This window comes from Cupressus sempervirens, chromosome 3 (assembly GCF_028749045.1).
Source record: "Cupressus sempervirens isolate cs-2001-9-10 chromosome 3, ASM2874904v1, whole genome shotgun sequence".
NCBI classification, from domain to species: domain Eukaryota; kingdom Viridiplantae; phylum Streptophyta; class Pinopsida; order Cupressales; family Cupressaceae; genus Cupressus; species Cupressus sempervirens.
The window spans coordinates 603,636,612-603,780,790 of NC_143120.1; the positions used below are offsets into that span (position 1 = coordinate 603,636,612).

Below are 144,179 nucleotides of genomic sequence, written 5' to 3' on the forward strand. Positions count from 1 at the left end.
TTCAAGGCTAGACCTAGCAAATGTATGCATGTGTGTACACGCACACGCACACACACGCGTGCGCGCACGCACACACACACACACACTACTATTGCCATCAGCGAAATCATCCTTCTACTTAACCATATTGTCCATATCATACTAAGTTTGAAATATGAACATTCACTCTTGAATTAAGCATTGTAACCTTGCTCAAATTGATTGTCACTGGATCGAGTTTATGACCTTTGCATTATTCATATCAATGATTATGTGTGTTTGCCTAAACAACACTCGATTAAGATCGGCGATTATATTTGTTTGCTAATACAACACTTGATTAAGGATCAAGACCTTTGGAGATTACCAATGTTTATCATTGTCTCTCTTCAGTGAATAGACATGTTCACCTTTGTAATGGCTATTGGTAAGAATATTTATATGAACCAATATAAGAGATAAGAACCATTGAAATACTCAAATAATTATATCTTTGCAGATCATACCAGCAGTAAAATCATTAAGACTTATCTATCAAGTTTGAATGCTTATTTGGTGCATATACATTCTAAATTATTATAACTTGCAAACAACATATATATGTTAGTATTAAGAAATCAGAAATAAGTCATAACCATTATACTCGAATCATTAGTTTAATTTTCAATTACAAAATCAATGGAAATTCATTTGAAATTCACAAGCAATCTCACTAAGCATAAAGTCAATAAGAAGTCTAGGGAACCAAACTTGACATATCAACCATTAAAGCTTATGATTTGCTACCATGTTCATGTTCACAACTCTACTAGCTTGTTGTAGATCATGTTGTATGGCTATCATCGTATGGAAAAACTTTAGAGTATATAGTCAGTGTTATGACCTAACAAATTCAATAAGTGTGTTGGTATTATTTCAGTAATTATACATAGATTTTTTATTCCTCAATGTATAGGCACACACCATAAGAGTTTCTACATAACAACAATGGTTTAAGTCTGTTGCGGAGAAACTATTGATTTTTTCTTGGTTACCTCAACAAGTACTGATTTATATTGAGCAACGATACCATAGAAACCACAAATGCTACAATATCAAGTTGTAATGGTAGGAGTAGTCATCTATAATCTTATTATCATCCAAATAATTAACCACATTAGGTAGTTCAAAATGTCAGCCCTTAACAAAATTTCAGCTATCGTAATTAAAAGTTATTTCATCAACATTATGTTTTGTGGAAGATTGATGTCCCTAATTGAAGAAAAAAGAAATATTAGATTTGATGTCCACCATCCCAAAACAATACAAAATGCCACATAACAAATGTCAACACCAATAACTATGAACAAAGCCACATTGTAAGCTCAAGCCGAGAAAAATAAACAGAAGGCAAACTTGGTGATAAGGAAATTCTGAAATGTGTCCTGCATATGTGTCTAACTTTGTTTAGTAGACTAGTGCCTTCAAATTGTGGTGTTTCCCTACCTCTCAAAGAAGTTTTAACTACAAATGCATAAGGACATATTGAGTTCTCCCCTTAAGCTATAAACTGACCACCCTATAAAAATCACTCAAAGGAAAAGCCTTCAACTTTGTATGTTCCATTCTTTGAATGAGAAAAACACTTCACAGATTCACGTGATCTGTATTGCTAAAGAGATTGACATTTTTTTTGTGGTTCTATGTTTCTAACTATAGGAGATTGGGGCCATGTCATCATATTATGGGTGTTGCAATGATTAATACATCCCACAATAATAAGACAACATATGAGGTGTGGTTGGAAAATTTAGGTGGACAAGAATGAAGTTCTTCATTCCTACCACCATCTGGGTAAAAATGTGATGGCTAATCTTGTGCCCATATCTATGAATGGATTAAAGTATGAAGTGTAAGAGCATGATGGCTATGGATAGGCCCTCAACCCCTACAATTATATAGTAGACATGATGGTTGTGACAAAGAGGTGGGCTACATAACAATAGATATGTCATTCTAAACCGGGCTTTAGATTTCAATTCTCTCTCTTAATATCCATTTTAATACCATCTATTAACAATGAAGATAGTTCCAGTGTCATGTCTTGTGGGCATTTTTAAATAATCCATCTTATACTTACTTCATAGTCATGAGTGACATTAACTTGATTACTTGCTAAGATGGTATGATAAGATAAGACAACCAAACTTGTCACTTGTGTACCTTGGGCACGACCGAGACCAAGATCCCTTTCATTTTTCAATGTCTCGCCTACTATGAGATCTATGGGAGACTCTATTGCTTATTTAGGGAGTGCAGCTCCCTTGTGGCCTCTTACAGCTATATGGACCAAAGATGCCTTGCACTATACCTCAAAGAGACTATGCAGCTCCGTGACCACACCTTACAGCTATTATTCCCCCAGAGAGTGACCCCAGTTCAGCTTATCACTGCTTTCTTCTCTCCCTAGTCTCTTGCTCATGGGACAAAGTAGCCTTCCAGTGCCACCATCGCCAACCACTCCAAATTTGTGAGACCTAGTTGTTGTTATACTTGTCAACAACACCCTCCCAGCTTTTCTCAACGGCGGTTTAGGGCACCTGATTGCCCTCGCCCTAGTTCGCACCCTTTGGTGCTTGGCTTCTTTTTACCAAGGAAGGACCCTTAGTCCTTGCCTCATTATTGTGCTCCTTGCTTCTTTTTGTTTCTCTTGTTTTTCCTATTTGCTTCTTTCCTTGGCATAGTGTGGTGCTCTTGCAACTAGTGGTCTTTTATCTTGTATGCTTTTCAATCACATAAGCCCTTGTGGTCTCTTGTTGGACATTAATAAATTTATCTTATCTTATCTACAACCAGTTATATTTTCTAAAGTGTTCTCACTTTTCTCAAGAGATTTTTGGGCTATTATATCATATACAAACATGAAAAAGGACCACCATAGTGCCAATAATATATGACTAGTAGCTTTCTACAACCATAGTACTTACTAGTTTTTAGGAACAATAACTTGGCAACATTAAGTTAATCTACTGGAACGAGATAATAAGACTCATTTAACAACTTGTAACATCCAAATGTAGGTGTAGTGAATTTTCAATTCAAGTGGTGTTGTTATTCTTACCAAGATATATGGTCATGAAAAGATGAACTAGAAGTTAGCATAGAACCATCAAATTGTAAACAAAGCATTGAAATCTTAAATATGATACAAGTGATGTCTAGTTATTCTCACCAAGATTAATGGTCATGAAAATATGAACTAGAAGTTAGCATAGAACCATAAAATTGTAAACAAAGGATTAAAAGCTTATACAAGGGCTAATAATTCTCTAGAAAGCATAAGGTTGTTGCAAGCTTAATAATACTGAATGTAATTAAGTGCTAACAATTTGTCTCTATTTTTTTGTGTGCATAGTGTTAACATTATGGTTTATAGTAGTAATGGACTAGGTGCAGTTAGTAAATCAAAAGTCCTCGAAATCTTACAAGTTGAAGTTAGTGTAACATGATGAAACTAATATAGATAGCTCCTTCAAAGATTCAAGCTTGATTAAGCAAGATATGACTTATTGTCTACTTGGCAAGATTGTAATGGAATGAATTTTTGAATATTCCAAGAAAATAGACTTATCGATACAATTGATTGTCAAGACGAAAAAGTATCATGTCATATGTTTTGTATTAGCACATTGGAAGAGAGATATCAAAAATGTCTTTCATTTTAGGAGCATTTAATATTCCTAATGCAGGGATGGATTCATTGGATATGAAAAGCGGAGATAATCCAAGCCCTAGAGCATTCATTAGAATTTTTTCGCCACTCGTGTGATTGAACTATGGTGTCATTGATCATGATTGTTCTAGGGTTCCTTCATTAATGGGGATGGCATAATGTTTTCAAAGTAAGGTCTACATGAAGTTTTCATTTAGCTTCATATACAGCCAATGCAAAAGATAGTGTAAATTTCATAATTTCTATAGACTATTTACAAACAAGTGTGTGATCAAGGGAGTGGTGGAACAAAGCACAAAGAATAGGATATAGAGAGATAGCATACCAAGTTGAAAGCATGATGAGCATACGAGGAAAAAGGTACTAGCAAACAAGGCTCATCTTTCATTCATTATCGTGCCTCTCTTTCCTTTCTTGGGTATGTAAGGCCTAGTAATTAGAGTTTGGACTTCCACCTCACAGTTGGGTATGAAATTTCCAACAAAATATTATGGTAGGGATTTTTCGCATTTAGACAATGCACGCCACATTGTCCTTGATATATTTTGATATACTGCAATGGCATGCGTGTTACTCACAAACTATTAGTCAATGGTGATTGGGTTTACAATTTCTAGACATACACAACTTTTCCAATTATGTATTTCACCTATTATATTCATAACACTTTCTTTATTGCATGGTCAAATTTATCATCAACAAAAAGGTAATCACCTTTTCTTTATTGTCACTGATAAATTAAAAGTTGTGATTATGTTCATGACCTCCCTTACCAAATTGATGGCTTTTAAACTTTACTTTCTTGATGTCCTCGTCATCATACTCTTGCACTTAATACCTTCATCTAGTTTTTCTTCCAATGGCAATTGAATAAATTATTTAATAATTCCCTTCATTATCCTTACCAGGAGAGACTTCACTTCCATGATCCACAATCTATTACATAAACATTCATACCATCTTAGCAAGTAATCAAGTTCTGTGGAAGAATATGAAGAGATTCTAATCTGAATACCAAAAGTTCTATGTGTGTGAGGAATAACCTTATCTTATTGGAAGGACGATAAGCCCATTTGTACCTCATCACGGATGATCCTCATGTTGGTTATTTAACATCTAACTATACTAGATGCATTGTTTTGTGGCAGCTATATGTTCTGAAATTGTCATGTGCAACAAAACTAAATATTAGACTATGAATGAAGGAGCAAAAAATTTGGAATGATAGTACTTAAATAGTCTTAGTTATCAGATTTTTGTTGATCCGGCCAAGATCCTTGTTTTACACAGTGGATTTGTCTGGATTCACGAGCCACATATCTAGACGAATCCACTGTGTAAAACAAGAATCCTACCTGGATCAACAGGAATCCTCAAGGATCGACAAGCAAGCCAAGGTTTTAAGTGGGTTTAACTTATTTAATATGACTTTTTAAATATTTGTTTTTCTTTCTAACCCTAGAATGACCCTTTTATTTCACATCCAAAAATAGTTAACCTCAAATTTGCTCTCTATTTCACTTTCATTGTATCTCTCTCTCTCTCTCTCTCTCTCTCTCTCTCTCTCTCTCTCTCTCTCTCTCACACACACACACACACACACACACACACATTCACGAATCCTAATTGGGAAAATAAAAAATCGTGAATCCACAGATCCCAAGGTTTTAAGTGGGTTTAACTTATTTAATATGACTTTTTAAATATATGTTTTGCTTTCTAACCCTAGGATGACCCTTTTATTTCACATCCAAAAACAGTTAACCTCAAATTCGCTCTCTATTTCACTCTCGCATATTTCTCTTTTATATATATATATATCACAAATCCTAATTGGGAAAATAAAAAATCGTGAATCCATGGATCCAATTCACGTGACCGAATCAGATTTGTATTCCAAATCGGCAACTAAGTAAATAGTTAATCATCGTCTAAGCTTTGAGCCCATTTGTATTGGCATTTACATCATATCAGTAAGTGGCATGATGGCGTCCTTGTCTTGCAATGTAGCTGCAAGTAAGTTTGCATAAATACCTTATAAGATAATTAGGGAAGATGGATCCTAGCTATGCAGTAGTTAGACCATGGAACAAAAGAAACCGGCAAGGTCAGTAAAAGTGTGTTCAAATTCATTGGACAAATGTTCTAATACAGGAAATGTAAAATATAAGACTAAAACATTCACCACTCTAAATCTGGCTCTAATATACCACTCTTACAATCATGAAGAGAATCTTGGAGACCTTAAGGGAAATTTTGATTTTAGCTCATTAAAAATCTTCTTGTTCCAAGAATCCCTGTGAATTATAAGGCTTTATTAGGGAGTTCATCTCTTGCTTCTGAAGACCGACTTTGGTTGGCAGAATCCATCCAATCTCTTCAATGTATAGGATAGGAGACTAAATTGTATTTGGTAGACACCAAAACATTTCGAATGTTTGAAAGAATTTGATGCATTTGAAATTAGTGCCTACTCTAAGGGTCATCCTGATTAAAAAAAAACTCAAAATTAGAAATTTTTTCCCATAGTAGCATGCTTCTAACCATTTCTTCTTCAATTTGATTGGATTTATTTCTTGTAGCATTTCCTGCTCCAGAAATTAAAATTCTACTTTCTAGGGTGCATAGAGAGAATCCATCACATTGTAGGATGCTTGTCACAACTTCATCAGCTTGGTGGAATTTATTTCCTTTCAGAATTTGCTCCAGAAATTCACATTCTGGGACTTGAAATTCTATGTACTGCAGTTTTTTAGGTATGAGACATTTTATAAGGACACAACAATCTCGAAGGCAGAAAATCACATGTATTACAGAAACAAACTAGTGGCACCATAATTTTTAAATGCTCAAAACCCTCAAGTATATGAGGAATTGCAATTATTTCAACAAAGCTTAGGACTTCAAATTGAGATTGGACATGTTTCATGTAGTTAGTCTAAGCCTTACCTTTAACTACATTCTTTTAAAAAATTCCTTGCTCCCTATTATTTTAGTATAATAACAAAGGATTGACTTCTATAATGCACTTAACAAAACAGCCACTCTTTCTACTGTTTTGTAGAAATCACAAATATTATCATAACATGAATTGGAGATTAGAATTGTTAAAAAAATCATGGTTGTATATAACCTAAGTTACCGATGTTGGTTCTAATGCCGGTGTGGGTGCAGGTTGTTGATGCGCGATTGTTTTTTTGGGGGGGATTTGGGATGCGTTTGGGTGCGTCCACACACACACACACACACATATGTGAAAAGAAATGCAAGAAATATACAAAACAAACCATTCCATAGCATGATACTTCACCATTGATAGTTCAAATTGAAATGAGAAGAAGCCCAGCTGAAAACAAAATGAGAAGAATAAGCAATGAATGGCCTCTTTTAGGACCGTTCTATGGTTTAGGAGCAAAGAGGAGCAAAAGTAGAAAAATAAAATAAAAAATTAACACATGCTTTTTAAAGTCAGTTAAATGATTGGGCATTGAAAAAGCCACGGGTGCTCTCCAGATGCAGCTGGATGTTGACTGGGTGCTCTCTAGGTGCTCTTGGAAGAATCTCAAGTGCATCCACAGATGCTGAGCGTGCTTCTTGAGAGCACCGACACATCCTAACGCACCAGCATCAGCACCCTAGGTTTTTGGGAGAGAATTGGTATCATAGTATAAATAGAAAACAATGATGATGAGCTAAAAATAGAAAAGGTATCAAGGAAAATAAGTTCGTCATTATAAAAAAGAACCTGAGCCATCCATCATCACAATAAATGAATTTCAAAGAAGTAATTGAGCAAAATGGGGTGTCCAGACCCCAGGTTCTGTATCCTACCATTATTTATTAATGGGTGTGAAAACCATGGATATTGCATTTACGTTTTACCTACTAATCATTTATATTTATCAGAACAGATTTATGGTTTTTCAATTCCGATTTTGATTTTGAGTGACAAAACCAGTTGCCTAAGGCAGGGGATCCTTAACATGGAAATTATACCTACCTGAAGGAGTACCCATGGTGGTCCTCTTGATTGTGAAACACTCGAGGATCCCCAAGCTAGGTTTTTCCTAACCCAATTTGGTACAGATGGAAAAGCAAAAACTATGATGAGAAAAAACAATCAGAAGGCATGCATTGATATCTGAGAAAGACAAGTCCAAAGAATCCCTTGATCTGGCAATGGAGGATAACTGGAACGGTACAGTGAGCGCAAAGAAGAAAGGGGAAAATAATACTACGCAGAAAAGACAAAGCCATACGATAACAGGGAAATATGATTCAAAAGTAAGAAGTGTCAAAACAAATATTAAGGAGGATTACATATCTGCCTGCTCCTTAACTAGTAGTACACTCAGAAAATGCAATACAGAAATCGAAGGGGAACACAGTGTTTCATCGACTGTGATGGAACTTTCCTTTAATGCAACTAGTAATAAAGAAAGACAAGGGAAAATCTGACATGAAAATGCCACCTCTATTAATCTGCAGAATGCCACAAAAACCCAGGAACAGACACGTGGGTGTAGATTGCCATGACTCCCTATGACCCTTTTTTGTCAAATTTTCTGAGCGAAAATATCAAAAGACCACTTGGAAAAATGACAAGCGCCTATTAGAAAACACGAATTTAAAACTGAATTTATTTTAATAACGAATATCACATCGTCCATACTGTAATGCAGATATTTTCTAGATTTCACAGTTTCCGAAGCATGAAGTAATGCCAAATAAACGTTCAAAAACATTAGTCTATGCCTTTAGGAGGCAGGGATTAACAAGCTTTCGTATACATTGAGCCACAATGCATGTGTTGATGCCATTTGTTGATGTCTCCATCTGCAGCACATTTCCCAGTTACTGGCCTAAAGAAGAAGAAATCTTAATAGAAAAACCATAAGAAGGTTGTAACATGAAACCTCTGGAGACAACGAGGTATAACATGTACTCGCCTAAGCCGAAAAATGTTGAAATACTTCTTTACTTGATATTTCATGTCCAAAAACTCTGGAACACCGGACTACCTAAACAATAGCAAATAGCATATCAATATTCTATGGAGGTAATGAATTTATGCTGGCACTTGCCAGCAACTGGAATGTCATGCACCAAAAATTACCCTGGCATCATTTAAAATGGAGATTCAAGTAAAAGTTTGGGAACTCTGGTACTGCAAGATACAAAAGCCTTACAGATAACTCAGCCCTTCAGTAACTGGTAAGCCTCAATAAATGCTGCAGGGTCCTTAATCGTCTTTCTCGCACGCCAATAAACTGAACTGGCTGGATTAGAGTGTCCGGCCTACATAAACAAATCAAAACTAATTTAAAAGGATCATATGACCTACTAATTATATAGGGTATTTACATTTCCTCGCTCAAATCTTTTTCCTCGTCTTTGTTTACAATTTAATTAAAAAGAAATCTGACCTTCAGCTCTTCCGAGCAGTAATCCAACCATAGTTCTATGTTCTGATCATAGATCTTCAAAGCAGAATCGTACAGTTTACACATATTTTGGCGAGCTTCTTCACAACCAACTGCTGCAAGTTGCGACTCAAGTGCAATACATTGTTTGAAGAAGTCAACACTGGGACCTGGCAATGCCAAGAGGCTACAGGGAAGAGTCAGTGACATTTCATGCCATATTCATGCAAAAAGAGATTAAGCTCATAAGAAAAGATTCATTAAAAAAATCCATTTCAAAAAGCAACCAAATTTGAAAACATAACAATAGAAATTCTCTAACACTAAACCAAAAGCAATGCGTATTGAAAATAAAGGTGTTTCAACTTTTGCAGGTATTGACAATTTAAATAGTAAATTCTATATCAAGTAACACCAATCCAGCTCTAAATTAGTTCCATCTATAGATGTAATGCAAGTAAAATGCATCTTAGGTTCCACAGTAATTTTGAAGAAGTAGATACCAGTACTTGGCAATGCCGAAAAAAATGTCATTTCAAACATGTGCGATTTGCACTTTTATAACATTTTTTTTTTGGCAAACCCTAAAACGGCCCTAATAGAGGCCTTTCATCCATTCAATCATCATTTTGTTTGCAGCTGGGTTTGCTCTTCTCATTTGGCTTCCATTTTGGCATTTTGAAGACAACTTGATTATTTTCCAAGAGGATCGATCATAGGGCGAGAGTAGGCTTCCACAAAGGAGTTTTAACCTTAGAGGTAAGCATTTGATCACATTCTTGATTGATTTAATAAATCTTTTAAAAGATTTTGATGAATTTTTTCAATTTGTTTTCAAATTTCTTTATGGGAAACCTATACCTTATAGTGATCATGTTTATGGCTCTTGAATTGTACAAAGCCTCCATTTTCCTCCCTTGGATGCCAAAACTACTAGTACTGCACAAGGACTAATGCTCTTCTTTATCATACCCTGATCTAGAAGTTCTTGCACTTGTCTAGTTACCTCTTTGTTTTACTCTGGAATAAGCTTATAGGCTGCTTTATTTGGCAATGATGCACTAGGTACAAAGTCAATCTAATGACTTATCACTCTTCTAGGAGGTACAGTTGCAGGACTTCCATCGCTGACAATATCCTTATACTTCACAAGCATCTCTTGGATTTCAGTTGGTAAGGGTTCTTGCTTAGATTTCTCTTCTTCCTTAGGCTTAAGAAGAATAGCATACCCTTCACTACCTTCATGCTTAAGGGCAATAATGAAATCCTTTCCACTACTCAACAATACACCAGGAGTCTTGGACTGTGATTCCTTTTCCTCCAATAAGGACTAAATCTTGAAAGTTCTCTCATCTTTCTTGAAAGAAATGGAGATTTTCCTTCCCATCATAGACAACAACTCTATCATATTGCCAAGGTCTGCCCAACAGCAGATGGCATGCATCCATAGGCAATACATCACAAAGTAATTTGTCTTTATAGCCTGCAATTGAAAACTCAACCCAAGTTTGCTCATTCACCAACACAATCTACCCTTTGTTCCACAATGTCACCTTGTATGGGTTAACACGAGGCTCCTTTACCAACTTGAGCTTATCCACTACTTCCTCTGATATGATGTTATCTGTGGAGCCTGAATCCACAATAATTGTACTGACCTTGCCCAAAATCTTACACCCAATTCGAAACAAGGTTCTTCTACGCTTGGGTTCATCCTTGATTGGTCGTCTAATCAACACTCTCTTGAAGATTAAGTTCTCTCCTCTCTCTGACTCAATATGATCTACCTCAAATACCTTAGAACTCATTGTGTCCTCATGATCATATGCAACTCTCTTATCACTGTTTGAAGAAGTAGGCTTGTCAAGACATCTATAGGCAAGGTGACCCAACTGACCACAAGTGTAACATTTCATACTTGTAAAGTATGAATTACTCCTACCTGCACCTCTCCCTCTATTGGAGCCTCCTTGAGTGCCTCTTCCTCTTGTATAACCTCCCCTTGAAGTAGTTTCAATACCCTGCTCAGAAAGTTTAGACTCGCCTTGGTTTCTTTGATCAGTACCTCTGCCTTGGTATCTACCTCTATGCCCTCTTTGGTCTCTTCCTTTGCCTCTAACTTTGAAATTTGAGTTCCCCTTCTTCCTATTCTTTTCTTCCACCTTAAGAGCCAATTGATGACACTTATGAATAGTAGTAAGGGTCCATAGGCTTAGTTCTTCTTGGATGTTCCACTTTAGTCCACCCAAATATCTTGCTACTTTAACAGGTTCCTCCTCTTGAATCTTGGACCTTAGGCATAATTTTTGAAATTCCTCTGTGTAAGAGGCCACATCCAAGTCTTTTTGCTTCAGACCTTGCCTCTTTCTATGTAATTGTACCTCATAGACTTGAGGTAGATAATTCTCCTTCACTTTAGTCACCATTGCATTCCAATTAGCTATAGGCTTTTTACCCATACTGACCCTTTCATCTTGCATGTATTTCCACCATGTCAATGTCGAACCTCTGAGTCTTGATTTTGCAACCTTGACCTTTTGTGCCTCTGTGACACCTTCATACTCAAAATGATTCTCCATCCCCTCAATCCATTACATCACTGCATCAGTGTCCATCTTTCCACTACACAATGGAATTCCTTCTAGGGCTTTTCCTCCTAGTGCCATGATGGGCTTCAATAATGGTTCATTCAAAGGAGGGTCTGGTTCAAGAATGATGTCTTCCTCGTCAATCTTTGCCTTCCCTTTATCACTACTTTCATCTTCTTTGTCTTTATTCTTTGTTGCTTCGGCAACTTCTTCTAGCTTAGTCTTCATTTCTTCTAGGGCTTCTTCAAGGATTCTATTTCTCTCCTTTTGCTCACCCATCTCTTTGGCTAACTCTGCATTAGTCACCATTATTGTCTCACCTACTGATTCTTCTGTAGTCTGAAACATCTATCCACAAGCTCAAATCTTTTGGGGCTCCGATACCACTTTGATGTAAGAACAAGTCTTGCTCTCTAACCCTACCTTCTCTTAGGATCTTCTCTAGGCCACTTCTCTACCCTATTAAGGTTCTTTCACTAACCCTACCTTAGAAGGATTGCCTTTCCAATCCTTACCTCCTTCAACTTGTCCAGACCAATGAAGAAATCAACTCATCTTGATTAATGCTCCTTAGGTGCTTTACTGGTTCACCCACACCAACTAATCCACTCATGATGAAAACTTCCCAACAATGGAGAGAGAGATTTGTTTCTAGGGCACTGGGACCATTCCAATTCTCATCAACCAAAAATCCATAGAAATCTCTATCAATTTCAAGAAATTGCTCTCAAACTAGGCCTAATAGGGCTACAAAGAATTAGGCCTCCAAACTCACCATTTGGCACACAACTTAGAAGGCTTAACAAGGTGGCAAACAAACTTCATATATTGATACCCTTTTGGAAGATCTTTGAGATTCACTTGGTCTCACTTCCCCAACATGTTTGTACAGTGGGTTTCTATATTTAAACCTAAAACTAAGGGTTTTCTCATTATGTTGACAGTATTCACAAGGGTTTGTTCAAACCCCTATCAAAGCAAGTCACCAGGACTTCTCCTTAGGCATTGGACTTCTCCACCCTCATATCCTTCTCTCCATCCACTTGGATTGAAGCAACCAATGCACTCAATCCCATCCAATGCTATTTCAATCATTGTGATCCCTAACCATGCTCTTTGGCTTGCCTACGGCATCACTATAAAAATGCCAAACATGCTTTCCAGGGCCCAAGCTCTTGCATACCTATAGTACAAGGAGTCATGTCACACATTCCAAGGAATCATACAGATGCCATAGTGGAAAGGTGAGCTATGACTCCATTTTCAAAAATTTCTTGGTTTAGACCAGCGATGGTGAGGAAACAAAAGATTTTCCAAAATGCAAAGGAAATGCAGAAACTACTATTTACATACACAGGTCACAGTGCAAACTTCAATCCATTCAATGACCCAAAAAAACAAAAACGCCTTGACTGTGATAAAATTGCTTAGCAAAACTGTTTGTTCATAAATCAACTTTCATCAAAATGTCATCCAAAAAAACCCCTATCACAGGTCGAGGGAGGCCTTATATAGGTCCAACACACGTCCCAACTACTTTTAAGTGTTTATTCCACCTAGTGCTTGAAAATGCATTTTTTGCAATAAAAGTTGTCAACTTGACAACTTTTCGCCTAGTTAGACCAGACTTGGTCAAAGCCTCATAAAACTCTATAAAATGCTTGAATATGTTACTTACAACGTGTAACCACCATTCCACCCTTTCTTTTTGCTATCTAGCCCTCTAAATGCACAAATGCCACCTTTAACAATGATGACAACAATTGCACAACACCTAGCAACATTAGACAAACAAGTAACATTGAATGTTCCTAAGGACCTAATTAGACCTAATGACTAAATCACCCTCTAGGACGCACTAGCCCTTGTATTACACTAGTGGCTTGGCTAAGGCCACTACAAGCCAAAACTTGACGAGGAACCCTAGGTTACCATGTAGCCTTACTTAAGTGCTCCTGCACCAGATCACCATATTGGAAGGAAAAGGTTCCACATCCCACAATCACAGATGATGATGTTGATAACATCCTGACACTTGGTGTATCTACCACAAGTGGAACCATTTTGGGTTCAAATGATCTTGAACTTGCAACAGTTAGAGGAGATGGAACCAAGAAATGATGACGAGTTTAAAAAGAATCAATATGATACGGATTCAGAATGATAAAATTAAATGCTGAACTATATTTTTATTTTGTAGTTGATGATAAACTATATTTTGATTTTTTAGTTGTGATGATTTGCTAAAATCATGAACATAGACGCATATGATATTCATATCATTGAACTAGTTTATATTTTATAATCTTTATTGAGTATTTGAATATGTATTGGTGAAGTGACAAACTAATAACTATTTTAATTTTGTACATTTCTTTCATTTCTTTGCGTATAGATAGTATAATTGTGTGTGTATGTATATAAATACATATCTATACATATGTGTGTGTGTGTGTATATATATATATATATATATATATATATATATATATATATATATATATATATACGCATCCACATCCCCCTCAAAAAAAGAAATCCCGCACCCCGCATCCGCTTCCAAATCTGCTTATGAATCAGAAACTTAGCCCAAATGCAATGGTGAGGTCAAATCTTGCTCTAGATCTCTCCCACAAAATTTGCTCCCTAGATCTAAATATAAGACCTCCAATGAACAATCTCTCCAAATAGGCTATGCAATGGCACTTCAATGGCTATGATACCATGTAAGAATCGTTTTAATGCAGTGAAAGAATTTGCCAAAGGCAATATTCCAAGATCTAGAAGCTCAATGAATAGCACAAGAGAGACAAAATGATATGTAAAGAATAAGTTGTATTCTCACCAATATGATTAATTGACTCAATAATAGCAAATGAGCTAACTGAACTCAATTGATATACAATATAGATGTGTCTTCTTATATAGGCAAGTTGTGATAACTACAAGAGATAATTTATTACCCACACTAGGTGGAATTACATGTCGACCAAAGGCATAACATCCCCCGTGTTGCAAAACTATGGAGCAACCTGAGGATTATAATGTGATAAGTGCACTAAAAGTGTATCTCGCACATAAAATGGAATTGTGAAAACAACTAGATCACCACCTAAAGTGGGATTCGTGCAAACTCCTAAGCGTCTCATATGAAAACTACTATGAAATGCATAGATTCTCCAATCTCAGTGCAATGATATAGTGGGATAGCTTCTCTTGTTATTGAATCCTTTTGGTATAGAAAGATTTGCGCTTAGCCAAGCCTGAAAAGGGCATGCAGGATCAAAATCTGAATCTCAAATGCTATAATTCACATAATATTTAGAACTTAATAATACCAAAACAAAATACATAATACTGTTCAGTTGTAAATAGAGAAAATATAACATTAAAATAACAGACCTTGTCCAGGACAAACAAGGACTAATTATCAAGATAACAAATAAAAGATGTGAAGTATAGTTTGATTAAAACACTGTATGCTTCAGTCACTTCAGAGTGCAATACAACACTCCAATCTCCAATATTGTTGATGTTTTTGGTAGATTCAGAGGACAAACCTATGAGTAAACTATTGAAGATATGTAATAATCCCTGCTTAGTTTGATCAAAGAAGTTGAACTCTGGCTAGTGAATTTTTGTCAAACAATTGGCGTGTAATCCAGGTATTAAACTCTGATACTACTGTACTATCTCAGCTCATATACCACTGGTCTTAATCAAATGAATCAATAACTGACTATGAATTACTGCAGTTGGTTCTCAACAAGATTAAATATGCTCTTACAAAATAACCACAACGGTACAGAATAAATGCGTAGTTCCACTCATAGAGTTAAGAGTTTACAATGTACTACAATCATACATCTAATCACTAAATTACACTCACTCTCGATCCTTTCATTCCATAAGGTTTTACATTAATAATGTATGACAAAACACATTTAAAATAACACGTCAAACAGCAGAACATATAATGAAGGTAAATGACGGACATACAAGTGCACATGTTATAATCTGGTGTTATGTGAGAGTCTTGACAGTCCACCAATGTTGGATTGTGGCTGATTAAAGGTCATGCACAATTGCTGCGCTGGCAACCAAGCCTTTTGGAGTATTGTAGTCCAACTGTGGTAGTTACCCAATCAGTCTGTAGTATGATGTTTCTACACTGTTGTACCTGTGATGGAGGCCCAAACTCCCACTATCTCTATAACACACCAGTATCACGCCCAGTTTCTCTTTGTATTAGCTGACTCCCCTTACCGGCTTCCCATAACTCTGCAATGCCTGTAATCTGCATTCAGACTTGCACTATTACATCTGATATCCTTTGAAATGGTTCAAATCTGCAATGTTACTGTCTGCTGTATGTGGTGACACCAGCTTCTACATTTACTTTGTAGATGAACTCCTTCATTCAGCTATCAAACCACTGTAAGGAGAGGCATGTATCTCCACACTAACTCCCTTTCTTTCTGAAGTAAACCTACTGAATACAGTAAAGAATCTGCACAATTCGTACTTGATTCTGATAGTAGAGATTTCTGGGGCTACGTTCAGTCTCCACTACTCTCATAAGGGGTTTCATCCTTAAGAGAAAAGAAACCAATCGCATTTAAGCAACCTGTTTGTATTTTATCAATACCATATGTAGTAGGAATAAAGTACTTGTTAAAGCTAGTCGGGTTGGGTAGTTAGGTGGTGAGGAAATGCGTCGGTTGGTTTCCAACTAACCGACCCGTCTACAAATACTTGGAACATTGGTAATGTACTCATGTTGGTTTTTGGTATTAATAAATAAATCATTTCCTTGCCTACTGGAATTGTGTTATGTTCTATGTTTTACTGCATATGTATTAATTGGATTACTCTGTGGGATTAGCATACATTAGTAGTTGTGATATATCTATTCCCTTGCATCTGCGAACAATGTCGGCCACCATAATCCTCCCAAAAGTACCTTTCTTGCCATAGCATTTGGTCCCATATGATCTCCTGCCACTCCTTCATGGGCCTTGCTCAAGACCCCTGGAATTTCTTCCTCCATTACACATCTCAATATTTCGTCCGGTCCCATTTTGTATAGTAACCCTTCAATTAGCTGACATGTGCTACTTTTTAAGGTAAATTTTCTCCTTTCTGCTGTAGGCATTTCCTTGGGAAAGGATGATGTTGATAAGTAGTGTCCAATTTTTTCATACCATTGAGGTAATACTGCAATCTGAAATAGGTGTGCATCTAGAAAATCCTCACACACCCCACTACCCGAAGTTTCCCCGGACTTAATCCTTGACAACTGATCAGCAATCACATGAGATTTTCCTGGCCTTACTATAATTTTAAATGTAAATTCTTGCAATAGCATTAGCCATCTACTTACTCTCCCTTGAATCACTGATCTATTCACTAAATATATTAGTGCTTGGTGGTCAACAAAAAATGTGAAGGGTGTAGCTAGTAAGTAATGTCTGAATTTCTGCACTGGATACACCATACCTAATGCTTCCCTCTCCGTGGTACTATAGTTACGCTCTACTTTAGATAGGAACCTGCTTGCGAAATACACAGGCAAAAGTGGCACCTATTGCATAATTAGAGGCATCCACATGGACCCAAAATTCTTTGTCCCAGTCGAGATATATGAGAATAGGGACCCCGACTAATCTTTTCTTCAGTTCTTGAAAGGCCTCCTCCTGCTCTTCCTTCCACTCAAACCGCTTGCCTTTCCTGGTTAATCTTTCTAATGGAATTGATACTTCGGCAAATCCTTTTATAAATCTTCTATAGTATCCTATATGACCCATAAATGACTTCATACCTGTTACATTGGATGGTGCTTCCATTTCCAAAATCACCTTGATCTTATCAGGATCTGTCTTTAATCCTTCTTTGCACACAATATGGCCAAGCAATCTCCCATGGGGAACCATGAACCTACATTTTTTTAGATTGAGAGCTAATCTTGCTCTTCGACATTTCTCCATGCATTCTCCTAGAATTTTGAGGTGTTGCTCCTGCCCACTGTAAACTAACCAGTCATCTAGGAATGCTTTAAAGTTTCCCACAGACATTCCATCAAAGATATGTAGTATTATCCTCTAGAACGTGGCTGGTGCATTGCATAGACCATAGGGCATCCTATTATAGGCATATACCCCGCCTTCAACCACGAATGTAGGTTTTTTTAGCTTATCTTCTTCCACAATGCTAATCTGATTATATCCCAAAAATTCGTCCATGAAAGAATATATCTCATTACCGCCTACCTCCTCCAAAATGCTATCTGTAAACAGAATGAAAAATGGGTCTTTTATTGTTACCGCATTCAAACATCTGAAATCTACACATCCGAATTTGAGTGCCATCCTTCTTGAGTGATACAACTATAGGAGATACCCATTCACTTCTTTGTACCTTGAATATTATCCCTACTTCTAACATCTTTGTGATCTCTTCCCCGACCCTTTCTGCATAGTTTTTATTCATTCTATAAGGTCTTTTCCATACTGGTCTTGCTCTAAGTACCAATGGGATTCAATGGACACACAGTTCTGGAGGTACTCCCTTCAAGTCTTTGTACGTCCAGGCAAAAACATCCTTATACTCCAAGAAGATTCTAAGGGTTGTTGCTTTCAATATTGGGTCCCAATTATCTCCTATCCATATTTCCTCGGGTTGATCTCCATCTCTGAGGTTCAATGCCTGGAACTTGGCCTCTTCGTATTCCACCTTCTGTTAAAAAACGTGTGCAGGTGTCTTGCTGAGGGTTGTCGTCCCTTCCTTATACTCTGTGTATTCTTTGGGGTATTGTTCCTCCAATTCAGATTCTTGTACCTCCAGCATATTACATTCCGCATGGAAAACTTCAATCTCCCATCTACCAATGAAATAATCCATTAAGGGAACTTGTATTGTCTTCTGAGCGTTCTCCTAATCTCAGTATTCCTTCCTCATCTGGTTCTATTCCTCCATAGTCTTCTTCTTGAAAGTCGGAAGCCAAGTCCTGACTTACTGACTAGTTCTTGAGGTCTATGATGTACTTTCTTCCTTCCGAGTCAATCAATAGAGTGTTCCACTTCCAGTTATGGGTAGCTTTTGTTGCAACCAGCCATCCCCTCCCTAATAGAGCATCATATTGTTTTTCTCTAGAGTGATAACCATAAAATCAATAAGGAATTGTTGTATACCAACTATGACTTTTTGTCCCATTAGCATCCCTATACTCTTAATTCCATGTTGGTCCACTCCCACTAGTTGAAATGTTGAAGGCCAAAGTGTAGGTTTCCCTATTTCCTTCCATGCTTCCTCTAATAAGACATTTACATTGGAACCTCCATCCACAATAGTATTTGAGAGTTTACACCCTAGTATCTCCATCTCTATTATGGCAGGTGTTCTCCCCATCCCTATCATGAATAATCTATCATCTTTTGTGTGTACTTCTCCCTCCTTTTCTTTCTTTAGGGTTATCCCTTTCGGGTTACCCCCTGTGTTAGCGCTACCTGCAGTTGGGGTAGTGTTTCTAATAGATCACCTATTTCCACTGGGATAGCAATTTCTAGGACTTGTTGCACAATATTCGTTACACCTCTATTTGAAACAAGGTTCTCCAGTTTTACCTTTCCTTCCTCTCTCATGCTATCTTGAATGCACTTCTTTGTTTCCTAAAATCTTTCGGTTTCTGCAGTAGCATCAGGATAGGCTAATTTTCTGGCCTGCATCCTGGTGACTGCAAGAATCTCACCTTTTGGATCATCAATGTCTAGCATATTTATTCCCTTTTGTTTCGGGCAAGTTGCATTCTCATGGTTGCCTAGCCCACACCATTTATAGAGCATCCCTCCATTTTGTCCTTTGCTTTGACAACCTCGGGCAAACTGTCCCCATTCATTACATCTCCTACATTGAATCATCGGCCTCCCCTTAGAATCATACTGGAGTGGCCGCCGTGGTGTGTTGTTGTTGCTATTATTGTTACTATTACTGCTGCTTCCTCTCTTGTTGTTTTTGTATCCCCCTAGGGAAGCTTTTGTATTTGTGTTCTTCGGCGGAGTGAAAGGAGGTGTGGATTGCCCCCCTTGGGTCAGGAATACTTGGGCGCTCCTTGTTTTCAAATCATAGAGGCAATCTTTAATTTCGTGCCCCAGTACCTAGCAGATCTCACAAAATGCTTTCTTCGGGCACACTCCCTTAGTATGGCCTTCTTTTTCACACTCTATACACCAAAGTTCTCTCCCTTCTTTCTTTTCTTCCTTGCTCCCTGCCATCTCCTTCATCAAATGCCTCAAGGCTTGAAAGGTTTTAGATTCTTCTTCGCTCTCCTCTAAGCTTTCACTTAAACTTCCATGCCTTCTTGCCTTGGAGATTTTACTCTCGCTCTCTATGTCCATGGCACGAGTACATGCATCTGCAAAAGTAGATGGTGGGACTATCTTTCTCCTTCTCCTGAGAGATGGTGTTAATCCTTCGATGAACCATCATTTTTTTAGTCCATCTGCTAGCTTGTTATCTAGTTTTCCTATTAGCTCTTTCATTCTTCTACTATAGGCCTTGATAGATTCACTCTTCCCTTGTCTTATATTATAGATCTTCATTACTATTTCATCGTCATCTCTCAGGAGTCTAAATTCTTCCTCGAAGGCTATGCGGATGTTATTCCATGTATTTTTCTTTCCTGCCTCCAAGTTCATATACCAATCAATGGCAATACCCCTTCATGTGGCTGGAAAGGCTTTTAGCCATTCTGCCGCGTCATTTTGTCCATTGGCCTACCATATCGTTATACATGTTTTACAATGGCGAGCAGGGTCCTCTGAGCCATCCCCTATGAACCTTGGTAATTTTTGTTTATCTACTACCATTATGTGAACACCTCCCAATGGAACACCTCCTGGTGGAACACTTCTTGATGGCACACCTCTTGATGAAACACTTCCGAATGGAATGCCTCTTGATGGAACACTCTCTCCCAATGGAATACTCCCGACGGAACACTCCCTCCCGGTTGGAAGTTCGTTCTCAAGGAGGAATTGCTAAAAGTATCCCCTTCTTGACTTTGCTCCTGTTGGAAGTCTCTTCCTACCAGTGTCTCTAGGTTTTTGTATTCCAACTTCCTTGTTGGTGTCTCAAAGATGACCAGATTTGCTATACCTTCAATTGTATTCTCAATCAATCCTTCCTAGATTCTCGTAGAATCCCCTTGTCCTCCTTTCCAGTTACGACATCTCTCCTCCTGTTGCTAGAGACATAGTATCCTCAAGGCAACTTCTTCCTTAGTTCCAAAGATGGCGCCACTTATCTTTCCAAAACAGCCCTCTCGTACTAAAGTCATAGATTTGAGGTGCCAACCTAGATGTGCTCATAAAGTAAGGGTACAAACACCCCGGGGTCTAGAAGTAGTCCATCTGGTTGCTCTTGTGGTACAACCAATAGGAGAAGAGAAAAATCGGAAAATTCACACCCAGGGTAGCATGACAACACTAGCTAGTATTGATGGGGCCATGATAGATACAATCCTGGAGGAAGCGGATAGGTTACAAGAAGAGGAAGGCATGGTGTCTTCACCCCTAGCGACAGTTGCTGAGGAGCAATTTGAGATACAAAGTGAGTGTGGGGAACCACCAAACACAATATCTTTTGCAGCCAAGGCCGAACTATTCCTCACTGAGCTTCATGCCATGGAGCATTCTACTAGGCGGATCATGCAACAAAGCAAGGCTCAGAATCTGGAGACCATCATCACCACAGCAGAGGCATTGGCCACCTTTATGCACACTGTCTGCCACGCAAATTGGAAATTGCTAGAATAGGGCGGCTATTCAGCAGAGGACATAGCTACCACATGGACGAGAACCTCTATCATTCCCATGGGACAAGAACCATCACCTCTCCTAGAAGCGCTGACAGCAATGGAGGTTGCCTTTCGGGGAACCTTTTTGAAACTTCAGAAGGAGAAAAACCTGGCTAAAGTTTGGGGGCTAGGAAGAAAGAGTCTTCAACAGTAGTGGGCAATGGAGAAAGTTGCTATGCAGGAAGCTTGGAACAAAGAAAAAGCTGAATTAGAGAGCAAGGTTGCTGCTGCAGAAGCTAAAAAGATGGATGCACTATGGGTATTACAGGGCGTTCGGACAAAGCAGAAGACAACAGAGTGAGACCTACAACGGCTAAGGGGAACTCCTAGCACAGGGATGTCCTCCCATACTTCTTGAAATCACAATTGTTTTTGTTTCATGTTCTAAAGTTGTCTGGGAAACGACTTCTTTTTTGGGGGGGATAGATGTAGTCAAAATAAAGTACTTGTTATGTTTAATACTTATTAAAGCTAGTCGGGTTGGGTAGTTTGGTGGTGAGGAAATGCGTCAGTTGGTTTCCAACCAACTGACCTGTCTATAAATACTTGGAACACTGGTAATGTACTCACGTTAGTTTTTGGTATTAATAAAGAAATAATTTCCTTGGTTACTGGTATTGTGGTATGTTCTATGTTTTGCTGCATATGTATTAATTGGATTACTCTGTGGGATTAGCATACATCAGTAGTTGTGATATATCCATTCTACATCATATTATTCATGCTCCAATCCCAATGTAGCTCCATGCTTTTATAACCTCGATATGAGGGAAGACACAAACAACTTGGCAATGTGGGATAAAAGCCAATTTCTTCTTTTAGTCACTTAAGTTACTTTTGTCATGAAGTGACTTTAAATCATAAAGAACTTTATTTTTGCGCTTTATATTATTAGAGTGACTTTATTATGATAAGTTACTTTATAACTTTATAATAACATTAAAATATTTAAATACATCACTTAAGTCACTTGAACTTTAATATCTCTTGAAATACTTGTTTGATTGTCATGTCGTCTGAAACAGGAATCTCTCCTCATAATTCCCCATGTGACCAAATACACTTTCTAAAAATAGAAAGGGTCCATCTCTATTACTCCTGACTTACTATACATAGTAAGTATGGCAAATGGAGTCCAAATGATATCAAATGAAGGCCAAATCTATAAATCCCTGAATGTTGAAGATGAATCAATCCACAGATGACCCTCTAACCATCCTCATTAGCCTACGAGGATCCCACATTGGGCTAATCCCTGAAATTTTGATGTTGGCAACGAATGGGGATATTACAAGATATTATATATTTATTTAATTGATACCGTGTGAGATATATGTGTGTGTGTGTGTGTGTGTGTATAACCATAAAATTATAATTTTTATTATATTAATTACATAATAATGAAGGGACATGTCTCTTCTTGGCTCATTTTTAAAATAAATACAAGAGGTCACTGCCTCTGGAACACACATACCAAACAAATGATGCAAATACTTTTGCAGCGATCTTTAGAAACTAACATGGTATCAGAGTCAACTGCAAATGTACAAGGAAAATTAAAAACCAATAATTTGGCAAATGACAAGGATCTATATGGAGATGTGCGCTCTCACATTGTTATTTGTTGGGGTGAATAGAGCTGCTCGGGCTATCAATGCGGGGACAAGTAAAAATGCATCCAAAGGGGACTTGCGATTTTAGTGGTGGGGAGCCCTGTTTATTACAAGGTCACTTGCTAAACATTCCCTCACGCAATACCACTACCCATACCAAGATTGAAGCAAAGGCTCGCAATCCTCTTCCTAAGGTCTGCAAAAAAAATTAAAGGAGAGCGCTTGCAATTTTGGAATGCCACATAATTGCAGCATAGACATGTGCCTGGGGCTTGCACTTTTTAACAAAGGTCAAATGTGGACTTTGCAAGTGATTCAAAGCAGTAAGATGTTGAGATATATAGTGTATAGTGCGATTTCAAATATTATACAATGTTATCCAAACCATAGTTGGAAAACTCGCCAAATGCAAAAACTCGCCAAGCCCCCCAAAAGTTTAATCGGGAAAAACTTGGCGATTTAAAAAAAAAACTCGGAAAAAACTCGAGAACCTAAAAAACTGCTGAAATTTAATTAAAAATACATTTATTTTGCAAAATTTAATGAGAAGATGCATCTAATAAGTTAATTAAAGACAATACAAAAGAAAGAAACAAAGTTTAGATATATATAAATGCATAATGCGTACAAAATTGCATTCTCATGCAGAATGCTCATGGTAGGAAGCAAAATAGTAAATTACTAAATAGTTTCAATCTGTCAAACTAGAAGTAAATACTAAAAGTCTAAATACATCAATACAATGTGACAATGCCAATCACATCTTCCTCTTTCCACTTGCACTAGCAGGAAAGCGAGGGGGTCTAGTCCTAGAAGAAGTGCCCCGCACTGGGATAGGGCGTGAGCTGCGTGACTGTGAACTCTGTGGCTGTGCCCCCTCGCTCGACGTCCCTACTGACTGGCTCGGCGTCCTAGAAGAGGATGCATCTCCACCTAATGGTAATGTCTGATCCTCGCCTGAATCATCATCATCCTCGTCCTCATCCTCAATGTCATCCATAGTGAACTGAAAATCAGTGTCAACCTCCCCCTCCATGGCCTGCCTCTCCAAATCAGCGATCTCATCTGGTGTAAAAAATGGACTTGGCTCCTGTGCTGTCCAATCAGAATAAGGATCTATCTCATCTAGATCAAGCGGACCAGGTAGTTCTAAGAGCTGTGACTTTTTTATGCGCAACTTAAGATTATAGTGCACATAAACAAGGTCATTAAGCCGTTTTTGAGTCATTCTGTTTCTTTTCTTTGTATGGATGGACTCAAATAAGCTCCAATTGCGCTCACAATGGGATGAGCTACAAGGTTGGGATATGACTCTGAGAGCAAATTTCCTTAAATTGGGGGTATTGCCACCCCAACTTGCCCACCAAGCATCTGCAAAACAAAATTTAAAAAGTTGTAAAGCAATAAAAAACAAAATCAGAAGCACAACTTATCAATTAGCAAAAGTTTTAAAGTTTGACGCTTTACCTGATGCTTGAGTAGATCTTGCTCTCTTTGCTAGCATAGAAGAGAACAAAGGACCCCTTGATTCCACATAGATTTGTTGTTCGGTCACAATAAGGTCTCTCTCCTCTTCACTTGATATCATTCTCTCAATGCATTTAGAGAGACCTTCCATGACCTCTCCATTAGGATCTGAGTAGAAATCATCAGCCCTAAAACAAATAGAAAATGATATCAAGTCTTACTACACAACCTTAAAAAGTAAAGTAAAATAAAGACTTATTAAAATCCCAACTTCAAGGACAATCAATTATCATAGTACCTGAATTTGGGATTGAGGAAGTAGCCTGCTGCATGAATAGGTTGGTGGAGCATATTGTTCCACCTCCTATCAATTATTTCCCAAATGGGGTCAAATCTCAGACTGTCCCCGTGATAGTAACTTCTAACAGCCTCTTTCGCCCTATCCATGGCCTCATAAAGACCTCCCATTGGGGATTGCTGCCCATCACATGTGCGCAAGACTAGAACCAGGGGCAGAGACATCTACATTTGAAATTCGAAAAATACAAATTAGTTAATAACATAGTAAGTTATGAATTGAAAATGAAACTTGAATAAACTAAAAATATAATGAAGTTACCTCCACAATCTCCTTAGCCTTTGCAAAAAAGCTATCATCAAAGACTATTCGTGCCACAGCTTCTCCTTCGGGCTTCTTTGAGTAAGGTGAAGCAACCCAATCAGCACACACAAACATTTGCTTCAAAGCCAATATGTGGTCAAGAATACTTTGCAACGTCAAGAAGACCGTTGCAAACCTTGTCATAGCAGGTCTCATCAAATCTTTGCCTTTAGTGGCTTTTCTCATCAAACTGAGAACCCATGGGTGATTATAGATATATTTCGTGACTCGCCTAGCATCTTCCACAACTGGACTCACCCAATCAAGTTTTCCTATGTCCTCCAAAAGAAGGTCAAGGACATGTGCTGCACAAGGTGACCCAAAAAGTGTGGGATGCCTCTCTTGGAGGATTCTACCTAAAAGATTAGCAAAAAATCAATAATCAGTAACAAACTTTCCATATTTAGTATTTACAAATTACATCAAATCTAAATTGAATAATACCATAGCATTACATTCATGATTCATATTGATTCAAATATAAAAAATTAAATCTACCTGCTGCCACATATGCTGCTGCATTATCTGTGATTATTTGCACCACATTCTCTATTCCCACCTCCATGACAACATTCTCCAACATTAAAGCCAATGTGGCTGCATTTTTCACTTTGTTGGAGGCATCGACAGATTTCCAAAACACCACATCATCTTTGCAAGCAATCAAGAAGTTAATAATGGTTCTACTTCTTCCATCTGTCCACCCATCAGATAAAATGGTGCAGCCATACTTCTTCCACTCTTTCTTTTGGTCTTCTATCAACAATCTTGCCCTACCAACCGCTTTGTCGAGCAACCTACAAAATTTAAGTGTAATATTAAATAAAGTGTAAGTGTTAGTAAAAAGTTAGGAAATAAGTTATAACAATTAAGATTTAAAATATAACAATGAACTAAAGTGAATCTCAATTATTTACAATTACTAAATAGTAAAATACTAACCTTCCACTCATATCCTTGCGATTAGGCGGCTTGTACCCTTTGCCTAATATTGTCATTGCATTCACCATATTGACCCAATAGGGACTATCAGCGGCATTCATTGAGATATTGTTGAAAAACCAAAAATCAGCTGCTGCAATATCAGTTTGCTCATGCACCTCCTTAAACCATGCAGTGCCCTCTAATGATGGTTGTGCTCCAGGTGTGTTCCTGGGCACAAAATAACCACCTATCCCTGATGGGGATCCGGATGGTGATGATGAAGTAGGAGATGTAGAAGAAGTGGAACCGGTAAAAGAGAAATTTTGTTTGCGGATCCGTGGGCCACGAAGAGATCCTGGTATGTTCTCAAGTGCTTCTTCTTCCTCTTGCATATCAAAAGGAGCTCCTTCAGATTCAGCTATGGCTGCCCTCATAGATAATTTTGCCCTCTCCCTATTCAATTTTTTCTCTTCAGCAGCTGCAAGTAGGGCATGGATGAATCTTTTTTCTTCATCAGTTACCTTGAGACAAGGATTTGAGTCATGTTTTTTTATGCCTGCAAGGTGGTATTTGAGGCGGTTTATGCCTCCAGAAATAATTCTCTCACAGGGAATGCATATCACCTTCCCAATATCATTTGGACTTGGAGCTTCATAGGCATACCGCCATGCCTTATCTCTTGCATTTTTTGGCCGGGTGCCTATATATCCAGATGGGCATGGTGTTTGTGGCCACTCTTCTTGCGGGTTTGTCATGTTTTCTTAATGCTTGTCCGCTGCCCTACACGTAAATAATTAAATTTATAGAAAAACGAATAAACAAAGTTAGAACTTAGAGTTAAAACTTAGAAGCTAGAAGTTTAGAACAACTAGCCACTAGGGTTTCAACTTTCAAATGATTTGAAATCATTTACAAACAACAACAAAAACAATAAAAGCTTTGCTTAAAACTATAAAAAGTTTTCAAACAATGATAAGATGAACATACCTGGAAAGAAATTTCTCTTCTAAATTCGGTTAGAATCCTCCAAAATCCACTCCAATCTGCCTTTAATCACTTGCAATCAGCTAAAACCTTCTTTGCTCCACAAAAATGAAAGAAACAATGCAAAAAACAATGCAAATTTGACCTATTTAGGCGTCTGGCCGCGGGTTCCCTGAACCGCGAGTTTTTTTACATAACTCGCCGAGTTTTTGGACTCACGCCGAGTTTTTTGGCAGGCGAGTTTTTGGGCGATTTACTCGCCGTCCCAAAACACTCGGCGAGTTTTAAAAACTCACCGAGTAACCGGCGAGTCTTCCATCTATGATCCAAACAATCATTCAATATCAGCATGGAAAATTGTCAATAGCATTAGCATTTATAGTCAATATTATCAAAACTTTTCTCACATTGTTGATAGCATGAACAACAACATTGTTTTCAGAAGAAGGGATATATAGGAAGTGATGAGTGGTGCAATGCAACACGAGAGAGTCAAGCCTTGCAAAATCTTCACAATCGTTGGAGAGTCAAGCCTTCTAGAAACTTTCCTCGCACTCTACATAAGCAACGAACACATAATAATAAACATATGGTAAAAGGACAAATAAATTAGTCAATGTATTAATAACTGGCACCCATGTGGATACATCTAAAGCATGAATCGTGGAAAAGCTAGATGTACCTAAGGAAATTGCATTGGATAATAGAAGCATTTAAGTGGGTTCAACGGATTAAACCTACATAGGGCCTCAAAACCAAGAATGGGTATAATGACCCCATTCAATCCATCTCACCAGTTTATGCATAATGACGTCAACCATGACTAGAGAATAAAGTAAATAAATAGAAGAATGTGGAAGGATCATCAAATTGACAACTCATATTATGACCGAAGCCACCATGGAAGATATGTGGAGGTGAGTATTATAAGAGGAACTTAAGGTATGCACTCACTGCCTATTTACATGATTTGACTTTTGGATTAATCAATAAATGAATAAAATTTATAAATACAAGCTGCCAACTCGTATTTATAAATAAAGACATTGAACAAAGAAATGCATAATGAAATAAAACTTATCAATATCAAGGGAAGGAGGTGAGTAACAAATAGAGTCTTTAACAATTCATTATTAAGCATTAGTATGTTGATAAAATAAATTTGGGACAACAATCTTATGAAGATAATCACAGATATTTTTTATTTTTTTTAAAGAGGGGTAAACGCTTTTGACCTGGAGCTATGAACCAATGAGGCCACAAACGGGGGACCTCATCCCCATTAGATTTGAAACTTGATGGCAAGGATAACAACTCAACAACTTAACCATCACAACATGCCACTATTGGCAGGATAATCACAAATATTATTCAATATAAAATAATTTAATTTAATCTTCAAAACTACCTTATTTACTTTTTGGAGTCTCTCTCTTATTTGTATTTCTATACGTATTATAGGAGCTATTTACTTTGATCTTTTCCTCTTAAGTATGTTCTTGCAGGAAAAGGGAGATTGATATCAGATTTAGAGGGAGCCTGACACTTCATTAGAGGCAACATTGGATGAGAAGCTCAGAAGATTGATATTTGGAGGGACTCTGAAAATCCATGTATGTGACTCCATGATTTTAATGGGCCTAATTCCTATGTAGTTCATAAGTAAGTGATGACTTCCAAGTGATTATCACTTGTATCTGCAAAAGTTATTGGAAGGTGATAATCTTTCACTAACTTAATCTTCTATTGCAATAGACATTTTTTGATGGCACTTCTTCAAATAAATAGGCATCAAGCAAATAAATAGAAGATTCAAAGGAAGTTTGACTTCATGTAAACTTTTGATGTCATTTGTGTGACTTTAATGGGCTTGCCCCATGTGTACGTCAGGAGGAAGTGACGACTTTCAAATGATTATCACTTGTAAAAGTTATAGCAAGGTGACGACCTTTCAATAACTTAACCTTCTATTATGATAGACATCCTATGATGTCTGAAACAGATCATAATAGGTGATAACTTGCATGGTGGATTAAGTTCCTTAAATAGACCATAACCTTCTATTTGATAGACATCTTATGATGGCTGAAACAGATCATGATAGATGATAACTTATATGGTGGATTAAGTTCTTTAAATAAACCATGGCCTTCTATTGTGATAGATGTCTTATGATGGTTGAAATAGATCACGATTATATCTTGCATGGTGGATTAAGTTAAATAGACCATGAATGTTTATATGGTAAGCCTATGAGAATGCGTAGGCACATACCTTATGAACATTTTGAGCACTTGATAAATGTGATGTAACTTGAAGTTCAAGATGTCGTTACTCAAGAGTACTTGGTGAATATCATGTGACTTAATGTTCAAGAGGCCATTACTCAAGAGTACTTGGTGAATATTATGCATCTTGGCATTTGGGAGGCCATTACTCAAAGAGTACTCGGTGAATGTCACGTGACTTGACATCCAGAATGCCATTACTCTTGATATCATGAGATGAAATCTAAATGGTGGATATCCTCCGATCAAAGATATCCTTAATCATGCCAACTTGATATTACATTGTGGTAATATCTAACCATGTGTTTATCCTTCCTAGCTAAGAGGGGGTGTGATGTTTTTGGTAGCTTCAATCAGATAAACCTATGAGTCTAAATTATTGATGATATTATATATTTATTTAATTAATATCATGTGAGATATAATAAATAAATATATATATAGAGAGAGAGAAATTAATATAATAATGATTCATGATATATATATATATATTTTATTATATTATTTACATAATAATGAATAGGCATGTCTGATGAAGGGACATGACTCTTCTTGGCTCATTTTTAATATAAGTACAAGAGGTCGCTGCCTTTGGAACACATACCGAACAGATAATGCAGATACATTTGCAGCGATCTTCAGAAACCATGACCTTACCATATAGCACATAGAATGTGTGTACACACATTGGCTGAATCAATATTGAAGTATAACTGCAAACTTTACACACCATTCTCAGCATGCAACCTATGAATTTTTGTCGTGCCATGTACACATGCTCATCATGTAAATAGTATATTTCAATATTATCAGTTTTCCTCGGAATTTCAATGGTAGGGAAACAAGGGGACGAAGGGATATGATTTGAATGACAATAAAAAAATACAAATTACAAAGTACACGATCCGAATCTGAATCTTCTCTATAATTTACACAATATCGAGAGCTTAAAAATTCCACGATTGCAAAAAGAGAAAATATGAGATTAAAACAGCATGGACCTTTATCCAAGACAAGCAAGGACTAGTTATCAAGATAACAGATAAAATGTGAAGTAAAGTTTGAACAAAAAGCTACATGCTTCAACAACTTGGAAGTGCAATACAACTCACCATAACACACAGAATCTGTGTACACACATTGGCTCAATCAATATTTAAGTATAACAGCAAACTTCAACACCCCATTCTCACCTTAATAGCTATAAATTCACATCATGTCATGTACACATGCTCATCGTGCATATATTATATTTCAATATTATCAATTTTTCTCTGAGTTTCAAGGGTGGGGAGTTGAGGGCACACAAGGATTGGTTTGTCACAATAAAAAAATCTATAAAATAATTTTAAAATTATATAAACGTGAAGGCTATTAAAAAATTATATAAGAATTTTATATGATAAAATTATTACAAGAACACTAAAATTATGCAAGAGGATCAAACAAATTGAAATTTTGACAATAAATGATCCAACGAAAATATAATATTTACAATATTCAACAAGGCCAAGATACAAGTACAAATTAAAAAGTTCCACAAAAAGACAATGGCCAACCTGTATGCATTCAAGAAGGCATGAAGATGTATGCATCAATAACTAGTAAAATGATGAAGTGGAGAAATGGTCTATCACCCCTTAAAAAGGGAAAACCAGTACCAATTGTTTTCTTTGAACTTCAACAGATTTCCAGGATATCCCTCGTGACACCAATAAGATAAATTTATCAATGGCCAACAAATACCACAAAGTGTCAAAGGGACTGCCAAGTACAACAAAAAAGGGGCCAGCCTATAGCTGAGACACCAAACAGTGCCCTAAGAAGAAAGCGACAAAAGAAATAAAATCAAAACACCAAAGGGGTTCAAAGGAAATGAAATCCTCCCAAGAGCAATTGAGGGTTTTGAACAGCTATGACGAACTTCCAACCAAAGGATAGGCAATAGGACCAGTAAGAGCCCTAGGTCGCCTCGAGTGAACCTAGAAGAAGAGTGTTGCAACAAGGAGCTCGTCCTAGGCCTCGTAGATATAGAATGAGGGGTGGGACCAAGTTGATGCTTGGTACCATGTATTGGAGATAGCCCTATGAAGAAGGAAGTAATAAGCTGAAAGGGTGGAGGCATTGTGGAATATTGGTGCTGGCAAAGCCTAAGGCCTTCCTAAAAATATAGAGTGTGGCACTACTAGTCTATATATCTGAAATGGTGGAGAGGACCCTGCCTCCCTAAAGAGGAGTAGAACCTCCCTCTAATCTCATAGTGTAAATGACAGCGAAAGTGAAGCGCTTCTCAAACTCAACCTCTTTAATACTACAAAGCTGACAAATTCTTTTCAGTTTGTCAAAAAAATGTCGAACTCGCAATGGAGCCAATGTGAACCTTCTCTGAAGGAGCCAAGGGGAAATCCAAAGGGAATGAGGCCAGTGGTGGGATAAGTACAAAAGGTGGAGAATGAGTCTATCCTTTAGCTACAAAAAGTTATTTGCATAAAAGGTCATCTTAGGGAAGAGGCCCTTGTGGGGGTTAACCCAAAAAATGTGAACGAACTACCTATAAATGTCATCTATAATGCACCTATTCAGCTCCTAGTGGGGAGGAAGAAGATGGGGATTGCATCAAGAGCGTACTGGAAGGGAGGGAGGCGATCCATCTCAATCCCAAAAGACATAATCTCGGCAAACCAATTGTGAGACCAACCTAATGGAACAACTAAAGCAGTAATGGATCTAAAAAACACTAACCAAGGTCAGCGTATTCGTGGCACCCCTCACTTGAATTAGCAAAGCCTCGAAGGCAGTGAAGGTACCAAACCAGACCAAAGATGGCCTCAAGCCTAAAGGGATGCACCCCAAACTCTACGAAAATAATATTGTGTGGGATGGAATGCTTGCATCGAATAATGCATTGGAGGAGAGTCCAAACCCGCTCAACAAAGGTCTGATCAAAAACTAGCAAAGAGGGATCCCACACCGCCAAACCATAGAGAACAGTAGGCTTGAAAGTGTATCCACAAGTGTCATCTTGGACAAAGTGTACACAAAAAGGTGTTGGAAGCATTGCCTCTGTAGAAGGACCAACGAGCCATATCCGCAAATATATCCCTTATTAATTTGCGGCTAAAGGGTGGGTCTAATGTTAAAACAAGGCCCACACAACTTGACCCCCAGATGTGTGGATGAGGACAAGATTTCCACCTCCAAACCCCTCAAGAAAAAATGGAGGTGAGATGTATTGAGAATGATGAAGACCATCACCTGGATCTTCCCCAAATTAATTGTTAGTTGTTGCAACTTGCAGAAAGATGCAAGATTGTCTAGCTATCTCTGCAAACCCTTCAACAAGGAAGCCAAAAGAAAATCTAGAAAAAGCGGAATATAGATCAGAACTTTGTGAAGGCAACCATTCCCTAAAAGAATATGGTCCTAAATATACTGCTGCAACTCATCAATGTAGATACCAAAAATGGTAAGCCATAAGGGCACTCCTGCTTAACCCCTCAATAGTACTCTTGATGATGTCTGAAAACCCAAAAAGGGTCTTGAGATGGCGCAAAACCATCTCATAGTGTCTCATGATAGCAGCCAAAAGAGTATCTGAAATATCAATATCTTGAAGCGACTGAAAAGGGGTCATCCCAAGGGAAGAGTGGTGTGACCAAGAATGGGGGAAACTTGTGGAAACATGGTTGAAAAGATCGGCCAAATAAGACCCTAGAACTATGAGTTCGTGTTTAAAGAACTAAACCTAAAAACCGTCCTCATCAATCACCCGGCTAGAGTTCTTAGTTCTGACCGCCTCCTTGATAGTGATGTAGGAGAAAAGCTGACACAAGAGGGATGACCTAGAAAGGATGTTGGGGGACGTCATTAAGCATAGAGGTATGTGAACCTAGTGCACACCATGATCAAGCTTGGGGGAGGGGGGGCAGTAGGGAAAGAGAATATGCCACAAAGGTTTGGGAGGACGTTGGAGGGAGGCAATGAGGGTATGTTTGCACTGGGCAATGTGAAGATGCTTCTTATGACAGAGAAGTTGTTGGTGGGAGGTTTGAAGGGAGGTGTAAGAAGGGTGGTGGAGCATGAAGGCCAAATGCAGGGTCCGATGAGAGGCTTTACAATCTTCATCATACCAATTGTTCATAGGGAATGTATCCTTAGACTTGGGGGAGGGGAGCTAGGAGGTGAAAAAATGAGGGAAGGAAAACAAGGCAACTTCCCAGATGGTTGTGGATAGACGAGAGGATTTAGTGGCAATGCACCCCAATGCAAAGAAGAGAAAATTAAGGGGGAAGAAGTTGTCTGATATGGTGGGTAAGCATGTTGGGGTCACCATCGTCAAAGTGAGCATTGGTGCAAAAGGGGTGTTGGGGACCAAGGGAGTAAGAAAAAAAGTGGTATAAGGGATGGAAAGACAAAGCAAAGCATGGTCAACCTAGTTGATCCTAAATTCATAACTTGGATAGATATATTGGAATTGAAGATTACAGCCTATGGAGAGATGGATAATTATATAAGGCTAGTCTTAGCTTAGTTCCAACATGATATTCAAACCTAGCCTCCCACTTTATATTTTTATAGATAAAAGTATTTGAAAAAGAAGAAGAGAAGCTAAGAAACGATGTTGCAATGAAGGATAAAATACAAGAAAGTCCTTCTACAAAAAAGGTGAATGAAGAAACAATAGAGAATCCCTTACACTTGCCAAAAAACATTTGTACTTTTACAGAGGAGCGTTCTAAAGCTTCATCCAAAGGTTGTAGAAACTAAACATAAGGTAAACAAATATAGGATGAAAGTAACCATAACAAGCAAACTTGGTCCAAGACAGTAAATAAAGTTATCACTAAGTATAGGCTCTACAAAGCAAAGGTACAAGAGCAAGTAGCAGGAGTTCAGACAGCAAATGCGAGAAAACATGTGGCGCACTTGGACCAAGAAAATGAAGAACACAAGTTCAAGGAGAGGGAACTGTTGATGTGTGTATGACCCATCAAATAGTAGAACAAAATACCAAAATATCTTGTCCTCTCTTGAACAAAGTCCTATGTGTGCTAGGATTGCAAGAAGATCATACTACGAGTCCAAGGTTCCTTTAATGACAGGTCTTGACTGTGGATAAGCTAGGTGATAGATGTAATTTGTTGATACAAGGGGCCTTAAGTATGTCTATTCAAATTCATTTCAAGTCATACTGGATGTAGGAGCCATCAAAAGGTTTTGCAATTAAGTACATTTTTTGGATTTCACAAAATATGCAAAAATAAAATTGGACAAGGTTTAGGAGTTATTTTCTATTCATAAGGGCAATGATGAAAAAAGATGGTACTCTGGTGGACAAATTCCTTAATTTATCGAGCTCTGGTTCACCAAGTTATACTACAACTACAAGTAAATTGGTGCAATCTTCAAGGGTTACGCGAGAGATTTTCATACCACCACATACACCATCATTAAGAACAATGTACATGAATGATAGAAGTTAAACATATGCATGAAAGGGGTTCAAGCTAACTTTACACAACGATTTAGAATCACTAAAACATCAAAAGTATGAACCAAAGGAATTCATCAAAACACCATCATCTTCTTTATTGCAATCACAACACTTTAACTAAATTAAACTTTATCTAAATGAGGGAATTTAAGAGAACAAGCAAGTACCAAGACACATCAAGTATTCACCAAGTTTCAATGCAAACTCTATTATCTCAATAGCTCATAGCAACAATCTCGGAAAATCCTCCTTTACAAATGAGAAGTGAGGCCTTTATATAGGTCCTCGATTACAATGGGTGGTCTGGCTGCAAATAATAACCGATGGCTCAAATCATGCCACATCAGCCCTAATTAGTGTTAGGGCAAAGAAAGAGGAATCTACATCAATGCAACATGGAATCCACTACTATAGTGGGTAATAAATGTGCACTATGTATGTTCATTTGAGAAGGGAGTGGGGTGTAATAAATGACCACTAAGCACACACCCACCATGCAATAAATACATTATCCTTGACTCTGCCTCCTGAAGGCATGGAATTGATCCAACACCATCTCCAATTCTTTTGTGTTGATGCTTGGCACCGATTCTTGCTTGAATCCTAGCACTGCAATTGCTCTTTCTACCTTTCCTAAACTTTCCTACCAATCTAGCAGCAAGTCCTAAGTGGTGTGCATGGTATTCAAGAAGATAAAGAAGTCCTCAAAATCAACTCTCTCGAAAACATTTAGCTGAAAGAACTCCTCTAACTTGAGTTTCAAATTGTTTGTTGTCATTTCATCCTCAAGCAACCACTATGATGACAAGGATACAACTGATTGGACACCCCTTGCTTGATGTTGTCAACAATGATTTTCCATCAAGTGAATTCCTTAGTGAAGCTCTCAAACATTTCCTTGGTTGTGATCATTGCACTGTACTATCAAAGGAAGACATAGACATCCCCATCGTCGATAACTCCATCAATCAATGCCTGCTTTGGGGTCTCCATCAAATTCTAAATATCAGAATCATTTCATCTTGTTAATTATGCTCATCTTCTCATGATTCCTCCATGTACTAGATTCTAGAGAGCACAACTAATGCCCTACTATGCACTTGCACCAATTCTATTGCATGCTTGAAGGCCTCTTCCTAAATTCTTTCAACCCAAACCCTTGCACCTTGAGCAATCCACTTGATCCTATCAATATCATCTACAACTTCAACTGAAACACCCGTCAGAGGGACAAATGATGGGCCTTCCTCTCTTACTGGACAAGGCAAGTTGTTAATGTACTAACACAAGGCTTTGATTTCTCTTTTCTATTTTGGGTATCCTTCTTCAAGCTTCTTCATCCTCTCTTTGAAAGCTTGAGTGGAGTCATCAGACTCTATGAATTGCTTGCAGGAGGCAGGACCAAAGATTGATTTCCATGACATGGTACTCATCTGGAGTAATTTGGTCTTCAGTCTTATCAGTTGTAGGAGTTGCAATCTAGGAAATCCTAGACCCTAATTCTCCTCTGACAACCTTAGTGAACCTTTTTGCTTTCCTTTGTTCTTTGGATTGGTTGGTTCAATCTAAAATTTCTTGCAATTCAATTGCCGGATCAACCTCCTATTCTTGACTCTTCTGAATTTGTTGCTTTAACCATTCTAGAATGGGTATACTCTGATCTCTCGGTATCACCAAATGTTCTTTCCTTTTGTTTGCTCCAATGTTGCTCTTCTCTTCACCTCCTAGACCTAGACTATCCAGTGTCACTTTAGAACTACAAGTTACCTCTATGGTTGGAATCTTTGTTGCTACTGTAGGAACTTCTTCCTCTTCTAGACCAGCCTTATCCTCCATCATTTCTCGTTCTAAGATTGCAACACAACTTTCTTGCGTAGCCATATCTTGATCTCTTCATTTCCCTTGTGCAGATTTTTCATAGGCATTTGTACTCAATCTATCTTGCACTAGCCTCACCAAATTTTCTTCTTGCTTAAATCTCCTTATGCTTGTCTTCACTTACTATCTCTCAAAAGTTTCTATCTCTTGAACACTGGGAGTTGGTAAAAAAGGAACACTTCCAATTTTTTAGATCTTTTTTTGAGGCTCTTGAATGTTTAGCCTACTCCTGGGATGTCTTTCATGACCTACCTCTTTTCCTTTAATGTTTTCTACACCTTCTAATGGAGTTTCCTTTTCTTCAATACTCGCTTCAGATATCTGTCCTAATCATTCATCCCTAAGTGATTGGTGGCCAATTAATCTATATATGTGAATCCATTTGCTAGCACAACTAGTTTAGTGAGCTTATGTTCAATCCACCACTTCATAAAATCCAAGACTGGATTCGATAGTAAGTTAAGATCTGTGACCTCCTTCATTTGCCATTTGCATGGATGAATTGCACTCTCTTGACGGAATCCCTTTTGCACTACATTTGGGTCCTTCGTCTGATCAAGAACTTGGAATATGTTGCATGCTCAAACCATGCTTAACAGCAATCTTGAATGCATCCTCCAAACAATTTTGTGCTCATCCACAACATTTACCCAAAAATCCTCAAGGTGAACTTTATGCTGCTACTTTGATCACGATATTGATTTGATCTTGTTATAGGGATCAAAATCAGAACTATTTGGATAAAGTAGAAGACAAAATAAGTGAAGTTCATTCAATCACCTCTCTACCACCTTCAGATATGGGCATATCTCAATTTTTTCTCCAATGGAAATTGGGAAATACAATCCCAACTTCTTCTTCCCTTTCTAAATCTTGTCATAAACTATGAATTGTCGAGTAAGCTCTAACAAGACCATCTTATCCATTGTGTACCTTGGAAGCTTGTATGGCTCCATAGAAAATCCCTGGACGCGGATGTATGAAAAGGTGGAAAATTGAAATAACCAAGCTCCATAATCCTCCAACAACTTCATTTGTCCAACTAACAATCTCATATTCAACCTCTTTTGTAGGGTCCTCACTATGTGCATGCCAGAGACATCATTAACACTTACATAATCATTCCTGAAATACAAATGCAGCTATGGGTAGCATTCACAAACTTTCAGGTTGAGTTCCACTCCCAGTCGATCCTTTGCATCTCAATCCATCACACTTCATCCTTCAAGCTAGCATGTAGATGACGTAGGAGCTCATATAAAAAATTCTTGTGTGCTCCAAATTCATCAATTGTTCAGTCAGGTTATCACTTATAAGTCTAGCCCAGTCTATCTTATCCCCTTCCCCTACCACTTGCTCAATGAAGTACCACATCAAATGTTACATCCCAAAATTTTGACCTAATTAAAATTATTATAGCCTTTGAGTTGAATGGATTTTTCTTTCTTGTTCATGTGAAAAGGGTAGTTAAATGTAACCATTGTTTCCTATGAAATTGGTTGTTATCAATTATTATGTATAACCGTTTAATGATGATGGTCGTTGACCGTTATCATATGTTGATGATATTAGTTAGTAGTTGCTTGGTTTCAGAATTATGGTTAACTAATTTCTTACAAATATCTATGTTAAATGTTAATATGGATTTATCTTGGGAACTTCTTATTATTGTGGAAAATGTTGTACGGGTGATTGCAGGAGTAGAGAAAGGGGAGAAGCATTGCTTAAAGGGTTCAACGGAATGGGGTGTTACCTTAGTCCATTTATCTGATCAACAAATATGACCTTTAACTATCTAGGTAAGGACCTAGCGACTTGCATAACAAGGTATAATCATTGGACACACATGAGCTATTGGACAATCATTAAGACATTAAACATTTTAACTTAATCAAAGTACATACCTCTAATGGTTTATATTGACATTGTCATCAGTTCAAATAATAAATATATATGTATGTGCACATAGGTATAAAAGTATGGTGCCATCATAGTATTAATTTATACAAGCTCATATCTATTAAAATACATATACCTAAATATGCGTTTACCTTGAGAAGATATTGAGATAAAATAATCTTCCAAGTGATACACATATTTGGATATGCATATCTTAGTAGGTATAACCTTGGACAAATGGTAATAATATAATGTCAACCATTTGAAATTTTATATATATATATATATATATATATATATATATATATATATATAACTTTATAATTTATCCTTTTTGATCTAGTAACCTTCGAATTCTTCACATTTTTATTTGTTGTTATGAGAGTTAAGAATAAACACTTGGCATCTTTTATTCATTGGTGGTTCAAGAAGTCTGGCTTTCTTCTTTTTATAACTATTCCAAGAGCCACGGCTTCATCGAAGCCTTTATAATTCTTCAAATGTGTTCTTTCGAATACAAGTCAGGAGAATTAAAAACCGGAGTTCTACAATATATACCTCTGCTCCCTTATTTTCTATCATCCTTGCTGTGATTGATTGAAAAGCCGAGCCATTGCTTATCTGATTTTGGAATACGCACTTCCAAGAGCCGGCTGTACAGAGTCAAGCCCAAGCTCCACGTTTATTTTGATCAGGTTATGTGGTCAACTTCTCTCAATTCATATTTGTTATTTGTATGCATTCAAAAACACAAAAGCAAGAAATGTCTCAATGAATTCTATATATCATTGTTTGACTGTAATATCGAATAGAAGATTCGAAGAGTCCATCTATCCATGTTGAGTCTGAATCAAATGTATTTGTTATGCCAAGACGCCTCTTGTTATTAGTCAGATTCCATATTCAAGTTGTTTCTTTGTAAATTCTTAAAACAAGCTCTCGGATGATAAGAATTGTCTTATGACAGTAATGAATGTATATTATTTCTTTACACCAGCTGAGATACAGCAAAAGAGTTGAATTACTCTGAGATTGACACCTAGGACTCACCTAGCTAGATGGCCAAGAAAGAGGGTGAAGAGGTGAGAGAAAAATCTGCAAGAACATGAAAACAGAATTAGAGGTGATACAATAAATTTATTATTTTTAAAAGAATCATTAAATAGCTCACGCATGTCCACTTAATTATCTTGTTGTCAATTTGAGCGGTGGTGATCAAGTATTAAAAACCCATCCAAAAACCTTGGCCAAGGTCGTTAAAGGCATGCTTGCCTTCTAAAGATCACATGATGTCGGTATTGCCAGTTATTCAAAAATGTCCGTCCATAACTGTGTGGACATTCTAAACACTAGTATTGCTTGTATGTTTGGACTAGTAGTACCCCAAGCCTAGCCCAGGGGTAGGGAGGGTCTTTCTTTTCAAAAGATTGTGTGGGGATGGATATGGTTCGCGGTTGGGAGGTTAAGCCTAAGCTAATGCTTCTCCTCTTATCCGAAAGCCGAGGCTTGCACAACCAGTTCAAGACTCTCCAATTAGCTTTGTATGTTTCTTCCTTTATCCTTTGCTATGCATTTACTTTGTTTTGTGAATATTGAACATCATAGTATGAATGGTAATGTTTTAATTTGCTTCAGCATAGATGATAGGAAATAGTAATTTCAGCTGGCAGTTATTTCAGTTAATAGTTATTCAGTTGAATGTTATTTCAGTTACTATCCCATTAAATGGAAATAAAGATGCTTTATTTCAGTTGTATAGTTGAAGTATTACTTTCATATTTAGTTGAAATCAGATTTTAGCCCTAATCTTTTAGTTCAGAAAATTCGTTTGTTACATATGGTATCGGAGCCAAGTTCAACACTGAACCTTGGGCACACTACCTAAGTAGGATTAGTAAACCTGAGATTTTCTTAGATTAAATGTAACAGGATGCAAGTTCTAAATACACCTCGCAAGAAAGCACGACATCCCATCTTTCCATACTTGATTAAGAACATGTCAAACTATGATTACACTTTTTGTTCCATGCCTCCGGACAATGAAACCTTAAAACAAGCTTTGCAATGAATGACGAAGGAAAGAGTCAAGTGGACTCCTGCCAAGAAAGCAGCCTATAGAAACAAACTGATTCAAACTTGGAACTCCCGCCAGGCCAACCCTCTTATGCACTTCCATAGATCTTGGATGGCACGGGATATGTACAAAACCGAAACTGAACAAGATGCTGAAAATAAAGTTTCAGAATAACTGAATCTATAATGTAAACATCCTCCAAAGAGGAATTTTTTTGTAAATAAAGGTTGTTATAAATACAACATAGAAGTATTAAAATTGATTAAATAAATTAGTCTATACATATGTTCCATCTATTCACAATCTCTTTTATAAGAATTTTTTAGAGACCTCAAAGGCGGTTTGGGGAATATACCATTTTACAAGAGAAGCTGCTACATGGTGGGGAAACACCAACGTTAAGCCGAACATTAAAACAACTGAAATTACTTGGGAGAAGTTTGTAACCATCTTTAGAAACCGTTGGTTACCTCAAACCTTCTATGACCAAAAGCTACTGGATTTTCAAAATCTCAAGCAAGGAGATATGACCGTACATAAGTATTGGGAGAAATTCACCCGACTGCTGAAATATGTACCCCTGTACCAACAAGATAGAAACCTGAAGGTGAGGAAATTTATCATGGGGTTGAATAATAGGATCGGAGGGGCAGTTGATGTTCTCACTCCCCGAAACATGGAAGAAGCTTTAGAAAAAGTTGTTCGTCAAAAATATAAAATCCAGAGAGATGGTTCTATTTGAGATAACAAAAGGAAAACAAATTGGAATACATAAGGTGCAAATACTGGGTCCCAGAAGAAATAGTTTGATGATTACAAATTTAACAAGCCAGAACCAAGAGGGAATGGTATTAAGGATTTTAAAAGTAACCCCAATACAATTAAGAATGGCAAGGGCATTGAAAAGAAGGGGTTGCCTTAAGGATGCTATACTTGCGGAGGAGATCACTATGCTAACAAATGCCCTGTTAAGACCAACACCAATCAACCACCCTGAGCACCCCTTCCACCACAGCAGCATGTTTATCAACAAAAGATTCACATGGCACTTAACAATCAACAAGCAGAACAACAAATAGGCCCAATCGAAACTCTGGATATGATCTATGGGAACCTTGTTTCTACATTAATTGATACTAAAGCTTTTGAATGCTTTATATCACCTAAATTGTTAAGTAGATTTCCAAAGAGATCTAGTTTTATAGCAAAACCATTGACAGTCGAGAATGCAAACCAGTCAAAGGCTAAGGTAGTGTAGTGCCTATTTGAGGCTCGGATTGATTTCCCAAACTTCTCCACTGAATTGAACTTGTATGTAACACCTCTTGGATCTTCCGACATTATTATAGGCATTAATTGGCTTAGTAAGCATAAGTCCAAGGTTGATTGTCTTGCTAAAACAGTAGACTATTTGGATGACCAAGGCAAACCTGTAAGCATTAAGGGGGTTTTACATGAAATTAAATCAAGATAGGTATCCACCATGCAACTCAAGAAATGTGGAAGAAAAGGTTGTGAGATCTTTGCAATAAGGATTGAAGATTTGCGAAAACCAATAGATACCACGCATGGAGAAAAAGAGGTTAGAGGAAAATTGAAGGAATATTTCGAAGAGAAATATCCTTACCTAAAGAAATTCCAAGATGTGTTTCCCAAAGAGCTCCTTGGATTACCTCCATCTCAAGTTTTTGATTTTACCATAGATTTAGTACCTGGAGCAGAACCAATTTCATGAGCTCCTTATCGAATGACCATCACAAAATTAATGGAGTTACAATTGCAGTTGTAGGATCTATTAAATAAGAAACTTATTCGACCTAGCATTTCACCCTGGGGAGCCCCAGTATTGTTCATCAGGAAGGACGAAACTATGAGGTTGTGCATAGATTACAGGATGCTCAATAAGGTCACCATCAAGAACCGATACCCACTTCCTAGAATAGACAACCTTTTTCATCAAATGAAAGGCGCCACAGTATTTTCAAAGATTGATTTAAGGTCGGGATATCACCAACTACGCATCAAGGATGAAGACATTCACAAAACTGCCTTCAGAACTAGATATGGGTATTATTAGTTCATGGTATTACCCTTCGAATTAACCAACGCTCCAGCAGCTTTCATGAATTTGATGAACAACATATTTCGATATTGTTTGGATAAGTTTGTACTGGTTATATCAGCCCAAGGAATAGTCGTAGATCCTTTCAAAATCAAAGCAATTAGGGAATGGCCTATACCTAAGAATGTGACAAAAGTCAAGAGTTTCATGGGATTGGCAAGATTCTGTAGGAAGTTTGTTAGAAATTTCTCCAAGATAGCTTACCCAATCACTTCATTTCAGAGGAAAGGAAAGAAATTTTTCTGGACTGAAAAATATCATCAGCTTTTGAGCATTTGAAAGAAAAGTTAACTACTGCACCTACACTAAGAGTACCTAACCCACAAAAGAAATTTGTAGTCATAATTGATGCATTAGGGGAAGGAGTAGAAGGTGTACTAATGCAGGATAAGCAGGGGATTGCATATGAGTCAAGGAAGTTAAAAAATTACGAGCAAAATTACGCTCCTAATGATTTGGAGCTAGCAGCTATAATACATGCCCTCCAAATGTGGAGACACCATTTGATTGGGAAACCTTTCGATCTTAGATCTGATCACCATGGTCTAAAATATATCTTTACTCAACCCAACCTTAACGCTAGAAAGAGGAGATGGCTGGAATTTCTAGCGGATTACAAATTTGATATTAACTATATTTAGGGTAAGGAAAACAAGGTAGCAGATGTTGTCATCGGTGACTATGGTATCAGGATGTATGCCGTCAGTATTAGGATGTATGTCGTCAGTTTAGGATGTATGTCGTCGGTATCGGCCGACCGGGTGTGTATCAGGATGTATGTCGTCGGTATCGAGAAGGTTCTTATTATGTAGCCGACATGTATGTAGCTGACGGACACCTTCAGGAAGGTTCCTCAAAATGTATATATACCCCCCTTCGGGATCATTGTAATCATCAGAATCATCATAAGCATAATGTAATATCTCTGGCATATGCAAATAATATAAAGAGTTCTAATCCATTGTCTGTATGCATTGATTTCTTTACCCAATACGATAAACATCTGGTGTCGTTTCCCTATGAACCTGAAAGGAGGGAGGAATGAAGATTAATGCCAAATCAGCTTAACAAAGATCGAAATAAGGTAATGGGAAAAGATGCCTCCCCCATTCTGCAAGACCCTTGTGCCGCGCTCAAGTCTTCAAATCATGCATTGCAGAGAGCAAAAGATACTACCAAGTTTCCTTCTGAAGCTGCCCTACAAACGCGTTCACCCCTGTCTTTGTTTCGTACACCGTACGAAATGAAATGTATTCGCACTATTTCAAAATTTGTTTTGCCTCCCATACTCCATATGAGTGTGACGTTGTGCGGTGCCCTGACTGTACGATAAACATGTCGTACAATGTATTCATGTCGTGGTGTTTAGCATTCGACCGTATCTTGTACTTGACCGTATGGTATAGCAATGTGCATAGGTGGGGCCGTACGATCAAAATGGTCTTCAACATCGCATAGGGTTTATTTTTAAAATGTTGTACGGTACATCCCAGTGCCTCCAGAAAGACTCTGAGTTTCCATACGATGCCTATCAAAGAATTTAATCTTGAAACCTGTACGATGGCAATAGTTAATAGCTGTACAAACAATTGCCAAAAATGCCAATAAAAAGTGTCGTACGAAAGGATTTTTAAGTGTCGTATGGTGACACTAAAAACATCGTACTATGTTCATTACTTGTCGTAGAACTCCTTCATGAAGTCATACGGTCACTTGACCGTACGGTGTATTAGTATTTTCTTTCTTTCTCTCTCTCTTTTTTTTTTTTTTTGTTTGACTGTCATTACGGATCTTACATATTTACAGTCGTTCTTTTCTTAGTTGTTCGTCCACAGAGGTGCGTTATTTCTTCCATGGTGGACTTTCGACCTGTTCACTGCATCGGCTACTTCCTTCCCATCAAGCATCCATATTTTTATTGCTTTGTTACCACCCACTTCGGAGGTGTTATATGACCCGACCCATTTTATTTTAAATCTACCTAGTCTGATCTCGTTGTGCCCATTCTACTTCAGCACTAGTTGTCTCGATTGAAACCTGTTCAACTTCAAGTGCTTGTAGTGCCATGCCTTATGCCTGTTCTGTGTAACCTTCATGGCCCATTGTGCTTGCAATCGTCGCACATCCAGTTTATTCAAGTTACACGATCTCTCCCTCAAGTTTTCCATATCGCCCAGTTTGTTCTTGAAACTTGGTACCATGAATTCCGTCTTGCCGTTAATAATTGTACTCTTGATTTTAGAACCATCACTCCATACCGCTATAACTTTTATTAAACCCTTCTTTGTTTCCTGTGTAGACCGTATGATGTGTCTTTCGCGCTGCCGGCACCTTTTTGTTATATCCGTGGTTTGACGTAACACTTTCTTACTGCGCGGTCATACGGTGGAATCTTTCCTTTTTGTGGGTTCGTACTGTATGTTCTTCCCTTCAACTTCAGTCCCAACCACCTTTCCTTCTTCCGCTTCTTTATATTCCTTCGAACATTCATTTCCTTCTTTTTTCATACCTTCGTCGACCCTTAACATATTACAGCTTAGAAAGAGCTCGTAATCCTCCATTTGCCAGTGAAAAAGGCCGTTCAACGAGTCTAGATCGTCCTTACTCAACCCTCCTTCCAGTCTAAATACTCCCTCTTTATCAAGTTCCATTCTCTTCTTCCCCTTGTCATCAATCTCGCTTTCACCTCTCACCTACCATTTGTGTGTGCAAGTCAATTATGAATCTTCTGCCTTTGCGCTCCATTGATAGAGTATCCCTCTTCCAGTCGTGCTTAACCCTTGCTTGTATCAGCCACCCTCGGCCCAGAATGGCATCATACCCTTTCCTCTTCAGCGGGATCACGACAAAGTCAAGCAGAAATGGTTGTTTTCCAATCGTTACTAGTTGTGCTATCAAGGCTCCCAACGGCTTGATCCCGTGCTAGTCCGTTGTTAATAATTGGAATGTAGGTGGCCACAGCGTCGGTTGTCCCAACTTTTTCCAAGTGTCCTCTAGTAACACATTGACACCAAACCCTCCATCCACAATCGTGTTTATCAGAACAGTCCCCATAATTCCCATTTCGACAACTACCAGATGGCGTCTAGATGAGAGAGCTAATAGCATCGGATCTTCTGTACTTGTGCCACCTTCTTTCTCCAGTCCTTGCTCTGCTGGTAACTTAGCAGTTGGAGCTATGTTCGTGAGTGTCATACGGAGTTGAGGCATAGTGAGCAACAGATCATTTATTTTGACGAGTACCTTGGTTTGTAATATTTGCCATACGATGTTCTGTTATGCACAGTTCCGTGCGGAGGTATCAGTAGTATCCTTTAGGTGTGCCCTCTCTACCTACGTTGCTTTCTAGATCTTTGTCCGCACTTCCTCTAGTCTCTTCTTTTCTTCCGTCGGGTCAGGGTACACTTTCGCTTGCTTCGTGTGATGGCCAGAACCTCTTCTTCGTCCGTCTCGACGGTGATCAAATTTACTCCCGACTTCAAGCACTTAGCATCGTCATGATTGCTAGGTCCGCACCATCTGCATAACAATTCCGGTGTGTTGACCATTGTACAGTCCCAGGCGAAGTGGCCTCACAAATTGCAAATGTTTACCATACTGGGTAAAGAAATTAATGCATACAAAAAATGGATCGCAATAGCAGATAAGAATAGCACAACTCCTATTATATTCGCATACACTAAGATATTACATTATGCTTATAATGCTGATGATTACAATGATCTCGAAGGGGGGTATTTATACATCCCGAGGAACCTTCCCGAAACACACATCCCGATACACACAAGAACCTTCCCGATACCGACAACATACATCCTAATACACACCCTATCGGCCGATACCGACAATACATCCTGATACCGACGGCATGCATCCTAATATAGTATTTACTAACGACATCATCCCCCCAAAAAGAAAAGTCGTCTCCAGACGACCACACAACAAAAATCAACAACTACATTTATTCATAAAACCAACATAGACATAGACATCATGAACCAGAAGGCTGTGTCTCAGACTGTGAAGACCGACTGTGTCGAAGCTGATATACTTGTTCTGTACGGACCTTCAAATCAGCTCTGATCTAAGAGTTCTCCTCCACAACTTCTTTCAGCATCAATGCAACCTCCTAACACTCGGCTTCTTTCTAATCATGAGCCCTCTTCGATGAGTCCTCCTGAAGTGTTGCAGCCAACCGCTGTTCCACTGCTGCTAATTGTTGCTCTGCCTGCTGCCTCCCTCATGCACTTTCCTTGAGTTGCGCTAACAAGGCTGTCTGCTCTGCATCCCATGCAATCTGCTAGGTGGCAAGTCGATCGGCCATCTCCTCTTGAGCCTTCTCCGCCATCTCCCAAGCTTCCTGCCTAGCCTCTACCCATCTTCTCTCTGTAAGCACCAATTCTACTAGGGACTTTCTTTGCTCTACAATGACAACCAGACGAGAATGAACATCCTTATCCGTGTCCTCCGCTGCTGGTAGAGGGTCTGACACATGCACCCCTTCATCTACTTCTTTTGTTGCTGTTGCTACTGCACTCTGATCCTCCACCCTCGGTACACAAATACTGCATGCCTGTAGCAGGTCTAGATCTCATCAACTAGTCAGACTTCCCATGACTAATAACCATGACAACTAGGGGTCTAGGGGGCAACGCCACCAGCGAGGTCGACGAAGGCAAGAAAGAAGGAAATGAATGTCCAAAAGAATACAAAGAAGCGGAAGAAGGAAAGGCGGTTGGGATTGAAGTTGAAAGGAAGAACATACAGTACGACCCCAAAAAAAAGGAAAAATTCCACCAAATTCCACCATACGACCACACAGAAAGAAAGTGTTACATCGAACCACGGATATAATAGAAAGGTGTCGACAGCACAGAAGACACATCATGCGGTCTACACAGGAAACAAAGAGGAAGGGTTTAATAAAAGCTGCAGTGGTACGGAGTGATGGTTCTAAAATCAATAGTACAGTTATTGACGGCAAGACAAAATTCATGGTACCAAGTTTCAAGAACACACTGGGCGATATGGAAAACCTGAGGGAGAGATCATGTAACTTGAATTAACTGGATAAGCGACGATTGCAGGCACAATGGGCCACGAAGGTTACACAGAACAGGCATAACGCATGGCACTACAAGCACTTGAAGTTGAATAGGTTTCAATCGAGACAACTAGTGCTAAAGTATAATGGGCGCAACGACATCAGACCAGGTAGATTTAAAATAAAGTGGGTCGAGCCATATAACATCCCTGAAGTGGACGGTAACAAAGCAATAAAAGTATGGATGCTCAATGGGAAGGAAGTAGCCGATGCAGTGAAAGAGTCGAAAGTCCACCATGGAAGAAATAATGCACCTCTGTGGACGAACAACTGAGAAAAGAACACCTGTAAATACTGTATATATGTAAATATTGTACATATGTAAGATCAGTAAGGACAGTCAAGGAAAAAAAGAGAAAGAGAAAGAAAGAAAAGAGAGAGAAAATACTAATACACCGTACGGTCAAGTGACTGTACGACTTCATGAAGGAACCATACGGCAAGTAATGAACATAGTACAGTGTTTTTGGTGTCACCGTACGGCACTTAAAAATCCTACCGTACGACACTTTTATTGGCATTTTTGGCAATTGTTTGTACGGCTATTAACTACTACCACCATACGGGTTTCGAGATTAAATTCTCTAACAGGCACCATATGGAAACCCGAAGACTTTCTGGAGGCACTGGGATGTACCGTACGACATTTTTAAAATAACCCTGTGCAATGTTGAAGACCATTTTGATCATACGGCCCTACCTATGCACATTGCTATACCGTACTGTCAAGTACAGGATACGGTTGAATACTAAACACCACGACATGAATACATTGTACGACATGTTTATCGTACAATCAGGGCACCATACAACATCACACCCATATGGAGTATTGGAAACAAAACAAATTTTGAAATAGTGCGAATACATTTCATTCCGTACGGCGTATAGAACAAAGACAGGGGTGAAAGCGTTCATAGGGCAGCTTCAAAAGGAAACTTGGGAGTATCTTTTGCTCTCTGCAACACATGATTTGAAGACTTGAGCACGACACAAGGGTCTTGCAAAATGGGGGAGGACAATTTATGAAGGCTTCGAGTTGGAACTTACAAGAGTGACATGAGGTTTTCTAAAAAAAAAAACAAAAAAAACGACAGATTGAAACAATTCAAAATGAGTAATGCACGATGCCAAAGGGAAAGCAAAGTTAGACGCAGGTAGTAAAACATCAACAATTCCCAGAAAGAGGGTGGGATTAGAAGAAATCGCAAAAATAGTGTGTTCCATGAATTTTTGTGTGGGTTTTGGAGTGCTAATTTTGTCTTGGCAGCGAGGGATGCTGCCCCTCAACCCTGCCCTATATCGCGACAGGGAGTGCACCCGGGGTGCTGCCCCAGGACCCTGCGGGGGCGCTGCCCCTTGACCCCGCTGGGGGCGTTGTCCCGTAGACCCCCAGTCGTTGCAGTTATCAGTCGTGGGAAGTATGACCAGTTGATGAGACCTAGAGTTGCTGTAGGCTTGGAGTGTCTGTGTACCAGAGGTAGAGAGAGCAAGCAAGTTCTTGGCAGAGTTGGTGCTTACAGAGCGAAAAAGGGCAAAGGTTGGGCAGGAAGCTCGGGAGACAGCAGAGAAGGCTTGGGAGGAGATGGCCGACCAACTTGCCACCCAGCAGATTGCACGGGATGCAGAGCGAACAGCCTTGTTAGCGCAGCTCAAGGAAAGTGCACGAGGGAGACAGCAGGCAGAACAACAATTAGCAGCAGCAGAACAGTGGTTGGCAGCAGCACTTCAGGAGGACTCAGCGAAGAGGCTCATGATCAGAAAGAAGCTGAATGTCAGGAGGTTGCATTGATGTTGAAGGAAGTAGTGGAGGAGAACTCTCAAATCAGAGCTGATTTGCAGGTCCAGACAAATCAAGTGTATCAGCTTCGACACAGCCGGTCTTCACAGTTTGAGACACAGCCTTCTGGTTCATGATGTCTATGTTGTTTTTATGAATAAATGTAATTAGTTGTTTTGAGTTTTGTTGTGTTGTCCTCCGGAGACGACTTTTATTTTCGGGGGGGATGATGTCGTCAGTAAATATGGTATCAGGATGTATGCCGTCGGTATCGGCCGATAGGGTGTGTATCGGGATGTATGTTGTCAATATCGGGAAGGTTCTTATTATGTAGCCGACATGTTGTATGTAGTAGACGGACACCTTCGGGAAGGTTCCTCAAGATGTATATATACCCTCCTTCAAGATCATTGTAATCATCATAAGCATAATGTAATATCTCTGGCATATGCGAATAATATAAGGAGTTCTATTGTTTTGATCCATTGTCTGTATGCATTGATTTCTTTACCCAGTACGGTAAACAAAGGCCTTCAGCAAAAGGAGACATATTTCCACAACGGCTGTCATAAATTTCAGATTCAAGGACCAAGTACTACAACATCTAGAGCATGATGAATTTTGTGCAAAAATCAATCAAGTTCTCATCAAAGACCCATAGGATCCCAGGTACTCAAAATTTAGAATAGAAGATGGATTGTTAAGGTATCATGAGAGGATTTACATACCCAACAAACCCGAACTTCGAAGAATGATTCTAGAGGAATCCCACTCAACGCCTTATTCAAGACACCCTAGAGTGACTAAAATGTTGTCAAATATTAAACCACTATATTTTTGGAAAGGCATGAAAAGAGAAATAACAGATTTTGTGGCAGGATGCCTGGAATGCCAAAGAGTAAAAGCACAACATTGTTACCTAGCTGGCCTCTTACACCCAAGCGAAGTACCAGAGAGGAAATGGCAGATAATTTTCATGGATTTTGTACAAGGATTACCTATGACACGACACAAACACAACATCCTCCTAGTAGTGGTGGATAGATTGACTAAAGTTGCTCACTTCATACCAGGAAAACTAACTGATGGAGCACCAGAAATCGCTCCCAAGTTCATGAAAGAGACTTTTAGACTTCATGGAATTCCAGAGAATATTATCATGGACAGGGATGCTAGGATAACCTCCAAATTTTGGAAAACATTATTCGTAGCATTAGGAACTAAGTTAAATATTAGCTCATCTTATCATGTCGAGACTGATAGTCAAACAAAAAGGGTAAACCAGGTTTTGGAGGATCTTTTAAGAGTTTACTATATGAATCGGTAGTACCAATGGGAAATGTATCTACCCTTCGTGGAATTTGCTTATAATAATTCCCATCAATGCACCATTAAAATGGCCCCCTTTGAGGCTTTATATGGTTGCAAATGTTGAACTCCTGTAAGCTGGAATTGAGTAGAGGACAGAATAATTGTTGAACCTGAAATGCTCAAGGAGATGGAAGAACAGGTAATACAAATTCGTCAAAGATTGAAAGAAATCATTGATAGATAGAAAAGTTATGCAGATGCAAAAAGGACACCTAGAGAATTCTCAGTAGGAAAAAATGTGCTACTAAAAGTAAAACCCCAAAAGAGTACCATCAAGTTTGGTAAGAATGCCAAGTTAGCCCCAAGGCATGTAGGACCCTTTGAAATATTGGAAATCATGAACCCGGTAGCCTACAAAATTGCCCCACCTCCACCTCTTGCTAAGATGCATGACGTCTTTCATGTGTCATATCTTAAGAAATACATCACTTATCATGATCATATAATTGATTGGAACCTATTACAAGTATGAGATCCAAGGGTGGTGGAAATAAGACCACTCAGAATACTCAAGGTACGTAAGTTACACTTACGAAATCAAGATGTGACTCAATGCAAAGTCCAATGGGATCAATATGTAGAAGATAATGCTACTTGGGAAGACTACAATGAGATTTTCCAAAAATACCCCCTCTTTTCTCCAGGGCTAGAGCCTGATCTTTTTATTTCAATTCTTTTATAGTTATAATGTTTTGGAGAGACATTACTTTTAAGAATTGTTGTGATATTCGTTGAGAACGATGAAAACATAAAGGGAAGGGTATGTTACATCCCAAAATATTGACCTAATTAAAATTATTATAGCCTTCAAGTTGAATGGATTTTTCTTCCTTGTTCATGTGAAAAGGGTAGTTAAATGTAACAATTGTTTCCTATAAAATTGGTTGTTATCACTTATTATGTATAACCGTTTAATGATGATGGTTGTTAACCGTTATTTGTCATATGTTGATGATAGTAGTTAGTAGTTGCTTGGTTTTGGAATTATGGTTATTAACTAATTTCTTACAAATATCTATGTTAAATGTTAATATGGATTTATCTTGGGAACTTGTTATTGTGGAAAATGTTGCACAGGTGATTGCAGGAGCAGACGAAGGGGAGAAGCATTGCCTAATGGGATCTACAGAATGGGGTGCTACCTAAGTCCATTTATCTGATCAACAGGTATGACCTCTAACTATCTTGGCAAGGACCTAGCGACTTGCATAACACGTTACAATCATTGGACACGCATAAGCTATTGGACAATCATTGAACACACATAAGCTATTGGACAATCATTGAACATGCATAAGCTATTGGACAATCATTAAGGCATTAAACATTTTAACTTAATCAAAGTACATACCTTTAATGGTTTATATTGACATTGTCACCACTTCAAATAATACATATGTATGTGCACAAAGGTATAAAAGTATGGTGCCATCATAGTATAAATCTATACAAGCTCATATCTATTAAACTACGTATACCTAAATATGCATTTACCTTGAGAAGATAAGAAGATAAAATAATCTTCCAAGTAATACATGTATTTGGATATGCATACCTTAGTAGGTATAACCTTGGACAAATGGTAATAATATAATTTCACCATTTGAAATAATATATATGTGCAAATATATATGTATGTATGTATGTATGTATAACTTTATAATTTATCCTTTATGATCTAGTAACCTTCGAATTCTTCCTCATATTTATTTGTCGTTATGAGAGTCGAGAATTAAAAACCTAAGTTCTACAATATATACCTTTGCTCCCTTATTTTCTATCATCCTCATTTGCTGTGATTGATTCAAAAGTCGAGTCATTGCTTATCTGATTTTGGAATATGAACTTTCAAGAGCTGGCTGTATAGAGTCAAGCCCATGCTCCATGTTTATTTTGATCAGGTTATGTGGTCATGTTATTTGTATGCATTCAAAAACACATAAGCAAGAAATGTTTCAACGAATTCTATATATCATTGTTTGATTGTAATATCGAATAGAACATTTGAAGAGTCCATCTATCCATGTTGAGTCTAAATCAAATGTATTTGTTATGCCGAGATGCCTCTTGTTATCAATCGGATTCCATATTCTAGCTATTTCTTTGTAAATTCTTAAAAGAAGCTCTCAAGTGATAATAACTGTATTATGACAGTAATGAATTTATATTGTTTCTTTACACCAGCTGAGATACAAAAAAAGAGTTAAATTACTCTGAGATTGACACCTAGGACTCACCCAACCGGATGGCCAAGAAAGAGGGTGAAGAGGTGAGAGAAAAATCTGCAAGAACATGAAAACAAAATCAGAACTGATAGAATAAATTTATTATTTTTAAATGAATCATTGAATAGCTCATGCGTGTCCACTTAATTATCCTGTTGTCAAGTTGAGTAGTGGTGATCGGGTATTAGAAACCCATCCAAAAACCTTGGCAAAGGTCATTAAAGGCATGCTTGCCTTCTAAAAATCACATGATGTCAGTACTACCAATTATTCAAGCATGTCCATCCATAATTGTGCGGACATTCTAAAACCGGTATTGCTCGGATGGTTGGACTAGTAGTGCCCCAAGCCTAGCCCCAGGGTAGGGAGGGATTGTGTGGGGATGGATATGGTCCGCGGTTGGGAGGTTTAGCCTAAGCTAATGCTTCTCCTCTTATCCGAAAGTTGAGGCTTGCACTATTAAGATAATATCTTATACTTTCTATAATAGTCAACTACTTGTCTATAGTCCGTCTTTCAGTCTAGATAAGAATGTTTCCTATCCCGTCTCTTTTTTCTTCAGTCCAGATAGGAATGTTTTCTATCCTGTCTCTAGTTTTGTTTCTAATTCCGTCTTCAGTCTACGTTGTTTCTTTTAGAAACAACGTCCTTGTAATTCTTTATAAGGAACACATTTGTTCCTCTGTTTATCAATCAATCATCCAGAAATCCGTTAATCTGCCAACTCTTCTTGAATCTTGTAACATGGTATCAGAGCTATTACTTAAATTTTTTCGAAAAAATTTATAATTTCTTCATGAAATTATTTGTTTAAATTTTTTCAAAATTATTTCTGTTGAATTTCTCTAAAACCCGCTTAGGGTTTTCAGCCTAGAGAAATTCCCGAACTCGGGTCTGCCTGTGTTTGTTCAGCACACTCTAGCCCCATTCGTCCATGCACATCGATCCTGGAAAAAAATCTGCCATTTTTATCAAGAAATCTGAAGTTTTTTCAAGCCTTTTTCAGCCAGGGCCGTTTTTTTTCGAAACCCTAATTTTTGGGGTCGAAAAAATATTTTGTTTACAAATTCTTCGTGGGTTTTTCGAGAGCTCAACTGGGTTGTCCATTTTTTCTGGGTACCTCGATTTTAGTGTCTCGATTTTCGAGCCAACAGATCTAGAAAACGACAGTAGATTCCTTCTGGGTTTTCCGAGCTCTCTTCTGGGTCATTCTCTGATTCTTCTGGGTCTTTCATATTTTTGCCTCGAAGAACGTGCCTTCACAGATTTTCACAATTTTTCATTGAAAAACGTGCCATGGCATCTCTGCCAAATATTTTGGTCGAGCATAATTCCAAATTCAATGGTCACAATTATGAAACCTGGAAGAAGCGCATCATCGCAATCTTCGAATATCGAAACACTGATCAACTTGTTCTGGGTGTTACGTAGCGTCCGACTTCTCCGAGTCCTGATCAAGGCAAAGCTGCATTTTTCACCTTCTAAATTTGTTTCTGAGATTTTGGGTTTGTTGATTTTCTCCTCAAAAATCATTTCAAGTTGTCTGTAATACGCAAGGTTGTGTGAGATTCTGGGTTTGTTGATTTTCTCTTCAAAAATCATTTCAAGTTGTCTATAATACGCAAGGTTGTGTGAGATTCTGGGTTTGTTGATTTTCTCCTCAAAAATCATTTCAAGTTGTCTGTAATACGCAAGGTTGCGTGAGGTTCTAGGTTTTACCGTTTTTTCCACAAAAACGAAGTTTTGTAATTGCAACTTATTTTGAGTCATAGCACTCTTCTGGCAAAGCTTCTTGGTTTCAGCATTCTGTAGATCCAAGGAGGGTCTCAGTTATCACAGAATGTTCCAACATCCGTACGTTGACCATTAAGGGAGGGTATTAAGATAATATCTTATACTTTCTATAATAGTCAACTACTTGTCTATAGTCCGTCTTTCAGTCTAGATAGGAATGTTTCCTATCCCGTCTCTTTTTTCTTCAGTCCAGATAGGAATGTTTCCTATCCTGTCTCTAGTTTTGTTTCTAATTCCATCTTCAGTCTACGTTGTTTCTTTTAGAAACAACGTCCTTGTAATTCTTTATAAGGAACACATTTGTTCCTCTGTTTATCAATCAATCATCCAGAAATCCGTTAATCTGCGAACTCTTTTTGAATCTTGTAACATGCACAACTAGTTCAAGACTCCAATTAGCTTCGTATGTTTCTTCCTCTATCCTTAGCTATGCATTTACTTTGTCATGTGAACATCGAACATCATAGTATGAATGGTAATGTTTTAATTTGCTTCAGCAAAGATGATAGGAAATAGTTATTTTAGTTGGCAGTCATTTCAGTTAAGAATTATTCAGTGGAATGATATTTCAGTTATTATCCCATGAAATGGAAATAAAGATGTTTTATTTCGGTTGTATAGTTGAAGTATTACTTTCATATTTAGTTGAAATCAGATTTTAGCCTTAATCTTTTAGTTAACAAAATTTGTTTATTACATCAAAGATTCAAATTTGTAGGAATGAGTCACCCCAAAAATGCAACTAAGCATCATGATCATTTCACTATGCTCTCGCTACAAGTCAAGCCATACCAACTCCTTGGGAATTTTGGAATGACGTGACCTTTTCTTTTTCAACCATTTCTTATTAATGATTTCCTCACAAAACTGAATTCCAGCAGTGCAAACTCTGAGTGCTTGTTCCCATGATTTTGTCACCATCCTCGAGGGTGAAGGAATCCCAAATGCTTCATAAATAGATGCTGGACAAAAATCTGCAAGAATGTTTCCATCTGAATCCTTGATTGTTCAATCTTTGGGACTATAATGTTTGGCGCATTCAAGGATCAGTTCTAGATGTTGAAAGGCGGGAGGGAAACCAAGTACTCATGATCTTTGTTGCAAAGTGTGTAGAATGATGGTCCTTGTATCCAAACATACTCTAGTTGAACTCGTTCATTTGGAGGCCACGAAGACTTGTATCTACAATTTCTGCACATTTTCACATGATGTAGACTTGGAGTAGAATCCTCTCTTCTCATTTGTTATCAAGTGTCCTCTAGTTTCTCCTATTTCTCGAGATTTTGCCATTCCTCCTTCCTACAAAATAGATAACATTCATGCATAAGAATATGCAAAAAGCAAAAAAGAAAAATAGAGACAATTCTTCCCAAAGAAGAAGATTTTGGAACTTTGTCAGGATTTCAAGATTTTCTTCTTGGAATTCATTCTCTACAAATGTGTACTTTTCCACAACTCACTAGAAAAAAACTCTTTCTAACAAAGTTCACAATCCTATTTTCATAAATTGCAAGAAAAATTCTTCTCTCCTCAACGATCACAAATTTCTTCGAAAATCTTTCTCAAAAGCTTCTAAATTTCACTTTTACTCTTCCCAATGTATTCTTCAAGTTTCCATGTGTGAGAGAAATAATGAAATGGTTTGTTATATAAAAATCCAGTGTAACATCGGTATTGGGGTACATTAGGATACCAGGACGAGTTTCCAAGAGGGGGGTATTTTCGGGATGGTGGTGGGACGGCCAGGCGACGACAAGAAGAGAATATGGGGTAGGGAGGGGTGTTGTATAAAATACATATAGAAGTTGAAATGCTAGTTATGAAATGATGTTTCAGTGGAACATTCCAAATTTAAATACTTGAACATAGCAAAATTGCAACATGAACTAGAACCATTGAACATTCAACATAGTGACATATTACACCCAATAGTAATATTCAAAAATCAAAATTCAAATACAAGCTCAAGTACCCATCCCAATGGTAGCATGGTTGAGGAATGGTGGAGGTGCATGTACTTGGGTACTCAGGTACCCAATGCGAAGACGTCTGGGGGACAGGTACTTCAAGGTTTGGGAGGGGGGTGCGAGTCCCCGTGTTACACTATAAAAATCTGCCATTAAAACTACGACCTAAAATTAGGTAGTTGCCTTGGTTGCCAAGATTCCATTTTTGAAAGATTTTGTGCCACTTGTCACTTTTTCTCCCATTTTCAAAAGTTGCCAATTTCATACTTTTAGCTTCATGAGGAAGCTATGTCATGATTTATCCAATTCTATTTTTTGGGAAATTATTTAAATATCAATATTTAATTGATTTTTTTCTTGATTCAAGTGCAAAAATCACTTTCCTTTCAATTCTCCCGATCCAAAAATCACATTCTTGCACATAAAATACTCTTTTATTGTCCAACTTTACTATTTTTATTTTTATTTTTATTTTGATGAGCAAGAGGCTGAAGCCATTGTTTAAAATCGTAAAAAATTACAACCCAACTCGAGAGGCACTAAGAGGACGGAGTTGGGTAGAAGTCCTTCAGTTTTGCCTATCATTTGAAAGATAGAAAAGAGAGATTCAATATGTGAATCAAAATTTTCTTTCCGCATTCTTTTGCCCATTCAAATTCCCTTCATCCAGTTCAATCCTGAAATAACACAGCCAAACCACCAAACAACTCCTGGTCTACTTTGTTAATCTATTAGTTCATAATATAATAAAGCCACAAATCTGGAATTTGTCATTTTTTAAACCATATAACTTAAAAGGAGATAAGAGGACTAAGAACTATCATTAACGAAACGAAGAAGAGGTACAAAAAATATAGATGAACATAAGAAGCATTTGTTTATTTAAAAATTGAATTCCAAGTATATAGCACTGATGAAAAGTCAATCAATAGGCATAAAAGAAGGGGATGGAAGTTCTTCCTCCTTTGAGATCCCTTCATCCTTTGTTGCTAAGGTATCCAAACATCATTACCAAAATAAATTACTTTTTTAGCAAAATCTCACTCACATTAATACCATATTCGTCAGCATATTTAGCCCTTTAATGGTGTCCTATCTTTCTTAATATATAAAGATTATCTACCTTAGCTTATTGAAAGATCAATTCCATGATTGGCTAACTCATCTGCCCTCTTATTCCCTTCACGATATATATGGTTGATTATAAGTTTGTCAAAATAATTACAAAGCACTAGGGCTTTAGATTATTGGGCATCTAATCTCTAGTTAGTGAGGGAGCCTTTCCTGAGGGCATTGCTCATTATGGATGAGTCACCTTCTATTTCTAGTTTCTTAAGTCCCAATTCCTTACAAAGATCCAAACCCTCTACTAAAGCATAAATTTCTGCCCAATTGTTGGTAGCTTCCCCAATTGCTTTGTCTATACATGAAATTGAGCTTATACCATCCTCTCTTAGGAGCCTTCCAAAGACATTCTTGCCTACTTAAGTTAGTTAAAAAGGTTCCCCTTCCCCAAGAAAGAGGGGATTTTCAATCCAATCCACCTACCACGCATCTTCTCATCCCAATGAGACATGTTTGCCCCTTTGTGGACCATAGACATGAGTCGATTGTTTGTTAATTCACTGATTGAGGTTTCAGCAAGGGCCAAGCTGAAAGCAAACTTATGATGGAGTTAGGGAAGGCCAAACTCCACCCTAACTTTGAACACAACCACTATCAGCGGTGGTCCGAGAAAGGACAATTAAGAAAAAAGTGATTTGTCGATTCCTCTTATGATTCACAAAGGGGACATCTACTAGGACCCTAGTAACCCATTCTCCTAAATATATCTGTTGTCAGGGCTCTATTGTGGAAAACAATCCAAGTGAACACTCCTGCCTTGGGGAGATAGAATTTATCCCTAAATCCCAACTATGTTATTTTGAATGACAAATCTCCATTTAAGAAAGAAAATTCCAAATTCTTGAGCCTTTAGGGGGATTGGCTTCTCTAAATAGATTAGAGGGAACCAAAGAGGCAAGTATTTGTGGCAGAGGATCCTAACCCATTTTAGATTTGGGAACTTTAGAATGCTAAACTGGCACCCAAAGGCTTCCCTTGTAATTTGATATTATTGATACTAGTCCCACCTTGCTCTTTTGATTTACAAACCTGATCCCAAGATACAAGTGGGAACTTTTTCTTCTCCACCAACCCCTACTAGAAGAAAGTTTTAAAAAGCCTATTAATTTCATTTAGTTTACTACCTTGCAGGTCCAGACAGGAAGGTTGATAGATAGGTGGGCTTGATAAGACTGATTGAACTAAAGTAACTCTTCCTACAAATGAGATCCATTTGCCTTTCCATCATGCCACTCTTTTTTGAAGCTTCTCTAAAATAGAATCCCATAATTTGACAGATCAAGTACTAAAGTTTAAAGGTATCCCCTAAGTATTTATAGGGAAGGGATCCCTTGTTGAAGTCGAAAATGTCACAAAATCTGATCATCCACACTTGGTTGGGTGTTAAAAAAAAAGATGTTCGATTTATCTTTGTTGATCCCTTGACCAAAGGCCAAAGAGTATTACATTAAGATTCCATTTAAAGCAGTAGCCTCCTCAATCGTGCTTTGACCACAAAGCATGGTATCAGTCACGAAATGCTGATTCATAATCAATTCTAAATCACTAGTAATAGAAATACCTCTAATTCGGCTTAAAGATCTAGCATTAGACAAAGATCTGCTTAAAGCATCAGCCATTAGGATAAACAAAAAGAGGGAGATTGGATCCCCTTGCCTTAAACCTCTTAAAATACTAAAGAAGCCTACCAGAGAGTGCTATTAATCAGGATAGATAATTTTGGTGCCAAGATGCATTCAAAGATCAAGTTTATCCAATGCTTGGAAAAATCAAAAACTTCCAAACATTTACATAGGAATCTCCAGTCCACTCTATCATATGCCTTTTTGATGTTTAGTTTGATCAGCATACTTGATTTTTTGTTGATTTGGACAAAGTGAATCACTTCCTATGCTATAATAATTGTGTCATAAATCAATCGACCAGGGACAAAACCAATCTAATCCTCACTAATAAGGTTAGGTAAGAGCAACTAATGTCAGTTAGCCAAAGTCTTGGTAAGCAATTTGTAAAGAGTAGTACAAAGTGTTGTGGGTTGAAAGTCATCAAAAGACACCGATTTCTTTATTTTAGGGATGAGAGCAATAAAGGTATATTATTTACTTCTCTCAGAAGTTTACCCGAGTTCCTAGTTACTTCCAGAGCACTTGGTATGTCGTCACCTAAAAAATCCCAACATTTCTAAAAGAAGGCTACTAGGAAGCCATCAAGCCCAAGCAATTTTTTTGGGTTCATAAGATTTAGAGTTGTCTCAATTTCTTGCTTAGTGAACTTTTGCATTAGCTTTTTGGTTTGCTCCTCAGAGATAAGTTTGGGAATAGTGTTACATCCCAATTTTTGACCCAATTTAAAATATAGCCATTGAGGTTCACATGAAGTCAGTTGACAGTTTAATTCGTTATAATCTTGCGAAATGATAAGATGGTCAGTCGCTATAATTATTTATCACGAATTCATACATTTGAATGGGCGGTGAGCCGTTATGATTATTTATAACTTGTTTAATTACGGAGAATTTCCTTGCAGGAAACACGTCGAAGGGGTGGGAAGCATTGTCAAAAAAGAATTAGGCACAGGAGCATCACCATCATTGGGCAGATGGGTTGAGGACCTAGCGACTTGAAACAGGATACATTATGGGACCCGCATGAGCTATTAAGTAAAACAATATAGGAAAAACATAAATAATCTAATTTAAAATATAATACATACCTCAAAAGATTTGTTTATTAATTTTCATCATATCATTATAATAAATACTTTCATACAAACACAAATATAAAAATGAAATGGCACCAATGAATTATAGTAACATAATCTAATGATGTCACCTCATCAATATACTTACATGAACATACATAAGAATATATTATAATAAATGAAATTATAATCTCTTCAACTCCTCTTTTCAATTTTTCTTTATTTCTTTTCCTTCTTTCTTTTTCAAAATCGAATCAACGATTGGAATTCAAATGGACTTCTTGAAACCGATAGAAGCTGAGAAGCCACGACTAGTTCTTTAAGAGAAGCCATACCAAGACCTCAGTTATCATCCTTATTTTTTTCCTGCTACGTATCTTACTTTCCAAGCCGAGTCTATACATTCCAAGTCGTATTAGGAGTCGGATTGTTTCAGGCCGACTCACCATTCTTCTGCTACGTTTACCACATAATGAGCCTGCTTACACCGAGTCTTCACCATTATCTCTCACTTCTGCCGAACCCTGCAAATATTTGAACCATACTATAATCGAGATCGGGTAGTTTACTAAGTCGAGCAAGAGTTCTAGTTAGAGGACGGCAGGAAGCCAAGTTCCAGTTAATTCTCAATCGCATTCATAATAGGTTACTAATGTCTTTCCGTCATGAACTATACTTCCATCTTTTCTGATTTGTAAGTCTGATTATAGTCGGCTGCATATAAGAAAGACAAACAATAGAACTGTGATCATATTATGGTTACTTACTAATGGCTCTCATGATTTCCACATAGTTTTGCTGATCATTTAAACCATCATTAAGAAGTCGAAATGATAGTTGTAGAGTATTGTAATAATTGTATAAACCATCACCAATAATCCGAATATCAATGGCATTAACCATGCAGTCTTGATCCATGACATAAAGAATAGAATGCTCTTAATTCTCTAATGCCTAGGATTCACTAGAAATAAAGCCCTGAAATGGTGAAGAGGTGTAAACAAAAACAAAAAGTTTATAAGGCCTTGAAATGGTGAAGAGGTGTTAATAAAACAAAATGATCGTAATCTTTCAGGCACCTAGGATTCACCAGCAAGGAAGCCATGAAATGGTGAAGAGGTGTCTAGGGGCAGAATGCTCATAATCTTTTAATACACCTTGGAATCACCGATTGTGAAGCCATGAATGGTGAAGAGGTGGAATGAATTTGCAAGAAACCAAACAAGAAATTAGACAAGAAAACCTTAAATGAAATATATTTAGTAGCTCGTGCATGATCCTGTTAATTGCATCCTCCTACTGTCAAGTCGAATGGTGTGTTTAAATACCAAGATGCTCAGTAGATGATAGATGTTCCAAGTCCAATTCCGAGTAGGGAGGGCCTTTCTCGTTGGAGATTGTGAGGGGATAAGTTATGGTCCAAGGTTGAGTGGTTAAGCCCCTGACAATGTTTCACTTCTTCTCAAGTTGTCGAATGTACCACAGACAAAGATAAGCTATATAATCAATTGTTTGTCGGAAACAGGTATTTTTACTTTTATGAGACGAAGGTAAGATTAATTGAGCTATACCATCGTTATAGTTATTTTACTTTTAGTTGCGAAAGATAGATTTTATCTAATGGCTTGCTATATCAATCTTTCATTTATATGAGTAATAAATATGAGTATATCTTCTAATCTTGTGTTATTGCCACAGTTAAGAAATCAGAAGGAAAAGAATGATACTGTGATATCTAGAGCCCTAAATGATACAATGGTATCTGGAGCCCTAAATGATACAATGGTATCTGAAGCCCTAATTGAATTCTGTGGTATCTGAAGCCCTAATTGATACAGTGGTATCTAATGCCCTAAATGATCCATTGGTAATTGAAGCCCTAAGTGATACAGTGGTATCTGAAGCCCTAAATGATCCACTCGTAATTGATGCCCTAACTGATACAGTGGTTTGTGATGCCCTAATTTTATATAGTGGTAATTAATAGTAATCGTCATTTGATTTTGATATAGCGGTATTGAATGATAGTCGTTATATGATTTTGTTATAGTGGTATTTGTGCACTAATCTGGGTGATTGAAAAAGCATCCCTACAATGATTTCTGATTTCGAATTCCATGGTATGTGGATTTTAATTTCTATAGTAGTTCATTGATGGTGTTTTAAGTTTAGTTAAGAAATTTTGTTTAACTGGTTTTTAACCGTCAATCTCTTTCATATGAATGAAACCGATTTAACTGTCTTCCTATGAAAATGAAGTAATATCTGTATTTCTTTGAGTATATTAGTTGTTAATTAAGACTCAAGAAAACTGGTTTTTACAAATAGAGGCTAAAATATCCTTTTGTACCCTAAGGTTGGAGCTTTCTGTATTGTTATAGATGTGATCAAAATATGAGATAGTAATCAAGCTAATATCTTTTGGATAATTCCTAATTAGATCTTCAGCATCTTTGATGTATGTTATACAAATAATCATTCTCCTTTGTTTGGTACTATTGTGAAAGAACTTTGTGTTCTTGTTCCCTACCTCTAACCAAGTTTCCCTAGACTTCTGCCTCCAGAAGAGTTCCTCCTTAGCTAGAACTTAGGACATCTTCATATTGTTGCATGAGCTTCTTCTCTTCAAGGAGCTAGGGTAAACCCATCCATTGTTCCAACACCTCTTTTTTGAGAGATTCCAATTTATCCTCCAGGGTGAGTTTGTCCTCAAAGATAATGCCAAAGAAATCTAAGTTCTATTCTTTCAGTTTTCGTTTAATAATCTTCAACTTACTAACCACCTGAAAAGTTTGGAGTGAGATACTTTGGTCTCACTCCACCATTGCTTAGTCAAATTACAGCAGTTATCATCCTTGAGCCACATTTGTTCAAACTTAAAGAGCAATTAATTGGTCTTTTATCCTCAAAAATCAATATTTAACAAAATTAATTGCTTGAAGAAAAAAATCTTCAGTTTTTTCCTTGATTGATTTTCCACCATTTCATTTTTTCCAAAAAAAATAGACTTCTTAGGATTCAATTCTTCATGTTTTACAAAACTTTCAATTTTTAGCTTCTCACATCTTTCGGGGATTTCATACCATTTTCAATTTTCAATTTTCTTTTCATTGCCTGATATTTTTTGTTTTAAATTTTCCAAGTTTTGGAACCTGATGGAGCCCTATTTTTTGCCAAAAATCCAGTGCCTCCATTTGTGATTTTGGAAACTTGATGAAGTCATCATTTGTATCATAGTGTTCAAAAATTGTCAAAAGATTAACATTGATGTGAAAAAGTAAGATGAAATCATTGAAAAGTTATCAAATATTTTGTGGCAAGAATCAAAATCTACAAAGGCTTGGATAAAAAACAAAAAGGAGATTGAATGAATGAACCTATCAATTTCCAGATTCAAAGATAAATGTCTGTCTACTGTATTTCTGAAGGCATGTATGCACCTAGAACCGCAATGTCACATATGCAAGCCTTGTCTATATTGAATTACTGAAAATGACTGCATTAGCAGATTAAAACCAGATGACTGTCAGGTCTGCCACTTTGGTTGCATCCATCTGAAGTTCTTGTTACTTCTTCATGCACAGCTCTCATTGAAACAATTCCAGACATAGCATCAATTCATGCTATTAAAAGCAGACACTCCCACGATCAACGACAACCAGTATTATATACATTATCTGCCATTGTGCTTAGTCAGGCATGAATCACAGTGATGGAGTTATAGTCATGTCAGTTATTTTAGAGAAAGCAATTGACAGCAGTTACCATACCAGAAATAATAACCAATATTATAAACAGATACACAGCGATGGGCATCCTGACGGCACATAGAAGACAGGGACACAACCTTGTGTGGGTGTGAGAGGTGCAGAGGTGACATTTTGTCAAGTAGAGATCGTCAATGAAGTCATGGAGATTGATACGGTAATGATGCTGGAGGTGGAAAGATCACGAGTTGATTGCCATCATAGTCTGCACTCTGCACTGGAAAAAAGGAAATAATGAGCAGAAAGAGTTATATGCGATCTCATCCTTAGAAGAGAAGTTCTACCAGACATCGTCTTGTATTTTTACTGCTTGGAAGGTGTGAATAAAAGAATCAATATTGCCTAAGAACATATACAAATCGCAAGGCATATATTAAATCACAAATAGACGTGTTTAACGACATCGTAAAGATTTGTTAAAAGTTTAAAATATTTAACAGCAAAATACCATATTGCCCGATGAAATAGCTATCAGTGTTATAAATAAAATTATCATTTAAAATATAAGTCATTAAATATAATGAAGCAGTGGGATGAAAATAAGAGATATGAATAAAAAATAAGGAAAGGACGTAACTCTTAGTTTGAAAGGTTATATTTCTTCATCCATTATAAATAGAGGGAGCAAGAAGACACATTTGGAAGAAGAACATCCGAACATTTATATTCTCTTAACAGAAAAGTATTTTTATTTTATTATTGTATGGAGGAATAAGGGGTCTATTATGATTTTGTAATATAAAGTCCATTATTTTTTTTTTTAAATAAAATAAAATGTCTTTTGTTTATTTTTAAATGGCGTGGAGATTTAAATTGCAAGCGAATCGTCCTTCGTGATTATATTTTAGAATTTTGTATATGATTTTGATATTAGATAAGTAGACATGGTCAATTAGCATTTTAGATTTGATCACCATAGGTGTTGTGAAATATTAAATTATTTCCATACCTCTATCCAGTTTGTCTCCTTCTCAACAGAGTTAAAATTCAATCTAGACTAATTTAAGATTGCATTATAATTGGTCTGTCGCATTTGGATTATTAAAATTGTTTGGCAGTATAAGTGCATTGAGCATTATGAAGTTGTACGTGAAAGTTCACCGAAGTTGACTCTATCACCCGGATGAGCAAAGGCACTGGTCTTTTTATTGAAGTCAGAAAATCTACAGATTCCTTCTACAAGCATCAATTCCATTATTTACAAAATTTATACAAAACATTCAATTATCAAGTATTCAGCATCTAGTTTCAGTTTTATCGAGTTCGAGGACCTTGCCAGTCGAAGATTGCAAAGTTTAAATTCGCTATAGAAAAGCCTTGAACTGGACAGTCAGCATTTGAGGTAAAGGTTTACCCGCCTGGTTGTAGCGGAGCCTGAAGTGCAAGGGAATTGAGAAGTATTCCCGTTCATTGGCCAAAACTGATTGAGAAGTCCTATCGGAGAAGTGGCAAGCTCTTGGATTTCCAATTTGCAGTTTTGGGAACCAACAGAACCCTTTGAAGAATTTTTTAATTCAATTTTTTTACTTTTGGTTCCAAAAATTTTCCTTTTGCATCGCTTTCCATGACAAGGTAAAAAATGGTGACCAAAAAAATCAAAGTGGGGGGCAGGAGGGGCGCTTTCACTGGGGGGAGAATTTCCATCCATGATATAAGCAAAATTATGCTTTAAAATTCAAGGAAAGCAAGGCTTCAACTTGGTCGTGGATTCCATCCAAGACGGAAGAAACCCACAGCAACGTGCATAATGCGCTTGATGCACAAGGCAAGGCGGGTTACAACTGCGGTCGCGAATTTTATTCCCTTGGACAATTTCCACGACTATGATAATTGCACCTGCGACAAAGTATAGAGCGTAGTTTGGGGGGTGGGGGAGTCATGGAGTTTGATTCATGGGAGAAAATATGCAACACAATGGAAAATGTGTGCACGATAAAGTAGGGAGCGCAGCTTTGAGGGAGTCGAGAATTCGATCCTTTGGAGGCTTTCTATGATTGTAAAGGAAATGCGCTCCACATTTTGCGTGGAGCATAATTTTGAGGGCCTAGTGGATTTTTTTTGTTTGACCATTCCCTAAACTACGTTGGCATGCACTCCAAGAATTGTGGGGATTCCACTGTAGACTGTTGCATTTCTACTCCATGACTGGCTATTGCAGTGGATACTCCCTACCTTGGCAATGACCTTCCAAATTTTGCTACAAGCCTTCTTTGTTCATTTTCTAGCAGACTCTGTAACTAGCCCATGATTGGTCATGCAATGATGAGCTTCTAACCATAGTTGTCTTGGTGGAAAAACAATTTAGCAAGATGGATTGATACATTTGGTCCTAGTTTGGTCACATTGTACCCTTGACCTACTTTCCCAAGAGCTACCAAGACCAGAGGGGGTCCCATTAGATATGGGTGGCGTGTGGCAAGCAGTCAAAAACAGGAACTAGTGGTGATAGATTAGTTTCTCAAACTTTTATGTTTTCATATGTTAATTAAAACCAATAGGCCTTGTAGGTCCATTTTTCTTTGATGACATTTGCTAAGACCACAAGTCATGGTAGTTGGTAATATTTTTTATATTTGAAGAAACTATGTTCTTCTAGTTTAATTCAGATTCTTAAGATTTTCACCTTTCAAAACGTTTTTCTTAAAAGTTCTCGTCCTTATTTACTTTTTGGTAAGAAGCATGTCTTTCAATTTTACTATTTTAAATTTTAATCATAAGAAGGTAGTTGTGCCTTACAAAGTAAGTAGAGAGTTGGTATAGAGGATCATCACACTTAACTCAACTACTGGTCTAGATTATCATTTGTTCGGCACATTACATTGAAGAGTTGAGTGGTCAAAATTTGAAACTAAAATATTGGAAGAAGATTTCATGGTTACAAACACAAATGTCACTTCTATCTTTGTAGCAGTGTTGTTAAACCTCAAAGAAGCTAACAAATTGATCATGAAAATAATTGATACCCTAATGAGTCATTTCCTTGGAGGCTTGGCCAATGTTTCAGTAGCAGCAATTTATGGCATAGGGATGTCATCATTGGATCGAGTTTTTTGGTCTAATAATGCAGCAGTAAGCAGGCAATAGAAGTCACACATATCAAAATGTTGTTGTAGAACAAAGACTAGGAGAAAGAAGATGTTGAGAGGCTTGAAGTTCCTTAAGCAAGCCATGGGACTAGTGACAATAGAGAGTACTACTTGGCTTGTTGTGGACAAGGGAAACATTCCAATTTCATCCGAATGAAAAGATTTGTCATTTCTCAATGTATACTTTGTCCTAGGTATGAAGCTCAATCTGTTGTCAGTCAAATTATGCTTCATCCTCCATTGCTAGATGTCATCTTCAATTGGTCACTCTTTGATTCAACAATGGTGGAAATTTGTGCTCTTCCAATTTCTCCAACTTCAGTACATCATAGCATTAAGCATCAGCTTACCACACCGTACACCCCTCTACAGAACGATGTTGTTGAGTGCAGGAACCATATAATCACTAAGATGGCTCAATCTACATTGGACCATAGAAATGTTCCAAAGAAGTTTTGGGTAGAAGCAGCCTATGATGTAATTTATCTTCTCAACTAGTCTCCCACAGAGGTCGTTAAGATGACCCCAAAGGAAGCTTGGTATGGACAGAAGCTCAAAATCAATCACCTCAAGGATTCTGTCTCTATAACTTATGTTTGGATGTTTCATAAGCAGCATTTTATCAATTTGAGGGGTTAAATACATCATTGAATGCTCTTTGGAAATTGGCTTTGCACTACCATGGTAAACAATCATAAAGGCTCTCGAGCAATGGCCATAGAGAAATGTATCACATACAATTCTCTTTTCCATGGTTAGGAACCATTAAAGGTGTACATTGTATCCTTTGTTGGATATACATTAGATGCCCTTTCTCCAATACCCACAGCTTGCTCTATCTCCAAAGAGATACTTATGCCAATATTTCCAAATAAAATACCATGAATTAGTTTCCCAAAGTGGTGAGACCCACCCACACACTCTTTTCTGACAATTTTACATTACATTATTCAGTTTAATTAAGTTATAATTAATCCCCTATGTCATAAAGGTCAATTTACACACTTTTGATATTATTTACACTTAAGGTAAAAGTTTCATAACAAAACTTTAGATTTTACAGCATTTTAGTATGTTTTTCCATTCTTTTGTTTTTTGCATTCACAGTCCATAGGGATGTCTGAATGTCCCTCAAACAACCAAGGGATACCTAGACATGTGCTGAGCCATCTCAGTGACAGTAAAACACATGTGCACATCCAAGGAAACACCCCTAAATTTTTTTTTTTGTTTCTTCTATTCACAACCCACAAAAGATGCCCTAACACCCCAAGACAGCAATGAGATGTTTTAAGTCCCAAGTCAGCTTGGCAACAACTTGGCGCCCTTTAACATCCCCAAATTGGGAATAATTCCAAGATACATCTACTGAGTATTTCCACTCAGCCGAGTGGCCCAATTTCACTATGACATATTTGAGATGCACAGTTTATTGACCCCTATATAGTAGGGCAGCAGGGAGACATTTCACACATCCCACAATCCCTAAGATGTCTAGGATGTACAGCCTAAGGTCAACAACACATCCTATGAGCCCTAGTATATGATTTTTGCACTTAAAATTGCCTACAAGCCACTGAGATGCACATTAATTTACTAATTTATTTTAAATGCTACCTAATATGTCCTGAGCCAAAAACAATTTCAACATTTTTCTAGCATAATATTTTCAAATTACCAGCTGGAAATTAGGCACATACTAGGTTTTATTTTTACTCTAGGCATTCTAATGAATAAACCATAAAATATATACCTTCTCCTTGAGTATTTATTCAAACTTGGAGTATAAATTTTCAAAGCAAAAGAAAACAGAAAAAGGAATGCAAACAAACAGACAGAAATGTGTCCTGTATTTGTCAAATTTTCCAAAAATGAAAAGAATGGCACATATGCTTACTTATTGTAAATTTCTCTAGCACAACTTAACCCCTTATTTTCAAGAACCCAATCCAAAGCAGTGGATGCAAGGGAAGCTCCTGCATATCCCCCACCACCACCAGATAATATCTTTACAAGCATGTTTAGAATCTGGTCAAAATAATGACTTTTTGAAAAAAATTCCATTGCCTGCAGCATGGCCAAACCATTAAATATCAGGATTTATTAACAATGTTATAAATGTCCAAGGTATATGAAAAATAATGTGCTCAACGTTTTCGTGATAGACTAGAGCTAGATGAGAAGAGAACTAGAAACATGCTTGGATACAAAGTGCATCATTTGCTTCACTCATCCTTTTGCTATTTAAATTCCCAAAGTACAGACATCATTTGTTAAAGTATGTAGCTTTGGTCAGACAAACACTATGAATAACAAATCTGAACTGTATACATAAATACATAACGATAAGACTTACATATTGATATTTATATATACGTATTGTCAATACATAAGTCCGAGGCTATTCTGATATTGTTTTCTATATATATTTCATTGGTAAAAGTTCACATGTTCATATGATTATCGGCATGGCTGTAGATGCCGACCATTGTTTATCTCATATGATTATGGGTTTGACTGGAAATGTTGATCCTTGTTTGGCATTATCGTTCATGCAAGTATTATGTGTGAGTTATAAACAATAATGAATTGGTGTAATGTTAACCAATCTAAATTATCAATTGTTATTGTTAACTAATCTATGTTAAGATATAAGGGTGAATGGTTGTGACCATTCACCCCGATACCCTATCATAGATTATTTATATCAAATGAATTCGTTCTTGCAAGTATCGAAATCAATAAATACAAAGCAAGATGTTGAGAACAATAAAAGTTCTATGATTGAAACATTCCTTGTCTTTAGGAGTGCAAATACATTTGCAATGTTCTTTCACATTTTAACATCATTGGCAGCTATACTTGAAAATAAGAAAATAAAAGAATTTGTTCATAGAAATCAATATGCAATTTTAGTTTTCTAAGTATCTTTATGCATAGGGACATATAACAGCATATACCATTTAACCATAAAGAAGTAGATATTCCTTACAGCATTTGTTCTTACATGGAAATAGGTTTTGGAATTTAAAAAATATTTAGATATATATCATTAGCAACAAAAACAAGAGTCAATACAACTGATATCCGTTTAAAATAACAATGATTCATGTTAACTGGCAAATATTAAGTTTTCAGGGCTGATGCAAAATATATATGCGATAAATCAACTTATTGCAATAAAAGTTGCTGGGCGAGAAGTTTTGTTATTTTCGGGCCAAAACATATCAGGAAAACTTTTTTAAAAATATTGCTGATATTTTAGGAACTTATCATGATAAATCTCTGTTTTATCATGATAACTTTAGAACTTATTGCCCCAGCCTGCTATACACAGCAACAGCCTAGAAAAGGGCAAAACATATAGTTTTTTATTGCCAAAACAGATGCAGAGAGGAGAGACACGTTGAAGTATAGCATCAGTCGAACTGATATACTCATTACATTGAGTATTTGTATTCATGATTTATATGAACATTATTTTATGTCTTATATTATTGATAAGAATAATATATATAGAATATATTATATATGTAATATAATATATATTATATATATTATACATTATATAATATTATAATAATAGATTACATATATGGTTAATATATTAATATTACATAAATGTTAAAGGTGAGTTATACATATAGTTAACTAAAGATAATTAACTATAGGGACATGTCTCTTCAAGAGACAAGTCTCCTCTCATATTTATATGAGATCCAAATCTGCATTTGGAAATCATCAATTAAAATGGCCATGTTAGTACATTCGCAGAAAACGATCTTAGAAAAACAACAAGACAAGGTTTGGAGGAGAAAGAATGTCATTTCCAGCATTCTAGAGCAGTTTCTTGTGTGTTTGAAGCAGATTCAAAGAGATTTTTGAGCAAATTTAGTTTCACTAGCAAGTTTTCAAAACTCTTTTCATTTCTTTTTCTTTTTTTATTGTCTTGTATTAGTTGTATCTATGTTTATATAAACTCTATAATACCATTTACAATGTACTCTAACTTGCTTTAAAGTGTGATGAACAAAATCTAACATCATTTGCAGCTATTTTTGCAAAAACAAAATCATAGTCTTCTCAAAAAAAAAAACATTTTCTTAAAATTTCCATGACCTAACACTTTTTTCCTTCTTTTTTTCTTTTCAAGTTTCAGCTAAGTTTAAACTTACTTAAAATTTTAAACTAATTATTTTGTCTCTAAATTTCTAAATTTGTGCCTCCAATTTGTATGTTTAGATTGATTCTTCATTAAAATGGCAAATAGGGGATACCTCTACAACTGGGTCAGCTGTAGGGTTTGTTAGTACCCTAATAGACTCATGTCCATTTGGATATATAGGCACGCGCCCTAAGGGGTAAAGGCAAGGCATGTAAATATACTTTTGAAGGACACAAATATAATATTGTAATATGCATAAAAATGTCAAAAAGTAATTACTGGAGGTATATCTCTTTTGAAATGCCGCCTTGGAGGGATCACAAAGCATAATACAAGGGTTTGTCAATTCACCGTGAATGAAATAAAGAAAGAGATGAATGCCTTGCTTGCTGCCCACGACAAGAAAAAGTTGCAAAGGGAAAGGACAAAATTGGCAATGGAGGGCAGTCATTTCTGAATCACAAGGTATCTCACACTATCTCCTTTTTAAAAATCATTTATTATTTTTTTATCTCTTTTGAAATACCACCTTGGAGGGATCACAAAGAATGATACAAGGGTTTGTCAGTTCAGCGCGGATAAAATAAAGAGAGATGAATTACTTGCTTGTTGTCCAAGAAGAGAAAAAGTTGCAAAGGGAAAGGACAAAATTGGCCATGAGGACAACAATTTCTACATCACCAAGGCTTCTCACATTGTCTCATTTTTTAGAATCATTTATTATTTTAATCACCATTATTGGTTTGGATTTCACTAAAACAATGATCATAATGATATAATGTGGGTTATTACCAAATATTTCAATCACACTTGAAGAAGAAGAAGAAGAAGAAGAAAAAGATGATGACAATGAAGAAGAAGAAGCACTTGAGGGCTGTTGGAAATAGAGATGGAGTAACTGAGAGGGGAGGGGTGAATCAGTTACCACAAAAATAAATCCACAGATCCTTAGATGTCTTAAAATATAGCTGCTGTTGACACTCGGTAACCACACAAATAAATGCTGAAACTTGATAGATGTTCTGTTAGCTTATTAAGCATTTAAAGTGATTAACATGCATGCATAAAGGAAATAACATGAACACAAGAGACACCAGATTTAACATGGAAACCCAATATGGGAAAAACCACCAAGTAACTAGTCACCAATTTTCACTCTTCTGAAGTGAGCCCTGTTAGGAGCCAACCCTGTTAAAGGTTACAAAACACACTGTTAGGTGTGACCCTGTTAGAGGATTTAATCACCCTGTAAGGAGTGGCCTAGTTGGAGGTCTTGAGAACAATTCAATTGAATTGTCACCTTGTTAGAGGATTTACAAAATGGCTGTTAAACCAACTCTGTTAAGAGATTTTGAATCACTGTTACAATGATTAGAAAGCAACAATGAAGTGATCTGAAATATATGCAACTTATCTTTGCTGAATACAGATCTCTGTTCTGCTTCACTAGATCCTCACTGATCGAATACAACTTTGCAGCTCCATAAGGATATCTAATCCTTCCACAACATTCGCTCATATATTCAATATTCGCTCATTCCATTTACATCCATACATTCGCACTCTTATGCATCCACACTTTTTTTTATATTCATGAATTCACAACTTGACCTTTCATATATACCTTACAGATTGTCAAGTCGGCTCAATTACAAGTTACAACAACTGAAAAACATTAAATCAGTCGGTTGCAAACATTGCACAAAACAATTAAACTTAATTCTTTAGAACAATAAAATTCTTCGCTGCCCGACCCAACTCGGTGACCACTGCTCCAGAATGGTTTCCCCAGTGTTAACCAAGTGAAGCTCGGTAAACACTGCAAACCTTGCAACTTCCTTCGGAGACCGAGTTAACTCGGTAAACACTGATTTTCCTTCACTTATCGAGTGAGCTCGGTAAAAGCTAACTTTTTCTTTGATGACCGAGTGAACTTGGTAGACATTGACTTTCCCTTTGTTAACCTTGGGAGCTCGATTAACATTAACTTTCTACTACAAAATCTTTTGATGCCCGAGTGAGCTCGGTAAGAGCTAACTTATTGTGTAATGTTCAGGAATGCTTGGTAGTCACTATAAATTGCTTTGCTAACCATCTGAGCTCGATAGACTCTGTCTGATGGCTGATATGACGTTTGTGTAATATCAAAGACAATACACAATTAACAATTGTATCCAACAGAGGGCATGGTGGGCTCTCTTCGTGGCCCACAGATCTGCAAATCTATCATCCCCTCAACCAGTGCCACTGGTTCTAATAGACCACCATCATCTATGCTGCACACATGTTCGTTCTATAGGTAGTTTTTTTGTGCATAGAAACAGGCCTAGAGTACAGTTAATACTGGAAGGTATTGGGTGGAACAACAATATGCATCGGCAAGTTGAAATTCAATATGCTGATTTCTAGTATTTTAATAGCATTCCCTTCAATGTTGCAGCAAGTTCCTATTTGCTATATTTAGTGACAAAAAGTATTGTGGCGAGAAAGGGCTAAAAGGCACCTACTCTTGCAATCTTGAGTGGGAGGTTAGTTCACTTGTTTTAATTTTTAAATGTCTTATGTCATCAGTAGAAACTGTAGCTGATAGGGTGTTGTCGTCAGTAAAGATTTTGTAGCCGATGGACCGACGGGTTCATGTTGTCGATAAAGATTTTGTAGTCGACGGACCCCTTCGAGAAGGTTCAGCGGGAAGTATTTATACTTCGTCTAGGATCATTGTAATTCATCTTATCATCAGTGATGCAATCTATTGGATATGGGAATAGAGTACTGTTGTTGTTGTTCTTGTTCATTATCTATGTGCATTACTTAATTAATCTATGCAGTAAAACATTTGGCGCCGTTGCCCTATGAACTTGGAAGGAGGGAGGAATGAAGCTTAATGCCAAATCAGCTTAACAAGGATCGAAATAAGATAAAGGAGAAAGATGGAATACGTACTGCACAAGAAAATTTAATTTTGGCACAGCAAGCTGAACGCAGAAGAAGGTTTCAGAAGATTGCCAACGGACACAGAGGTGCGGAAGAATTGTTGGAGGAGACTCGACAGCGGGTGGAGTTGGTGGAAGAAGCAAGGGAGGAGTTTTTGAATTTGTATTTGCCGAGGGAAGAGAATCCCAACGGAAGGGAATCGACTCGCATGGCTCGAAGTGCCGAGGGAGCATGAGTGTGGAGTGAACTCTTCGTTCTGGATACACTTCCGGAAGGGGCAACTTCAAAAGATCCTTCTTCACCAAAGTTCACAGCTGTTGAGACTACCGGTGTGGGCGAGCAGACCGCCGGTGTAGGAAAGCAGACCACTGGTGTGGGAGAACAGACCGCCGCTGTGGGAGAACAAACCGCCAGTGTAGGAGTGCAGACCGCTGGTGTGGGAGTGAACCGGTGTGGGAGTGCAGGTGGGAGTGAACAGCGCCAGTGTTGCAGGGCTGAACAACGCCCGTGCACAAAATCCAATAGTAATGGTGGGACCAAAGGAAAAGCTGCCGAAGTTTGATGGCGATGGTACGGCTGATCAAATCCAACATTGTAAAACATGCGAAACGATCTGAAGGGCGAATGGCATAACTGATACAAACGAATGGGTTCGGCAGTTTCCGACAACCCTATGGGGTGTTGCAATCGACTGGTTCGTCAATGCAGATCGCCAAAATTTAAACACTTGAGACAACCTTAAGGAGGAGTTTACTACCGAATTTCAACTGTTGCGCGACGACAACAAAATTGTCGCAAAGATATACAATACAAAACAAGGGAAGAATGAAACAGTTCGAATCTACGCCAAGAAGCTGAAGGACTTGATCAATAAAATGGAGAATAAGCCGGCTGATGGGCTATAGAAGAGATGGTTCATTGAAGGCCTTCACCCGAAGCTGCGAAAGAAGATGAAGATCATGCCACCATCAACATACACTAAAGCGTACAACCGAGCCATGAACCTAGAAAGTGAACAGAAGACTAAAAAGAAGAAGAAGAGTAGCTCGTCGGATTCAAATGACGACACATCTTCAGCAAATGATAGCAGTGATGATGAAAGCAGCAGCAAGAAGGTCTGAGCCCTCCAAAAGGACATGATCTAGATGATGAAGGAATTCAAAAACATGCAGAAAGAAAGAAAGAGAAGCGAACTATGGTGCACGGAGTGTAAGGCAGAAGGTCACACAAAGGGCTCCTGTCCAAAGAACCAGTTCTGTGACATTTGTTAGATCATGGGACATTCCACAAAAGAATGCCCCTTCAACATGAAAACCAGAGGACCTCAATAGGTGTTCCTGGCACAAAAGGCTTCCACGTCCGGAGGGAGCGGGAACACAAGTACGGAAGGTGCCACGTCGGGAGGATACAAATATAATCGGCACAATCAAAACAACAACAGCGGCAACACATAATGGCAGGAGTCGAATTTAGTATGATGCGAACGGACGGCCGATTGTTCAATGCCAAGCTTATAATTTATGGGGTCACTTTGCCCAGGAGTGTACAACGGCGAACATACCGAAATTGTTATGCAAATGGTGTGGACTCAGCAATCATGAAGATGCCAAGTGCCCGAAGTCTGGAGTGAATCTGATCACCGTCGAGACAGACGAAGAGGAGGCACTGGCAATCACACGTAAACAAGCAAAATTATACCCCGACCACGCGGAGGAAAAGAAGAGGTTGGAAGAAGTACAGAAGGAAATCGAGAAAGCAACACAGGCGAAGACATCTCAATTAAAGGACACCACAGGCACCGCACCAAGGAACTGCGCCGAGCAGAACATTGTACGGCAGATACTACAAACTGAGGTACCTGTCAAAATAGGCGATTTGTTGCTCACAATGCCTGAACTCCGATCGGCACTCACAAATATTGCACCAGTGGCTAAGTTACCAGGAGAACCAAGAAGAGGGAAGGAAATTGCCGCCAGTGGAGAAGACCCAATGTTGTTAGCCCTCACATCCGGACGACATTCGGCGTTCGTCGAGATGGGGATTCTTGGAAGTGTGCTAAGGGACACAATTGTCGACGGAGGGTCCGGCATGAATGTCTTACCCAAGGACACCTGGAGGAAGCTGGGATAGCCGACATTGTGGCCCCCTACATTTCAGTTGCTGACAGTGGACCAACATGGCATAAAACCTCTCGGCGTTCTAATGGTGCAACCGGTGACAATTGGCACATAGCCGTTCCTGCTGGACTTTGTCGTGATTCCGTTGAAGAGAAAAGGATACGACGCCATCCTGGGCCGCGGATGGCTTATTCAAGCCAAAGTTAGACACGACTAGAAGAAAAACACCCTGTCACTTGAAAGTAAAGGCCGGAGATTTGTCATTGATTTGCACACCCAGATGGTGGGGGAAGAAGCTCTGTCATCAAATTCTGAACAAGAAGATGAAGGGAGGCGGCGTATGGAACCAAATCAGGAGGGAGTCCTGCGGTTGGAAGGAGGATCAACAGATGACGATTTGGATTCTGTCAACATTCTTTCCCACTGGCAGATAGAAGACTACTAACTCTTTCCGAGTTGTAATATGTTAAGGGTCGAAGAAGGTGAGAACAAAAAGGAAAATGAATGTCTGAAGGAATACAGAGAAGCGGAAGAAGGAAAGGCGATTACGACTGAAGCTGAGGGGAAGAACATACAGTACGAACCCAGACAAAGGAAAGATCCCACTGTCCGACACACGATGAACAGACCGCACAGAAAGAAAAGAATACACCGCACCATAAAATTAGTTGAAGGGTGTTGACGGCAAGGAAATAATTTGGATGAGCGACGACCGCAGGCACAATGGGCCACGGAGGTGACACAGAAAAGATACAAAGCGCGGCGTGATAGGCACCTGGAACTAAACAGGTTTCAACCGGGGCAGTTGGTGTTGAAGTATGATAGACGAAATAAACCAAGAAAGTTTAAGGTTAAGTGGGTCGGGCCATACCAAATCCGCAAGGTAGGTGACAATGGAGCAATAAAATTGTGGACATTAGACGGACAAGCAATACCGGAGGCAGTCAACAGTTCAAAGCTGAAGAGCATAATGCCTGCGGATAATACAGTCTTCAAACCACGGCCAAAAAACACCCACGGGAGAGAGCCTAGTCCGCGGAGGAAACAAGAGGATTTGCGGAAAGAGGGAAAAGCCGGGGATAAACCAACACATCCGCAAGAATAGTTTAGCCGCCGGAAACAAACCATGTTGTCTACAGGAAAGTCATCTGCGGTCAACCCGCGAAAAACCTTGCCCGCGGCCAGCCTCCATGCTGAGTCTTCCTCCTCTTTCTTTTTTTTTTAATTCACTTTTTTCTTTCAATTTTTTTTTTTTCAATTTTTTTTATTCAATTTTTTTTATTTTTTTTACTTTTCTTTTTTTTTGAAATACAGCACCTCAATTTTGCCTCCAGACTTCGCCATTCTGCAATGACGAGGGAGTCATTCGGACTTAGCCCTTCTATGACAATGACGGAGTTTTCCTGGCATAGTACATCTTCAGCTTTGAACCGTTGACTACTCCGATATTGCTTGTCCGTCTAATGTCCACAATTTTATTGCTCCATTGTCGCCTACCTCGCGGATCTAGTATGGCCTGACCCACCTAACCTTAAACTTTCCTGGTTTATTTCGTCCGTCATACTTCAACACCAACTACCTCGGCTGAAACCTGTTCAATTCCAGGTGCTTATCACGCCACACTTTGTGTCTATTCTGTGTCACCTCCGTGGCCCATTGTGTCTGTGGTCGCCACTCATCCAGATTATTTCCTTGCCGTCGGCACCCTTCAACTAATTTTATGGTGTGGTGTATTCTTTTCTTTTTGTGCGGTCTGTTCATCATGTGTCGGACGATGGGATCTTTCCTTTGTATGAGTTCATAATATATGTTCTTCCCCTCAGCTTCAGTCGTAACCGCCTTTCCTTCTTCCACTTCTCTGTATTCCTTCAGACATTCTTTTTCCTCTTTTTTCTCACCTTCGTCGACCCTTAACATATTACAACTCGGAAAGAGTTCGTAGTCTTCTATCTGCCAATGGTAAAGACCATTCACAGAATCCAAATCGTCATCCGTTTATCCTCCTTCCAACCGCAGGACTCCCTCTGATTTGGTTCCATATTCTGCCTCCCTTCATCTTCTTCTTCAGAATCTAATGACAGAGCTTCTTCCCCCACCATCTGGGTGTGCAAATCAATGACAAATCTCCAACCTTTACTTTCAAGTGACAAGGTGTTTTTCTTCCAGTTGTGTCTAACTTTGGCTTGAATAAGCCATCTGCAGCCCAGGATAGCGTCGTATCCTTTTCTCTTCAACGAAATCATGACGAAGTCCAGCAAGAATGGCTATGTGCCAATTGTCACCAGTTGCGCCATCAAAACACCGAGAGGTTTTATGCCATGTTGATCTGCTGTCAACAACTAAAATGTAGGGGGCCACAACGTCGACTGTCCCTGGCAACTCTACCCTCAACTGGAACATCTGCCACGGCCATGGAGAAAGTAACACCTGGAGTGATCGTCGGTGTAGCAACAGCTGTCGTCGGTGGGACACCCTTTGCCACTGCCCGTGGGACATCTACTACCGCCAGCGGGGTCATCACGACCGGTGCATGACACTGACCAAAAGAAGGAATGTGTGACATGGGAACGGACAAGTGCGCCGAAGTTGACAACTACAGCGGGGTGAAAAATGTGGGCTCACTATCTACTGGTTCGTTGCCAACCTCCGCGGAACTACTCTCTTCCTCATACTCTGCCCTGCCGCTCTCCAAAGTCTCCTCCCGTCCACTGTCAGTGTCCCTGTGAGCCGCCTGCAATCCCCAAAATACCTTCTTTTGTCCCGTTGTTGTCCCACCCGTGTCCAGATGTCTCCAATAAAATATCGAAGGCTCTCCCTATGCCAACTTTCCCCGAGGTGGTTCCTCAAAATCATCCATGGGTATCTGATTAACCACTGCCTCCAGAAACAAGCCAATTGCATGATGTGGCATAAAGAATGTGCAGTGCTAAAGTGTCATGAACTCCTCCATCCTGTCAGCAAGAACTGTAGCCCACTCATACATCGTGCCATTCATGATGCCATTCATGAATACTATCTGCGGCAATGCTACATCTGAAGCCCGAGTTGCCCCTATCAGCTTGCTCTTGATAATGTTCATAATGCACCTCCAGTCGCCTTCCCGAAGCCCTCTGTGTTTAGACCCCTTGATCACTGACTCCATCTCGTCAGGTGTAAGATTGCGGCCCACTAATCGAATCCAGTGTTCCTTTCGTTCTTAAGAGAGCTTGTGACTCTTGATTTCCACCTTCTTACCTCCTTGACCAGGAATGCCAAAAACCCTCGTGAAATTCCTAGGCTTAAAAGAAACTGTCATCCGCTTCTTTTTGTACAAAAACGTGCTTGTTTTGTTGTGTTGATTATATGCTTCTATCATGGTCCGCAAAACTGATTCAAATAATCGGATAGAAAAAATTGGAAGCTGGATGGCTCAATGCACCTGTGCTCGTATCAAAATTTGCTTAACGAGGTCGGCGTCCCGAGTTTCCTGCCACCACTTCCAGCATTCGCTGCCATTGAGTCCCTCAAACTAGACAGTGAGATGAGTGAGTTCTGCTCTGACTTTCTGTTTCTTGCTGTTGGAAGCGGATGGCCCTGCCACTCAGATCCCAGAAGGTAAAACCCTTGCATTTTTCTCCATATTCGTCTTCAGCTGGTTCTTCCAATTCCGTTTGCTTGCTGATTCCATGCAATAACAGCTTCTTTCCTTCTTTATACTGTAGGGTTCCTTTCGCTATTGTGTTCCTGTGGAGACTATGCCTTGGATAAAATATTTCACCTTTCAAATACCTCTTCCCCTTCCCATTGGCTAACTACCAACTTAAGTCACAACACCACATATATCCCAACGCAAAGAAGTGCAGTCTACGGAGAAGAAGTTATGAAATCCTACGCTACTCCCCTGTAGTTGCTGCAGGTGGAGGAGATGAATTTGGTGCAGCTCATTATTCCCATCAAGTCGGCCCATGCTAGCATTTCCTATCTCTGCGAACTCAACCTCGTTCAATTCAAGGATCTTCTATGAAGCCTGCTTTGCATCCACGTATCGAGTTAGATGATGTCGACGTAAAACTTGGTGAGCTTGAAAGGAGTGACAATCCGCGGAGGGGGAAAGCAAGTCATAGCCTACGGCAGGAGGTTAAGCAGCTAAGACCATCCCACGGAAAGACACCCACCAAACCAGAGCTGTCCACGGAAAATACACATCAATCGCGTAAGCAGCAACATTATAATGCTCGCAAGCAGCGGAAAGATAGGGCGCCGCGGAGACAAAGACACCCGCGAGAACCAAGGTTTTACCGCGGGGGAAAGAAAGAAATCTGCAAAATATGAAGCTTCCCGCGGAAGGATACATAGGTCCGCGGAGAGTAATACAAGGCAGGCAAGGTTTTCCGCGGGTTGACCCGCAGGTGACTTTCTCGCAGACAGCATGGTTTGTTTCCAACGGCTAAACTATTCCCACGGATGTGTTGGTTTATCCACGGCTTTTCTCTCTTTCCACGGATCCTCTTGTTTCCTCCACGGACTAGGCTCTCTCCCGTGGGTGCTTTTTGGCCGCGGTTTGAAGACTGTATTATCTGCGAGTGTTATGCTCTCCACAGCATAGCTCATCCTCCGTAGTGTTTTCTTCCATGGATATACCCTTTTCCTCCGCGATGGTTCTATTCCCCCGCGGATATCTTCTCCCTTGAGTTGCGATTTCATCCGTAGATGGTTGACATTATTCTTCACGTCGTGTCCACTCGGAGGTCCCCACGGTTTGTCTTTGTGCCCGCCCTCATTGCAATTCATCAAAATTTTCGTGGAAATCCTTGCATCTTCGACTTTCGAGAATAACAGCCCTGCTAGTTGTCGTGATATTGTAGTTGGTCCGGGACACAACAAGATAACAAATTTGGTAAAATAGGGCATGTATTGTCTTGGCACTGTGTTAAATCCATTAGTTCTCCCGCGGAGGTGTTGGTGAGTTCGGAGGGTTGCGGCACTTTCAGCTACAAGAGTATTTTTCTTGCAACAATTGGAGTTATTGTCGTGCACCAAATTCATCATCAGGAGAACACGGAGGAGTTAATCTCAGTTTCAATGTTGTAAGGGAACCGTCCAGAAAGAAGCAAGCAATGGGGAAATATATATTTTGGGGCATATTATCTGCAGGGAGGCAAAATGCAAAAGCATCAGAGCAATTAGGAGTCATAGAGAGACAGATCAGAGAAAAGAGGCACAACAGCAAACAAGCAGAGGAGCAAAAAAAAAAAAAAAACGACGACAGATTGAAACAGTTCGAAATGAGTAACGCATGATGCCAAAGGGAAGGGTAGACATAAGCAGTTGCCAAATAGAGTGTGGAATCAGAAAAAAATGACAGAAAGAGTGTGTTCCATGCAGTTTTGTGTGGGTTTCAGAGTACTAATTTGGTCTTGGTGGCCCGCCCTATATCGCGAGCCCTAGGACCCCACAAGGGCTCTGCCCCTCGACCTCGTTGGGGGCGATGCCCCCTAGATCCCCAGTCGCTGCAGTTATCAGTCGTGGGGAGTGTGACCAATTGATGAGACTTGGAGCTATTGCAGGTATTGAGTGTCTGTGTACCAGAGGCACTTGGAGTAGGTGTTGGACGTGAAGCTGTCTTGGTGGATGTATAGAGAGCTTGGGAGGAGTTGATCATCCAGCTGAAGGCAGTACAACGACACTTGGCTCAGTGTACCCAGAGTTGGCAGCACAGGTGGCTATCAAGGTCAGCTTGACTAAAGGAGATAGTATTGTGTTCGCAGAGGCTGTAGATGCAACATATTTTGGAGACCAGTTAGTGTATTCTATTTTGTTAATTTGTCCTAGATATGTTGTAATTGTATTTTGTAATTGTTGTCCAGAGATGACTTTTTCTTTTTTTTGAGGGGGGGGGGGATAATGTCGTTGGTAGAAACTGTAGTCAACAAGGTGTTGTCGTCGGTAAAGATTTTGTAGCCGACGGACCGACGGGTTCATGTCGTTAGTAAAGATTTTGTAGCTGACGAGTAGATTAGTAGCCAACGGACCCCTTCGGGAAGGTTTGGCGGGAAGTATTTATACCCCTTCTGGGATCATTGTACTTCATCTTATCATCAGTGATGCAATCTATTGGATATGCGACTAAAGGAGTACTGCTGTTGTTCTTGTTCATTATCTGTGTGCATTACTTAATTAATCTATGCGGTAAAACATCTTACAATTTTATAATTTACTTATTTTTGTTGAATGCAAGTTTTTTTAATCAAAACTGTGTACTTAATGTTAATTTCACTTTGTGCTTGTAGGTTCATCAAAGATATTGTTTCTAGGACCAAAGATGTGGTAGAAGACGAAAGATTATTTGGCTGCACCATACTTTCAGATGGATGGACAGATGGAAGAAATCGTACAATCATCAATTGTTGGTTCCTTGCAAAAATCAAGTGGTCTTTGTGAAATCACAAGGTGAAGACAATTGCAATATTGGCTCTATTGTTATAGCAAGTTGCAATAGAGGTCGGGGGTAATAATGTGGTGCAAATCATGACTGACAATGCAACGGCATATGTAGCAGCGGGCAGGATTCTTCAAGATAAGTAAACCACACTTTTTTGGTCTCCTTGTGCAATGCATGTCCTTCACCTTCTTTTGGAGGACATAGGAAAAGTGGATTGGTTGAGACTGGTTGTAGAGGATGCAAGAAAGATAACAAAAGATATGTATAATCACCCTCGGTTTCTCTACTTGGGAAGGAGTTGGTTAGATTTGCCACAAATTTTTTAACATGGCAAAGTGCTATTACTCCATTGACCTCTTTGAAGCAAATGTTGGTGAGTCACGCATGGCTAGACTCAAGTTATTCAAAGAAGCTTGATAAAGAGAGTGTTGCATACATCATCTTGACAACTAATTTTTATAAGTTGCTACAAAAAATGTGAAAGTTAGGAAACTTCAAAAGTTGAATAATGAATTTTTTGTATTCAAGAATCAAGTCTTTCATTATTAACTTGTAACTCTAGTCTCTAATGATTAATGATAGCCATTGATTAGAGTTCTCCAATTGGAAGATGGAGATCAAGCCCCAATAGGGTATCTTTATGAGGCTAAAGAGGCTATCAAAAATTACTATACGCAAGACAGCCTCAAATTTGACTCTATAAGGAAAATTATTGATATGAGGTGGACCAATCAGCTCCACCAACCCATTTATAAGGTGAGGTACTTCCTCAACCCTCGTTTTCGCTTCTCTCCATCCTATGGGGATCCCAGTGCAAAGATCATGAATGGCGTCACTTGACAAGGAGATGACGAAACACTAAAACCCCAAATACAGTATTTGGATTTTTGAAGTATTTTACATGTTTCATAAGTAGATTAAAATTAAGTTACTAAAATATGTTTTCAACATGCTTTCTAACTCTTTAATATTTATCATGCAAATGGTTGGTGGCAAAATTGGGGTGGAAATGTCCAAAATCTGCAAAAAATTGCCCTTTATATCATATGGCAGACATGTAGATCATCCAGTTGTGAGCATAATTAGAGCTTATTCCAGGCCATTCACAGGAAGAAGAAAAACAAGTTATCACAAAAACACCTCAATACCCTTGTCTTTGTGCAATTAAACCTTAAATAGCACATAAGAAAGATAGAGTTAGCATCAGTCAATCCACTTGATTTGGATGACATAAAACATTATTGTGATTGGACATCACAGGAGCAGCCTCCATTGTTCACAAAGGATGACATCTACGATTTGGAGAGGCAAGTTACGGGGGAAGGTGGATTCACAATGGGATTGGATGAAATTTAGGAGGATGAGGGCACTAAGAGCGAGGAGAATACGGATGAGGAGGAGTCATTGACAATGTCAACACCATCTATATTCAAGATGAAGGTCGAGTCACAGCCAGTTGTGCATAATGGACTTCTAGGGCTAGACCCCCTCCCATTCCCATACTTTGTACTAGAGCAGCTGGGAAGGGGAAAGGGAAGCTGTAGATTATTTGATATTGTACTTGTATTTGCTTATAGTTTTACAAAGACAATTTGCTATTTTTAATTTGCTTCAGAGTCCAAACTATCAGACTGCAGCTACCAGCCACCAGCATTCCACATGAGGATGTGATTTTATATCCTATTTGCATTTATATGTATCTAGATCAACTTGTTTGGTTTGTTTACTCATTTACTAACTCGTTAGATGCATCTCCTAATTGAATTTTGCAACAACAAAAATGCATTTCTAATCAACTTCAAACAATTATACAAGTTCACAATATTCTCCCGAGAAGTTTCAAACTATTTCCCAATATCTTCTTTTTTGCCCTTGTTGATACGTTGCCAATAACAATATTTCGAACTATGGTTTGGCGAACCATCATCTAAGCCCTTGTTCAAATTGATTAGGAACACAATGCTGCAGCCTTAAATGATAATATTTAAATCAGTTCTATTAACAAGCTTCCTTTTCAGGTATGCTTTGGATTTCCACTATACAGATTCATTTAAAAATTAAAAAAGAGCACAAAAGAATGCATTTGAAAGTCCAAATGAACAACCACATTTGTTAAAGCCTGATAAGCCCGCATTAAAGAGCACAGAAAATGACATGAAAAGCACATGCACATTCATTAAGAGTTGAGAAGCTCTAATAAAAGAGCACAGAAAATTATTGAGAAATTCCGATAAGAGCACAGCCAGTCCCCTCCTAAAAACCACAGAAGTGAACATACAAGATCTCAACTGGTCATAAATAATTTTAATGCCAGGACTCCAACCCATACTGCAGTGCTAGAGACATACTACTGCAGCTCTATGCTAGCTATTGTGCTCTATTCAATGGCTTGGATTGGTTAACTCCCCTCTACGTGCATTCTCCATTGTCTAGTTTGGGGCTTGGCTTATTCTTCCTTGAAAATTCGTAGCTGTTTTTAAGATCCTTTTGGTTGTCGTGGGAATGTAAAAGTATATGCAAGTCAATCCTAGCACTCAAAAAAATTAAGATAATAATGTAAAGTTTCTAATATCATCTCAAGTGAGCTAAGTTTTATTAGTTAAATTCTAATTTCATATTCAATTAACAATTGTTTTGTTTAGAAACATTGTCTTGTAGTTTTCTATTTTAGGAGACTTTGTCTCCATTGTTAAATATCAAACTATCTAGTTCTATACATGGTATCAGAATACGTCTGGGTCTAACTCCTTCCCAGGAGGCCCAGAGTTTTGTGGGTTGCATGTACTTGCATGTTGCTTACATGTACTTTTTGTGAGTTACATGTGTACACTCGAAAGTGTCCCACTCTAAACCCTTCTATCCAAACGATTCCATGAGTTCGGAATACTTGGATGCCGGCTTAGAGCTCCCTATCCATGGAGTGCAAGAGAGTATATTTCAAGAATAAAAAGGCTCTCAGATGAGCCTTAGAGATACTCTTCTTGCTAGTAAACCATGCAATGGGAGGTTCTTTGAGATAAGAGCAAGAGTGCAAATATCTTCAAGGAATTCCTCAAGAATGCAATGCAAATGAAAATTAAACTAGAATGATAATGCAAAATGCAACTATTCTAAGCATGGATGAGAGTGTTACAATACCATTAATAAGCTATGTGAGATAGATTATTGCAAAATAGAAGCTAAACTAACATGCAACATGAATCTAAGCTAAAATGCTATGGTATGAGAGAATGTAGACAAGAAATAGAAGTTCTCCACAAAGCTCCAAAGAAACCTATTAGAAAACCTGCAGCATAACAATATTCAAAAGATGGATTGATTGAGGGGGAAAGCTCTCTCCCTTTTAAAGATGTATGGACGGTGGAGATCAAGATGAAGATGGTGGATGATCAATGGTGGAATTCGAAAATAGGAGTGATCCATGTGCACACACAAATCAACCAATAGAATATAAGTTGACTTGTCATATAAGACAAAAGTCACAAAGCCTTTTCTTTTAATTGCAAAATAGAAAAAGGACTTTATGTGTGCACTTTAAGTGGGTTATAAGAATGGGATCTTTTATTTAATTAAAAGGGGACATGTTCTTTTAATCAAATAATGAACTTAGGATAGCATTGTCAAACTATAGGTTATAATCAAATAAATTGATTATTAGCAATTTGGTCTAGGTAAATGATTAAATTAATTTAGCCAAAATGCTGAGAAGGGGGCTAATAGTCTAGATGACCATTTTTAGATGATTACATTTGCCCCTCTTTGACTAATGTGTGATCGATCTGGGAACACATTATGTCAAAGAAAATAGAAAGCCAAGTAGGCAGTGATAGATATAGATATCTGATTCCAAAGAATGAAATCCAGAAATAGATAGCAAGTCCTAAATGCACAGCCTGATAGCGGTAATACTGAACACTAGGAAGAGATGATGTTAGAATTCAAGAAGAATACTAACACTTAGAAAAGCAGATAGAGTGAGAGCAAGTGAGAAGATCAAACAAATGCTCCTAAGCAGTGATAGAGTATTTCTGCCCCCTCGGGATCGAAATTGAAATGAGGTAAGGGGATGCAAAAATTGGCTAGAAATGAGAAAATTAGAATATAGCAATGTCCAATATGACAGATAGATGATTAGAACTCAAGAATGACTATTAGAAACTGACAAAATGCCCCAGTTTGACTAGAGTTGACCTTGAAGGATATAGCATAAAATTAGGTCAAATCTAGTAGAAAGATGATTTAGATGTGAAATAGTGAATTGAAGTAGATATGAAGTATGGAAATGATGAAGTCATGAATAAATGAAGATGCCCCAGTGATGATTCGGAGATTAGACCTCAAAAGGTCAGCTAACTGCTTAGAAGAAAGTAGAATTTTAAAAGACAATTTTGACCATCAAGATGAACTCGAATTTGGATTTCGATCCCGAAAATGAATCTAGGACGTCAAAATTATTTAAGAGGTCAAAACTTTATATAATGTGATGATAAGATAGAAAAGAGATGAAGTGAAAGATTAAGAAGGTGAAAAGACATGAACAAGAAGAAAATAAAGAAATATATGAAAGGAGTTAGTTGATATGTCCACAAAAAGATGAAGAGAGAGCTCTCCCCATATGCAAGAATGCAAGACTAAGCTAGAAAATGAACCTAAAATGCAAGCTAATATGCAAAGTGGTTTACCAGCAAGAAGTGTATAACATTTAGACTCTTAATTTCATCATTGAGCATTTATTAGGGACATCATGAGATCATACAACCATCACTAGTATAACTATGAGGATATGAATATGATCGATATTAGATAGGTATGTGGAAATCCAATCTAAGCATCAGAGACATGTAAGTCAAGATAACTACACGATTAGATTCCCTAAGTTTAATTTAGCAAGATTACACCTGTATCAAGGCATAAGCGCCAGGATAAACCCTGAGTGCAGTCTTGCGAAACAATCAAGGATGATACATTTATAAGTCAAAGTGTTGAATAGGACAAGCATGAATGCTTACAACACTATAGACAAACAAAGGTATACCCACAAGCAGAAATCAAGAAAATATGTCCCATGCCCCCAGTCTTCTAGTCAATGACATCCTTGAAAGACTATTAGGGAGGGAATACATGGCAAAGAAATCATCATAGACAGCACAAAAAGTAGATAAAGATCAGCATAGCTCAGTCGTTTAAGTGTTAAAGTGTGTGTGTGCAAGTCACTTGGCCATTTCTTCCAGACTTGATTCTGATAGTGAGAAATATCACGACATCGAAGACCATAGGTAAACTATCTGTAAAGTGTTGAAAAACACTTGATGTCAGAGTGGGGGAAGTGTTGAGAAACACTATTTTGTGAGTTGTCAAAGAAACCCTAATGCACAAGAATACCTCAATAGGCTAAGTAGTTATGCCCCCAAGATGAGGACAAGAAACAATTCCAAGCTAGGAAATGTGTAGCAAAGTGGATGATTGAGATTGATAGACATAGGTGCAAGGGTTTCAAGTAGCGCCTGTTTCCAGGTTTTCACCACTTTGACAGATTTTTTTTTTTTTTTTTGGTGATACATCAAAGTGAGGTTTTCACTAAGATGATCATTTTTTCAGGACATTTTCTGATTTTTAAGATTTTTTCAGACTCATAGATGTATACAAGATAGCTGAGCAGCAAGCCTCTAAGTATAGAACTTCTTCAAGTGTAGGATGTTGATAGGTTCTGCAAGTTCTTCACCCTCTGAAGTAGACAACTGGTAAGCACCAGACCCAAATGATGTTGTGATAATGTAAGGACCTAACCAGTTAGGTTCAAATTTCCCTTTCTGTTCTCGATTTTGCTGATTTTTGGGATTCTCTCTAAGCACGAGTTCACCAACTTGGAACTCACGGGGGTGAACCTTTTTGTTATATTGTGTAGACATGCGCTTCTGATAAGCTCTCATGTGATCAAAAGCAGCCTTGCGCCGTTCATCCAGAGTCTCTAATTCCTGTACTCTCATAGCTCTATGGTCTTCATCGGTTATTAACCCATGTAAGGAGATGCGCAAAGAAGGTATTTCGACTTCTAATGGGAGAACAGCCTCAGAGCCATAGACTAGAGAAAAGGGTGGGCGCCAAAAATGTACACTCGAAAGTGTCCCACTCTAAACCCTTCTATCCAAACGATTCCATGAGTTCGGAATACTTGGATGCCGGCTTAGAGCTCCCTATCCATGGAGTGCAAGAGAGTATATTTCAAGAATAAAAAGGCTCTCAGATGAGCCTTAGAGATACTCTTCTTGCTAGTAAACCATGCAATGGGAGGTTCTTTGAGATAAGAGCAAGAGTGCAAATATCTTCAAGGAATTCCTCAAGAATGCAATGCAAATGAAAATTAAACTAGAATGATAATGCAAAATGCAACTATTCTAAGCATGGATGAGAGTGTTACAATACCATTAATAAGCTATGTGAGATAGATTATTGCAAAATAGAAGCTAAACTAACATGCAACATGAATCTAAGCTAAAATGCTATGGTATGAGAGAATGTAGACAAGAAATAGAAGTTCTCCACAAAGCTCCAAAGAAACCTATTAGAAAACCTGCAGCATAACAATATTCAAAAGATGGATTGATTGAGGGGGAAAGCTCTCTCCCTTTTAAAGATGTATGGACGGTGGAGATCAAGATGAAGATGGTGGATGATCAATGGTGGAATTCGAAAATAGGAGTGATCCATGTGCACACACAAATCAACCAATAGAATATAAGTTGACTTGTCATATAAGACAAAAGTCACAAAGCCTTTTCTTTTAATTGCAAAATAGAAAAAGGACTTTATGTGTGCACTTTAAGTGGGTTATAAGAATGGGATCTTTTATTTAATTAAAAGGGGACATGTTCTTTTAATCAAATAATGAACTTAGGATAGCATTGTCAAACTATAGGTTATAATCAAATAAATTGATTATTAGCAATTTGGTCTAGGTAAATGATTAAATTAATTTAGCCAAAATGCTGAGAAGGGGGCTAATAGTCTAGATGACCATTTTTAGATGATTACAACATGTTACTTGCATGTGCTGTTTTCTGAGTGCTTTCTAATTTTACTACGTGATAAAGTTCGGCCATTTTCTGAGGTATTTTACTGTGTGAAACATGGTGTTTTGCCATGGGGTTGTTTTGTTTTCTGCAGTTGTGATCGTAGTAGCATGGTGGTAGGTAATCTGAATTTTTCCCTCTAAAAATCATGTCAATGGTTTTCTCATTTTTATCCTGAAAAAACCGCTAGCTAGGTTTTAATAATTTTGTCCTCAAAAAATCTATTATTGGTTTTCATAAAATTTTCCTTATAATTTCCGAAGAGTTTTATAATTTTAGTCCATAAAAAATTATAAAGTTTTGTGTGATTTTATGCCTCAAAAATCATTTTTGTAAAAGGGTTTTACCATTTTCCTTCAAAAGAGAAGTTTTGCTTTATGATCCAAGTCTCGGAATTTTGTGCTGTGGATTTTGATCGATTTTTTCCTTATAAATCTGTTGGATACAATCATTCAATTGTATGTTGTCTTTGATGTTACACAAATGTCAAGTATATGCCAAGCAACCAATGTTTGCCGAGCTCACTCGGGAATCAAAGGAAGTTGCAGTGTATGACAAGCGTTTCAGTATTAACCAAGTTCAAAGCAAATGTTAACCGAGCTCACTCGGCTACCAAAGGGAGTTTGCAGGAAGACAGTGTCTACCGAGCTCACTCGGTTATCAAAGAAAAGTTGGCATGGAATGAGTGTTAACCGAGCTCACTTGATTACCAAAAGAAGTCTGAAGGAAAGTCGTTTCCAAGTCAACGTTGACCGAGTTGGGTTGGCTAACGAAGGATTTTCCTGTATCAGTTTTGTTGGTTAGTTTTAGTCAACTCATGGGATGAATTTCATTTATTTGAAATGCAAGCCGAATTGACAAAGTAAAACATATAAGTATAAGGTCAAGTTGAGGATTGAATTGGAGAAGAAGAAGCATGGGATTGAAAAGATAAATCAAGGAAGCGAATTAGGAGTTGACTGATCTGCAAAGAACATTTTGATCAAGGAGGATCAAGTGTTCAAGCCATAACAGAGATCTAAAATCAGCAAATATAGTTGCATCAGCAATCAGGTAGTATCATTGTTACTCTCTAATAACTATAGCAGTGAATCAAATCTCCTAACAAAGTTAGCTTAACAACTATTTGCCAAATCCTCTAACAAGGTGGCATTTCTAGATTGAAGTGTCTAAAGACCTCTAACAAGGCCATTCCTAATAGGGTGAACTAAATCTTTTAATAGGGTCACACCTAACAGTGTGTTTGTAGCCTTTAACAGAGTTGGCTCCTAACAGGGCTCACTTCAAAAGAGTGAAAAACAATAACTATTTGCAATTGGTGGTTTTTCCCAAATTGGGTTTCCACATTAAATCCTAATGTCTCTTGTGTTCATGTTATTTGCTTTATGATTCTGCAACTAAGTTAATTAAGGTTAATCACACTTAATATCATAGGATCTGCATGTTTAGTGTTTAACAAAGTAACAGTGCATATATTCAATATTAACCAAGTGTTTACCCAGTGACAGTCATTCTTTGTGTAGACCGAGTGTTTCCGCACTAACCGAGTTACAGCAGTATTTCAGTTTCAGCAAAGTTTGGTTTTGTTTTGTACTAACATCTTAAAGGATTGGGATTTGTTTTTGTGGTAACTTATTCAACCCTCCCCTCTCAATTACTCCTCTTACATTTCCAATGAAATCATATTTGGTTTTTTATATTTTAATCTCAAAATTCATTGTTCTTAATCATAATTGATGTTGTTAGTCTTAAAGTTTTTTTTATTTTGTCCAAAAAAAATCAATGGAAGGTTTGTCACCATCTTTTCCCTCAAAAATTGTGGTTTCTTGCAGTTGTTCTAGATCCTACCTAGAGTTGCTAGGGCAACAGTTTGCACAAGGGTTTGACATTTTTTCTGCAAAATCGTGGTGTTGTTACAAGAAGGGATAGCTTTGTTTCCCAACTTCAAGTTGGATGGTTTGTGCTTATATTGATCATCTCCAAAAGATCTGCAGAATTGGGAAGGATCTCGGTAGTATCCTCATGTCACAAAATGTTATAATGAGAAGGGAAGAGCCTTTTATGCATTCATGAAAGAAAGGCCTGCAGACTATGTTCTGTAAGGAGGGTACTAATATTACAATAATAGATAGTTTTTATTAACTTTGTTTAGTATCTAATGGTTATCTATTGTAATCTTCTATAAATATTAGAATGTTTCTAATATTTAGTTTTTTGTTTCTAGAATAGCATGTTTCTATTCTTTACGATTGTTTGTTAAGGAAACATCGTTCAGTCTCTTGTATAAATTGATCTCTTGATCACTATTAATAACAAGAAAATAAATTTCCAATTACTTCGTAATAATTAAGATTATAATGTAACGTTTCTAATGCTCATCTTTAGGGAGTTCAGTTTTATTACTTAGCTTCTATTTTCATATCTAATTAACAATTGTTTTGTTTGGGAACATCATCTTGTACTTTCCTAATTAAGGAGATCTACTATGTTTAATACAATTGACGACGTTGAAAAATATGTATCTTTCAAGATATTAGAATATTTAGCTATTTTTAGTCTGCTATTTTTAGTGTTCATTAGTTTGCTTTATTAGTGATCATCTTAAGTTATGCTATTTTTAGTGTCGCTATGTTTAGCACTTCAGTCTTGTAGTCTTTATTGAAGGTCTTGTCTCCTATGTTTAATACATCGGATGACATCAAAATATTTGAACATGGTATCAGAGCAGGGGACGAGCCATTAAAAAAAAATTGTGCCCTTCCACCTGGATATAATTTCCAGAAATTTTTTTAAGACATTTTTATGACAAAAAATAAAAATCTGCATGGAGATAAATGGCGTCCAGGAATCACAATCTAGTTCCTCTCTAAAAATTTTCAAGGGTTTTCTCGCATTGGAGATCTCTGCAAAATTGCAATAAGGCTTTTTCCAAAACCCATGTGCAGTTATTTCGCAGAAAAAAGCCCTGCCATTTGTTATTTTTCTGATGCAGTCAAAGTCAAGAGAAGGTTTTTAGTGCTGTTTTGGGCAAGCTGCAAGTTTGCTGACTTCTGCATTTTTATCGGCCTTTTTCCAGAAAATCGTGTTTTTCTCCCAGCTTGTGTTATGCAAGGGTTCTCTTCCCTAGTTTTTTTGTGCCTACGCATCTGCTGAGCTATGTGCACATTTTTCTCTGCATAAAAAAATATTGCCCAAATTCCATATCCTCTGTTGTTATTTGGGCCTCTCTTAACTATGGAGATTTTCATAGCATTAAAAAGGGTACAGCAGAAAAAATGCATAATCTTCATTCCAGGAAAAGATCCATATTAACGTTTGAAATATATTGGAAGCTCAACCCACTTCTCCCTCTTCACCATGATTCAGTTCTTGAATCTCTGCTGATGATAAACTGGATTATCAACAGAGTTCAGTTCAAGAAGTGCAAGAGAAAAGGGACAATCTCAATAGTAAGCTGTTTCAGATTTTATCAGAACAGTTAGGGATTTCTATCATACAGAGCATGAGGCCAAATTAGTCTGACAACTTTTTCAATGATTTCCTTATTTATGGGTAGAGGACCAGCTGATAAAAGAATTACAGTCCATGTTCGTAAGTGTTTCAATACACTTTCAGATCTACTGAAAATTTCTCATTGTTTTAACTTTTAACTGTTGTCTTTAAGACTTAGGCCATGCTATTATTAGCTGATACAAACTTGCAGCTGTTCACCGGAGCTGGCAAATCTTTCTGGTTTATATTGTGAGTACTATGATAACCTGGTCTGTGTTACCTTGGGTGACTGAACAGTAGGAGGAGATCAACTAGTATGGCATTTTGAATGATCTCAATTTTTATGTAGACTTCATTACATATTTTAAGGACTTTTAACTAGATGTATGCTGTTTCAGAGGCAAAATATATTATTAAATTGCCATGCTCAAAAAAAAGGATTCACTTCAGAGTCGCTAACGAAAGCTCCATTCTTTTAGTTTTAAATCTACCTAAGATTATATGAGAAAAATCTAAATGAATTAGAATGACTAGAATATCATTCTTATTAGATTTCCACAATCCATTGGAGTATAATTTGTGCTTCTGGATTTGATTGTGTCAAATTTTTTTTTTTTTTTTTTTTGTGACACAATCAAATCCAGAAGCACAAATTATGACTAGAATAGTTAAGAACACGTGTCTAAGTTACAATAAAATTGCATCAACAAAGCATGTTTGGTCAAAGTGAAGATGCCAAATTCAATCGATCACTCTACAAAAATCAATAGCCCATTGAAAATAAGAGAAAAATGCATATAATGAAAGAATAATTCAAAATGTGACCTATCCCACAAATGTCCACATTATCTACAACTCAATAAAAATTAGCCCCATTAGAAATTGCTTGGGGAATGCTTTTCCTTTTATCGAAATCAAAACATGATCAACATTACATAAAGCAGGTAAGAGATTAATGGCTACCAACATGCTTTAATATGTAAGTTTTAATTCTACTACTAAACATTTGGATTAAGAATACAAGCCCACAAAGAATTAAATAAAAAAAAGTACAAAACAAGGCAAAAGCTTGGAAGAATCAAAGGGGTCTAAACAGTTTATACCTTCATACAAAACAGTCAGTAAACAATAGGTACACGTCCACCAACCCCTCCCGCCCCCCCCAAAACAAAAAATCCCCATGATTCCAAAACAAGGGACTCTGCGAGACACAAGGTCCTAGGGGAGACATCCCCAACTGCATCACTAACTCCACTAGACTTTGGGGATGTTGTCAGGATGGCGGGGAAATCAGGATGTCACCAAGATGGCTAGAGAACTCCCAAGAGACCCCTAACCATCCCAGATATGGGCAGACGTCTCTGTCAGCTAGCAAGTCCAGAAAGTGCAATAAATAAAATTTAAAAAATAAATGGAATCAACAACAAGGGTTGACCAGTAATGACAAATGCACTTCACAAATGCCTCCCAAAACCCTATAAAATACCCCATGATCTTCCTTTTTACTCACAAATACATTTCAACAGCAAGGTTAGTGAGAAGTAAAAGCGTGAGTGAAGGTGTGAGAGTTTGGTTCTACAAGTGCAAGAAGGGTGGAGAGCACGAAGAAGAGTAAGAGGAGGGATTCTACACCAAGTTGGAAGGATTTTCTAAGCATAGGGTAGGATTCTATGCCCTTTTTATTATTTTTTAACTTTTTTGATTAGTTTCATATTCATATTTTAACTAGCACTTGCACCCGAAGGAGCAAGGGGTATGCCAATAGTGACAAAAGGTCCAAGTCTATATAAGATGATTTTTCACATGTTTTTGTGTCAAACATTTAATAAAATATGAAAGGAAATGTAAAAGAGGAAAACAAAATAAATATAGTAAAATTGGAATAGTTAAGTAATAAATTGTTTGGTCGCCTACATAATTTGTTCTTAATTAATATATATAAATACTATAAAACAAAAAGAAATGTAGATGAAGAAAACAAAAAACAAAGATAGTTAGAGTGATATGTGTATTGCCACAAAGTAAACTATCTTGGAAGCAAACTAAGAGATGCATTTATACACATTCTTGTTTGTAAGTTTAAAAGAATGAATTACAAGGTAATGAGTAGCTTGTTTTTGGAAGAAGAAGAAATAGATTTCAACTGCACGTAGCTACAAAAAGGGTTTGACTTTTCCTTCATAACCAACAAATCAAAAGTACAGCCAATGACCAATTCTAAGCAATAGAAGTTTGGATGAAATGACCATTGAGCAAATACTTTTCTAAATAAACATTATTTTACAACTATTTTTCAAAAAAACATGATTTGCATCATTACAAGGGGTAACTTATCAGCATAACTGTAACACAACATCCATATTCATCAAGGAGAGAGAATATTAAATTGCATAAATGTAGCCAATAAGAAAGTGATGAATTAAAGACACAAAATGACATATATTAAGGCATATAGTATACAATAGAGAAATGGTACAAAAGCATGCCAAATAATTAAAAATAAAAAAATAAAATAGTAGCTAGAAAGAATAAAATTTGGTGCACAGAAGGGAAAGTGTGATATTTGTACTTTTTTGTACTATAGTGAGAGTTGTTGCAATTGGGACTCTTCCTTTTTCTTGATAATTATATATGGATTATTTTTCATTCTTGAATATCAAACAAAGGAGAATGGTGGTTCTATGTGAAGGTTTTCTAGTGATTTAATCCTTGATATAGTTGTAAAAGTCAAATATTGTTATTTTATTTACCAATATCAATTGTTGTAAATTCTTATGAGTCAATCCTTGGGATTTATATATGGTGAATGCCCATGAAATGGATAGTGGTATTTGTCTATGATTACCCAAAGATATGGGTGTCATAGGTGAACTTTTTGGGTCATCTTGGTCCCAGGGTGACCATTTTAATTATGAAATCGGACAACCACACATAGAGGTAGTTATGGGGGTTTACAACTAGGGTGTGTGCACAAAATCTACCACCTCCCCAAGAGATCCATTTACAAGACCCATTTGATTCTAGGGGTTTGTTGTTAACATTTTTTGTTGGCCTTGACATTGTTTTTTTAACTGGTTATTTTCCAAGTTGGGTTGGTCATTAATAATGGGACCTAAACTTTTGACATTTTTTAAAGATTGGCCATTTTCATATGACCTCATTTTTTACTTCTATTTACGAAATAAGTCCCTTCCATAACTATTTTTTGAATTTTGCATCTAGCACTTCATGGCTCCTCCCTCCTATCCTTCCTCAGCGGACCCTATGGCTGTTGGGGCCGCATCTGCTCAACTTGTTCCTTCATGCATAGAATGGGGGGTTGGGTCTTTTACTTCTGTTGCAGGCGACAATGTTGCCTCTTTCGCGGATGTGGCAGCTTTCGAAGCTAATGTCCATGGATTGTGGTTCCATCTATGGACTGTCCAATTTTTTACTCGGTTGTGACTCCTATCTCGGTTAGCATTCCTATCCGGTTGGTGTTGGAGGATGATATAGTCGAAGAAATTGCTCATATGATTGAGGACGTCTCTAAGAGGGCAACTATTTTCAAATTTTGAGGCTTCTGGCCTTCCCTTTAGGCTCTTCATGCTTGGATATTTAAGCACTGGGACCCGTTGATTTTTGAATCTGTCGAGATTTACCCTATGGCTAGGGGTTTTTTCATAGTAAAACTTGATGTTGTTGATGACAAAAGGGTGAATTTGTGTAGTCACTTCAGCTAGGAGGATCGTTACCCTTTGTTGGCCAAACCTTGACATGAAGGTTTCGACCCTGCATCTGAATCTTTTTCTCATATGCCTCTTTGGGTTAGACTCTCGAATCTTCACCTTCACCTATGGCTGGATTCGGTTCTTGAAGCTATGGGAAATGCCATTAGTGGCTTCTAAATGGTGGATTCTTTGCATACTACTTATGCTCGCATCCTCGTGGTGGTTGATACTCCGAAGACCCTCCTTGAGAAGATCAAACTTGATGTCCCTAACGGTTCCTGGATTTAGACTCTAGACTATGAAGGAATTCCTTTCCTTCTAGGGCATGCTTTGGGACTGGACATATTGTTGCACGCTATCCTGCGAAATTGAGGAAATCAAAGAAAAGATCTTCTTGGTGGTTTGGAGCTTTCGTTCAGCATGACTCTGTACTTAAAGACTTTGCTCTTAAGGATTCGTTTATGGCTTCTAATGGTGCCAATAGCTCTGCTCCGTCTGACCAGGCTTTTCGTCTGTTGTTGGATGTGGTTGTCGCGATTCCCCCTCCCTCTGCAGGTCGGGTTCTAGTGGGCAATGTTTCTAGTGTGGTTTTGTTGGTTTCTCCAATTGGCTCAAATGTTGATGCTTTGGTTTGGGAGGAGGCTTCTCTTGTGGAGGAAGGTTGGACAAAGGTTAAAGGTAAAATATGCAAACGTTCCCAACAGTCCTCTAATCGACTTCTTAGATCTCACTCTTTTGGGATTAAGGGGTCCTAAATGGTTTTATTGAGTTTTATTTGGTGGCAAAAGTGTATTGTGTTATCTGTGAGGCCACCCTGGTCACCTTATTTTGGTTGGTGACCTGTTTCACCTTTGGTATGTTGTATCTTTTGTTCGGGCTCCATTGAAAATATTTTGATGTGTAAAGGGTTTCAGGCACCCTTCAAAACCTGATTTCCTTAATCAAAAACTATCTAAAATATTTGGCTCTAGAGAGATAAAAGGAATTTTAGGAAAAAGTAGATCACCATCATCTCTGAGGTTGTTATGACTAATGTCTATAAAAGAATCAAGCAACTTAAGATGTGTACACATTGGGATAGACTTATTTACAAGACCTTGCCTCTTTTAAAATCTATTCCTTCTCAATGTGTAGAGAATAAGAGAATAACAATGAATATAGATCTAATGGTGTCTGGTCTCTTCCCCCCCAATAGGATTTTATAAGTTAAATTTTGATGGTGCTTCTAGGGGCAAACCTTGTTTGTCACATGTTGGTGTTATCACTAGGGATTTATCTAGCCGAATTGTTAAAGTTGTTTGTACAAATATCCTCTTGGATTTGGTATATTGTTGAAATGGAGGCTTTGAGTTTAGGTATTTATTTTTCCTTTGCATTAAATATCAAAAAACTTGTGATTGAGGGGGGCTCCATGGTCATTTATCATGCAATTGATTATAGAAAATATAATTGTTGGAACTTGCAATATCATTTGGACAAGATCCTTTTTAAGCTTTGTGCACTATCTCAATACGAGTTCAAATATTATTATCATGAAATAAATACTTAGATTGTTGATTCTTCTACGAACAAAGCCATTGTTGATAATCTTCCTCAACAAGTTATTGATGTGGAATCCTTGCCTTCTTTCCATAACTCCTCTAAGTTTCTTTTGACATTTGGTTGTGGGTTGAATTACTTTGGCTATATTATTCATTTATAGATTCTATAAAGTACATTAATAGAAATCACAAGTATCTAAATCAGGTGGTTACATTTTTTTCCTATGTATGCCTGCTCACCTCTTCATCTTCTCCAACAATTTTTTTAACCTAGGTTGAACTCCACCTACATCATTTGAGATAGTTGATCCATCTCCTTTGTTTTTAAATCCACATCCAACTTTGCTACTTTCTTCATAGATTCTAGATCATTTCATCATATCTCTCAACATGTTAGGATGGATATGCATTGTTGTTTCAAAAAAAGACTAGATTTTTTCCATGGCTATCTTTTTTCTCTATGCATTGTGTACTCGATAATGGTTGATTGCCATGGTAATGTAAAAAATCAAGTATCTACATTGTTCTAGGATATGGCTATTTGCCATGTTATTATAATTGTGTCCTAGGTCTTAGGTTTTGCATCTAGGACTATAACCAGAGGTTTTCTTCACTCATTTTCTTTCCTATGATATTTATTACCCCCCTTAACTAGATTTAATGTATACTCTATGTTTGCAATTAATAAAATAAGCATAAATTTTTACCAAAAAGAAAAATAATTTATAATCTTTAACTTTAAAATATATAATAATTATGAAAAAAAAAATTATAAATTTAATCTTTCTAACTTATAAAACAATATTAACAAATAAATTAAAATCTTATTTTCAAAAGTATTTAATTAATATTAATAAGAATTTTTACAAATACTAAATTATCTTAGAAATAAAATAAAATATTGTCTATGATTGAATTCAATTAATTTAAAAATAAAAATAGAAACATAAAATTTATTTTTATAGCAATTGATGAAATTGTCCATTTGGCACCTATTGTCTATGCTTATTTGTCAACACATGCTTTGAATTTATTTAAAATAAATTTGAGCTTTTATTTCTTAATTGAAATCACATATATCATTTCATTCAATTTCAAATTTTTACTTGAAAAAAGGATTAATAACAACCATCTATTATTTCTTTTGTTATTAATTAATTTTTATTTAAATAAAGTGAATATTTCTTGTAAATTTTAAAAATCAATGAATTTTTAAAATAGTTTTAAAATGAAATAGCAGAATGATAATGAGTTTTTTATAAAGATATAGTAGAATAAAAATGAAATATTATGATAAGATAATGATTGTTATCTTTTGACACAAATGAATAGATGTTTAAGAAACACTAACCAAAAGTTCTCATTTGTGTGATCTTGTTAACTTGTAAATTTGGAATGGCTAAATAAGCAAGTCATATATCTATTTAATAATTGGTCCCTAAAATTGAATCACCTTAAGCTCTAACAAATGAATAATAATTTAGAGTGATTTAATGAATATAAACACAAAATAAAAACAATGTACAAAATAGTTAAAATAAAATTCATAAAATAAGACTTAGAATTTACTTATACTTTGTATATATTTCAGATTATTCCAATATTTCATTGCATATAGTGCTCTAAAAATTAAAAATTAAATTTAGAACACCAAAAATTAAAAATTAAATTTAGAACACTAAAAAAAAAAAAAATTTAAAATAGATTGGATGAAAATATAAAATATGAACATTTACAACAATGTCAACACCTGCTTTGAATTTATAAGAACCATGTACCACGTATCTAGTCTACAAATTATAATATTTCCCAAGCCCTCACGTCACTAGCTTATCTGCTTTTTAACAGAAATTAAAATGAAATTGAATTTCGGTGAATTTGGGGATTCATTCGGAATGCATCTACGGTTTTATAGAGAACACTGCGAAGTGAGTAGCTTATAGGCTGCAAAATTACTTAGAGATGAGAAGATAATTTGCATAGATGAAGAAGATGAGGGAAAATATCTGGATGCAGCACCCCCATTTTCATTGGAGAAATTTCTGGTGATTCACAGGCCCTCTGTGTGATTTTATGAGCAAAGTGTTTCTGGATTGAGGAAATTTGGAAGGGGATTTACAAGCGAGAGCCATTGCCAAATGATTCTTATAATCATCTCTTTGCAGTGGTGTTCGATACAAACTCTCTAAGTCGGTCAAGTACTACTTCAGTGCCCAGTTCGAACAACTAACTCTCAATAATGAACACAACATTCAGGCCTGGATTGATTATAGCCATCCAAGAAAGAGATAAATGTACCAATTACTCCAGCCGGTTTGCTTCGTCCACGAAAACCCCTACTATCTTTGCAAATTAAACTCCCAAAACATAACCACGAGAGGCTAAAAGTTCAAAAAAAGGCACAAAGTTTAGCCATGGAATAAAATATCACCAAAAAATTCCCCATATTTGGTTGTTACAACTACTAAATGTAAAATGCTCTACAATTTAACAACCATAGAAAAAATTACACGCTATGTACAACTCATGCAAGGTGTCAAGGCCTCAGGTGCCACACATTTCATACAGTCGTCTAGGTTGTAGCCTAGTGGATCTGTCTGTGACAAAAACTTCGAAGAGTGACAATGCAAATAATCCGAAAAAGCTTCGGCAAAGGTAATCTATATGAGGAACTGTGCATTTCAAACTATTTGGGCTAGAAGTGCATATGGGGACCCCTCACATTGCCCCGACTATGGCGACGAGTAATAACCCCACTTTATTTGTGACCATCAACGTCCTCTATAAATTGTATGAAAAAGGAACATGCCCCTCTACTTCTGCTCAAAGTTTCATATTCTACCCTATTCATATCCGTGAAAGATTTGATTTTATTGCATATATCTATGAACGATTTAAAATATGATTTAAAGAATTGAGATCATTGAGATTACACTTGATTTGATCAAATGATTGATTTTACTGATGACTAAAAGCATTTGAACGGCAACTGTAAACCATTAATGAATTTACCACTTGTATTAGCGTCGAACAGGTTTGAAGTGAAAAGCCCACCTATAATAGCCTATCGGCTAATTATATTCATTATTCATAGGCATGGTTGTCAATGCATATTCATTGTTCAATGTTTGATGCTAATATTGTCATCAAGATTCAACATGGAAATTTGAAAATTAATAAACAATTCATATTTTTAAACATGGTTGTTCTATTTTTTACCTTTTATATTTAAGTTTATTGATATATGAATTTAATTTAGTAATTTATTTGTTCAAATTTATTATTTTTAATTTTGTCCAACTAGGGTAAAATTTGGGTGTACCCTTTGCTTCTATGCTTCATGCTATTAGAAATAGGAAATACTAAGATGGGGTGGTGAATTGGTATTTTACAAACTTTAGCCGAAAACTAGATATTATTAACAATCTTATAACTTGCATATGAAAGTAAACTAACTATATTGAACAGTAAACATAACAATGCAATAAGAGAACTCATAACACCATATTTTGTTAACTAGGGAAACCCTAGCCAAGGGAAAACCCTGATGGGGATGTCATCCAGAGACAACTTTACTTTGTTTACAATGATAATGTTTATTGTGCTTTAATAGTCCCTATTGTCCCTACAGATGATGTACATATACTTTCACAAAGGGGTGACTCAATTGTCACGCGCCCTTTCAAATACAATTCTACCTGTTGGCTACAATATGGAATTTACTGACAACTGAGGATGGTACCCACAAAATGATCCACTAATCAAAAGTATCTTGTGAAAGATATTGACCCTAATAGAAGTCTATTACATCCGTATAGTGTCTCAGTTGTTGTTAGAGGACTTAGGCCTTGTTAAAAGCCTCAACCCTGTTAGGAGTTGTAATATAGAAATACAAAATGTATGCAAGATGAGCCCACTACCCAAGCATGCAATATACAATGTAGTTCCTTAATACAAAGAGATAGACACAAAAACCTCTTTAGACTGTTGCTGATATCTTCAATATTTGATACTGCCTTTACTACTCACAAAATTAGCATTCCTCAAATCATACATCAGCTTTCACACATCACATGATACATGCATAGCACACGAAAACTTCACATTTGCAATCTTTCCTTTATACCTTTGCAATTACAATATTACTACCCAATCGGACTTTTATGCTTTTACACACTTTACGAAATACATTATTATCTTTTGTTGACTTAGGGTTAACATCTAGGATGTCGTCACTAATTAGTTAAGTAATTATTTTATAAATAAAATAACTCCTTAACCCAAAATATCCAATTCTCTGTTATGCTTTGTTATGCCTGAATATTGTTGTAACTAGTGAACTACCCATAACTCTTGTCGTATTGTCTGTATTGTCCCTTGGACTTGACTGTAGACTCATCACACTCTGTACTATCTTTCCTCAAGTGTGCATGTGCCAATATGACTTCTATGAGCTGCAATGACTGAAACTCTATCTATTCTGCTAGATAAACTGTGTGATACTTGGACAATTTTCTAAGTATAAATGCCATGACTCATTCCTCAAGGTCTAACCTCTTCATACAGAGGATATGTTTTCATAAATGACAACATCCAATGTTTACCTTAGCCAAATTGCCAATAATCTCCCCCTATGATATTGATGGTGATATGGTTAAATTGGCTAAGTCCCAAAATGACAAACTTCAAAATTTCAAAACTTGGCCTTAACAAAATTTCAAAATTGTGGATCATTACATTTTAACCATCTTTCCTTATATCTACTATTATAGAACTCCCCCATTGATCATTCTCCCTTTAATACATATGCATATAATATACTTCCCTTATCCTTCTACATACATACATCTATACATTTATCCTTTTCTCCCATTTAACTTTTTCTACAATTTTCCTTATCCTTTTCTCCCCCTTTGACATCAATGACAAAGGTGCCAAAATTTATGTACAGGTCAAAAATCGTATTAGCTTCAAGGTTGCTGCTGACTGGAGATTAGAGTGATGCAATCATCAAAGTTTTGTTTCAACATGATGAACTCCATGTCTCACTTGTCTTTCACTGCATCAGCTACACTCAAAACTACGCAAAAAGCATATGACACTATCTCTAATGCATCTAAGTCTGTGTAGGCAAGCTTTTCATAAGATACCTTTACTGTCAGGCATTCTTCCAGCTGTCTCTGTACTAGATCAATTTTCAATGCAAGGTGCTCCCTTAGCAATGAAAATCTTTTCATCTTCATTTCCTTCTGCAGCTCTAACAATATGATATCATCATTTATTTTGCTAATTTTGCTCTCAAGATAAACAAACTTAGCTAAAGGATTTTGCACTTTATTTTCAAGTATCTCTAACTCAGTAAATTTGGTGCTCAGTTCATTTGATATGTCTTTGATAAGTGTGTGTGCTACAACACACTTCCCATACACAGATTTACCTTTTGTCAGACATTGTCTTAGTTCCTTGACCTTTTTATCAAGACTCTTCAGATCTCTTCTTATATTGTCACAAACTTTTTTTTATATCTCTGCATCATGTAGACTTGTACCTTTACCGCTGCAACATCTGATAAGGTAGTAAATTCAGCATCAAAAGCTTGAATAATAGCTTTTGCTCTATCCTATGGATCTGGTTCAGTCATCTTTACTGATATAGAGTTCTACAATCTGCCAGTTACCTCTATCAGTGTGTTCTGCAGACTCTTCACTTTTCTATTCATCTCAATTATTTTACTGAGTGTTGAGATCAACTCAGCTTGGTCATCATCATCAGATCCTGTAAGTGTTGTCAACGTAAGGAGTGTCTTAGAAGAACTAGGTGCACTCAACTTCATCTTCTCTTCTTCCTCCTTTTTCTTCTTCTATTCTTCCTCTTGTTTCTTCTTCTCTTCTTATCTTCTTCTTCTTTCTTCTTTCCTTCTTCCTCCTTCATCTCTTCTTCTCTTTTCTTATTTTGTTCTTCTTCTACCCTATTTTTCTCCTCTTCACTCTTTTTCTTTTCTTATACTACTTTCCTCTTTTCTTCTTCCTTCCTCTTTTTGTTATCAGCTTCTTTCTTCTTCTTTTCTTCTTCTTCTTCCTCATTTTTGGAGCTGGTATAGCTGACCAAATTGCCAACATTTGTACCATAGTCCTTAAATGGGTCCTCTGTTGTATCAACTGTGACATTAGTGATGTCAATTTGCATTGTGTCAGTACCAATGGTGATTTGCAGAGAAACCTTTGTTGTTGATGTATCCTTTACTACCTCGGCCATTAATATGAATACTACTAGTATAGTCACTAAGACTTCTCTAGCACTGTTGTGGACTCAACTGGTAATGTCTTCTTTTTGGCTATAGGGATTGCTCCCCTTAAAACTTTACTTGTTTGCACAAGACTGGGTGTTGAGGTCATAAATGTAACAATTGCTTGCTCTGTCTCCTTGTTCACTTCCTCATAATTTCCACCCATCAAAAGAATTGCTCTTTTTTTATTTCTCAGTAAGGGCTCAATACCCTTCATTATCCTCTCCATGTCCTCATCATTGTTTACTTCGCAAAATTTTCTGATTAGGTTTTCTCTATTTCTTTTGTCTCCATCTACTAGTCTTCTTCTCTTATTAATCAATCTATTGTACAAATCTTTTGGTATAACCTTCTGAATGTCTTCAAATTTCTTATTTGTTAGCATCATATGAATAACTACAGCTTTCTCTAACTGTAATCTATCCATATTTTTATAACAATTATAAAACTTATTCAATTGTACAAAATTGTTGTTGTTGATAATTTGAACATTCAAATTCTCAACCTTTGGCTTCCATGATTTCTTACCAGAGACTTTCTTTACCTTTGTCTCTGCTCTTTCAATTGGTCTGTCCTCTGATTCCTCATCATGAGACTCATCTAATTCAATTATTTGCAATGTTTTCCTTCTCTTGCCCAATCCACTAGCCATCTGCTTTGTTCTCTTCTTGGGAGGTGACTCAGCTTGTTCTTGCTTTACCTCTATCAACCTTGTTGATCTCCTAGTGTTGGTAGGGATTACTATCTGTACTTTTGTTATACTGATGTCCTCTTGATCTTTGTCCTTTTGTATTGGCTGTAGAATAGTAGATTGTACTTGGGATACTGCAGCATATGGTGCATTTACTGATTGTCCTGCTACTGTATCTCCTTGTGAAGTCCCAACTTCTGTCTGACCACTGGCCCTCATTTCCATAGCTATTCCCACTGTCCTTCAGCATTGCATCAATCTTCTTATCAACTTTCTTCTTGATATCTTTGTCGTGAAATTCATCGTGAACTTCCTTAACCTTTTCCTCATATGTGCCCCATCTAGGACACTCTACATCTCTATCAGATTCTAGAATAATCTTCGCATAGCCTTCAATCAACTCTTTTGTCATTTCATAACCCATTGGGTCAATGAATTTAACTCTAGGCTCTACTACTTCCATGCATGTCATATCAATTTCAACCATGAAACAGATGTCATCTTTATACTTCTCTACCAAAGATGGAGGGGTTTTATACCTTTGCTTCATTGTGGCTTGAAAACTCTTCATCATTCTTGAGATGTCTTCAGTTATCCTTTCCTCATATTACTTTCTGTAGTACTAAGTTATCATACTCATTGTGCATTTATCACTATCCCATTCCCGGCAAGGCATACCAGGGAAACTTCTAATAACTTGAAAGAATAAATATGTCAATAAAGACTCAAATCTGAATACAGCATTCTTTGATTTCTTCAACTTCTCAATGTTATCCAATAACTGTTGTTTCACAATTTCGCACATGTTAACTTTTTCTTTCTTAGTTGTCATAAGGTAAGCTGCATGGATAAATCCAGCAGGCACAGAGTTCACTCTAGAACTGTAGTTCATCTTGTACCCAATAATTTTACTAATACCTTTTACATTAGTTTCAATTATTAGGTCAATTCTCGTGTTTCTACCATTAGACTTGGTTTTCAGGTTTGTCTCCACTAACTTCTTTACATTCTTCTCATTAATAGGATTACAACCTCTATTGCTCAAACCAGTAAATTTGTGAATCATATTATTGTCAATCATGACAGGGATATCTCCTACCCAAAACATGCCTTCATGAATTCTACTCAGAATGATTTTGGTCCACCCATGATTATGAAACTCGGTGTAAAACATATGTTTGACAATGTTCAACTCATTCAAGCGCTCAAACCCTTGCTTCAATGACAAGTCATTGTTGCAAACTAGGTCTAAATCCTTATGAATGTCACCATCTCCAATGCTCTCAAACTTACAATGAATGTATGCCCTAATATCCTCGATGCGTAGTACATTATGTGGTACTTGTGAAATGCTCCTAGGGGATCATCCTCCAAAGACACACAAGGGTGCTTCTTAAACTTATATCTAGGACGCTCGCTCACATCACATACAGTAGGATTTGCCATTTCTTGAAATTAAAGCCTCAAATTACGACTGTGCAAGCGATAAATACCTTGATTTCGCAAAACTAGGGCTTGCTTCAATTTGACTTTTAGAACACTTCAAATTCACCTTAAATTCCCTCCAAAGCTCTCCTTTTACTCTTGCACGATTGAATGGTGCTCAATAACTTGATTTCAACCTTTATATCTCTTTCAATTCATCACGGCATTAATTGTGCAAGTACACAATCAACAGAAGTTGTTTCTAGTTACCAAGCAACTTGTTCCTTTCGCGCACTCACATACAATCTCCAAATCATTTGCGCTCTTAACCACGGCTTCAATATATAATATTGTACCTCATACTAACTGCACAAACCTTAACTCGCTCTCTATCATCAATTCTCTCTCTAATGCTCGATTTCTTATATTAAAGACTTAATTCAAATAGGATGAATCAAATACAATTACTGACTTCAATCTACCTTCAGGTGCTTCAAATAACTATTTTTCTAACACCACGTGGACTGGATGGATCTTTAGCCTTGATAAATACCTCTATGAATTCTTCCACATGTTCATTTATGTTGTCTTTCTAATTGTTATTGCTGCTATCTATTCTTCTGTCATTCCTGTTCATATCTCTTCTGAAGTTCAAATTCTTATTGTTGTTCCTCATATCCATTCTACAGAATCTCGCTATGTGACCAAAGTTGTCACACAATTGACATACTGGTGCATTTTTTCCGAATATGGGTCCAGACTGGTTTACAGGTGCTCTGCAATTTTTGGCTATATGTCCACAGTTGTTACACTTGTAACATACAATGTTGTTCCTTACTCTATTGTTTCCTTCTCCAGATCTTCTTCCTGCAGGGTTATTACCTCTAAACATTCTACTATTGCTATTATTGATATCAAACTTAGGTTTCTTACAATTTGCTGCTCTATGACCAAAACCATGACAATTATAACAATAAAAATCAGTAATTGTTTGAATGACTTACCTATGCAGTTTCTTTTCATATGACCAACTTCATTACATGCATAACATCTACCTTTGAATTCATATCTCAATTCTTTAGGTGATTCAACTTGCTCAGATTGCTTAGGTTCATCAACTTTTCAAGTTGCTTGACTTGCTCAACCTCCTTAAGTGATTATCAGATTGATTTGACTCAATCTTATTTAGATCTTCTTTATCTTGCATAGGTTGATGAATTTCAAAATTAGGTTCCTCTCTAGCTTCATATTTCTTAGCTGACTTTTCTCCAATGAAATATCCAAGACCAATCTTCTCATAAGGTCTTTGAAAAAACATTTGTCCATCAATCTTCTCACTGCTCGAATATAATTTCTCAAGTTTTTGCTTAGTCTACATTAACTCTTCTTTCACAATCGTATTGTATTTCTCAAGTTCTGCATACTGTAACTTGGTGGATTCAATCTCAGATGTAACTTTTGTAAGGTTGGATCTTAGATCTGCATTCTCAGATTTCAGATCTAACTCAACTTTGGTATTATCTATCTTCAGGCTCAATTTTGGATCAGCAATTTTCAGTTCATGCTTCAAGATCTCATTTTCTTTCTTCAATCTAGAGACTTCATCACTATCATTGCTTTCATCCATAGGCTCTTTCTTGGACTTGAGATGATCGATCTTGTCTTTCAGCTTTCCGATGTAGTCTTTTCCGTCCTCATATATCACTTTCAAAGCATCTCTTTCTTCAGTAAGAATGTCAATCTTTTCAAGAGCTTTTTCTAGGTTCTTTTGTAACCGTTTCATATCCATAGGGATCTTACTAAAGTTGTGAAGCCTCTTTTGAGTAACTGGGCTCTGATACCAATTGTTAGAAATAGGAAATACTGAGAGAAGGGTGAATCAATATCTTACAAACTTAAGCCCAAAACTGGATATTATTAACAATCTTATAATTTGCATATGAAAGTAAACAAACTATGTTGAACAATAAACATAATCATGCAATAAGAGAACTCATAACACCATATTTTATTAACTAGGGAAACCCTGGCCAAGAGAAAACCCCAATGGGGATGGTACCTACAAAATGATCCACTAATCAAAAGTATCTTGTGAGAGATATTGACCCTGTTAGGAGTCTATTACATCCGTATAGTGTCTTGGTCCTTGTTAGAGGACTTAGGCCTTGTTATAAGCCTCAACCCTGTTAGGAGTTGTAATATACAAATACAAAATGTATGCAAAATGAGCCCACTGCCCAAGCATGCAATATACAATGTAGTTCTTTAATACAAATAGATAGATACAAAAACCTCTTTACGCTGTTGCTGATATCTTCAATATCTAATACTGCCTTTGCTGCTCACAAAATTCACATTCCTTTGATCATACATCAAATTTCACACATCACATAATACATGCATAGCTCACCAAAACTTAGCATTTGCAATCTTTCCTTTATACCTTTGCAATTACAATATTACTGCCCAGTCAGCCTTCATGCTTTTACACTCGACAAAATACATTATTATCTTTTGCTAACTTAGGGTTAACATCTAGGATGTCATCCCAAATTAGTTAAGTAATTATTTTGTAACCAAAATAATACCTTAACCCAAAATATTCAATTCTCTATTATGCTCTGTTTTGCCTGAATACTGTTGTAACTAGTGAATTACCCATAACTCTTGTTATATTGTTTGTATGTTATGACCCTGGTGGGCGGCCTTCACTAGCACCTCGGGGTTTTGGTGCAATGGTTTGTACCATGTGGTATCAAAGCCTCCACCCAGGTTTGAGTCTCGGAGCGGGTGGCAACGCTGGCATTGCAATGTTCATCTGGGACTCATACGGCCAAGGGAGGGCCCACCATATGGGCGCACATCCAGCCCAGAGTCTGGACTGTAGAGCATGGTGGGATGTTTTGATCTTGGTGGATGACCTTCACTAGCACCTCGAGGTTTTGGTGCAATGGTTCGTATCACTATACTACCCTATGGACTTAACTATAGACTCATCACACTCTGTACTATCTTTCCTCAAGTGCGCACATGTCAATATGACTTCTGTGAACTGTGTTGATCAAAACTCTATCTGTTCTGCCAGATAAAATGTGTGATACTTAGACAATTTTCTAAGTATAAATGCCATGACTCATTCCTCAAGGTCTGCCCTCTTCATACAGAAGATATGTTGCCGTAAATGACAACATCCAATGTCTACCTTAGCCAAATTGCCAACACGTGCAACCTAAATTAAGGAAAACAAAAGTGAGATCCTTGGTTGACAAAGATTAAGAACAAATATTTTTATGTGTTTCCTCTACTTCTATGCTTCGTTCAACGTAAGGGAAGAGATTTTGCTCCTTTGATCCTAAGTCTTCTCCAAAACAATTCTCAACAAAATTAAAAAGAAAGTTTGTGACATCTGGGACACAACATTGTAGAAGTATTATTTTTGTGGCTTTGAATATAAAGGCAGCATTACTAGAGTTTATGCCCACCTCATTGATATCCAAGGAAAAGGTATGGAAGGATGTAAATTTTTGGGATAGACTGGCAAACTTGAACTCCAGGCTGAGGTATGTGAGCTATGAGGTGTAAGTGGTGAAGACCAAGAAACTACACTTGTATCTCCTTTGTCTCATAGGTCAATGGGTCATCAAAGCTAACCACATTGTTCTACTTCTACTCTATAGAAGTAAGTTGCACATTGACAGACTACTCCAAGGGTCAGTGTAGCAAAAGCTAGGAAGAAATGCAAGTTGGCAAGTGGTGCTCATAACCCACTAGCTAAATTATTCAATATGCAAAGAAGGATGACATAGGCAAATTTTCTTTATGATATTGTTATGAAGATTCAATTATATAGTCTTCAAGTCAAATTCATTGGCCCATTTTTCAATGGTAGTGGTTCACAAGAACCCATCCCTCATGAGAATGAATGGAACACTTAACACTCATTGCACTTAATTTCTTCTTTGCCAATGGCATTCCATTCCATGTGGCTTGATCTCCTTGCTATGAGGAGGTAATGGCATTGGTACAAAAGGCAAGACCATCATATGCATCACACTGGGAGACAGAATTGAGGACAACAATCTTGTATTAGAACTATTCCAAGATAAATGTGTTAATGGAGAAAATGGAAGTATGTTGGGTGGCAAGTTGGATAAAGTATAGTCATGGATCGGTGGATGAACATTATCAATCATTCACTCATCAAAATCATGGTTACATGTTCAAAGGACCCATATTTCCATAAGGCAATTGATTGTTCAAGGCACTGCAAAGATGTCAATTTTCAGTTTCAAAGATTCAAGGATGCTATTGAGGAGGTGAGGCAACAAAATGCGGTCTAACTAGTGACAAATGCAGTCCATGTGTGCAAAGTTGTAGGGAAATTAATTGAGGCAGTTCGTAGACATATTGGTGGACTCCTTGTTGTGTGCACACCATGAATTATGCACTCAAGAACGTGTAAAAGATTGATTGGGTCAAAGCAATGGTCAATGATGCTACAGATGTGCAGATGTTTATCTGCAACAACCACACTTCATTTGCGCTCCTTAGGACCTTCTCTAAGAAGCAATTCATGAAACTTATTGAGACTAGATAAGCGTCCTCTTTCATTCTCTTGGAGAAAATGTGTTGCAGGATAAATCTCAACTAATGTTTATGATAGCAAAATGGAATCATTGGCTCAAGTCCAATATAGAACTGAGGATAAGGATGAAGGATGTAGTGAAGAATGATGTTTTCCGAAGTGATGCAAAATACATATTCTCCATCATTACTCCAGTTTTCCAGCTCATTAAACATGGGGATCATAAATACATAATCTTCATAATTACTCCAGTTTTCCAGCTCATTATATAAGAGGATCATTCACCTAGCATTGGCAAGTTGTAAAAGTGTGTTGATACTATGCCTGAGTAAGTAACGTCTTTTGTGCAAAAGGACCCTACATTTCACTAGCTCAATACTCATTTGCACATTACGGCCTATGCATTGAGCCCCAAGTGATACAAGCAAAGACTTGATAAAGTTATGCCCATAAAATATGTTGTTATGCCCATAAAATATGTTGAAGTGAAGGTAGGATTCTTTAAGGCCATCCAAAAGATGTGTGGTCCTATAGAGATCTACATCATTCATAGCACATAGTAGGTGGACAAAATTTGTCATTCTTAAAGGTTATTCCGAGGCAGACTTGATAGAGCTATGCCTATAAAAGATGTTGAAGTTAAGGATTCTTTAAGGCGATCAAAAAGATGTGTGATCCTATAGAGACCTACATCATTCATAGTACATAATAGGTGTACAAAATTTGTCAATCTTGGGGGTTACTCTGAGGCAGCCAAGATGGATATAACTGTGGCATAGAAGGGACAATTTTGCTAAGGGAATTGCCATGGGATTTCTTTGACTACCACACAAGCCATTCAATTGTTAACCCAAGTTTAAAGTTCTTCTACTGCCAAGAGGAACTGATCTACTTATAGTTTCATCCACTTCCTAAAGAGGCACCGACTTACCTCTAGGAGAACAAAGAAGCTTGAGGCTGTATAAAGTGCTTTGTTTCATCCAAGAGAAACTTTTGTACAAAGAAAGCACAGTAGCATGGGGGGCTGTAGAGCCAGAGGAGCCAACACAGATTGATAATGATGCAAAATTACATAAGATAGAGCTTGTTGACATTTGTTTGGCAGAGATTGACCATGTCAAGTCCAATTCCAGCAATTCTAGTGATGAGAACATTGGGGATGCTTAGAGGCCTCACTTCACTCCAATTTTTTATTTTGTATCATTGTACTTGTTGTAGTTGTCAATATTCTTATCTCGCCATAGATTAATTCATGTGAACAAAATCATCATTTCATTAGGTTTTGTGATTTATTAAAAGTAAATGTCACTAGTAGAGGCTTGGGCACCCGAACTTCAAAAACAGGCAAAAAATAATATTTGTTTGCCAAAATCTTACGCTTTTTGTAGAAAGGGGAAAAGTTGAAGGTTAGTTTGACAAGTTTTTAGGTGTTCTGCTTGGCCATCTTGCTTCATGCTTTACTCCTTGCCCATCTTGTAATGGTTTGTGAGAAGTTTCTGAGGTTTCATTAAGATTATCCATGTTGTTGACCTGGAGAAAAATATGCATAAGGAAAAGGGGCTCACCTAGCACTCAACAGGTATGCAAGTTATCCTCATAACCTTTTCTTTTTTAGCTTACATGTTCAATCAAGGATAGGAGGATTCATTGTTTTACAGGGCATCTATGAGAATTAGTACATAATCCTCCAAATGAGCATTTCTTCTATGGAAAAGATGGGAAACAATGGTATCACAATATAAAGGCCTATCTGATAGAGAGCCACTTGGTAGGACTAAGAGAAGGGAAAATGCAAATGTTGAGCACGAGATTTTCAAAGGCTGTGAAAGTTAACAATAGCGAAAGTGATGCTATTCTTGTTTTGCTTCAATGTATCATTCTTGTGCTTTACTATCAAAGTTATAGGATAAAAGACATTTGTGCGTTCAACCAATTGAAGATCATATCATGATAAGTAAACACAGAAGCTTGATAAAGAATAGAGGTGAAGATTGAAGATAAAATAGGGGTAGTGATCCTCTTGTAGCCTTTGAAACCCTTGTAAATTGCTTGCTATTTACAAGTTTAAAATGCCTTTATAAGCTTGTGCCTTGGTTTGTCAAGGCCCATATACCCCCTCTCTCTCTCTATAATATACACACACATGTATACGCGCATGTGTGTGTATTGTGTGTATGTATCATGTATGTATATGTACATACATACATATGTATGTATATGTACATACATACATATATATGTCCATGGAGTTGAAAATATGACAGGACATTCTTTGGATGCTCAGTTTTTGGAATGTAGATTATTGATGACAAAGGACAATACAGGCAGAAACACGGTGTTAGATGACATGAACAAATTATTAGAAATATATAGTCCACCAATATAACTGAGGGGGGGTGAATCAGTTATACAACTATTATCACTATTATCAACCTTAATAAAACTTAACCATGTGAGCAATATAATCAGAAACCGTAACACCAGATATGTTAACTAGGGAAACCCTTGATCAGAGGGAAAACCCCGATGGGGGATGGTACCCACAAGATGATGTACTAATATAAATATTCCTTATTAGAGGATGGACACTGCTAGGAGTCTATAACAACATTCAGTACATATCAGTCTCTGTTAACAGACTTTGAATCCCTGTTAGGAGATTCCAACCCTGTTAGAAGTTGTGCCAACCCTATTAGGAGTTGTGGAAGGTAGATGGACCCACTGTCCAAACAGCTTCAGGGGCAAGACCAATGAACCCACTATCCAAATGATCTCTGTATTATTCCTTGCAAAATAGTATAATTGAACTATATAGCTCCTTCCTCTTTCTCTGTCCTGTCAACTGGACCTTTGCTCCTTCTGATCATAATACCAGATCACAAACTTTGCATCCAATAATCCCTTGGATCGCTTACTTGCATTCACCAAACACTCTGCTCCTTTTTGTACTTCCTTGATTACTTTGCATTCAATACTTGATCACACATTACAAACAAGGAAAACATCTTTCCCTTATACCGTATCTTCAAAATAATTCCTTGAGTCAGCCTTGAGGCTTTCCCAATTAATTATAATAAGATAATTAATTATTTCGTAATAACAATAGCATTGTCTGCTCACAGTCTATACAACTTATCACACGTGCGACAATAGGGCTTGTGCACTAGCTAACGTCACCATCAGACTGTCTTTTGTCACTAACGAATTGCGCATCTCCAGATTATATCTCAGTTAGAAGATATAATGAAATCACCAGAAACCACTTGTCAGGTACTTCGTCTATGTACTACTCACTGTAAATCAGGCATATCTTTTGTACGTCTTCGACTTACTTTAGACGCATTCAACCTTATCATCAGGACATAGTGTAGAACATGTCCTTAACCACGCATCACCTACAATCAAAACCTTGTTCGTACAATCATGATCTCTATCTGCTACTCTGTCAATCTTCACAGAATTACTGCTATGTTGACATCAATGACAAACGCAGTCATGAATGCAACATGTCAATACTACCACATGCTCACCAATGCTTAGGATACTCCCCCAAAAGAATACCATCAGCATTCAGGCTAACACAAACAAGGAGTAGAGAATAATGAAAGTATACCCCTATGAGTGCTTAGTTCACCACCAGTAATGTAATGAAAGCAATAGGATAGTCAAGAATAAGGCACTGATCTTCAAGGACTGCCGTGATATTGGATAAGAGAACCAAGCCTTGCCAAAAGAAGGGAATGATTCAGCTTCTATCAATGTGTGTAGGTCATCAATATAAACTAATTTGTCCGATCACCAGCCCAACATTATACCCATGAAAATGGTTGATAAAGTTGCATCAGAACGTAGGGTCGCAGGGAATTGTGACATTGTAAATTAAAAATTTGCATTAGAGATTTCTGGAGCAAAATATTCTACTGGAAACCACGAGGTCACAGGAACCAAAAATGAAAATGGAATCTTCAGACATAAGACCGCTAGAGGGACAAGGATTTCTGAGGAATAAGATTCAAAGATTAATGTGAACGTCACTTCGATTGGAACTAATGAGAAAAATTCTGAACTGTATGGAGAGAAAAATTCCAAGCTGTGTATGGAGACAGCCACAGAAACTGATATCCATTTTCTTGATGATGCTTTAGAAATTGCTCGGCAAGTTGGAAAGAAGGCAGAGCAAGAGAAAAGAGAGCTCTTTGTATGAGAAGCATGGTAGAGGAGCACCTGTGCATTCAGATCATAGTTCCAAGAATCGCGGCGATTTGATTCAAGCCAAACGATTTTTGTGAATCGGTGAATGGAATCAGCAATAAAGGGTTTATGAAATAAGTTACTAAATTTCAAGAATTTTTTTAATTTGCCAATTTGATTCCAATTCACGATTCAATTCGGCCTTGCCAATTCCGATCCAATTCCGATTCTCGTCACTTTGATTCAGATACAACTGTATCTGTCAGAGGAGAGCAGGATACCTTTCATGAAACACTTCTTATAGTTTAAAAGAGGGCAAAAGCGCAAAGCAGAAATAAAGATTTTCAGATTATGCAATTCTTGTCATTGTTTTCTAATAGTTTATTGTTTGCATTCTACTGCAAAGATGTAAGAATTCAAATAAGATAGAATACTGAAGGAAAATCTCAGGAAAGCTGTAAGCATCTAAGAATTACCTAAAACATAAATCACAATAGACAAAGAAAAAATATACAACCATTTTTTGCAGTCTGCTCAAAAAGAAAATATTTGCTGTACCAAATGTTTTCAAAATGATTGTTCATACACAAAAGCTACATGTGCCACTAGGCACTAAGAACCAGAGATAGTCAACTACTGAACTAAGCTGCAATTGAATTTAAACTAAAACATTAAAGGCAAACCCAGTGCATAGATTGTATAGTACACTTAATAACTTGGAATGGAAAAAAAGTATGAAGTATGCTACCGTGTGCCACAAATGATGAGTTTCAGAAAGAGGTATTGTCAATAAAACATGCTTATAGAGTTCAAATAGAGATTGCAAATCTGGCTCGCTCACTGTTGTAGGGCTCGTCATTGCTGATTTTATTTCCAGTGACATTCTTAAATTCCATATTTTCGCTACCTTTGAAAAAGAGCCTGTGCAAAACTTTTCTGCTAATTGTCTTGCTGCATCAACATCTCCCACCTTCAAGAGGAAACAAATATGCTCCTCTGCAAGATCTTCATTTAGACATCCTAACTGCTCAGCCCTTTCACAAAGATTGAGTAAATTCATAGCAATTTCCTCTACAGTAGACACAAAACTCCTGAAAAGAGCCAAACCTTCTGGAACTTCAGATTTATCATAGTCTATAAGGTTCTGCAAAAATTTAGTATAATACCCAAACATTTTGGATGATGTAATAGTGTTGAGGGCATCTTCATAAACCTGCAGACACATGCCACAAATACCTATCATATTGCCGAACTCTTATCTATAAAACACAGAAGAGAAAACATAATATTTATGACTGCTAAACTAGTGCAAGACAAGCATACTTTTATTCTAGAAAAACAAGCATTTGACCCACTGAATTCTTTGAATTAGAAAACAATGCTTCCACTGAATAACTATACTGAAAGAGTGACATCTGGATTACCTTCGTAGTTAGGCCATGTATTTCAACTTCAACAACAAAACCAAAATTAATAGACCCAAAGGAAAAGCCAAACTCTCCATGTAATAATTTCACAACAAGACAAACAGTCAACATAACAATAAACAAAGGGCCTGGTTAATTTTAATCGTCCTCTAAGAATTTCCAACTGGTGCAAATTAAATGTAAATGTTAATAGAACCACAAACAGTGATAATGAAACCCAAAAAGTCAACCTATCCTACAATTTCCTTCGGTGACCATCTTCTTGAGATAGTTAACAATTATGTATATCTAGAGATCTATCTTGATCATTAATTAAACTGGAACCTTGAAATACAAAAATGGTTTTTTTGCGGGATCAAAAACCTATAGCATGTTGGAATCACTGTAAATTTGCTGAATTCTGGCATGGGTATAAAAAGAAAGCACAATTTTCTAGGCTTCCAAAACGTGATCCTCTATGATTGTGAAGTTTGGAGTTACCATTTGAAACTATCGCTCCGGTTTCATTCATACAAGCTGAAATTGAATAATGAATGAAATTGACTATCCGCAAGTGTTTAAAAACCATATATGTTCAGTTACAAAGTATCTGAATACAATGATGTGCCTATGATGCCAATGCGGTAAGACTGTAAGTGCCAGACAACAAAAATTTGAAAATGAGATGTCTTTACTAAAGTATAATCTACCTGAATTGCGTTATTCAATGCAGCAACAACCTTGCCTTTATTAGTTTGTTTCTTTCGCTGGCATCTTGAAATATGTCGTCTTGCTAACCAGTTCCAGCAACTTTCATCATTTGCAAAATCTTTCTGCATGCTTTTGCACATCTCATCTTCTAAAGCATTTGCTCTTTCAACATCAAGATGATCTAACATTTCGACAAACTGTTGACGAAATCTGAGACTGGATGGAATAGCATCAACTGCCTTATTAAAAATAACATAAGACATCTTGAAACCTAACTCCCTAATTGCAAGTACTTCTGCATTCAATTCTGACTCCTTAATCTCTGTTCCCAAAAAGTCTCCATCATCGGGTTTTGCTTCGTTAAGGGACATGAAAAGGTCACTGTTTTCTTTTATCCATTCTTCCTTGTCTTCGGCATCACGCAAAGAAGAGACTTTATCAAGTCCAAGTGCTATTTTGCGGGCTCTCAATTTGTTAACAAAGATGAGCTCCATGCGAAAGTACTCCAACCAGAGAGTTTCTAACTTAGGGCATGCACGTATCCCACTCAGCATAAGAGCCCGTGCAGCCTTTACGTTTAGGTTCCGTTCAAACTCCCAAGCTGCAGCATATATCCAAAGTCCAGGAACATTTGGATGATAGTTAAGTGCTTTTTCCAAGAACCTGCAGGTATCAATTATCGATATATGTTTACACTTCAAAATATGTTGATCCTTGCAATCACTGGCTAAATAAATCATGCAACGGGAACAACATTCTACGAAACAGTATCATAAAGAGAAAATATAGATGCAAGACCTTCTTCATGTGGTTGCTTCTCTGTTCTTTGCAAAACTCCGCATACTCAAACCAGAGATTTAAGTCCCCCTTATTTCTTGTAAGAAGCCTGCGATAAATATCCAGAATCCTTCTTGCACTAGTCTTATCACAGAGAGAAAAACGCCATTTTTTATTGTTTTCCTTCAAACCTCTTTTAACCTCCTTTTTCCTCAGACACCGTAAGGCTTCGAGCTATTTTTCATATTCAATATAACGAAGATAATCTTCCTTAAGACGGCTTGGTCGCTTCAGTAGATACTCGAAGTCTCTTCTTCTCCTCACAATTTCTTTAATCTCTGTCTTGTTGAACAGACCTTTTTTATCTAAGTCATCCAGCTCTGGAATCATGCTCTCCAACTTATACTGAACGATGTCCGCGATTTTCTACAAAATCCTAGTGAACCCAAGCAATGTTATGGCGGAAACGAATGCAGTTTTATGGCATCCCTGTGTTGGCAGAAATACAGTATTTCTCTCACTTTCTCTAACTCTAACAGCCTTGAGAGCTTGCAGACCTGTCACAAAGAAGAGGTGTTTCCGCCATTTTTTCCCCTAGATAGATAGATAGATAAGATTTTAACGTCCACGAGGCCAAAAATAGCCTAAGGGACAGCAAGACAACTCAAGCAGACTTAAGTAGCGCTGTTCGCCTCTTGTGTAGACTAATGATGAGCCCCCCCCAGTTGCTCAATGTACTCTTCGTTGAACAGGTTATGCCAAGAACTGTCACATATAGTATCCGCAAACTTATCCCTGCTATCCTTGTAGGCCTCACATTCTAGAATAAAGTGCTGTTCAGTTTTCACTTTTCCAGAATTGCAAAATCTGCAAATTCTCTCTTCCCAAGCCTCCTTTGGCCTCTTCCAACGCCCGGTCTCACAACGAAGTTGGTGAGAGTTGGTTCTCAGCTGAGCAATAAGAATTTTAGCTCTCCAAGAAATGTTGGCTCCTATGTACACTTTTTCGAGTTGATCACAAGTGGGGTTGAACTCATTTATATAATATAGTTTCTTCCTCCCAATCTCGCTTCCCCAATTTCTCTTGTAGAATTTCTCCATAACAAAGACCTTTATTTCTTTATTACTTGTGGGGCACATATTGAAATGAATATTCCATTTACTCATCCACTTGATGTTTTGTTGCATCCATGTCCTTTTTCGCTTACATAGTGTGTCACTAAAGACAACTTTCGGCCATCTATCATCTTCCATTTTTTCGATTCTTTTTAGATAGCTTAAAAGGCGAACCATAGCAAGTGCCTCAATAGGCGCAGCCCCCATTTCACTTAGCATGATGTCATATGGAACAGTGCTTTTAATTTTAAACTTGCTTGTAATCAAGCGCTTTTGGATTCCTTCGATTTGTTTCCATTGTGCTATAGTAGTGCTGCTGGCCCATAATTCACACCCATAAAGAACAACTGGCAGCACAAGAAGACCAAACAAGGTTTGAATAGTTTTCCAATCCCACAACTCCGCTTCACGGCACCTATTCTGAAGAGCGTAGAAAGCCTTCCATCCACCTAATGTCCTTTTATACCTGCAGCTAGACCAGCTTAGTTTTTTGTTGAAATCGATGCCAAGGTATTTATATTCCGCAACTTCTTCGAGAACACTTCCATTGTAATAAAATTCATGTTGATGCTGTTTTTTATTATTAGAGAAAATCATAACCTTGGTTTTGCTGATATTGACTTGCATCCCCACCATTCTACAAAAGCGCTCAAGAGAAGATAGATGGTCTTGCAAACCACAAGAAGATAGATGGTCTTGCATCCCTATGCAGTTGTAGTAAATTGTAAAATAGTGAATTGAAGAATGCTTCAGCAGATGGGCGTCCACTTTCGTAAGAAGACTTTGAAGATATGAAATTTGTGGTAAATTGTAAAATAGTGAATTGGAGAATGCTTCAGCAGATGGGCGTCCACTTTGATAAGATTACTTTCAAGAAATGAAATGAAATGAGTTTTACTATCGTCCATGACTCCACAGGCCTATTGGATCAAAAGGGGATCTATTGGATCAAAAGGGGATCCACTAAATATTCTATGGGGTTGTCCTTTCTTTTATGGAGCTACATTAGTAAGACAGCCACTTTGTAAAGTCTTGGCCTCTCAAAAAGCTCTTTTATATTGTTCACTTGTATTGTTCTTCATATAACATACACTTTTTGATATAATATCATTTTGTCTCCACTACGTCCTTGTTGCAAAACCTACAAATTCTCTCCTCCCACCTTTCTTTGGAGATCTACCATCTGTCAGTTTCGCACCTCAAGTGATGTGAACCAGACCTCAATTGATCGATCAAGATTCTTGTCTTTCCTCTGATGTCAGCTCCTATGTACTCTTTGTTATCATGCTCGCAAGTGTAGTTAAATTCGTTGACATAGTAAACCTTTTTTCTACCTACCTGATTTGTCCACATAACAATCCTAACTTTTTCTAATACCCACTTTTTTATCTCTGTGTTGGTTTCATGGCACTCTTGATAATCAATGTTCCATTTGTTGAGTCATTTATTATTTTGTTTCCTCCACGTCTTCTTTCGAGGGTCTAGCTCCTCCCCAACCACTAACTTAGGTCAACAGTGTGTATCCATCTTTTCTACTTTTTTTAGATAGTTTAGTGAGCGAATAACTGCATAGGCCTCCAGCAGGAACATGCCTACTTCAGCCAGAAGAATCTCGTAGGGAATTGTTCACTTGACTTTGAGGTTGGTAGTAATGAAATGTTTTTATTTTTTTATTTGTCGTCATTTATGGAATGACAAAGTGTCATATGTGTGTAGAAGATTCATGTGTTGTAGACAACATGTGCTTAAAAGAGGTGTGGACTCCTGTGATGTCATCAAGACAACTCACAAGAGTGCACAAACTCCTAAGTGTCTTACAAATAAAATAATGCAAAATAATTAAATAATGCATTAACCTAAGTAAACTTAAGTAAGTGTAAATAGTAAAATATGTATTTACACCAACAAGAATTTTCAGAAAATAATGCAGATCCGAAAAAAATAGCAGAGATGCAGATGAAAGAAATGTAGATCTGAAAATTAAATGTACAGATCTTAAATGATCATACCAATTCTGTAAATTGGTCCTTCGGCTGCCAGTTTGCAAAAAAAAATTGCCTCACAATCGACTTTGGCCTAGGGTAGGCAGCTTTGTAGTCGATTTTCACCGATTCAGCGTTCCGGATGCAATGGCGAGGTTAGATTTGGCACTGGACACTCCCAATTTCTACAGCACTCCAGATTCGAGCTGAGGTGATGAAGCAAGCGTGGTCCCGAAATGGCTATGTGATGAGAAAGTCTCCAAGTTGCTCTGATACCATGTAAGAATTTGCCTAAGGGCAAAATTCACCCAAGAACTAAGAACTCAAACACAAGCACACAGTAGACCAAAAATGGATATGATCAATTAATCAAAGTATGTCCGAATACATTGCTTTGTTCAGAATGTGATGATCAACACACTAAGAGTGCCTGTATATAAAGGCCTCTTAGGAAGCACCTAAAATGTCTCTAGAAACAACCAGGAGATAAGACAACTAAGCACCTTATCCAACATTCTAGATGAATGGATAAGAATGACAAAGTGTCATGTGTGTGTAGAATATTCCTGTGTTGTAGACAACATGTGCTTAAAAGAGGTGTAGACCCCTATGATGTCATCATGACAACTCACAAGAATGCACAAACTCCTAAGTGTCTCACAAATAAAAATAATGCAAAATAAATAAATAATGCATTAACCTAAGTAAACTTAAGTAAGTGTAATAAGTAAATACTTATTTACACCAATAGTTTGATACATTGCTCCCCCATATTTCACTGTCGTATAGGACAACCAGAATCACCAAAAGCTCAAATAGGGTATTCCTAGTCTTCCAATCCCACAACTCTGCTTTCTTGCACTTGTTCTGAAGGAGGTAAGAGGCCTTCTAGCCCCCCTGTATTCTTTTTGATTTGCAAGTTTCCCAACCTAGATGATAACGGAAGTCAACCCCTAAATACTTGGATTCTTCCACAATCTCTAATGTGCTACCCTTAAATATGAATGCATGTTGTTGATGTCTTTTCTTCAAGGAGAAGATCATGATTTTGGTCTTAGATGTGTTGACTTTCATCCCTACTTATGTGCAAAAGGTCTCTAGTTTACTCAAATGTTCCCTCAAGCCTCTAGTAGTCTTAGCGATGAGGATGAGGTCATCTGCATAAAGAAGTGAATACCCAAAAAGATGATTTAAATCTATGAATGACTTCCTCCTCAAAATATATGACGTGTCTTATCTCCAATGGGGATCATGAATTTTTAAATTGAAGTTTTTAAGGGTAGACCACTTCCATGTCTTAAAATTGTGAGGCTCACACAAAGAAAAAGTTTATTCAAAAGTTTATTAAATTTAAATCTTAAAGAAAGTACTAGTGAAAAATGAATGTTTAAACACACCAAAAAAACCAAGATTTGAATGTAAAGATTTATTATATGTATGAAATGTATTAACATTGATTTTTTTAATCAACATTATAACAAAGATAAAGATTTGTAGAAGCAAGAGCCTATTCTTATGTCGGAGGTCTTAGGTTTGAGGCTATCTATGAAAATTACTATTGTAGTCATTGATTATTTGTCTCTTATCTTAAATGATTACTTAATTGTCAAAAATTAATTCACAACTAATATCGATAAATAACTGATGCAGGAGCATCTTGCATGGGATTTTTTATTTTATTTTTTAAAGGAATTTCTATTTTTGAGGTGCATAGGTGGCATAATAGAAAAATAAAATAAAAATGGTTGTCATTCCATTTATCAAGGTGTGTAGGTGGAATTCTAGAAGGTTGTGGATAAATCATGCATTGGGTGGTAAGTGCCAATTTAAGCAAGGCATATGAGCATTTCTAATCAAGCTTTGGAAGGTCAAGCTTCAAGGTGTGAAAGCTCTTAAGGTGTAGCTCTTCAAGTAGAAGTTCTTGGATGGTAGCTATGGAGGTCAAGGCTCTTAGTTGGAAAGTTACTCTTGGTGAAGCTCTTGGTGTGAAGACTCTACTTGTGGAAATTCTTATTTGGGAGTTCTCTTATGTTGAAATTTTTGTAAACTTCTTTTTTAAGAAGTCATACCTATGATATCATCTTGTGGATGTTGTAGGGATTTTCAAGTATAATAAAATTACTTGGGAAGCATTTTGTCTCTCTTTGTCTCCATATTGTTGCTTTCTTGGTTATGAGTTGGTAGGGTGGTGTGGCCCTTCATCAAGTGGTATCAGAGTGGGAGTTTCTGAGTGTACAAGCAAATCGTCGAAGTGTGAGGCAGTTTGTACCAGGACCTTAGTTGGGCAAAGTTTATCAGAGCACAGTTGTTCCTGAGCATGTAGACAGATCACCGAAGTTGTGGCAGTTTGCACCAGGATCGTGAGTTGGTGGATTTATTTGAGTGAAGGTTGGATTTGGTTGATTTTCTACAAAGGGTTTGTGAAGATCTTGGGAGATGGCTCTAAGAAGATTTGACCCTGAGATGATTGCAAATCTCTGTGATGTGGTGGAGAGGAATTTTCCTAAGATGTCTGCTCAGTTTGAAGCTAGATTGGCTTATCAAACTAAGAAGGAGGTTGATCAGTTTGAAACTAGTTCAGCTAAGGAAAGGATGAGGAAGGCATTCCTTAGATGTTTGTGGAGTTGGAGTCTACCGATCCAAAAGAGAGTTGTTTGGCCAGTTAAGAGACTTGTTCATGACAGTTGATGGCATAACAAGGTCAAGGTGGAAGAAGTTGGTTTTGTTGATTAGTTTGTGGAGTCTGATACAAAACTTGTAGAGTAGCTGGAGGTTGTTGCTAAGGATATTCCTAACCTTGTTGATGTTGGGATGGAGATCGATTTTCATGATCAGTTGGTTGAGTCTGACATGGAGATTGTGGAGCACTCAGTTGTGGATGATCTAGTTGTTGTTGGTGGCAACTTGTATGTTGCAGAGCATCTTTTTGTGAGCAATGAGACTGCTAGTGTCATGAGTTTGGCATATGTTGCTGCTGATATGGAGTTTGTTGTTGTTGGTGTGGATGCACTAGTTGTTGATGTGGACGAGGGTTTGTTGATGAAATATTGTGTTCAATTTGTTCCTAGGAGTGAGCATGACGATTGGATGGTTGAGATTCTGGTGTTTGACAAACTGATGCAGATGTGGAAGATTTGCATGTTGGTTTTCTTGTTCTTGTTGAGGTGGAAACCTTTGGTGAAGATGAAGATGGTTGTAGATCTTTCTTTTTGGCATCAAAGTGTGGGACACACTTTTCTATCTACAGGGGGAGTTTGATATAGGAGCATCTTGCATGGGAATTTTTCTTCTCTTTTTTTAAAAGAATTTCTATTTTCGAGGTGCATAGGTGGCATAATAGAAAAAATAAAATAAAAAATGGTTTTCATTCCATTTATCAAGGTGTGTAGGTGGTAGAAGGTTGTGGATATTGTGGAATCTTAGAAGGTTGTGGATATTGCATAGGTGGAATTCTAGAAGGTTGTGGATAAATCATGCATTGGGTGGTAAGTGCCTATTTAAGCAAGGCATATGAGCATTTCTAATCAAGCTTTGGAAGGTAAAGCTTCAAGGTGTGAAAGCTCTTAAGGTGTAGCTCTTCAAGTAGAAGTTCTTGGGTGGTAGCTTTGGAGGTGAAGGCTCTTAGTTGGAAAGTTCTTCTTGGTGAAGCTCTTGGTGTGAAGACTCTTCTTGTGGAAATTCTTATTTGAGAGTTCTTTTATGTTGAAAATTTTGTAAACTTCTTTTTTAAGAAGTCATATCTATGATATCATCTTGTGGATGTTGTAGGGGCTTTCAAGTATAATAAAATTGCTTGGGAATCATTTTGTCTCTCTGTCTCCATATTGTTGCTTTCTTGGTTATGAGTTGGTAGGGTGGTGTGGCCCTTCATCAATAACACAACTACAACTTCACCAATAAAATATAGAAAGAATAAGTAACACAATGACACAATATTTTCAGACAAATTGTCCCTAGAAAATCCCCTAAGGGAAAATTAGTTCTACATATGAGGAATTATATCAACAAATCAAGAGATACCAAATTTCTTGCCTCTTACTAGAAAAACTCTGCCAACCTCCCAATTTCTCCAGTTGATATTTTCCACTACTATCTCTAACATTATCATTGTGCCCTTGCTCACACTACAAGACTATTTGTTATCATTGCAAATGATTCTCCAACTTGTTTTCTCCAAATGTCCCCCTGCCTCCCTTATAAACTACTCCTCTTGGTAAACCAATGGTCGAGATTGATTCTCAATTAATGATTGAAATAAGACAAGAGCCTACAACGCATTGGTAAATTGCAAGCCTCTCACCAAGTAGGTCTTGGGTTCAAATCTACTCAAGATTAACACATAATACTAATTAATTTAACAGTGATAATAAAAATGAATGATAAATAATCTAGGCTTCGTCGATTACCTATCAAAAAAAAAGATTGAAATAAAAAACAACTTAACAACCCTAACCAAGTTGGTTTCTAGTTGCTTTTAAAAGGAGTCGATTATTTAACTAATAATTGTCCCTACTCTAACTAATTAGTTAGTAAAAACATTATTTGCTAAATATTTACATAAGGACGACCAGTTGTTCAAAGATACCAAAACTAACACTTCCTCTTAGCGAGGAAGTTGTTATGCATGGCACCCAACTTATCTCTGAAGAAGATGAATTTTGTCTTCCCTAATGCCTTAGTTAGAATGTATGCTACCAGCTCCTCTATAGGTATGTATTGTAGTTGAACAACCCCCTATTGTACACAATCTCTGATGAAGTGATATATGATGTCTATATGTTTAGACCTATCATGAAATATTGGATTCTCAGACAACTTGGTGCAACTCTGGTTGTTGCAGTGTATCATAATAGTCTCAACCTTCTAACCAAACAAGGCTACTAACAACTTTTGAAGCCATATAGCTTCACATGTCGCCATGCTAGTTGTTATGTAGTCTACTTTTGCTAAATTCAGAGCCACAAACTTTTGTTGCTAAACCAAGATAGAACTCTTGATCCCAAACTGAAACATCACACTAAAGTGCTTCTTTTGTTCATTGTATTGCCTACCCAATCTGCATTAGTATAGCCTATCAATTTGATACCTTCACCTTGAACATATATGATCCCATACTCAATTGTACCACTTAAGTAACACAACACATTCTTAGTCATTATTTAATGCATTCTCTTTGGTTCAATCGTGAATTGACTAAGAGAGTTTACTGCAAACACTATATCTGGCTTGGTGTTGACCAAATACATAAACAAACCAATCAACTTCCTATATAAGGTGGGATCTACATCCTTCTCCCTGAATGAATCTATATAAGGTGGGATCTACATCCTTCTCCCCAGATGTATCTACCTTCCTCTTGTTCATAATCATGGGTGTAGACATCAGTTTGTAATCCTCCATCCCAAATCTCTTGAAGATTTCAATGCAATATTTCCCTTGACCAAGGAAAATCTCTCCACTTGTCTGCCACACCTCCATGCATGGAAAGTAGTGCATAAGTCCCAAATCCTTCATCTAGAACTCTTCTACAAGGTCCCTCCTGCAATCCTCTATAAGCCCTAGTGAACTTGTAAGAAACAAGTCATCCACACATAGAACAAGAATGAGAACCTCACCCTCAATCACCAAGTAGTAGAGGTTAGCATTCGCTTCACTCTTCACAAAGCCCATTTCCTGCAAGTGTGTATCAATGTGCTCATACCACACTCTAGGAGCCTACTTGAGTCCATACAAGGCTCTCTTCAATCTGCACATATGGGTCTCTTTGTTGTATGCTACAAAGCCTTCTAGTTGCTCTATGCATGCCTCCTCCTTCAACTCACCATTAAGGAATGCAATCTTGACATCCATTTGATGGATTTTCCATCCCACTGTGCTACAAATGATATCATAGCTCGTATATAAGTATACTTGGCCATTGGAGAAAATGTCTCCTCATAGCCTATTCCCTCCTTTTGAGAGAACCCCTTTGCCACAAACCTTACCTTGTATTTCTCGATGCTACCATCTGCACCATACTTTATCTTATAGATCCAACATGATTCAACCACTACCCTATCTATTGGTCTAGGCACTACCTCCTACACATCATTCTGCACTATTGAGGGATATTCCTCAACCATAGCATCTCACCATACCAAACGTTGTGCAACCTCTAATAGATAGAAGGCTCACTATCTACCAACTAACTAATGCTACATAGTTATTGAACTTGGTTGGTTGTCTTTTTTGTCTTGTACTTTTCTAGGAGCTCCCACAAACTCCTCAGCATTCATTTGTGTATCTTGAACCTCACAATTCTTCTTGATGCATTTTATGTTGCAACAATTGCTCCATATTTAGTGAATCTTCACCACCCAAGCCTATGTTTGTACTGGTAATTGTACTTGAGCTTTGTTGCCCTTGACTTGGTCTTGGAGCTTCTATTGGTTGCTCGCTTTGATCATCTCATGGCAAATCTCTAGACTTTCTAAATGCATTATCTTCCACGAACTTGACATCACGTCTGACAATAATTATTTTGGTATGATTTTGTCTTTGAGGTTTCACTATATCCAACAAGGTACCCTCTCTCTGTAGCCTGATCTAACTTCATACGTGAATCATTTGAAATATGACAATATGCCAAACTCCCAAATATCCTGAAGTGACCAACGTCTTGCTTCTTCCTTGTGAAAGCTTCATCCAATGTCATCTTCCCTAGCACCTTGTGTGGAACCTTGTTCTAAATGTAAATTTTTGTACTATACGCCTCTGCCCATAAGTAATGGGTCATGTCATGGTCATGTAGCATAGCCCTTTCTACCTCCAATATAGAATGGTTCTTCCTCTCAACAACTCCATGCTATTGTGGATTGTAAGGAACAATCCATTATCTCTTGATTCCTTCCCTGGTATAAAACAACTGGAAGACGTTTCCTTTATACTCACTTCCATTATTTGAATTAAGAACTTTTATCTTCCTTCCTGAAAAGTTCTCCACAAGAGCCTTAAACTCTTGGAAGCAACTAGAAACCTCATCCTTGGTCTTCAAGAAGTATATCCAAGTCTCCCTAGAGAATCATCAATAAAAGTAACATAGTTCTCATATCCTTTGAGAAATTTTATCGGCATTGGTCCACAAACATCTGAATGTACTAGATCAAGAACACCCTCAGATCTGGTGTCACTACTTGGAAAATATGCTTTCGCAAACTTCCCCAACACATATCCCTTACATACATCATCATGTTTGGTACTCACATCTGGAATACCGGTCATTGTCTCACAAAGCAATTTAAGTGCTCCATGACGAATATGGACCATCCTCCTATGCCATAGCTCTCTAAGATCTCTAGGATTACCATTGCTCATGATTTCCTTAGGAATATCAAACTACAACCTATAAAGACAACCACTCCTAACTCCAATAGTAATGGGTGACTTCCAATACTTATGCTTGATCAACACATGTGCCCCACTAAAGAGTAAATTATACCCCTTATTGTGAAGGATAAATACGAAAACCAAATTCATACCTAAGCCAGGCACATGCAACACATCATGAAGTGGAATTATCTTTCCATTCTCCCTCTAAAATTAAACAGTCCCTTTCCCAACTAGGTTGATTTTGGACAAATTTCCCATAGAGATTTCGATATTGGTTTTATCCTCCTCATAACTAGAGAAGTACTTTTTAACTCTTGTCATATGAAATGATGCCTCACTATCTATATTCCAAACATCTGTGAGGTTGAGCTAACCATTCAAGTTATTAGTGCAAACTCATCTTCCATTCTAATAGAGAGTTCTTTTGTACTTGTTGAAGCTGCCACCTACTTCTTTCCCTTCTTCCTTTCTGGACAATCACTGACATAGTGACTATACTCTTGACAACCAAAGCACTTGACCTTAGAAAGGTCCTTCTTCTTCTCACAATGTGAATTCACTCATTTTCTAGACCCCTTCATTTCTTTCCCTTTTCCTGCTAGGGCAACGTTCTCATGTTCCACCTCACTTTTCTAAATCTTGTTGGCCCCATTGACAAGACTTAGTCTAAACTCCTCCTGAGTGAAATCACTCCATAGTTGATCCCAACTCAATAAGGTGTCTCGTCTACTAATAACTTGAAGAAAGACACTCCACTATGTAGTAAACCTGTTTAGGGTTGTTTTCACTAGCTCATCATCACTAGGGCTATCTCTAATAGCTGCTAACTCATCCTTGACAAGTCTAAGCCTGGTGAGGTAACTTGTGACATCTTCTCCCTAGTTCATCCGAGAATTCTTCAACTTTTCTATGAGAATCATCTTCCTATTGGTGGTAGCATTCTAGTATAGATTCTAAATGATATCCCACATCTTCTTTGTCATGTCTAGCTTTGATATATGTGGAACAATATGATCCTTGACACCATCAAGGATTACACTCCTCACCTTTGCACCATCCTTTTTGTATGGTGCAAGTTGTGTCGCATATGTAGGTACAACTACAACATTGGTAACATAATCCTTGATACCATTCTCTTCCTACAATAAAGAAAGTTTGGCCTTCTAGACACTAAAATTTGAGGAACTATCCAATATATCTTGATCTCTCTAAAAAGTTGAAGCCATCTCAAAGGATTAAAGTAGTAATAAATCTGTAGAGATCAACTTAGGTTTTATAAACCCTTAATTTCTTTCCTAGGGCAAAACTCTTCTAGCCTCAACACTGCTTTGATGCCATGTGAAAATTCCTATCACAATCACTGATTATTAATCTCCTATCTTAAACAATTATTTAACTGTCAAAACTTAAATCACAACTAATATCAAAAAATAACACAACTGCAACTTCACCAATAAAGTGCAGAAAGAAATAAGCAACACAAGGAGACAATATTTTTGGACAAATTGTCCTTGGAAAAACCCCTAAGGGGAAACTAGTTCTACAGATGAGGAATTATATTAACTTCAGCAAATCAAGAGATACAAAATTGTCGGAATACTTTAGAATAAATGGGGGGGGGGGGAATCAATTATTCAACCTATCCAAATGTACAAATAAAAGTTTTCAGTACTGTAACTTATTCTTATGCATGCATTGGTCATTCAATATCTTAAACATTTGCATATTGTTGTCCTAGGTCAAACTAACTTTACAAAAATGTAAACATGCAATACCACAAAATCAATCACACATCTTGACACAAGGATTTTATGTGGAAACCCAATTTGGGAAAAACCACCAGTAATATGCTACCAATTTTCACTCTTCTGAAGTGAGCCCTATGAGGAGCCAACCCTGTAAAAGGTTATAATGCACATTGTTAAATGTGACCAGGTTAAAGGATTTCAATCACCCTATTAGGAGTGAGCCTTGTTAGAGGATTTTAGAACATTCCATTTGAGTGTCACCTTGTTAAAGAATCTACTAATGACTGTTAGGTCAACCTTAGTCCAAAGGATTTATCCAGAGTGATACAATTGTTAGAGAGTAACAGGATTTGATCTGATAACAAGAACAACTTACTTACAGATTATAGGTCCCATATTCAGTCCTCCATTCTGATTGGCATTCATCATCTTTGTCTATAATAGCTTGTTCACCCTTCAAGCCTTCTTGCTCAGTATGCCAATTGCAAACTATTCCCTTTGGCCATCAAATGAAGCAACATCCTAGACTTCTTGTCTTTATCAAGTTCTGGCACATGACACAATTGCTTCTAATTTGTTATCTTCTTATATAGAGAATTTAGGTCTTTTTCCACTTAACCATAATCGTCCATCCTAGGGTTAGGTCAGATTCATTGAATCTACCCATCTTTTCATTTTATTCCATTCTAGAAACTTCCTCTACAATCCTCTTTGAATTTGACTCAAAATGGTTTATCTTGAATTATGTGCCACTAACTCATCTTAGTAATCTTCCACACGCTTCACACAATTCAAGAATTAACTCTATCAACTCAAATTTGTCAAAACTTTGATCTAACTCATTTTACTATCAGTCGGCAATAACACTTTGTTTGCTTGGAAAACACTATCTTCTGATGCTCGGCCAACAATGGGTTGCTCGACATACACTAAGTCTTTACTGGTGGTTGACACTTTCTTCACTCAACACCAACTAGATTTCTCTTTGCTTGACCTACACTAACTTGCTTAGCTTCCACTATTTGCTCAGTTAGGCTTGGCAAACAAATTTCTTTACTTAGCCTTATTCTAGTCTTTGCTCAAGTATCCTTTCACTATAGCCTTAAGTAGATAAACAATACACTATATCATCAAAGGCTTGCTTGGTCTTAGTCCTCCTTTATACACCATATAACTCAACCTTTCTCTAGGTTCTCTTGTTATCCTTTCTTTTCAAATCATTTTCATCAATCAAACAAATGATAACATTCAAACCAAAGTAAGAAATTGTCTCACCAACAAGTAACAGGTTCAACATCAATGACAAAATAATGATTGTTCCATGATAGGTTTCATTAATCTTCTTCATCTCAACAATCTCTCGCTTTGGAATTGATGGAAAACCAATACCAACAACAATACCAAAAAGAAACTTAACACCTTTTATTGAAATATCTCCCTCTATCAATATGTGTGCCTTCCTATGTATACGTTGATCTCTTCCTCAGATTCATCATTGGATTGTTCTTCAACAATGTAACAAGCCTTCTTTCCCTTGTCCTTATAGCCTTTGTTACCATCATCTTTTCTACCTTTGAATTTGTCTTCATTCTTCTTGTTTGACTTATTAGGACATCTTGCTATAATATGACCAACCTTTTTACAATTAAAGCATATGATGGGCAACTCACCTTTATATTTTCCCTTACCTCTATGAAATTCCTAGCAAGCAGTGCTTCTAGCTCTTCTAGCTCTTCATCATCTGTATCACTGTCACTAGCAGCAAGTTTGACCTTTTTATTTTTCTTATCTTTAGTTTATTTTAGTGTTAGCTTAGCTCTAAAAGCATATTCAACATTTTTAGATTTGAAATTATCAAAATTTGAAAGTTCAAAAGAAATGAGTCTACCAACTAGTCCTTCAAGGGTCAGATTACTACTAAGAGTACACCTCAATTCTTGTATAGCAAAGACTTTAATAGCATAGATAGGCATCAGGGTTCTCAATACTTTATTTATCATAGTCTCATCTTCAATCTATCCATCAGATCCTTGAATTGCATTAACAACATCTTTTATCCTTGCATAATACTGGACTATAGTCTCACCTTCTTGCATTCTCATTTCATCCAATTTTCCTCTAAAACTTTTAGCTTTAGCTCTCGGCACATTCTTGTCTCCTCCATAGATATTTTGTAGGGCATCCCCCATCTTCTTAGTAGAATCACATCCTTTGATATCATCAAACTTTGAATAGCTTAGGGCAGATGCAATCTCCAACATTGTTTGATTCTGTTCAGTAGTTGGAGCTCTAGTTAGATCAACATGCTTAGTAGTGATAGTTGACTATGCATAATCTCTAAGACCTCCTAGATATAGCTTCATCAAATTTTTAGATGGTGGAAAGTTTTCCTTGTTTAACTTGGGCACCTCCTTTCTGTACATCTTGATCTTTAGCTTTAAGTACCTTCAAACTTTCTCACAAGCACTTGGAGCTCTAATACCAATTGTTGGAATACTTTAGAACAATTGAGATATGGGGTGAATTAGTTATCCAAGGTCCAAATGTACAAATAAAACTTTTTAGTACTACAACTTATTCTTATGCATGCATTGATCATTCAATATCTTAAACATTTGCATATCATTGACCTAGGTCAAAATAACTTTGCAGAAATGTAAACATGCAATACCACAAAAGTAATCACGCATCTTGACACAAGGATTTTACGTGGAAACTCAATTTGGGAAAAACCACTAGTAACATGCTACCAATTTTCACTCTACTAAAGTAAGCCTTGTGAGGAGCCAACCTTGTTAAAGGTTATAATGCATACTATTAAATGTGACTTGGTTAAAGGATTTCAATCACACTATTAGTAGTGAGCCTTGTTAGAGGACTTTAGAACATTCCATTAGAATGTCACACTATTAAAGGATTTACTAATGACTGTTAGGTCAACCTTAGTCCAAAGGATTTACCTAGACTGATACAATTGTTAGAGAGTAACAATGAGACTTGATCTGATAACAATAAAAACTCACTTGCAGATTATAGATCTCACATTTACTCCTCCATTCTACTTGGCATTCATCCTCTTTGTCTCCAATAACTTGTTCACCCTTCAAGCCTTCTTGCTTAATATGCCAATTGTAGACTCTTCCCTTTGACCACCAAATGAAGTGACACCCTAGAATTCTTGTCTTTATCAGGTTCTCGCACATACCATAGTTGCTTCTGGCTTGCTATCTCCTTATATAGAGAATCTGGGTCTTTTTTCGCTTAACCACAATCGCCCATTCTAGGATTAGGTCAAATTCATTTAATCTACCCATCTTTTCATTTTATTCCCTTCTAGAAACTTCCTCTACAATCCTCTTTGAACTCAACTCAAAATGGTTTATCTTGAATTCTATGCCACTAGCTCATCATGTTAATGTTCCACACGCTTCACACAATTCAAAAAATCAACTATGTCAACTTAGATTCATGAAATCTTCCATTTAACTCATTTTATTGTCACCTACAAAACACTATTTCTAATGCTCAGTCAACATTGGGTTGCTCAACATACACTGAGTCTTTACAAGTGCTTGACACTTTCTACACTCAACACTAATTAGATTTCTCTTTGCTTGGCACATACTGAACTTGCTACTCAGGTTCAACTCACTTTTTGCTTGGCTACACTAACTTGCTCAACTTCCACTGTTTGCTTGGTCAGGCTTGGCAAACACTTTATTTAGCCTTCTCCTAGTCTTTATTCAAGCATCCTTTCATTATAGCCTTAAGTAGATAAACAATACACTATATTATCAAAGTCTTGCTTGGTCTTAGTGCTCCTTTATACACCATATAACTCAACCTTTCTCTAGGTTCTCTTGTTATCCTTTCTTTTCAAATCCTCTTCATCAATCAATCAAATGATAACATTCAAACCGAAGTAAGCAATTGTATCACCAACAAGTAGTAGGTTTGACATCAGTGACAAAATAATGATTGTTCCATGATAGGTTCTATCAATCTTCTTTATCTCAACAATCTCCTTATAACAAAATTTCATTGCCTCTTACTAGCAGAACTTTGATAACCTGCCAATTTCTCCTGCTGATATTCCCCACTTCTATCCCCAACACTATCATTGCACCCTTGCTCATGTTGCAAGACTATTTTCTATTACTACAAATTCATTTTCTCTCCAACTTGTTTTCTCCAAATGACCCCATGACCCCCATATAGACTACTCCTACTAGAAAACCAACGATAGATATTGATTCTCAATCGACGGTTGAGATAAAAAATAACTAAATAACCCTGACCAAGTTAGATTCTAGTTGCTTCTAAAAGGAGTCGATTATTTAACAAATAATTGTCCCTACTATAATTAATTAGTTAATAGAACCATTATTTGCTAAATATTTACATAAGGATTAACAACTTATTACAAAGTACTTGGAAAATATTTGCTTGTTATTAACAGAGACCAAGAGGTCTATATATATGGCAAAAAATGGAACAATGTTTCCTTGGGAAATGATTGTAAAGAATAGAAACTTTATATTCTAGCTAAAAGAAAACTAATAGTTATCTACAACTAACTAAAGAATATAAACATTATATTCTAGAAATAGAAAACTAAATATTCGAACATTATAATATTTATAGAAGATTACAATAGATAACCATTAGATACTAAATAAAGATAATACAAACTATCAATTATTGCAATACCCTCCTTTACTGGTTAAACTATCTAGAGCATGAAGCTGTCAAAAAGCATAAAAGACAGATTTTGTTTCCTCGAAGTGCTCCATGTTGTTTATTGTGGGCTATGAACTAGATTTCTTAGATAGGGTAGCTAAGTGCTTCCGACATTCAACCTTCATGTGCCCATACTTGTGGCAATAGTTGCACTGAACGTGTTTTTTTCTAGAGCCTTATGAATCTAGAGCATAGGACCTCTACTAAGAAGACTACTAAGAACCATAACCACCTTATAATTATCGTGATATTCGAGGATGGTTAGCATTCACTATTTCCACGTGCCATAATGGTGATTGTTGAACTTTTGATTTCCCTCGAGCCAAATATTAGTCAGAAATGCCATACCATATTTTTTAGTGAAAAAGATTGAAAATCTATGAAGGTATGCTCTTCAAGGTAAAAAATGGAAGACCTAGAAAATTTGAAGGATGACCAAAAAGAGACCTTGAGAAACTTAGAAAGAATATGGTGTCAATTTTTGGATCCGTTGGCTTGAAAATCAAGGCATCCAAAAAAAATAGATGACAACCTAATTGAGATCTCAAAAAACCCACCAAGAATCTGTATTTTTTTTTGTTCCAATACAAAAAAAAAACCCTGCTACAAAAAAACCACAAAAAATGGCAAAAATGTGCAAAAAAAACTAACGGATTGGACAAAAATGGGTTGTAGAACCCAAACCAAAAGTCGGCGGATTCAAATTTCTCAAAACAAAACCCCTAGTTGGATTATAGAGAGAGTTGGAAGCAAATATGCATGTAAATAATTTAAAAAATAAAAGACAAATAATTTCAACCAAGAAATTATAATTATTTTCAAAAAAAATTAGAGTATTGGCTTTGATACTATATTACGAAGTAATTGAAAAATATATGCTTGCTATTAATACAGACCAAGAGGTCTATATATACAAAAGAATGGAACGATGTTTCCTTAGGAAATGATCATAAAGACTAAAAAATTTCTATTTTAGCCAAGAGAAAACTAACAATTATCTACATCTAACTAAAGAATAGAAACATTCTATTCTAAAAACAAAAAATTAAATATTAGAAATATTCTAATATTTAGAGAAGATTACAATAGATAATAATTAAATACTAAACATAGATAATAGAAACTATCTACTATTGTAATACAACTATCCAAAGCTACCAAGACTAACACTACTCAAGCTTAGTGCCTAATAATAATTAAATATTGTATAGATTTAAAACAATTAAATAATTTTTTTTTTTACTAAAATTATAAAATAAGTGGATGATTGTATAGAAAAAATTAGATTTTAAAATTTATAAAAGAAAAATTAATAAATTAGTTTTACTATTTTAATTTATTTATTAAGATTTAAGATTTTATTTTTATAATTATATATATATATATTATGGAGGTTCAACTTTTTTTCGCCTAGCCTCTTTGGTTAAGAAGCAAGGACTGAGGGGTATCCATTTTGCCAAGTTTGCCTAGGGCACGATCCCGACCTCATCCCTTTTAGATGTCGCGAGCCTTGCACTCAACATGACTTGATCCCTGGTGGGCTCTTTGTGAGTCTTTCAACTTCATTAGTAGACCAAGGTTTGACTGATGAGTCATCTTCAAATTTAATTTTCCTTTTTCAATCACTTATAAAAAAATTAATTATTGAAATTTAATTTTCTCTTTTCATGTTGTAAAAAATTCAATAAAAGTTTAACTCTCCTTTTTCAACATGTAAAAAAATCAATAATTATAAAGTTTCTATGTTTTATTTTTGTGTTAAGTTTCCCACAATTTCTATTAAATAACTAATAATTACAAAGTTTCTAAATTTTATTTTTCTATTTAATTTTCTAATTTCTTCACTGTTTCAATAAAATATTTAAAGAGTTTATGTTGAAAGCAATGCTATACTAGGATATGAATTGGGAGCAAGATTGAAGCATGCTTGTAATTTGATATAATTGTAAATATATGTTTCATATATTGTCTCCTACCATCTATATTTGTATTTTCTTGTACTGCTAAAAAAATTGTCAATTGTTACAGACTGGTGCAGATTGGGTAATTTGTTATAATTACTAATGTACACACATTGAAAAAATATTAAATTTTTAGTTTGTATTTTTCTAGTTGATTTGACACTAGCCCATTCTTGTATTATTTGTGGTTTTTTTTCATGATGTAACGTGTAAGTAAAGTGGGGAGCCAACTTTGCACATAATAGGCACTAGATTATTCATATTGTCCTCACAATTTAAACACAATGTTGGAAATTACTAACACTGAAAATGTAGCTATTAAAATTTAATTAATTAATTTATAATATTTAAATATAATAATTTACCTTCCATTTTTTAATTGTAAAGATAGAGCACAAGTGCCTTAATTTAAACTATTATTTTATATTTTATATTTTCTTTCATTTAATTTTTATATCATACTTGAACTATTTGACAAATTGAAAGATCAAACCTATCACCTCATTGTCACAAGCACAAAAGCTTGCAATTGCTAGTTATTGATTATTTTAAGTAAAATGACATCAAATTCTCAATAAATTATTGTTTAGTTATTTAAAATGATCTCAAATAAAAGTAGATTGGTAGTCACACACTAAATGTACAAGTTTATCTAACAATTTTGAAGTTACAACTATTAGCTCTATAATATAAAAGTGTTAATCTTTCTATCTTTAAAAATATTACAAATAATACTTTAAATAAAGATGTTCTAAATAAATAGTTACTCTTATAAACAATGCAAAAATGATATTTTTTCTTTAAATTTTTATATTTCACAAAAACCTTTCCAAGATTATTGCAGGTATCTTTTATATAACTTTAATATTTCAAATAATAATATAGTTAAAAAAATTATAATTTTATAATTTTTCTAGAAATAATGACATGTTTAATTTTTGATATTAGGAGGAGGAAGTGATGGAGAGGAAGAAGACAAAGAAGGAGGGGGAAGGGGCGGTGGGGGGCAGGGGACGAAGGAGGAGATAATACTTTAACTAAAGATGTTCTAAATTAATAGTTTTAGATTACAGTAAAAACAGGTTTTGAAGGGGCCCCGAAACCCTAATACAACAACAAAAAGGATAGAGCTATAAAGTCCACCAGGTTTTACAAGGACCTGAAACCTACTAGAGAAACAGATATCAAAATCAGGTTTTACATGGACCTGAAACCACTAAATAAGTCCAAAAACCCAAGTTTTACAAGGACTTGGAACCTAGTAAAAGATAAAAATCAAAAAATAGTACAAACAACAAAAACTAGTTTCCACAACTAGAAATTGAGACCTAAACCGAGACAAAACCAGAAAATAGAACCCGTTAAAGATTTCTATTGCAGCTCTTTAATCATTTTGGTGACCTCCTTTCTAATCACTGTAGTGTCCTGTATGGAATCAACAGTTGAAGCAACAACAGTCTCTAGAGCCCTCTTCCTGGTACTCTGCTTGGTCCTCCCAGAGATATAATTTCCTCATTTTCTCGCTTATTAAGACTAGCAACCACTGCACAGATACTTGAAGTCACTTGTTCCATTTTAGTCCCACTTTCCTTAACGAGCATCCATAAGTTTTGTTCATGCTTTTTTAGTTTGTTTGGGATATCACCCACTTGCACCTCCATTTGGCTAATAGTGACACAATTAGCTTCCTGGTTATGTTGCATAATATCCATTTTCTTTTTAAGACCCATAATTTCATTGTATATCCATGAATCAACTTGAAGCATGGAATCAGATTTGAGCTTGGTTGAATGCAAAAAGGATAGCTTAGTTTCTCTCTGCGATGAATCACTAATATCCTATTCTACAACCTCACGAGGAGGTGAAACCACCCTGTCTGTCTGATCCTCAACCAAGTGGTGGTCGGGTCCTCATTCTTGTCCTGTTCCCCAATCTCTTTGGCTAGTGAAGGGGTCTTTACAATCTATTCCTCTGCAATAGGGTCTTCAATAGCCTTTTCCATCTCTTCTTTATCAACACTGGATTCCATCTTATTACCCTCATCACCAGTTTTTCCTTGATTAGAATTATCTTCACTATTTTCTTTCAAGTCCTCTGTCCCACTTTTTTCTTTACTTTCTGGATAACCATATAAATTGGAACTAAAATCCCCAACATCTGTACCTTCCTCTTCCTTAGGGGTTTCATTCTCTTTACTATCAGTATTTACAGACTCAGAGTCCTCTTCCACCGTTGGTTTTTGAGAATGTGAAGTATTGTGTCTCATCCTCCTCTGTTTGTCTTTAAACTTCTCATCCTTCTTGATTTTTTTGGAATGGGAGCCAGAGACAGAACCCTTCTGTTTGTCCAAAGAATAAGTAGAAACAATGGACTTATTTTTACAATAACCCTCAATGAGGAGAATCAGGCTTTCATGCAATATAGGATGAGGCTCCTTTTTTCTATGGGCATGCAGACTTTGAAGCAAAGAGAAGCACAAATAGAAGGGAAAAGAAAGTCTATCCTTATGCCTGAAATGATTCAGGAAGATAAAATGAAACTTATGAACTCTTTTATTTCTACCATCAAGGATGAAATACTCATGAGTACAGGAGAGCACATCCTACCAAATTTCCTTTATCTGGTCCAACTCGTAGAAATCTCCATTCTTTTCTAGATTTTTCTCCTTAGCCTCCGTCTTTGGAAATTTTTTGAATGCCCCATTTGAGATGCTTGTCTACTTAGTGAATTTGAAACCTTCCATGGGTAAACCTATGATTTTAGCTATGAAATCCTCCGTTAATTTCATAGTGACACCATGTAAGGATACCTTGTCATTAGTCCAATTTTTGAAGAAGGCCATGGTGACATGTAGTTTAAACCCATGCAGTTATTCTAAGTAGTTGGTCACCTTTCCTTTTTGTAAGATCTTCCATACATCCTTCTGAACCTTCCAGACATCGCATTTACTGGGTTCTTGTTTCCTTGGTTCACTTCCCATTTGTAGAGTATTACTGAGAGACCCAAAAACTAGAGGGAGCCAAAAGCAGAAAGCAATCAGGTAAAGTTGAAACCAAATTTTCACATCAAATAAAACCCTCTTCGGAAATGATACATGCAAAGCCCACATTGTAATCACATAAGTGTACTTCCTTGGGGAAGGAACACTAACAGTCGTAGACCCACTATCAAAAATCATTAAATTTCTAATCTTGGCATATCTTTGCCACCTTCGAATGAATGGCATCATAATTAATAAGTTCTTTTAGATCCACATGCTTATTACGTTCACCGACCCACGTCATCTTATATCCCATTTGGATTGAATGGTTAACCACCCAATCAACAACCCCATTGGCCTCTTGATACGTATGGGAAATAATAACTTTTTCAAATTTATTAAAAAGAGATTTAATCTCCATGACCATTGCCTCAATTGACCATGTAATTGAATTTTTGTTATTAAGAGTATTTATAATATTCAATGAGTCCCCTTCCAACCGTAGCTTTGGGTACCCCATATCAGTTGCTAACTTCATGGTATATACAGCAACACTAGCTTCAACAATATGGCTGTTTGATTGACCTATAGGAACAAAAATGGCATCTATTACATTTCCTGCATGATCTCTCAAAACTCCTCCACATACAACTCTTCCCAGATTGCCCTTAGCATCCCCATCAAAGTTTTCTTTTATCCATCCATTAGGAGGCTTATTCCATCTTATGGTCAATCTTGGGTTATCAAAATTCAAAATAGGACCTTTTGATCACAAAGGATTATCAAGTTGAAAAATTTGATCAGTTTTCCTCTGAGATTTAAAGTTCTCTTTGATTGCTCTAACAATATTTTGTCCTAGGACCCATCCTAACAAATCCTTATTTCTAAAGATTCTATTATTTCTTTCTTTCCAAATACCCCACTAGAGATGAGGAAGAGGTATTTTCCAAAGAAATTGAACCTCAAGATCCTTAGAAGGACATTTCCAACTTTTGAAACAAAGTTAATATTATTTTGATGAACCCAAGTCATACTCTAGTAATTTAGAATCTCATTCCAAACTTGATGACTATAAGAGTAATTCAAGAATAAGTGGTCTATATCTTCAAATCCATTTTTTCATAAGGTGCATCTATTAACCACATTAATTCCTCTTTTCTGCAAATTGTGCTGGGTTAGGATTTTGTTTTGGAGCATAATCCAATAGAAGATATATATTTTTTGGTATGAGGCCCTTAATCCAAGCTTGGGACCAAAAGGGATGATTGCCCTTCTCCCTTGAAACAAAGAGAGTAGAAACTTTAAATTAGCCACTTGGATCAGCGTTCCATATCATCTTATCCTCAAAAGTGGGATAAAGAGAGAAGGTATTCAAACTCAATTGTATGTTATTGAATCCTTGATCAATATCTGTCAATTTCACCCAGGAATTATTATGCCAATACTGATAGACAAAAGTGCCATATCGCTGCTTACATATCTTAACTTGATCATTATCTAGAAAATCAAGAATCAAGGGTTGATCCAATAACCAAATGTCTTCCCAAAATCTCACCTTTTGCCCATTTCCAATTTTCTAGGAACATCCTTTTCCAAGAGTATTCTTTGTGCCCTGAATAGCTCCCCATATTATAGAAGGATAAAGAACATTAGGAGAGGAAAGGAAATCAACCAAAGAATTCACATTGAAGAGGTACTTATATTTCCAAATAATACTCCATTCTTTATCATCATGATAAGTTCTCCAACCTTGTTTGGCCAAGAGGGCTTTATTCATACTTCTTATTTTCCTAATTCCCAATCCACCTTCACTAATAGGTTTACAAACTTGGTCCCAAGCAATTAAGGATATTCTCTTTTTTTCCTTAGTACCAGACCACAAAAAATTCCTTTGGATTTTTTCAATAGAAATAGAAAATTTCATAGGAATTCTAAAGAGGCTTAAAGCATAAGTAGGTATGCTTTTAAGATAAGCTTTGAGGAGAGTTAACTTACCTACCTGGCTTAAGAGATTACCTTTCCAACCACCAACTTTTTATGGAATTTATTAATGAGATCTTCCCAAAAGGAATCAGGGATCTTCAAGCCTAGAGGTAGACCCAAGTAAGTGGAAGGGAAAGATCCAATAGAACACCCAAGGATATTAGCAATTTTATTTTGTCTTGGAATAGGGGTATTTATAAAAGATACTGTACTTTTATTCCAATTAACCAATTGACCCAAGGCAGAAGAATAAAGATTACTCTTGTAAACCATGCAAAAATGACATTTTTTCTTTAAATTTTTATATTTCCCAAAAACCCTTCCAAGAATATTGCACATATCTTTTATATAACTTTAATATTTCAAATAATAATATAGTTAAAAAATTTATAACTTCTCTAGAAATAATGATATGTTTAATTTTTGATATTAGGAGGAGGAGGTGATGAAGAGGATGAAGACAAAGAAGAGGGGCAGGGGTAGGGGGGAATGAGGAGGAGGGGAAAGGAAATGGAGAGGAAGAAGACAATGATGAGGAAAAAGAGAAAGAGGAGGATGAGGATAAGAAGGATAGGGGTAAGAGGAGGAGGAGGTGATGAGGAGGAGGAAGAGGAGGAGCATGAGGACGAAGAAGAACAATATGAAGAGGAGGAGGAGGAGGAGATGTAGAAGTAGAAGAAAGAAAAGAAGGAAACAAAGAGGAGGTGGTGGTGGAGAAGGAGGAGAATACAATGAAGAAGAAGAGGAAGAGGAAGAATGGAAAGAGGAAAAAGTGAAGACAAAGTCGAAGAAGATGAAGAAAAAGTAGCATTGTGTAACACCCCACCAAGGGATCCAAAAGAATTAACCTAAAGTTTTACTAAGTTTGCCAAACATTTTTTTTAAAAGTAAGAAAGAATACC

The 144,179-nt window shown here is 37.1% G+C and overlaps 2 protein-coding genes across 8 annotated transcripts; both read right to left on the reverse strand.

Annotated features, from left to right (window-relative positions):
• Positions 1–8,303: 8,303 nt before the first annotated feature.
• LOC149568120 (uncharacterized) lies at positions 8,304–120,046 on the reverse strand. Of its 7 annotated transcripts, none has more exons than XR_016362494.1 (8): positions 119,422–120,046; positions 118,623–119,286; positions 117,255–117,719; positions 69,776–69,945; positions 9,118–9,301; positions 8,881–8,989; positions 8,641–8,712; positions 8,304–8,527 (listed from the first exon to the last, which is right to left on the reverse strand). XR_016362494.1 is itself a non-coding variant. In XM_089821118.1 (7 exons), the coding sequence occupies exons 2-6, from the start codon at positions 119,175–119,177 to the stop codon at positions 8,888–8,890; spliced, it is 1,476 nt and encodes a 491-aa protein (XP_089677244.1). In that variant the 5' UTR covers positions 119,178–119,286; positions 119,422–120,046; the 3' UTR covers positions 8,304–8,712; positions 8,881–8,887. The 7 variants fall into 7 exon arrangements, 2 of the variants coding, with proteins under 2 accessions (XP_089677244.1, XP_089677243.1); XR_016362493.1 differs by having other exon boundaries at positions 8,608–8,712; XR_016362492.1 differs by lacking the exon at positions 119,422–120,046 and having other exon boundaries at positions 118,623–119,415.
• LOC149568121 (uncharacterized) lies at positions 24,601–27,309 on the reverse strand. Its single transcript, XM_089823394.1, has 6 exons — positions 27,208–27,309; positions 26,239–27,000; positions 25,795–26,093; positions 25,255–25,652; positions 24,934–25,157; positions 24,601–24,823 (listed from the first exon to the last, which is right to left on the reverse strand). The coding sequence occupies exons 2-6, from the start codon at positions 26,973–26,975 to the stop codon at positions 24,601–24,603; spliced, it is 1,881 nt and encodes a 626-aa protein (XP_089679520.1). The 5' UTR covers positions 26,976–27,000; positions 27,208–27,309.
• Positions 120,047–144,179: the final 24,133 nt, after the last annotated feature.

Bases quoted from the DNA above. Each gene is read 5' to 3' on its own strand.
- LOC149568121 (XM_089823394.1), bottom strand. From the start codon at position 26,975: ATGACAAACCCGCAAGAAGAGTGGCCACAAACACCATGCCCATCTGGA. The intron at 25,158-25,254 runs GTAACTTCATTA...TTTCAAATGTAG, and splicing joins AGGCTAAGGAGATTGTGGAG to ATGTCTCTGCCCCTGGTTCT. The intron at 24,824-24,933 runs GTACTATGATAA...TATTTGTTTTAG, and splicing joins TTCCTCAATCCCAAATTCAG to GGCTGATGATTTCTACTCAG.
- LOC149568120 (XM_089821117.1), bottom strand. From the start codon at position 119,363: ATGATTTATTTAGCCAGTGATTGCAAGGATCAACATATTTTGAAGTGT. The intron at 117,720-118,622 runs GTAGATTATACT...ATGTGTCTGCAG, and splicing joins CATTGAATAACGCAATTCAG to GTTTATGAAGATGCCCTCAA. The intron at 69,946-117,254 runs GTAGCATACTTC...GCCATGCTGCAG, and splicing joins CTCATCATTTGTGGCACACG to GCAATGGAATTTTTTTCAAA.